Source organism: Scyliorhinus torazame, chromosome 4 (assembly GCF_047496885.1).
Source record: "Scyliorhinus torazame isolate Kashiwa2021f chromosome 4, sScyTor2.1, whole genome shotgun sequence".
Taxonomy (NCBI): domain Eukaryota; kingdom Metazoa; phylum Chordata; class Chondrichthyes; order Carcharhiniformes; family Scyliorhinidae; genus Scyliorhinus; species Scyliorhinus torazame.
The window spans coordinates 211,638,704-211,782,882 of NC_092710.1; the positions used below are offsets into that span (position 1 = coordinate 211,638,704).

At 50.4% G+C, this 144,179-nt stretch overlaps 1 protein-coding gene across 7 annotated transcripts; it reads left to right on the forward strand.

The window, feature by feature from the left end:
* Nucleotides 1–17,535: 17,535 nt before the first annotated feature.
* Nucleotides 17,536–104,676, forward strand: mtcl3a (MTCL family member 3a). 7 transcript variants are annotated; one of them, XM_072499235.1, is made up of 8 exons: nucleotides 17,536–17,959; nucleotides 31,693–31,860; nucleotides 69,436–69,603; nucleotides 74,008–74,259; nucleotides 91,629–91,967; nucleotides 92,061–92,140; nucleotides 92,987–94,409; nucleotides 103,775–104,676. In XM_072499235.1, exons 2-8 carry the CDS (start codon nucleotides 31,822–31,824, stop codon nucleotides 103,955–103,957), a joined length of 2,484 nt encoding a protein of 827 aa, XP_072355336.1. In that variant the 5' UTR covers nucleotides 17,536–17,959; nucleotides 31,693–31,821; the 3' UTR covers nucleotides 103,958–104,676. The 7 variants fall into 7 exon arrangements, 6 of the variants coding, with proteins under 6 accessions (XP_072355336.1, XP_072355334.1, XP_072355332.1 ...); XM_072499233.1 differs by lacking the exon at nucleotides 31,693–31,860 and adding an exon at nucleotides 65,836–65,960; XR_011940719.1 differs by lacking the exons at nucleotides 17,536–17,959; nucleotides 31,693–31,860 and adding exons at nucleotides 66,629–67,110; nucleotides 97,800–97,908 and having other exon boundaries at nucleotides 103,775–103,926.
* Nucleotides 104,677–144,179: the final 39,503 nt, after the last annotated feature.

The following is a 144,179-nucleotide window of genomic DNA, read 5'->3' on the forward strand; positions in this document are numbered from 1 at the left end:
ACTTTTGGAAGTAAGACCATGGTCACATTCTTGTTGCAAGTAGTAGGGGGGTAACCACACATTTTTAGAAGGTGAATAGAAATGCTGTAATATGTTTAATTCTCACCAACACCTCATCCTGAAGGAAATCTGCTCTCCTGACCTGGTCTGGCCTATATGTGACTCTAAACTCACATTAATATGGTTGATTTTAATTGCCCTCTGAAATTACATCGTGAATAACATAGTTCAAGGGCAATTAGGGATGGCATATGGCTGGAAAGAATAAATTATGATCATTATATTCTTTGTACAATTGACATTCACACAAAGCCACGTTATTATTCGATACAATGCACAATCCTCATTTCCATCTCTCCATTCCTCTCCTCCATTAAGACCCGCCTTAAAACCTACCTCTTTCATCAAGTTTTAGTCACCCATCGTAATATCCCAGCATCTCCTTCTTTGACTCAGTGTCACTTTGTATCCTGTGAATCATCTTGGGATGTTTTCCTATTTTCCGTAACCTCTTTTGCATTGTTTGCATACTTCTGAGCAGGTGGAGATATCAGAGCATTTCGAATATGCGCAAATACCATGGCCGGGATTCTCCGAAACCTCGGCCAAGTGTTGAGGTGAACGTAAACACCGAGTGGTGTATGTACACCGGTGTCAACAGTCCTCCTGGCCCAGCAATTCTCTGTTTTCTTGGGAGCTAGCACGGTGCCGGAGTGCAGCGCGTAGCACTCCGGCGCTGAAAGGCGGCCCTGCACGGCCGGCGTGGGTTCGTGCATGCGGGCGACGGCCATCTCCGCGCCGGCGCCCGCGTGTGGTTGCCGTCTCCGCACCGGCCTGGGGCAACATGTCGGGGACCTAACAGCTGGCCCGCGCGGAAGAAGGTAGGCCCCTCCAGATTGCAGCCGCCCGCTGATCGGAAGCCCCGATCGCGGGCCTGGACCCCTTGGATGCTCCCCAGGAGTCAGATCCCCCCCCCCAACCAGGATGTCCACAGCGGCTGCGGGTCCAAGCTCCCGCCGGGCGGTACCAGGTTTGAACCACGCCGGTGGGACTCGGCGGAACTCGGCAGGAGTGCCTGTTGCCCGCGGAGAATCGGCGCGGGGGCCTACTTCAGCGGCCCCCGACCGGCGTTGTGGTGACCGCACGGGTGCGATTGGCGCCAATTCTCTGGTCACCGGAGAATCGGCAGCCCGGCGTCGGAGCGGCGTGGAGGTAATTTCCTGCACCCCCGGCGATCCACCGACCTGTCGCGGGCTCGGAGAATCCCGGCCCATATTTACATTGAACTAAGGCAGAATAATGTCACCATACCTTTTTCCTTTATTTTACTTGGGATCAGTCCACAGATATTAAATAATCTGAAAAGGCGTTAGACGTTAGAATACTGAAGAAAGGAATGTGCAATTTTTTGATAGGGGCAGACTTCACGCAGGGGCCAGAACTTTATTCTCCTATGGGTTCTGAAGCCCCCTTTGGCCTTGGGGCACCCTCCTTTTATGGTGTGGTGACATCTGGACCCCTGTCCGACCTTACCCAGAGACCCTAATCTCCTCCCCCCCCCTCCCCCCATATGACTCCCAAGTCCTTCCTTACCCCTTCACCCCCCCTTGACTCCTACCACCTATCTGTCCTCCAGTTCTCTGCACTTGAATCCCAGGCAGCTAGCTGCAGTGCCTCTCCAGCCCACTGTGTCGCTTTTCCTGGATTCACTACAGATCTGCCGCCAATCTGAGCTGGCAGCTCTCCAAGGTGGGACTTCTTCCCGGTGATGGGTGGAAGTCACACCTTCTTCCAATCAATGTGCTTTAGAGCATGAAATTACATGGGGGCTGCTGGAGTTGGCAGGGATGTAGTCCTGAAAATTCTGGCCAGGATGTGCCAGTGAAGATCCTGAAGGTCGTAGCCATTATATTTCTTGGGCCTGCTCTGGAAGCTGACTTCCCTTTCCAGTATATAAGCCGAGAGACAGGGATCACTATAGAACATAGAACATAGAACGATACAGCGCAGTACAGGCCCTTCGGCCCACGATGTTGCACCGAAACAAAAGCCATCTAACCTACACTATGTCATTATCATCCATATGAACAAGAACAAAGAAATGTACAGCACAGGAACAGGCCCTTCGGCCCTCCAAGCCCGTGCCGACCATGCTGCCCGACTAAACTACAATCTTCTACACTTCCTGGGTCCGTATCCCTCTATTCCCATCCTATTCATGTATTTGTCAAGATGCCCCTTAAATGTCACTATCGTCCCTGCTTCCACCACCTCCTCCGGTAGCGAGTTCCAGGCACCCACTACCCTCTGCGTAAAAAACTTGCCTCGTACATCTACTCTAAACCTTGCCCCTCTCACCTTAAATCTATGCCCCCTAGTACTTGACCCCTCTACCCTGGGGATATGCTTATCCAATAAACTTTTAAATGCCCTCAATGTTGGCGAGTTCACTACTGTTGCCGGTAGGGCATTCCACGGCCTCACCACTCTTTGCGTAAAGAACCTACCTCTGACCTCTGTCCTATATCTATTACCCCTCAGTTTAAAGCTATGTCCCCTCGTGCCAGCCATTCCCATCCGCGGGAGAAGGCTCTCACTGTCCACCCTATCTAACCCCCTGATCATTTTGTATGCCTCTATTAGGTCTCCTCTTAACCTTCTTCTCTCCAACGAAAACAACCTCAAGTCCATCAGCCTTTCCTCATAAGATCTTCCCTCCATACCAGGCAACATCCTGGTAAATCTCCTCTGTACCCGCTCCAAAGCCTCCACGTCCTTCCTATAATGCGGTGACCAGAACTGTACGCAATACTCCAAATGCGGCCGTACCAGAGTTTTGTACAGCTGCAACATGACCTCCTGACTCCGGAACTCAATCCCTCTACCAATAAAGGCCAACACTCCATAGGCCTTCTTCACAACCCTACCAACCTGGGTGGCAACTTTCAGGGATCTGTGTACATGGACACCTAGATCCCTCTGCTCATCCACACTTCAAAGAACTTTACCATTAGCCAAATATTCCGCATTCCTGTTATTCCTTCCAAAGTGAATCACCTCACACTTCTCTACATTAAACTCCATTTGCCACCTCTCAGCCCAGCTCTGCAGCTTATCTATGTCCCTCTGTAACCTGCTACATCCTTCCTCACTGTCGACAACACCACCGACTTTAGTGTCGTCTGCAAATTTACTCACCCACCCTTCTGCGCCTTCCTCTAGGTCATTGATAAAAATGACAAACAGCAACGGCCCCAGAAAAGATCCTTGTGGTACGCCACTTGTAACTGAACTCCATTCTGAACATTTCCCATCAACAGCCACCCTCTGTCTTCTTTCAGCTAGCCAATTTCTGATCCACATCTCTAAATCACCCTCAATCGCCAGCCTCCGTATTTTCTGCAATAGCCTACCGTGGGGAACCTTATCAAATGCAAAACTATGGGGCATAACTATGGAGCATGTCAGACCAATGCAGATAATATGAACTTGGAAAATACAAGTTTATGCAAGTCAAGAGAGGTGGAACAAACTTCTGATCTATTTCCCCTGGCAGGTTCAGGTGAAGGGGTTGAGGAAAATCATTCCATGGGATAATTCCATGAGGTCATTGATCTACTGTTAATTTTGGTCTCCCTCCAAATTTGAGCAATGGCCTATTAATGAAGCCTTAAATGATTTAGATAATGGCTTCCACTTCACAAATACAGCTACTGGTTATGAAAAGATTGCCATTACTCTTCTGCGGCCCAAAGGGCTTCTTCATATGCTGGTACCAAAAGCACACAAAGCTACTAGAGCAGCCATCTTTTAATGGAGATTGCAAGCTTCTGTGCAGTGTTGAAGAACTATTTTAATGCATTGTCTTTCATCCGTCTTAAGATCAAAGCCTAGAAACTGCTGTGAATAATATTAATGATTGATTCATAGATTCATGTAACATTGTTGTCCACCATTTTAACAGAACTTTTCACCCATTTTAAAAAATACGTTAACACATGCACTAAAACAGCAGATGGAGCTGTGGCACATTAAGGGCACATTCATTAATATCATCAACAAATTCTAGACTCACAAAATACAGTGAAACATTATGGGCCTGATTCTCTCAAAAAATTTCAATGGTAATTTGTGGCGGGTTTTTCAGGGAGTTAGTTCCCCGCTGCTATTCAATGACACTTAGTCACTTTTTTGGGCCCTGGGAAGTTTCTCACTGGTTTAGCCCACACTTAGAACTTTTTTTTAGCACTGGGAGATGAACTCCGAGATCGGGCCGCCATTTGGAAAGGGGATCCTGATCTCTAAGTGAACTTGTGGGTCCCCCACACCACACACCCATGGGCAATATCACCCCCCATACATATGGACACGACTCCACACCCCCCCAAGTGAGGACACCCCGCTATGGGATCCCTGGGATGCCCCCTCTTCAGACTCCCCCTCCACCTCCCCCCAAGCCCCCTTACAGCACCCCCTTCTAGGAACCCCATCCATCACCCACCCAACCTCCTGGAGGCCCCTACTTACCTGCCCTGCACTCCCCAATCCTGCAAACTGTCGTGTTGGGTGCTCTGCTACATAGACGAACCAACACGGTTGTGGATGGTACAACTCAGTTTTATTACTGACAATAATAATATCTGTAAACTGGTTACTGTGGTTCGTTCATTACCCTCTAACCTGTGGACCCAGCCCTAACACTATCTTGGAGAAGCACTCAGCACATGGTGAATGTCTGAGTCGCTTGCTGTGAGCTCTGTGCCATGAACTGTCTCCTGCTGGAATGAGCGGGAAATGTCGTGTTCCCCGTTTTATAGTATGTATGCTCTTGCCTGTGATTGGCTGTGATGTTGTGTGTGTATTGATTTGTCCGTTGATCTGTCCATCAGTGTGTATGTATGTTTGCACCATGATGTTTATTTGAATGTCATGACATCCCCCCTTTTACCAAGAATATGTGCCTATGTGGTAATAAATATAGATGTGTACTGAGTGCAGCTGAATGTGTGTGTGCAATATCTACAACATGTACATGAGGCTAAACTATATACATAGGAAGGTGTCAGGTGCAACATAGCAACGAGGTTGTACCATAAACAAAACACGTGTAAACATTAAGCATCAAAACGAACTCCTGTAACGACAAAAAGAGAAACATATTAACATTGTGGCATAATACGTCAGTGAGTTCAATGTTCAAACAGGCTCATAAGTCCAGCCTAGTAGGTGGGCGATGAATTTGGGTTGACCGCCTCAAGGGTAGGTCAGGATCCACCGGCTGAGGAATGGGCCTGGCCACAGGCGACAGAGGAATGGGCATGGTGGCAGGAAGCTCCACGAAGTCGACATCAGGAACAACAGGAGGGAGTGGCACTGGTGTATGATCACGCAGTGAGCGCGGAAGCAGGCGAAGAGCCCGGCGATTGCACCGGCGAATGGAGCCATCAGGCATGCGAACCAGGAACGAGCGGGGAGCCACGCGTCGGAGAACTTCAGCAGTTGCCGACCAGCCACCCGCTGGTAGGTGGATGCAGACGTTGTCTCCAGGCGCCAGGGCAGGAAGATCAATTGCCCGAGTGTCATGTGCCACCTTCTGCTGAGCACGCTGCTGTTGCATCCTTTGCAGTACTGGAGCATAGTTGGGTGTAGGGACCAGAATGGATGGCACAGTGGTCCTGAGGGCGCGATCATCCACAGCTGGGCTGGTGAGAGGCCAGTGGCTAGTGGGGCCGAGCGATAGGCCAGCAAGGCTAAGCAGAAATCCGATCCGGCATCAGCAGCCTTGCAGAGGAGCCGCTTGACGATGTGAATGCCCTTTTCCGCCTTGCCATTTGACTGGGGATGCAGAGGGCTGGATGTCACGTGTGTGAAGCTATACGAAGCAGCAAAAGAAGACCATTCTTGGCTTGCAAAACAGGGCCCATTGTCCGACATGACAGTAAGCGGAATGCCATGGCGAGCGAAGGTGTCTTTGCATGCCCTTATGACAGCGGACGATGTCAAATCGTGCAGGCGTATGACCTCTGGATAATTCGAAAAGTAATCTATGATGATGACGTAGTCCCTGCCAAGCGCATGAAAAAGATCCACACCCACCTTCGCCCAGGGGGACGTCACCAACTCATGGGGCTGAAGCGTCTCAGGGGGTTGCGCCGGCTGAAACCTTTGGCAGGTGGGGCAGTTGAGCACCGTGTTGGCAATGTCATCGCTGATGCCCGGCCAGTATACAGCTTCCCGGGCCCTCCGTCTGCAATTCTCAACCCCCAGATGGCCTTCGTGTAATTGTTCGAGGACCAACCTGTGCATGCTGTGTGGAATCACAATCCGGTCAAGCTTTAGGAGGACACCATCAATGATGGCCAAGTCGTCCCGGACATTGTAGAATTGTGGGCACTGTCCTTTGAGCCACCCTCCCGTCATGTGGCACATCACACGTTGTAGAAGGGGGTCAGCTGCAGTCTTCTGGCGAATACGGGCCAGACTTGAATCATCAGCTGGCAGGTTTGCCGATGTGAAGGCCACCTGCGCTTCGACCTGACAGACAAACCCCTCCGAGTCGGGCGGTGTGCTCACTGTTCTGGATAGGGCATCCGCAATGATGAGGTCCTTTCCCGGGGTGTAGACCAGTTGGAAGTCGTACCTCCGGAGCTTGAGTAGGATGCGCTGGAGGCGAGGGGTCATCTCGTTCAGGTCCTTATGTATGATGCTGACCAGGGGTCAATGGTCGGTTTCCACGGTGAACTGGGGGAGACCATACATGTAGTCATGGAACTTGTCTATGCCGGTTAACAAACCCAGGCACTCCTTCTCGATCTGCTCATAGCGCTGTTCTGTGGGGGTCATGGCCCGCGAGGCATAGGCGACCGGGGCCCATGATGCAGTGTCGTCCCGTTGCAGGAGTACCGCCCCAATGCCGGACTGGCTGGCATCCGTCGAGATCTTCGTATCACGAGAGGTGTCGAAGAACGGCAATACCGGGGCTGTGGTGAGCTTAATTCTGAGTTCCTCCCATTCCTTCAGGTGTGCGGGCAGCCACTGGAATTCCGTGGACTTCTTTACTAGGTGGCGAAGAGCCGTTGTGTGGGAGGCAAGGCTGGGCATGAACTTCCCCAGGAAGTTGACCATGCCTAGGAAGCGTAGCACTGCTTTCTTGTCTGCCGGCTGCGGCATGGCTGTAATGGTGCTCACCTTGTCTGCATCCGGACGCACTCCTGACCGGGATATGTGGCCCCCCAGAAACTTTAGCTCAGTTTGGCCGAAAGAACACTTGGCTCGGTTGAGGCACAGGCCGTGTTCCCGTATCCGCGCAAAGACACACTGGAGACGACTGATGTGTTCCTGTGGTGTGGTGGACCAGATGATGACGTTGTCAACATAGATGCGCACACCTTCGATGCCCTCCATCATCTGTTCCATGATCCTGTGAAATACCTCGGATGCCGAGATGATGCCAAACGGCATCCTGTTATAGCAGAACCTGCCGAAAGGAGTGTTGAAGGTGCACAGCTTCCTGCTGGACTGATCCAGTTGGATCTGCCAAAAACCCTTCGAGGCATCAAGCTTTGTGAAGATTTTAGCCTGGGCCATTTCGCTCATGATCTCTTCCCGTTTGGGTATGGGGTAGTGTCCCCTCATGATGTTGTTGTTCAGGTCTTTCGGGTCGATGCAGATCCGGAGTTCGCCAGAGGGCTACTTAACACACACCATGGATCTGACCCATGGCATGGGCTCCGTGACCCAGGATAGCACCCCTTGGTCCTGGAGATCCTGCAGCTGCTGCTTGAGGCGGTCTTTGAGTGGTGCTGGGACCCTGCGAGCTGCGTGAATGATCGGGGTGGCGTCCGGTTTGAGCCGTACTCTGTAGGTATAGGGCAGTGTGCCCATGCCCTCGAATGCCTCCTGGTTGTGGGTGAGGAGCGAGTGGAGCTGTGCCCTAAATTCCACATCTGGGAAGTCTGATGTGCCTTCTGGAGACAGAGCGTGTACCCGCTGAACGAGGTGGAGAACCTTGCATGCCTGTGCGCCTAGCAGGGAGTCCTTCGATGATCCAACTATCTAGAAGGAGAGTGTGGCCGTGTATGTATTGTGTGTCACCTGGAGCTGGCAGGATCCCATGGCCGGGATAACGTTTCCGTTGTCGTCGACCATCTTACAACGGGATTGCCGAATTGGTGGTCTGACCTTCAAGGCGTAGAAGGCTGACCATGCTATTAGATTGGCGGAGGCACCAGTGTCCAAATGGAATGTTATTGGTGATCGGTTGACCGATAGGGTGGCACACCATTCATCACCCGGATTGACACTGTTCACTGGCATCGGCTGGTGGGTCCTGGTTGGAGACATCCGGTTCCTGTCAATGACCGTAACAGGGAAGGCTTCCCGGTCGTCTGTATCACCGGTTTGTATGTCGTCCAGGTATGACTCGGAGTATGGAGGCTGAATAGTCCGCACGTCCCTGCGAGGTTGTCGGAATTGGGGAGCGTTGGCAGGTTGAGCTGCTCGACAGCAGGCAGCGTAGTGGCCCATCTTACCACAGTGGAGGCATTGTCAGTTCTTTGCCGGACATTGCCGCTTTAAATGTGCGGATCCACAGTTGCCGCACGTCGTGACGTCATGGCGTTCGTTGCTACTATCGCGCATGCGCAGTTCGGTCCTGCGTAGAGCGCGCCTGCGCGTCACGTCCCTCTGCGTCGACGTCTCTTTTGGCGCGTACAAGCGCGGGAGGCTGCGGAAAGCGCGCAAAATGGCCACCCTCGTACGGGCCGTAGGACCCCTGCCTTGCCGATTCGGCCGCTTGGAATTGGGAGTAGCGACTGGTCACGTTTTCATGGAGGACACAAGCTTCGATGGCGGGGGCTAGTGTGAGGCTTTTAATTTTGAGGAGCTGCTGGCGTAGGGTGCCCGAGGTGACCCCAAAAACAATCTGGTCCAGAATCATGGAATCGGAGGTGGTGTCGTAACCGCAGGACTGCGCGAGGATACGGAGGTGTGTCAGGAAAGATTGAAAGGGCTCATCCTTACCCTGCAGGCGCTGCTGGAAGAGGTACCTCTCGAAACTCTCATTTACCTCAACGCTGAAGTGTTGCTCGAGTTTGAGAGGGACCCTCTTGTACTTCGTCTTGTCCTCACCTTCCGCGAACACCAGGGAGTTGTAGATGTGGATGGCGTGTTGCCCTGCCATGGAGAGGAGGAGGGCGATTTTCCTGGTGTCCAAAGCATTAACCCTTTCTGTGGCTTCCATGAAGAACTGGAAGCGCTGTTTAAACAGCTTCCCGTTGACGCCGAGGTTTCCAGCGATTTGGAACGGCTGCGGTGGGCTGATGGTGTCCATGGCGCAGGATGGCGGATTCCTTAAGATGCGTAGGTAGGTCTCACAGTTACTGGGTTCCAATTCTGATACTATGTCGTGTTGGGTGCTCTGCTACATAGACGAACCAACACGGTTGCAGATGGTACAACTCAGTTTTATTACTAACAATAATAACATCTGTAAACTGGTTACTATGGTTCGTTCATTACCCTCTAACCTGTGGACCTAGCCCAAACACTATCTTGGCGAAGCACTCAGCACATGGTGAATGTCTGAGTCGCCTGCTGTGAGCTCTGTGCCCTGAGCTGTCTCCTGCTGGAATGAGCGGGAAGTGTCGTGTTCCCCGTTTTATAGTGTGTATGCTCTTGCCTGTGATTGGCTGTGAGGATGTGTGTGTATTGATTGGTCCGTTGATCTGTCCATCAGTGTGTATGTCTGTTTGCACCATGATGTTTATCTGAATATCATGACACAAACAACTCCTCCACCCTCATTTCATGGGCATTGTCCCCCTCGCACCCTGACCCTTGGCAGTGCCACCCTGGCATTCGTGCACCCTTGCACTGCCATTCTGACACCCAGCCAGTGCTTCTGCCAGCTTGGCAGTGCCATCTGGGCACCTTGTCAGTGCCACGGTGGCAGTGCCGAGGTGCCCGCATTCCAGCGGGAAGAGCCAGGGAGCCCTGACCACCCTGGGGTCTCTGGTGGCCCGGGAGAACCCCCCCCGGGTGCCATTCCGCCTGGTCCACATTTGTTTGGACCAGCACTGATCGGTGCCCGGCTGCAGCCTCTCTGGGGAGGCTGGTGAATCGAGGGAGGCCACTGAATCCCGCGCAGGTAGGTCGTAAGTAGGTTGACGACCTACATCCGTGAGCGTCAATCGGTCCCGCCCATTTGGGGTGGGGTTCTGACGCCGACATCTCGGGGGCTCCAGAGAATCCTGGGAGGCAGGGAGGCTGTCAGGCGGCTCGCTGCAATTCTCCGGCAATTCTCCCGCCATTCTCCGGCCACATTCCGCTCAAGCAAGAGCACAACACAGCCGGAGATTCGCACCCTAAGAAACATTTCAAAATAAAAATCAAGAAACAGATGCATTGTTTTGCTGGTAATGAATGAACACTTCAATAGTTTACCATCATAGCCAGTTTTCTGGGGTATATTGTCTCTTATGTAGTAATACACCAGGAATGATAACTTAGGGATTATGTTAATGGACTTGGAACACAGAGCCTGGGCTAATGGTCCAGAGACAATCTGGGCATGGATCCTTTGGCATCTCGGGAATTTAAATTAAATTAATCAAATAAATCTCAGTAGTGGTGCCTGCAAAACTACCTTCTCATAGAATTTACAGTGCAGAAGGAGGCTATTCGGCCCATCGAGTTTGCACCGGCTCTTGGAAAGAGCACCCTACTTAACCCCACACCTCTACCCTATCCCTGTAACCCTGCAACCCATCTAACCTAAGGGCAATTTAGCATGGCCAATCCACCTAACCTGCACATCTTTGGACTGTGGCACCCGGAGGAAACCCACGCAGACACAGGGAGAACGTGTATACTCCGCACAGACAGTGACCCAAGCGGGAATCGAACCTGGGACCCTGGAGCTGTGTACGGTGCTGCCCTCAGAGACTATTGCCCATAAAAATCTATCTGGTACACTAATGTACTTGAGTGATGGAAATTTGATATCCTTGCTTTCCACGTAAATCTTAACAGCTATGTGGTTGACTTTCACATAACAAAAGCAAAACACTGCATGTTGAAAATCTGAAATAAAACAGAAAATGATGGAGAAGTTCAGCATAACTGGCAGCATCAGTGAAGAGAGAAATAGAGTTAACCTTCCAAGTCCCTGTGGCTCTTTTTCAGAGCCAAGGAGAGGGAGAAATGCGATGGATTTTATACTGTTCAAGTGAGCGTGAAGCAGCGGTAGAAGGTCAGGAATAGGTAGGACCAAGGAGAGAATGACAATGGGTTATGGGCACAAGTGAAAGGGTGTTAATGATAATGTTACAGACTTTAAATTCTTTTTTTTTATAAAACATTTTATTGAGGTGATTTTGTAACAATAACAGAAGAAACAGTGTACTTACAAATATAAACATAATGCAAAGGTGGTCTTCCTCCCTCACAGGTCCCACCTTTCTTACACACTAATCTAAACTAAACTACACCCCCCCCCCCCCCCCCCCCCCCCCCCCCCCGTTGTGTTATGCTTCTTCATGTAGCATAAGGTTCATTCTTGATGTATGCTCTGACAAAGGAAGGTTCAGACTTGGAGATAGGTTTAACACATTTATTGAACAGTTAACAATTCTCCTACTTGAGTTTGACTCTCCTGCTGATCTTGCTTTAGTAACTCAATCTAACTAACCAGTCTGCTCTAATCCATGCGGTGGGTGTGATGCTTCCTGATCTGCCCCTGATTCTCTGAGTGTCGCCGAAGGAAAGAGAAAGAACATTGTGCCCTGTCCTTTTATATGGGTTGCCCACTTGTGGTAGTGTCACCTCTGGGTGTGTCTTGACTGCCCATTGGTCGTGTCCTATCTTACTGACCTATTGGTTGAATGTCTGTGTGTCATGATGTCTCTGCTGCTCCCTCTAGTGTTTACTCAGTCCTAGTGTATCTACATTAACCCCTTGTGTATTTACAGTGATGCATATCACCACACACCCTCTCTGCTGACAGTTAATTTTCTCTAAAGAAGTCGACGAACGGCTGCCACCTTCGGACGAACCCTGACATTGACACTCTCAGGGCGAACTTGATTTTCTTCGGACAAAGAAAGCTAGCCATGTCAGTGTGCCCGCTCTCTGATTTAGGGAGCTTTGAGTCACTCCAAGCTAATAGTATCCGTCTCCGGGCTACCAGGGAGGCAAAGGCCAGAACGTCTGCCTCTTTCTCCTCTTGGATTCCCTGATGTTCCGATACTCCAAAAATCACCAACTCTGGACTCGGCGGCACCCTTGTTTTCAATACCTTGGACACGACATCCGCAAATCCCTGCCAGAATCCCTTAAGCCCCAGGCATGCCCAGAACATATGAACATGGTTTGCTTGTCCTCCCACATACTTTGCACACCTGTTTTCTATCCCAAAGAACCTGCTTATTCGGGCCACTGTCATGTGTGCCCGGTGAACGACCTTATATTGTATCAGGCTGAGCCTGGCGCATGATGTGGGCCCGTTGATTCTACTCAATGCATCCACCCAGAGTCCATCCTTTCTCTCTCCTCCTAACTCCCCTTCCTATTTGTGTTTCAGCACCTCGGTCTGCGTTTTCTCTGACCCCATGAGTTCGTTATAGATGTCCGCAACCCTCCCCTCTCCCAGCCATAATCTGCAAACTACCCTGTCCAGTATCCCCCTTGGTGGTAGAAGCGGGAAGGTTGAGGCCTGTCTGCGTAGGAGGTCCTGCGCCTGCAGGTACCTAAACAGATTTTAACTTCTGCCTGCTGAATCGTGCACGACAGCTCATGAACTCCTATCGATTCCCCCTAAAGTGAACATAATGGGCGTGATTTAATGGCCGCGTTGCGCTTCAGTGAGAGCAGGACGAGGCCGGTAAATTGCAGGAGAGGCCAAAATCGAGAATCTGTTTGCGATCTAACCGGCCTGCTCCCATTGGTGGAATCTGGATCCCACCTTAGCGTGGCGAGTAAACAACAATAACAACTTAAGCCCAATCTCTATACAATTAACGGCAGTGACCTCCTATCTAAAGGCCCCCTGTGATCAAAAGGCCTCTTCAGAAAGTGGTCATGCGGTCGCCGATTAGTACTCCCCTTTTAAAAATGTGACGCTCGCGGAAGAGCTGCTGCGGGGACCTGAGAAGGAGAGTAACCATCTTCACTCATGGGAAATGAGTCCAGGGGCACAGAGGTTGTGGCTCTGGTGCTCAGAAGGGTTGGGGGGAACTCCGGGGGGCCAGTCTTGGTCCGGGGGGTGGCCGGGCAGGACGGGAGAATGGATATTTCAGCGCCAGTTGGTCCACCATGCCAACCCCTGGGTTGTGTGGTCCTGTTTGAGGGCAACCCCATCCCCTGCCTGCCTGCCCCACCGACCCAGCCATAACTCCCACTGACTGCAGAGTCTCTGCCGTGCGGCGGAAGGCTATTGCTAATTGGGAATTAGTAATCGTAATTAAGAGAGCGCTTCCCACAACCTAAGTGGATCCCTGTGGGAGAGCCATCTGATGGTGCCGCCTCCCTTCTCCCACCCCTTTCCACACAACATACTCAACCCTCCCTTACCCCCTCCCACCCCAGTGCCCTCTTGGTGATCCTCGACCTGCTTATCCTTCCATGCTCAACCGCTGCGTCTAAGTGTGTTCCCAGGTTGCACGTCAGATGTGAAGGCAGCCTGCTGCCACTGCTGCCCCTGATAGACGTGCTCTGGGGCCAGAGGACTCTGGCGCACGTGCCCCACTGTGCCTCCCTGTTCCGGGTCCTGACTCCGAGATGCACCGTTGTCACTGCGGTGGTTCTCAAGGGAGCGGGTGGTCGCTGTCGCCACTCCGTAGGGTGGCTCTAGGTGGCTACATTCTCACGTGTCCTTTGCCACTCTCAGGATCCCTCCTTACCCAAGTATCTGTGGAGTGGGACTACAATCGACCGTGGTGGCTCTCCAGACCTGGGCTTCTGTCTCAAGGACCGGTCGGCCCAGTCCACTTTGGGAGGATTCACAAAGACCTCCCTCCCCCACCAGCTTCCCAAACATACCACATACCCTCTGGCAACCCGATGATCCTCATCTGGAGCGATTCTCTGGGTCATCGGCCTTGGTCTTCAATATCTTCTGCCTCTCTGCCAACATCACCATGTCTGCCTCCAAAGAGACAATCCAATCACTATGCTCCATCACCATCTCCTCCAACTTCTGAATCATCGAGTCCTGTACCTCGAGCTGCTGTTCCACCCTGTTCAAACTGCCACGAATGGGTGCCAGTGCCACCTCAATTGCCTTTGCTGGGTTTTCAGAGACGGCTTGTCTCTGTTTCTTAAACTCCTGAATTAGGAATTCCACCAGCTTCTCAGTTGTCCACTGAGAGGTCAATGACGATAGCGGGGCCTCCGCCATTTTCTCCACTCCTGCGACATGAGGGCCTTCCAAGTCAGATGAGAACCCCTTATTCAATTTGTTCCTCGTATTATAACCTCACACATCACACGCTAGAGAAGGAACCAAAGCTTTCAACACACCACTTTTCTCTCCAACAACACCCGTTATACAGGCAAAAAGCTCCAAAAACTGAATCCCCAAGCGGGTGCCACATTGACCTTTCACCTCATAGCCGCCACCGGAGAAGTGGGGCTGGATTCTCTGCAGTTCCGCGCCGAAATCGCGAAACGCGATCGGCCTGAGAATTGGCTCTGACGCCGAAATCGGCTTTGACGCCTGTTTCGCGGCGATTCAGAATTTACACAACCTCCAAACTCGATGGAATCGCAGTGCCTACTGCTCGGCCCGTAGAATCGCCTCAAGTGCCCCGACGACCCCGGGCGCTGAGTGAACGCAGGGTTAACGGCCGTATGGGTGGCCCCCCCACGCAGGATTAATGGCCGTATGGGTCCCCCCCGCCACCCCATCCAACCGGCAACACCCACCGGGGGGGAACATCCAGGGCCACACCGAAGGCAGCCCCCAGTAAGGGCAGTGCCATAAAACGGTGGCCCTTGCAGCAGGGACAGCGCCAGGAGGAACAGGGGCACCGATGGGGCAGGGGTGGGGGACATGCGTGGTTGCGGTGCACGGTGTTGGTTGGGGCGCGCGGTGTCAACGGGGGCCACCATGTAGCCCATGGCACCTGGTTGTACATGGGTCCATGCACCATGTTAACATGTTCCCCCTCACTCCCTGCAGATCAGAATGTTTGGGAACCACCCAGTGATGTTGATCGCCATGGCGCGAGCTGCTGCCCTGCATGCAGCCTTGTGGCAGCATCAGCACAGGTGGTTCATTGGGGAGGCGGAGGCTGCAACAGAGGAGCGGGCTGCAGAGGGCAGGTGCCATTCACACTGTTCACCAACAGGAAGGGGTACCACTCCATGAACGTTCAGGTGGTCTGTGACCACCAGAGAAGGATCCTGCACGTCTGAGCCCGATGCCCAGGCAGTGTACATGACTCGTTCGTGTTGGCCCAATCTGTGATACCCGGCATGTTCGAGGGACAAGCCCCTGGTTGGGGGCTGGTTGCTGGGTGACCGAGGTCACCTGTTGCGGTCGTGGCTGATGACGCCTTTACGGAGGCCGCAGAGCGAAGCTACGAACCGCTGCAGTGATGCCCATTGTGCAACCAGGGATGTGGTGGAGAGGTTCTTCAGGGTCCTGAAGATTCGCTTCAGGTGCCTGGACCGCTCTGGAGGGGCCCTCCAGTACAAGGCCAGGAGGGTCGGCCGCATCGTTGTGGTCTGCTGTACTGGTAATTTGCTAGTAATGTGCTGTGCATTCATTGTCTGTGAGAAGCACGACAGCAAAACCCACATCCTGGATTGTTTCACAAAGACAAGGGGCGGAATTCTCCCCTACCCGGCGGGGCGGGGAGTCTCGGTGGGACGGAGTGGCGTGAAGCATTCCGGCGTCGGGCTGCCCCAAAGGTGCGGAGGATTCCGCACCTTTAGGGGCTAGGCCCGCACCTTTAGGGGCTAGGCCCGCCCCAGAGTGGTTGGCACCCTGCCGGCTGCCATGGAAGGCCTTTGGCGTCAGGGCAGCCGGAGCCGAAGGGCCGGCTGCTGACGTCATCCCCGCGCATGAGCAGGGGGTGTTCACCTATGCGTCGGCCATGGCGGAGGCTGATGGTCGGCGCGTAGGAAAAGAGTGCCCCCACGGCACAGGCCCGCCCGCAGATCGGTGAGCCCCGATCGCGGGCTAGGCCACCGTGGGGACACCCCCCGGGGCCAGATTGCCCCACGCCCCCCCCCCCCCCAGGACCCAGGAGCCCGCCCGCACCGCCAGGTCCCGCCGGTAAGGGACCTGGTTCAATTTACGCCGGCGGGGCTGGCATAGAAGCAGCGGGACTTCGGCCCATCGCGGGCCGGAGAATCTCCGGGCGGGGCCTGCCGACCGGCGCGGCGCGATTCCCGGCCCCGCCGAATCTCCGGTGCCGTAGAATTCAGCGGCCGGCGGGGGCGGGATTGTCCTAAAGATGCACGTTTTATGGTTAATAATGATTATTCAGTACACTCCCTAAAATTCATCTCAATCCTTAATTTTTTATTTTTTTTATTTTATAAATTTAGAGTACCCAATTCATTTTTTCCAATTAAGGGGCAATTAACGTGTTCAATTCACCTACCTGCACATCTTTGGGTTGTGGGGGTGAAACCCACGCAAACACGGGGAGAATGTGCAAACTCCACACGGATAGTGACCCAGAGCCGGGATCGAACCTGGGACCTCGTCGCCGTGAGACTGCAGTGCTACCACTGCGCCACCGTGCTGCCCATCTCAATTCTTAATAAAGTAACTTATGTAAAACTACTCTAGTGGTATGCTAGCTATTCAGTTTTAAGAACCCCCCCCCTTCACCATGTGTTTCTCGGCACTGCGAGCTCCAGGAAATATGTGGCTAAATGCACTCACTATGGTTCCCAATTCGTTGAATCAAGCCTTAAGTGTGGTTAGATAGCAGTGGGGAACTCACCAATAGAGCAGGGGTGAAACTCCCAGCCAACCCCGCCAAAAATGACACTTAGAAACATTTCAGTTAGATCGCACCCGTAAGAGTGTATTGTCTGCTACTTATCCTCATTACTTAAAGGGAACTTTTACAAAAGTGAAGTCATCCTGAGATATTTTCTTGGATAAATTGCTGATCACTCTCTTCTGTGACTGGATCCTGCATTACTCACTCACTACCTAATATCTAAGGCCCAATATTAATAATTAATATTTAATCTGCCTTAGTTATCAGTCAGTAAGTGACTAAGTAATGGTTCTTGCAAATATCTCCTTGCCTAAACTTACTTCTGATCCACTTAATAAATAAGAAAAATAATACACCACCCTGTTGTGGTTCCCAGGTAAGTAGCACTTCTTTGGACTAAATGAATCAGACAAATGCCTACTTTGGGCTTGACGAGCCCGAGTCATGAAAGGTCAATTACACCTTGCCTGCCTTTCACCACTGATCTTACCAACTAACCAAGAACTTATTTTGTTGTGTGTCCACAGGAAATTGAGGGAGGACGTTCAACTCGTATTCTGTTTGCAAGTAGTTAGAAGAACTTCCAATTTAACCAGCTACCTCTCCTGCCTGGATGGAAATTCCTGTCAACCAACTCCCCCTGTATAGACAGAATTTAGTTCTTCCCAACATTTCAAGTGTAACTGTCAACCAGAAATTACTGAACCTATTTTCCTACGTCATTAGCCATAACAAATTCAGCGATTGACTTTTAGAGAAGCTCATGAACATGCAAATCCTCTTTGTTCCAGTATGGCTGGCCTTTGCACCGACTACTCTTATGAACAAGATTTAATATAGAAGCAATGCCTTGATTCAAGTTACTTCAATACCTCCTCTGTGGCAAAATGATTGAAATTTAGAAATGCAACTGGCAATCACTTTGATTTGACAGAAGGATGGATATGTGTCCTGGTAAGAGATGAAGAGGACCTTGAAAAGCATCCCTATACTCCCAGGTGAGCTCTTAACATTGCCTAGTTTTTTGGAATAGGTTCATTACATGTCAATTTAATTGATCAAATCTATTGCTGATGTGATTTTGTTGTCATGTTTCTGTCTAATTTTATTGTGATAACCTTAAATTATGAGTCAGCTGCACTGTGATTAGTTATGTTCAAAAATTAGAATATTGCATAGAACCCCAACTGGAATTTTGATCCATTATTGCCAAAAACAAGATGAAACATACTAAAATACTTGGGGTCTAATGAATAACCTATTTTTTGTGTTCATTTGTTTCTGAAGGCAGCACAAAGTTTTAAAAATACTGACAAAGTGTGTGTCCTCCATGCATTTGCTCATTCTTCAAGTGTGGGACCACAGTTCAGTTTTAGCAGGTTGACTGTATGGGCATCACAACCCAGGAAGAAACCTGACTCCATTAGTTAACCACAAGGGCAGTTAATGATGGGCAATAAATGCCGGCCTGGCCAGTGACACCCACATCCCCTAAACAAAACACAAACAATTTCCAGTCATTGAATCAGCCATTAACCTGTGACTGATTTCTATCTGGAGCCATCTGATCCTAATGTTGTTCTTATTGCAATGTATTAATGTAGGGAATACAAAAAACAAATCTGCCTGATCTGTATGCCTGAACATCAGGTAATTTGGTGTAAATTTCCACTGAGATATTGAGGAGAAGCCATGGCCGGGATTCTCCAACCCTGCGCCGGGTCGGAGAATCCCCGGGGGGAGGCGTGAATCCTGTCCCGACGCCGGCTGCCCTATTCTCGCCGCCGGTTTTCGGGGGCCGGCGGGATTCCCACCACGCCGGTTGGGGGCTGCTGACAGCGGCCCCGCTCGGCAATTCTCCGGGCCCCGATGGGCCGCGTGGCCGTAAGGCTTTGGCCAGTCCCGCCGGTGTGAATTACTCACCTCATGCATGGCGGGAGCTGGCAGGTAAGTGTGCGGGGGCGACCCTGGGGATGCGCGGGGGGATCTGACCCCGGGGGGGGGGCCCTCACGATGGCCGATCCTGCGGGCAGGCTGGTTCCGTGGGGGCCTTCTTTCCTCCGTGCCGAGACCCTGTAGGGCTCCGCCATATTGGCCGGGGGCCAGCGTAGCGAAGGGAACCCCCGCATTCGCACAAATACGCCGGCTGGTCCATGCATGCGCGAGAACACGCCGGCCGTTCCGTGCATGCACGAACTCGCGCCGGCCCTTCGGCGCTGGCTGGAGCGGAGCCAACCACTCCGGTGTCACACTAGCCCCCGAAAAATTGGAGAATTCCTTATTTTCGGGGGCTGTTGACGCCGGTGTGGTTGGCGCCGGCTTTCCCGCCGGCGTGGGAACATAGCCCCATTTTCGGAGAACCCCGCCCCATATGTTTTCATACTGTTGGGGTATAATTCAACTTTGGGTGCACAAAACCATCAGTAGCAAATCAGTCACTATTAAACTCAATAGAAACAAGCATTTGGCAATGTATATGATGGATGCCTGATTTGATTTGGAGCCCCTGTCAAAGTTGAATTATACCCCTACATATTTTTTTTTCCTAATTGTTCATTGATTCAGTAAATTAGGGAATCCTTTTACCAGACTTTTTCTACTGAATCTTCATGGCACAAATTGGACACTTACATGGCCATTTTACTTCTTAGCAGAGACAAAAAAAAGTTCTGTAAATGCTGATATTCAACTTAAAAAACAGAAATGTGTTAAAAGCTGAAAGAGAAAGAAGTTTAGTAGTTATTTCTGGTGGAATCCTTCAACAGAACTAAAAAGATGGATCCTTTTATAGGAGTGATCAAATCGCAAGGGGAGCAAGTAGAGACCATAGCGATATATTTTCAATTTTTTGATAGCAGTGGTAAATTTGTCAGTGCAGTACTACCTACAGGAATAATTAGACAGAAATGAAAAACAATGGGCGGAACTTTCCACTCAGTGCACAGAGTGCTGGCTGAGGGAAAAACACCATTGTGAAGTTCTCCAGCTGCACAGCTGGGTTTTCTGTCCAGACAATCCGGCATTGTGTGCACAGAAAATCTGGAGGCATGGCCCATGCCATCACGGGGAGGGGCAGGGCCTGATACAGCCAGCAATGCCTGGCCTGTGCTTGAAAAATGCATCGACCCTCCCCCCACGGATATGAAAACTCTCCCACACAAGCACCGGGACAATCCCCCCCCCATGCATAAGGAGAACTCCTCTCCATTGGGCTCTCCAGAGGGCCTGCCTTGGCACTACATCCTGACACCCCACCATTGCCCCTGGCACGCTGGCAGGGTCCCTCTGCCCCCGTGATCGAATCTTATCTGTACCCCTAGCTGGTTCCTCTTGACTGCTTCACGTTTTTAAAAAGCAGGGGGAGTTCTAAATGTGGGTTGTGATTTACCGGGGAAGTCATTAATTGTATTAAAATTTATTAAAATATATTGATCATAGGGCTGGAACCTTGTTATGGTGAAGGGTGGGGAAATTTGGAAAATGTAATTTTGCTGGCAAGAATCCTGTTATCTGATTCTCAGAACATTTTGCGTCCTCGTCGCCATTCGCGCTCAAGGCGGATACAGGTGCAAATTCATATCAATATATTGACCATTGTTATATTTGCTGTTGCACCCTTCTTCTCAAACAACCTTTGCGTTAAAAGTTTCTAAACGTGAGGAAAGAAGGAAACAGGACAAGTAGGACCTGTGTTAGCACGGTACCTAACAGGATCTCATCTCAACTAATGATATTTCATGGATTGTGAAATAAACAGCGGGACTACTGAAAGCAGGGTTAATTAGAGTGGCTGAGTTCAATGTCAAACCAGGCACAGAAAGAAAAATAAAAAAGGGAAAGAAAGTTGGATTAACAGAAAAGTAAAGTGGAAGAAAGGAAAAGTAAGAAATATTTTTTAAAATGACGTTTATGTAATCTCTGAAAGAATCAACACGTGAATAAATGAGAAACACTTGTTCATTTTTCCTTCATTTTCTGTGATGAAAGATTTATTAGCAATAATTAACAATTACAATGTTGTTAGAAAGGTACATATACAAAAGTCTTAAGTATCTCTGGTGAGTTTAGTCCGTATCTTGATTAATAAGGGGATCAGGGTTATGGGAAGAAGGTAGGAGAATGGGGATGAGAAAAATATCAGCCACGATTGAATGGGGGAGCAGACTCGATGGGCCGAGTGGCCTAATTCTGCTCCTATGTCTTATGGTCTTATGGTATCTACCATGCAAATATAGCAATTTAATGATGAGGTAGACTGTGAAATATTCTTTTCACAAATTAACAGGAAGGCATAACTTGGATAAAAACTGGATATTCACATTAAACCATGTATCTGCTCATTGCCTGAATTACTATACCATTTATGTTTCTCTAGTCTTGCTCTGCTGACATAAAGGAGGGAATTTTAACCACGGAAAATGGGTGGGTTGGGGTCAGGTAAGTGGTTAAACTCTTAAAAATCAAAATCCCAATCGACTCACCTCCAATCTGCCCACTTCTGGCTTTAATGGTGGTGGGGAGGTGGACAAGCAATCAACTTGTCTCAAAGAAGCAAATTGGCTCTTTCAATATTATAATGACGTTGCAAGCCTCATTGTTAATCAACTTTTTGAATTTAACTATGGACAGCTGGATTAACAAACACAGCAGTTACATCTAGTTCAGGACTGCCGGATCAAGGAGGTAAGTGTGATTATACATACTCTGCTGATCCAGCATGCCCACCTGAGAAAGCACACACAATCGCCCTTCCAAGACCTTCTCAAGAAGGCCTTCCCTGATACTTTCTCCCCTGATCTCTTTTAAGTTCACTAAAACCCCTGGAGATTTCTGAATTTTATTCCTTTTGAAATTATTAGTGCAATAGCTATGCTGCCTTTTTGTTCCTTTCTGTGTTGGTAATTCAACAATCAACCTGACTGATTGTTGGGACCTACACGGATTGTTCTGTCAACCGGAACTGGGCTTTTTAATCACTGGGTTTCTGCCAACTCTGCAAGCCAAGCTCTAATACCAGGGTGGTACTGCTGGACAAACAGTGGGAAGTTTACCTGTGCAACATTACGCAGAGAGTGTACTCATTCAATATTAAGCAAACAGAAATTTTCCATGTGTGTATTTCTCAGCAACTTGCTTGATAGATTATAGACATGCATATTTTCAAGGTGAAAACTACTTTGCAAACAAGCTCTCAGAAAAATGCAGCATTTTGTTTTCTTAAAGACTTTAGAAAAATGTTTGAAATGCTCGATTGCATAGTTGAACATTAACAAACGCCATTTAAAGTATAGTGGCGGTAACCATTCTTTTTAGCCTCGCACAGATATTTGCAGGGGATGTTTTGGATTCCAATACCTCAGTGTAAGCCATTAATTATAATTTGATTATTACCTAAGTCTGGATGTAGCATGTATTTCTGATTCTACAAGTAGAGTTTCTTAACAATACAAAGCAAGGTGGGAATGTAAGGAGAGTGCAGAGAGGCTGCAAAGAAACATATACAGGTCACAGACAGTCGCTTGGCAGTTCAGAACCTAAAGATACTTAAAAGGGACAAATGCTTTACACAAGAAGGACAAATTGCACAACAATGTATACGACAGGACAAAAGGGTGCTGATTGGTTGGCAAGTCAACTCTGATTGACTGAGGCATTGCTATTGAGGAAGCAACTGTAGGCTCCCCAAGCTCCCGGGTAAGGCTTGAGCACACTTGACCAAACAGCATGTTCTTCAATGTTTCGTTATAGGAAGAATGCAGGGCATGCTCCATAAGACCATGATACACAGGAGCAGAAGTAGGCCATTTGACCCATCGAGTCTGCTCCACCATTCAGTGAAATCATGGCTGATCTGATAGAATCTTCAACTCCACTTTCCTGCCTTAGCTTCATAACCTTTGATTTCTTTATTGAATAAATAAATTGTCGAACTCAGCCTTGAACATACTTAACAACCCAGCCTCCACAGCCCTCTGTGGTAAAGAATTCCACAGTTTCACTACCCTCTGAGAGAAGAAACTCCTCATCTTTGTCTTAAATAGCTGACCCCTCGAGGAGATGGAGAATCGGTCGAGGCGGAAGAATCTGCGGATTCTGGGCCTCCCGGAGAGGCTGGAGGGACCGGACGTGGGGGCCTATGTGGTCACCATGTTGAACTCGCTGATGGGAGCGGGGTTTTTCCAGGAGCCTCTGGAGCTGGAAGGGGCTCATAGAGTGCTGGCGAGGAGGCCCAAGGCTAACGAGCCTCCGCGGGCGGTGCTGGTGAGGTTCCATCGGTTCGTCGATCGGGAGTGTGTGCTCAGGTGGGCCAAGAAGGAGAGGAGCAGCAGGTGGGAGAACGCGGAGGTTCGGATATATCAGGACTGGAGTGCGGAGGTGGCGAAGAGGAGGGAGGAGTACAATCGAGCGAAGGCGGCGCTGCACAGGAAGGGGGTGAAGTTTGGCATGTTGCAGCCGGCGCGACTGTGGGTTACCTACAAGGACCGGCACCATTATTTCGAGTCTCCGGAGGAGGCGTGGGCCTTTGTTCAGGCCGAGAAGTTGGACACAGATTGAGGGTTGGGACGGGCGATTGGGGACTACGGTTGATATGCTATGTTTATTTTTGTTTCGAGGGGCGGGCCTTTGTATTGCTCCGGGTTTCTTTTTCTTTGTGTTTTTTTTCTTTTGGGTCGGTGAGGGTGGCTGGGGCGGGTTGGGCACTGTTTTGGTTGGGTTGGTCGGGGGGGGGGGGGGCTCTTGGAGGTGAGATGGGGCCCTGCGGGGGAGGGGGAGGCCCGAGTCAGGGGTGAGGGGACCGGGCCTGTAAAAGGAGCTGCGTCAGAGGTGGCGGGGCCTGGTATGTGGGGAATCGAGTTGCTGCTGCTATGGTCAAGGAGGAGCTGGAGCGAGTGGGGGGGGGTCGAGACGGGGGTATGCCGGGGGTAGGCCTGGTGTGGGGTGCAGGCGCGTGGCTGGCCGAGGAGGGGTCATGGCTAGTCGGGGAGGGGGGCGGGTAGCCCCCTGATACGGCTGATAACCTGGAATGTAAGGGGACTGAATGGGCCGGTTAAGCGGGTCCGCGTGTTCGCGCACCTGAAGGGGCTCAAGGCGGATGTGTTTATGCTTCAGGAGATACACCTGAAGGTGGCAGACCAGGTAAGATTGAGGAAAGGGTGGGTGGGTCAGGTGTTTCACTCGGGGCTGGATGCCACAAATCGAGGGGTGGCGGTCTTGGTGGGAAAGAAGGTGTCGTTTGAGGCGTCGAACATTGTGGCAGATAATGGCGGCAGGTACATAATGGTAAGTGGTAAGTTGCAGGGAGAGAGGGTGGTACTGGTCAATGTGTATGCCCCGAACTGGGACGATGCGGGTTTTATGCGGCGTATGTTGGGTCGGATCCCAGACTTGGAAGTGGGGGGCCTGATAATGGGGGAGGGTCTTTAACACGGTGCTGGACCCGGCACTGGATCGCTCCAGGTCTAGGACGGGTAGGAAGCCGGCGGCGGCTAGAGTGCTGAGGGGGTTTATGGACCAGATGGGAGGGGTGGACCCTTGGAGATTTGCAAGGCCGGGGGCTAGGGAATTTTCATTCTTCTCACATGTCCATAAGGCTTATTCCCGAGTCGACTTTTTCATTTTGAGTAGGGCGCTGATAGCGAGAGTAGAGGATACCGAGTATTTGGCAATAGCCATTTCGGACCACGCCCCACATTGGGTGGACTGGAGATGGGGAGGAGAGGGACCAGCGTCCGCTGTGGCGCCTGGAGGTGGGGCTGTTGGCGGACGAGGAGGTGAGCGAGCGGGTCCGAGGAAGTATAGAGAGGTACCTGGAGACCAACGACAACGGGGAGGTCCGATTGGGGATGGTATGGGAGGCACTGAAGGCAGTAGTGAGGGGAGAGCTGATCTCCATTAGGGCCCACAAGGAGCGGGGGGAGAGGGAGAGGCTGGTGGGGGAGATGGTGAGGGTAGACAGGAGGTATGCGGAGGAGCCCGAGGAAGGATTGTTGAGGAAGAGGCGTAGCCTCCAGGCCGAATTCGACCTGGTGACCACCAGGAAGGCGGAGGTGCAGTGGAGGAAGGCCCAGGGGGCGATTTACGAGTACGGGGAAAAGGCAAGCCGGATGCTGGCGCATCAGCTTCAGAAGCGGGACGCAGCTAGGGAGATCGGGGGAGTTAAGGACGGGGGGGTTGGGGGAGTGTGGTGCGGAGTGGAGCTGGCATCAATGGGGTCTTCAGGGACTTCTATGAGGAATTGTACCGATCCGAGCCCCCACGGGAGGAGGGAGGGATGGGCCGCTTCCTGGACCATTTGAGGTTTCCAAAGGTGGAAGAGGGACTGGTGGTGGGATTGGGGGCCCCGAATGGGCTGGAGGAGCTGATCAAAGGGATAGGAAGCATGCAGGCGGGGAAGGCACCGGGGCCGGACGGTTTCCCGGTCGAATTCTATAAAAAATATATGGACCTGTTGGGCCCGCTGTTAGTTAGGACCTTCAATGAGGCAAGGGAGGGGGCGGCTTTGCCCCCGATGATGTCCCGGGCACTGATCTCCTTGATCCTGAAGCGGGACAAGGATCCCCTGCAGTGTGGGTCTTACAGACCGATTTCCTTGCTAAATGTAGATGCCAAGGTGCTGGCGAAGGTCTTAGCCACGAGGATTGAGGATTGTGTGCCGCAGATCATCCATGAAGACCAGACAGGGTTTGTGAAGGGGAGGCAGTTGAACGCGAATGTGCGGAGGCTTTTGAACGTTATCATGATGCCGGCGAGGGAGAGGGAGGCGGAGATAGTGGTGGCGATGGACGCTGAGAAAGCCTTCGATAGGGTAGAGTGGGGGTACCTGTGGGAGGTGTTGAAGAGGTTCGGGTTTGGGTTGGGGTTTGTCAGGTGGGTTAGGCTGTTGTAAGAGGTCCCGATGGCGAGTGTGGCTACAAACAGGAGGAGGTCCGAGTACTTTCAGTTGCACCGAGGGACGAGACAGGGGTGTCCCCTATCCCCCCTGCTCTTCACACTGGCGATTGAACCCCTGGCTATGGACTGAGGGAGTCAAGGAACTGGAGGGGGTTGGTGCGTGGTGGGGAGGAGCATAGGGTGTCACTTTATGCGGACGACCAGCTGCTGTATGTGGCGGACCCGGTGGGAGAAATGCCGGAGGTAATGAGGATTCTTAGGGAATTCGGGGACTTTTCGGGGTACAAGCTGAACATGGGGAGAGCGAGTTGTTCGTAGTTCATCCAGGGGACCAGGAGAGGGGGATTGGCAAGCTCCCACTAAAAAAGGCGGAGAGGAGCTTCAGGTATCTGGGAGTCCAGGTGGCCAGGAGCTGGGGGGCCCTGCATAGGCTTAATTTACAAGGCTGGTGGAGCAAATGGAGGAGGAGTTCAAGAGGTGGGACACGTTGCCGCTGACCTTGGCGGGTAGGGTGCAGTCAATCAAAATGACTTCATGTTTTGGGGGTGAGGACAGGTGTGTTTGGTGCTCAGGGTGCCCAGCAAACCACACCCATATGTTCTGGCATGCCCAGCGCTGGAGGAATTTTGGAAGGGTGTAGCGAGGACGGTGTCGAGGTGGTAGGATCCAGGGTCAAACCGGGCTGGGGGCTCGCAATATTTGGAGCGGCAAAGGAGCCGGGAGTGCAGGAGGTGAAAGAGGCCGGAATTCTGGCCTTTGCGTCCCTGGTAGCCCGGCGAAGGATTCTTCTTCAGTGGAAGGATGTGAGGCCCCCAAGCGTGGAATCCTGGATCAACGATATGGCGGGGTTTATTAAGTTGGAGAGGGTGAAATTCGCCTTGAGAGGGTCGGTACAAGGGTTCTTTAGGCGGTGGCAACCGTTCTTAGACTTCCTGGCAGAGCGGTAGACATTGGTCAATGGCAGCAGCAGCTCGGGGGGGGGGGGGGGGGGGGGTCACTTTATTTTTTTTTGTTAGTTACACTGAAGGGTCTGAGGGGTTGTATATACTTGTTGTATTAAGTCGGGGTGTTAATGTTAATTTATTATTTATGTACAGGGGGGGGAGAGGGGTATGGAGGGCTATTTTTCTGGACTGTGTTTTGTACTTGACCCTGTTGGGTTTCTTTTTCATTTTGTTATTGATATTTTATGAAAACCTTTAATAAAAATTATTTTAAAAAAAATAAAAATAGCTGACCCCTTACTCTGAGATGATGCCCTCTGAAAGCGAACTCCCAGCATCTACCCTGTAAAGCTCCCTGGTAATCCTATATGTCTTAATCAGGTCGCCCCACTCTTCTAAACTCCAGTGTGCACAGGCCCAACCTACTCAATCTCTCATAAGAAAATCACTCCATACTCAGGATCAACCTAATGAACCTTCTTGGACTGCTTTTAATGCCAGTATATCTTTCCTTAGGTAAGGGGATCAAAATTGTTCACAGTGTTCCAGGTGTGGTCTAAATGGTGCCTTGTATAATTTTAGCAAGACTTCCCTGTTTTTACACTCCTTTCCATTTGAAATAAAAGCCGATATTCCATTTGTCTTCCCTATTACCTGCTGAACTTGCATGCTAGCCTTTTGTGATTCATTCATGAGGACCCTCAAATCTCTGTGTTGCAGTCTTTCTCTATTGAAATAATATTCAGCTCCTTTATTTTTCATACCAAAGTGCATAACTTTACATTTTCCTGTATTATATTCCAACTGCCAAGCTTTGACCACTCAATTAACCTGTCCAAATCACTCTGATGGGGGTGGTAATGATGGTGAATAAGTGGGTGATGTTTGAGGTGGGGAACATTGTGGCCGATTTGGATGGGAGGTATGTGATGGTTAGTGGAAAGTTGGAGGGGATGCTGGTGCTTCTGGTAAACATTTTTGGCCCAAATTACGATGATGTAGATTTTATAAGGTGGGTGTTGGATTTTTGACTTGGACTCGCACCTGTTGATTATTGGGGGGGGGGGTTTAATATGGTTATAGAACCAAGCTTGGACTGGCGGAGTCCTAAGTCGTCGAAGATGGGGGTTCATGGGGGAGTGAGGGACAGAGCCCACAACGTAGACTGGATGTAGGATTGTTGGCGGATAAGGAGGTGTGTGAACGGGTGAGGCCCACCATTCAGGGGTACGTGGAGGCATGGCTGTTGAAGGAAAGGCAAAGGCTCCAGATGGAGTTGTCTAAAGGGAAGGTGGCGGGGCAGTCATGGAGCGCCAGAGGGGCAGTCTGTGGCTGCGGGGAGAAGCGAGCAGGATGTTGGCAAACAGTTGAGGAAGTAAGAGATGGCGAGGGAGATTGGCAGAGTGAGGGATGATAAGGTGGTGATGGACCCAGAGGGGGTGAATGGCGTGTTTGAGGTGTTCGACAGAAGGCTATACCAGTCTGAGCCCCCAGCCGGGGGAGGGGATGCAACGGTTTTTGGATGGGCTGTAGTTTCTCAAAGTAGAGGAGGAACTGGTTCAGGGACTGGGGACTCCATTTGGTTGAGGGAGGTGATGGACAGTATGGGGGTGATGCAGGCAGGGAAGGTCCCAGGGCCAGATGGGTTCCCAGTGCAGTTTTATAAAACTTTTGGGAAAGACCTGGGGCCACTGCTGCTGAAGGGGGGGGGGATCTCCCCCCTACATTGTCATAGGCTTCCACCTCCCTGATGAATAGGTTCTTTGAGGGGGTAGAGGATAGGTGTGGGCAGTGTGTGGGGAGGCCCGCGAACCACATGTTCTTTCATAGAATTTACAGTGCAGAAGGAGGCCATTCAGCCCATCGAGTCTGCACCGGCTCTTGGAAAGAGCACCCTACCCAAGGTCAACACCGCCACCCTATCCCCATAACCCAGTAACCCCACCCAACACAAAGGGCAATTTTGGACACTAAGGGCAATTTATCATGGCCAATCCACCTAACCGGCACATCTTTGGACTGTGGGAGGAAACCGGAGCACCCGGAGGAAACCCACGCACACACGGGGAGGATGTGCAGACTCCGCACAGACAGTGACCCAAGCCAGAATCGAACCTGGGACCCTGGAGCTGTGAAGCAATTGTGCTATCCACAAGGCTACCGTGCTGCCCCATGTTCTGCGCATGTCTAAAGCTGAAGGGGTTCTGGCAGGGGTTCACATAGATGCATACATAGATACATCCAACTTAATAGCCTAATCCTGCTTTCTCCCCATAGCCTTTGATCCCATTCTCCCCAAGTGCTATATCCAGCCGCCTCACGGACGTTATGTGTGAGGTGCTGGGGTTGGAGGTGGTCCCGAGTCCAGAGGTGGTGGTATTCAGAGTGTTGGAAGACCCGGGAGTCCAGGGGGTGAGAAAGGCCGGTGTTCTTGTCTTTGCCTCCCTGATAGCCTGCGGGTGGATTTTACTTGGGTGGCGGGACTCAGAGCCGCTGAAAGCAGGAGTGTGGGTGAGTGACTGGCGGAATTCCAGAGGCTAGAGAAGGTCAAGTTCGTCCTGAGGGGGTTGGTCGATGGGCTCACTCAGATTTAGAAGCCGGTTATTGATTTATTTAAGGAGGTTTCAGGAGTCAGCACGAGGGAAAGGAGTGGGGGCCGGGGGGGAGGGGGGGTGAGTAGGGGAGGGGAGGGGGTGTTAAAATGGGGAAGGCGGGATGGGAGAAGGGGGTGGTATTAGCGGACCAGGGAGAGAGTAGGTGTTAGTTGTCTATAATGTTGTTTGGTTGTTCTTCTCCTTTTGTTTGTTTGTATGGAAATGCCTCGAATAAAATATTTTTAAAAAGAATGTACCATCCAACAAAATGCCCTCTTATCCCTCTGTCTCCTAGAAATCCAAGTGTGTTGCATCTACCAGTTCTTCATTTTCTATCCTGTTCATTGCCACCTCAAAGAATTCTAATACATTTGCCAGGCATGATTTCTCCTTCATGGAGCCATACTGACTCAGTTTGATTATATTCATAGAATCATAGAATTTGCAGTGCAAAAGGAGGCCATTCAGCCCATCGGGTCTGCACCGGCTCTTGGAAAGAGCTCCTTACTTAAGCCTACACCTCCACCCTAACCCCATAACCCAGTAACCCCACCTAACCAGCATTTCTTTGGACAATGAGAGGAAACCGGAGCACCCGGAGAAAACCCACGCAGTCATGGGGAGCATGCAGAATCCGCACAGACAGTAACCTGAGGCCGGAATTGAATCTGGGACCTTGGTGCTGTGGGGTGGATTCTCCGTTTGGGAAGTTCTCCTGCCAGAGGAGAATTGCAACCGATTTATGTTCCCCCGGGAGCGCAAATTGGGAAACAATTCTGTATCCCTTGTCATGCAAATTTATGCAAGGAATACGAGGGATTCCCAAGGGAATCCTGCTATCGGACCACCATTTCGAGTGGTGGCCTGATAGTGAAGTCCTTCAGCCGGCCACCTACCCCTCCACCGCAACGCAAAGAAGCCCCTCACTCCCGGATTGCCTGGGTGACCCCCCCTCCCCTCACTCCCGGATTGCCTGGGTGACCCCCCCTCCCCTCACTCCCGGATTGCCTGGGTGCTGCCCCCCACCCCTCCCACCCCCTGCCACCCCCACCCCCATCAGAGACTTCCTTAACTAGGCAATGCAGAACAACATCAGACTCTGATAGGTCAAGTCCCCTTAGAGCGGGAAAGCAGTGGTGAACACTGAGGTGATTAGGAGAGAGAGAGACAGCAGTAAAGGTGAAGGAAGATCTCCTGTGATTATGTAACAAATTTCTTTACGAATTGGCAAAAAAGCCACGAGGGTGGGGGGTTGGTGAGCCAGCCAGCTGTTCGGGACACAGAAGCAAGCCATCATTGAGGGAAGCAGGAGCGATGCAACGTGACCCTCAGGCCAGGGCCAAGGCGGCTGGCAGACCATAGCCAGGCTGCTGAGCCAGCAGTGAGGCAAGGTTGTCAAAGTGAGCTGCAAGGTGCTGCTGGGGTTGGGTTATTTGGCGAAGAAAGCCACGAGGGAGCTGGTGTGTGAGCCAACCAGCTGGTTGGGACTCGGGACGTCATTATCGAGCAGGGACCATTCGACCCCCAGGCCTTCGGAAGGCAATAAATTCATACTCTTTAAAATCAAGAAAGATCAATGTGAAGTGACACAATCTGACAGTCTGACAGTCAGAAATGCAGAAAATTGAAAGTGAGGCAAGAGGATGAAAAAAACACCCAATTTGTTATTTAACTGTAAGAACTTTGATGTCTTGAATAGTGCACAAACTGCACATTCATCCTCATCCACCAAAAGTACAGGTGAATTATCTGAGGACTTTCTGGAGAAATCACATCGCCTGAAAATGTTGACCGAGAAGTGGAATCTGAAATGGCAGTGGAACTAGAAGATATATCTTCTCTTGAAGTGAGGGAAGAAACCTACCCTGAAGTCATTGCTGTATGGCTAAAATATGTTCCACTGGGCATGATAGAATATTTTGTATTAAATGAACCAGAAAATATAGCCAATATGGAAAATTTGATAAAAGAGTTGGAGGGGCGGTACGGTAGCACAGTGGTTAGCACTGTTGTTTCACAGCACCAGGGTCACAGGTTTGATTCCTGCTTGGGTCACTGTCTGTGCGGAGTCTACACGTTCTCCCCGTGTCTGCGTGGGTTTCCTCCGGGTGCTCCTGTTTCCTCTCACAAATCCTGAAAGACGTACTTGTTAGGTAATTTGGACATTCTGAAATCTCCCTCTGTGTACCCGAACAGGCGCCGGAGTGTGGTGACTAGGGGATTTTCACAGTAACTTCATTGCAGTGTTAAATGTAAGCCTACTTGAGACAATAATAAAGATTATTATTTGTATTAATAAAGGCTGAAAGCAGGTTTGATGTCTTCATACGAGACCCGCAACAAGGATGGCCACCTGGAATTGTGCAGCCTGGGGGACCCAGTCAAAAGAGCACGGGTTTTGCTCATTTTAAAGAGTTTGGGGCCGAAGTGATGTTTCTCAAGGAGACCCATATGTGCGAGCGGGATCAGGTACGTCTTTGGAAGGCTTGGGTGAGCCAAGTTTTCCACTCGAGTTTGACAGCGGGGCCCCAGGAGTGGCGATTATCATTTATAAAAGGGTCCGGTTTTGTTCGGAGGAGGTAATAGCAGATGTGGGCGACGGGTATGTTATAGTAACAGGGGTATTAGAAGGGAAACAGGTGGTGTCGGTGAATGTATAGGCCCCCGATACAATGTTCATGAAACGGTTGTTGGCAGCAATACCAGATCAAGACACCCATCAACTTATTATGGGGGGAATATAAACTGCTAGACCCAAGGGTGGATCACGTTAGACGAAGATTGTTGGTCCCCGGGGGGTATGGCGAATGTGTTAATTGCATTTATGGATAAAACGGCAGGGGAAGGGGGTGCAGACCCTTGGAGGTTTGGGCATCTGGGGGAGAAAGAGTTTTCGTTCTTCTCCTCAGTACATAATGTGTTCTCCTGGATTGACTACTTTGCCGTGAGTTGTGCACTGTTGGCAGGGGCAAAGAAATATGAGTACTCGGTGATGATCATTTCTGACATGCCCCACATTGGGTGGACCAGGATTTGGGGATAGGCCAGGCGCATCGCAAGAGGTGTCAGTTAGATGTAGATCTTCAAGTGGACCTGGGGTTCTGTGCAAGGAAATCAAGGGCTATCCAGGATTATATCTTAAACAATGATAATGGGAAGGTCTCACCTCGATACTATCGGAGGCATTAAAGGTAGTAATCAGGGGAGAAATTATATCTTTCAAGGCACATGTAGCTGTGGAGGCGAGGAGAGAGCGGGAAAAGCTGGTCGATATCATAGAGGTAGATCACAGATATGCGAGCCGTCCATCCCCAGAATTACTAGCAAATGCAATTCAATTCAATTTGATCTCCACAGATGGGGTGATGCGACAGCTAAAGGGGAAATTTCCAAGTATGGAGAGAAGGCAAGTCTGCGGCTCAGGATGAAAAGGGCATGGTGGGAATTTCTAGAGTTTCCCAAAGTCGGAGAGGAGTAGCGGGAGGAACTAGACGCTCCATTAGAGTTGGAGAACATCAGAGAGGTGCTGAAATTGATGCAGTCAGGGAAGGGTTGCCAGTGGAATTTTATTAAAAATTCATAGGTCAGCTGGTCCCACTGTTGTTGGGGATGTTCAGGGATTCCTTTGAAAAAGATGCCTTGCCATAGTTGTTAAGCGTGCGTCGATTTTTCTGCTCCAGAAGAAGGACAAAAACCCCACAGACTGCAGGTCATATCGTCCGATCTTCCTGTTAAATGTGGAAGCGAAGCGTCCAGCTAAGGTGTTGCCATTAAGACTGGAGCCTTGGATCCTGGCGGTGGTTGAGAATGAAAATGAAAAATGAAAATCACTTGTTGTCACAAGTAGGCTTCAAATGAAGTTACTGTGAAAAGCCCCTGGTTGCCATATTCCGGTGCCTGTTTGTGGAGGCTGGTATGGGAATTGAACCGTGCTGCTGGCCTGCCTTGGTCTGCTTTAAAAGCCAGCTATTTAGCCCTGTGCTAAACCAGCCTCTGTTTTTTGTCACTGGAAAGACCAAACGTGATTTATAAAGGGGCGGAGGTTGATGGCAAATGTGAGATAGTTGTTGAACATGGTTCTTACCCCTGGGGCGGGTCTGGTTCTGGAGATTATTGTTTTAGGAACATAGGAATTAGGAGCAGAAGTAGGCAATTCAGCTCTTCGAGCCTGCTCATTCATTCAATCAGATCATGGCTGATCTCTTTCTGGTCACAAATCCACCTCCCTACCTGTTCCCCATATCCCTTTAACCCATTTTTAAAATCAGAAATATATCTTCTCTTTCTTGAAACCATTTAATGATTCAGACTCCACCGTACTATGGGGCAGCGAGTTCCAGAAATTCACCACCCTCTGCGAGAAGTAATTCCTCCTCATCTCAGTTTTAACTCTACCATTTTGTTTGATGTGGAGAAAACGTTCGATCGGGTAAAACGTTCGATTGGGAACTATGTATAATGAGAGAAATTTGGGTTTGGACTGGGCTTTGTAGTGTGGGTGTGGCTGTTGTATGCGACCCCATTTGCCAGTGTTTGCACTAATAAAGTGACTTCTGAGTCCTTTTATCTGTACTGCGGCACTAGGCAGGGATGTCTGATGTCCCCTTTGTTATTCCTTTTGTCAATAGAGCCATTTAAGAAAGTTTGTAGAGATAAGTCAGGGAACTACAGACCAGTGAGTCTCACGTCAGTGGTATGGAAACTATTGGATAAAATTCTGAAGGAATCTATCTCCACTTGGAGAGGCAATGTTTGACCAGGAATAATCAGCATGGCTTTACCAGAGGGATGTTATGCCTAAAAAATTTGATTGACTTTTTTGAGCATGTGAGCAGGTGTGTAGATGAGGGTAATGCAGTTGATGTAGTTTACATGGATTTTCACAAAGCCTTTGACAAGGTCCCACATGGGAGACTTAAAAGAAGGCAAAAATGCACATGGGATACAAGGTAACTGGATAAGGTGGTTTCAAAATTGGCTGAACTGTAGGAGAGAGAGAATGATGACAGACGGTTGTATTAGTGACTGGAAGCCAGTGTCCAGTGGCATACCACAGGAATCTGTACTGGGTCCCCTATTGTTTCTCATTTATATAAACGATATAGATGACTGTGGGGGGTAGGATCACAAACTTTGTTGATGACACAAAGGTTGGCTGGGCGGTCAACAGTGAGGTTGAATATCTTAGGTGACAGGAAGATATAGACAGGATGGTCAAATGGGCAGAAAAATGGCAGATGGAATTTAACCATGAAAAGTATGAGGAGTAATTTTTAAAAATTTGTTCATGGGACATCGGTGTCACAGGCTGTGCCAGCATTTTTTGCCCATCCCTAATTACCCTTGAGGGGGAAGTTGCGAGTCAACCACATTGCTGTGGATCTGAAGTCACATGTAGGCCAGACCAGGTAAGGATGGCAGATTTCCTTCCCTAAAGGACATTAGTGAACCAGATACGACAATTGAAAGGTTTCATGGTCATCATTAGACTTTTAATTCCAGATTATCTTTATTAAATTCAAATTTCACATCTGCAGTGGCTCAGGTCTCTAGAGCATTACTCAGGGTCTCTGGTTTACTAGTCCAGTGACAATACCACTATGCTACCATCTTCCCTTGTGACAAGGGGTGTGACAAAGAAGTATTCAATGAATGGCCTGACACTGGGAAGTTCGGGGAACAAAGGAACAAAGGGACCTTGGAGTGTTTGTCCATAGATCTCTGAAGGCTGAAGGGCAGGTTAATAGGGTGGTGAAAAAGGTTTATGGGACACGCACCTTTATCCATCGAGGCATAGATTACAAAAGCAGGGGATCATGATGGAGTTGTATAGAACTTTGGTGAGGCCACAGCTGGAGTACTGTGTCCAATTCCAGTCGCCACATTATTTGAAGGATGTGATTGCACTGGAGGGGGTGCAGAGGCGATTCACCAGGATGTTGCCTGGGATGGAACATTTAAGTTATGAAGAGAGGTTGGATAAGCTTGGGTTGTTTTCATTTTGCAGAAAGACTGAGCGGTGACCTGATCGAGGTATACAAGATTATGAGAGGCACAGACAGGGTGCCTTATTATTGCCTTATTACCTTATTATTAAGGTAATCCTTATTATTGTCAGAAGTAGTCTCACATCAACACCTCAATGAAGTTACTGTGAAAATCCCCTAGTCACCACGCTCCGCACCTGTTCGGGTACATTGAGGGAGAGTTCAGAATGTCCAATTCACTTAACAGTACGTGTTTCGGGACTTGTGGGAGGAAGCTGGAGCACCCGGAGGAAACCCACACAGGCACGGGGAGAGTGTTTGAGGGGGATTTGAGGAAAAGCTTTTTTACCCAGAGGGTGGTGACGGTCTGGAATGCACTGCCTGGGAGGATGGTAGAGGCAGGTTGCCTCATATGCTTTAAAAAGATGAGCACTTGGCACATCATAACATTCAAGGCTATGGGCCAAATGCAGGCAAATGGGATTAGGTAGTCAGGTCAGATATTTTTGATGCATTGGTGCAAACTTGATGGCCGAAGGGCCTCTTCTGCGTTGTATTATTCTGTGATTTTGTGACTAGCCATGGCACTGAGTATTTCAAAAGCATGGGAAGGAATTATTAGAGGAGGCGTGGAGCATAGGGTCTCACTATACACTGACGACTTGCTATTATATGTTAGGGATCCGGAGGCGACAGTGGGAAACAGTTTGGGGACCTTGCAGCATTACGGGGCCTTTTCTGGTGATCAGCTAAATATAGGAAAGGGCAAATACTTTGTGGTTGGGGCACCAGGGCGGAGAGGGGCCTTAGGGGGTTAGCAGGAAGAAATTTTCAGTATCTAGGGGTCAAATAACAAGGGACTGGGTCAGGAGGTTGAACGATACAAATCTAGTGGGGAAGGTCAAGGCGGACTTGCAAAGATGAACGGTCGCCCACTATCCCTGACGGGCCGAGTACAATCGGTTAAGGTGAATATCTTGCTGAGATTTTAGTTTTAATTTTAATGCCTCTCGGTGTGCCCAAAGCATTTTTCAGAGAGATTGACCGGCTTGTGACTGGATTTATTTGGCAGGTAAAGGCCAGAGAATCAGGAGGACGGTTCAGAGGGACTGACAAGCAGGGGCTTGGCCTTGCCAAGCGTTCAATATTACCACTGGGCTCCAGTGCTGAAAAGTTGCTGGAGTGTGCGGGGACTTGGAGGAGCTGTGGGTCCGGGTGGAAGCAGAGCCTGTGAGGGGGCGGGGGGTAAGCCTGAGAGAGAGCATTGGTAACAGCTCCGCTCCCAGTGGTGCTGAAGAGACACTCGACTAACCCAATAGTAGTAACCATGATAGAAATTTGGAGACAGCTCCGTCAGTATTTCAATTTGAAGCCTACCTCAAGGTTAGCTCCCATCTGTGCAAACCAGTTATTCAAGCCTGCTCGGCTGGATGCAAAGTTTAGGGAGAGGAAGGAGAAGGGATTGGAGCAGGTGCGAGATTTCTTTTCAGAAGATCAGTTCGCTAGCATGGGGGAGCTGAAGGAGAAATATGGGCTGACAGACACTGATGGGTTCAGGTATCTCCAGGTGCGTGGCTGAGTCAAAAGGTGCTTTCCAGGATTCTCGATTAAGCAGCCTTCAACCTTTCTCGATGGATTTTATTCTGCTCGGTGCTGGAGGTGGCAAGTACGTCGGGCTTATACCAGCGGATTGCAGGGGAGGAGTAGAGAGCTCGGTTGAGGGAGTGAAGGCAAAGAAGCCAGAAGAGCTGGGCCAATTTTGCAGGAGCAGGTTTGGAGCGAGGCACTGAAGAGGGTGAACGCGACCTCATCCTGTGTGAGGCTGAGTCTCATTCAGCTAAGAGCAGTGTTTCGAGCACATCTCATGAAGTTTAGAATGCGCTGTTTTTCGATGGGGTGGAGGATGGATGCGATCGTTGTTTGAGGAGTCCGGAACACCACTCGCACATGTTCTGGGCATGCTCAAGGCTGATGGGCTGCTGGAGGTCCTTTTTTGATACCACGTTGGCAATCCTGAACATTGGGTTGGAGCCTTGCCCACTGGTAGCGATTTTGAGGTTTTCGGATGTGTCGGTGCTCCGGAGGGGGCAGGACCAGACGTTCTGGCCTTTGCCTCGCTTGTAGGAAAGTGCTGGATCCTCTTAGGTTGGCGGTCAACTACACCCCCAAGCGCCTCAGCTGGGCTGGGTGAACTGATGGATTTCTTGCGCCTCGAGCATGTCAAATTCGACATGAGAGGGTCGATGTAAGGGTTTTATCATAAATGGACTGTTTATAATGTACTTTAAAGAGTTGGTCACTGTTAGAGGGGGTGGAGGGGGTTTAGTTTACATTGTTGTGGGGGAAGGGGGAGCGGGAGGGTTGGGGGGTGTTATTACTGTTATTATGTCTTATTGATTGTTTTTTTGTAAATTTGCCTAAAAACTGTTAAAATTTCAATAAAAATATTTCCAAAATAAAACGTCGTCATATGTCCCATTTTCTGAGGGTGAAGAGAAATGGGATGTCGGAAATTAGAAATTTATTGAATTTTTTTTTGGTAACTTTGAAAGCAGTCGACTGTTATGTTTGCAAATTATTTCCTGACTCAAGAAAAGGGAAACAAGTATTCATCAGCAGGTGCTCTAGCTGGAGAAATGTTGGAAGAGATATTGCTGACATGAAACTTCCAGAGCCGGGATTGAACCTGGGACTTCAGCGCCGTCAGGCTGCAGTGCTAACCGCTGCACCACCGTGCTGCCCTGAAACCAATTCACTAATGAAGTAAAAGATGTCAAATACTATTCCATAATAGTTGATTCAACACCAGATGCGAGTCATGTTTATCAATTAACATTAACTTTAAGAGAGAGGACCAGTGATGGTGAAGCCCTGGGGCGATTTCTTTTTTTGTTCAGCTACAATCCCAGACTTCTGAGTTTCTGGAGACAACTGTTTTGTAAATCATTACAAATTTAGGTTTGGGCTTCTAAAGGTGTCGTAGGCAAGGCTTTGATAATGCTGCAAATATTGCAGGAAAATATTCAGGTCTACAAGCAAGACTGAACAATACAAACCCTTGTGCATTATTCATCCCACGTTCCAGTCACTCCGTGAATTTAATCTGCAATGCAGCAGCTCAATTCTATGAGGGAGCTGTACATTTTTTTGATTTTGTTCAAAACTTGTATGTCTTTTTTCTTGGTTTCCACACATTGATGGAATATATTGCAATCATGCTTGGAGCAGCAAAATGGAAAGCATTTGACGGTCAAAAGAATTAGTGACACCAGGTGGTCTACTCATGCAGATGTGGTTTGGCTTTGAAAATTTACTTTGTTAATATAAAATAAACCTCATCAGACATAGTCACATCTAATTCAGAAAAAATCAACTTCTGAAAGCTGAAGCAAAATCCTCTGCAGAGTATAATATTACTGTTTTTACAGTTTTGGGGATCCATGGTTCTTGAAAATTCCGGCAAAATGTTGATATAACTTTATTGAATGCTGCATAATTGTTAGCCTCAGTTAAAAGTTTTGGCATGGAAGTTCGAAATGACTATAGCTAAATTGAAGCCAGAGGCACTAACATTAGTAAAAGTACAGGCTCCTCTGATGATGAGAAGCGTACAAGATGCAGGAAGTTATTTTTCAATGAAAATAGAGAAGGAAATCGCTTTAAAGGGGAAGAGAAGATCATCATTTAGACCGTCAGTTAGTTGTAACACAATAATGGTGCCATTGTAGAATAGAAATGAATCTCCGAAGAAAACTGTAGATTTATTTTGCTTGCTTTTTGACAGAATTTTGGATGAGATTGCTAAAAGCTACTGTAGTAAGAAATTAAGTGAATTCTACTGGCAGGGCAGACAATAATCATTTTGATGATGAAGTGAAACAATTCATTCATTTCATTGACAATGTTGAGCTTTGTGCTTTGAGATGAACAGCTGATTTGTACAGGATTGTATGTGATGGTTTGCAGGCAACCTTTTCAAATGTGGAAAAGATTCTGGGCGCGATTCCCCGACCTCGTTATGCTCTCGCTCAAGTGAAACAAGGCCGGTGAATAGCGGGAGTGGCCAAAAACGAGAACCACGCAAGTTGCCAAACAGTTTGTGATGCAACTGGCCCGCTCTGGGAGGAGAAATCGGGATCTCGTCAGAGCGTGGCGAGAAACCAATTATCACCAATTAAGCCCCATTTCCAAACAATTAGACACCCCTTATCCAACTGCTTCTCATCATTCAGTTACTATTAAGCTATTTTGCTGGTAGGGACAGCTGGTTTTCAAACATACGTGCCAGATTGGCTTCAGCAGTCACATGATGTGGAATTTTACGCTCGTTAAAGAGACCGGAGAGGTCACTCTCAATCTTGTTTTTTGACTTGAACAGTTTCTCATTGAAGAGCCTCGTCAACTTCTCTTCGGTAATCAGGTTTTGAATAACACAATAAACACTTTGCACACAACCAGTATGATGCCCCGGTCACCTTCTTCCGCAATGCGGGCCGACCTCCGAACCCTTGGCCCATCTCTCCAGGCATCTCCCCCTCCCTGTGGTACCCACCCACCCTCCAGCCGTGGACATATCCCCGGAGCTATGTCCCATCCCCTGGGTGTTTGGATATTGGCTATTGCGTGTGTGGTGTTGCCTTGCACATTGTCCAAGTGCCAAGGTGTGATTGGGATGCTAGGCAATGACTCCTACATGCCACTTGGGTTGTCTAAAGTGCTCACTTAACCACGATTGCCTATTAGTGTTAGCCTTCAGCCACGCGGCTAGAGGCCTCGACAGTCGGTGGGGGTTATGGAGGGGTCGGTGGGAGGGACAGGCAGGGACAAGGGTTGCCCCAGGAACAGGTACAAATGGTCCAAGGGTTGGCATGGTGGTGCTGTCAACGGTTGCCCCTCCGGTTGCCACCCAGTGCACTCCCCACCCTCCCATGGCAGCCCACCCCTGCGGAGGTTTCCCCACCCCCAGCCAAGGGTCCCCCACCCCCTACCATGTTGCACTGGGGTGGCAAGCTCGGCAGCCCCTGCTCTTTGCCTGTGAGCAAAGATGGCTACTCCCCTCCTCGGCTCCCCCACAGAAGCCCTTGCGCCAGGTTCACGTTTTTCAAAAGGAGTACTAATCGGTGCCAGCGTGGGCAGTTGATGGGGAAGCCCCCCTCCCACCCCTACCTAATCCCCCTCCCCCAGTGCCCTCAGTGATCCTTGATGTGCTTTGCCCTCTACCACTACGTCCAGGTGTGTCCTCAGGGTGCACATCTGAGGTGGAGGCAGCCAGCTGCTAACCTCTATGCCCCTGACGGGCATCCTTTGTGGGCTCTGAGGCCGGCAGGCCCCAGCTCACTTGTCGGCAGCACATGCATCCGTGCTGTCTTGGCCCGTGTGCTGGCTGCGCGATGCGGCCTCATCAGAGGGGTAGAACTCGGGGAGCTGATTGGCCACCACCCCCATTCCATGGGATGGGTCCAGGTTAGCACTCAACTTGCTCTCCTCCTGGTCGGTGCCCATAGGGTCCTGGCGTTCACCTTGGGAGGAAGGGGCATATGGTTCGAGCCCCGGCTGCCGCTTCACCATCTGTCTCTGCTAGCCCTGCTGGTTCCCTTGGTCTACACCATCATGTCGATGCCCTCAGCGATGCCCCTCAGTGACTGCGACATGCTCTGCAGCGCCTCGGCAATGCCAACCTGCAAGTGGGACAAGCTCCCCAATGCCTCGGCCATGCCCATCCGAGAGCCATGACCGTCACCGACTGCACAACGCTTTGGACACCTTCACTGCGGTCACCACCCTACCCGTGTTGGCCTCGGTGCCACGCATTGCCGGCGACATCTCCTGCGCCTGGAGCCTCTGGGGCTCCTCCAAACAGCTCTGGATCTGCTGGAGTGTCGCTGGATCTCCTTCTGAATGTCCTGGCCGCTCCCTAATGTCTCCATCAACTCTGGGTAACCCTGTTCCACAGGCTCAGCATCAGGCTGGGACCCCAGCTGGGCCCAGGGATCCCTAGACCTCCGACTGCTGTCTCGCCTGGGGGTTCCTGCCCTCACCAGATGTACATCAGCAGCAGTGTGGTGCTCACCAGATTGTGCCCCAGACGCCTGACATCTAACATTTCCCACCGAGGTGTCTGTATCTGCACCGGTGAAGGGTGGGGATGACAGCAGTGCCGTGACTATTATGGTGGCATCCTCGGGGCTCCTCTAGGATGCTCTCCTAGGAAGCTGGAGAGGGGGCCGCCTGGGATGGGCCGGTGCCATCAGCTGGAGGACCAGTGGGAGAATGGGCATGTGGTCAGTGGGAGGGATGGGTCAATCAGTAAGGTAATCACTACTCATTTTTGAAAGGTTTTCCGGGTGGAGCCCAGTGGTTCCTCACCTCTGCGGCATCTGTCAGTCTCCACATTGTTGACCGCTCTGTTCCCGGCCTCCCCAGTCACCTCCAGGCACGCTCCTCGAAGGAGGTGAGGATTCTTGTGTCCGGCACACCTCCACCAGTATAGGTCCTCTCCCAGCGATTGTGGGAGAACTTATCCTGAGGAGACACAGAGAGGGCATCATTAGCCACACGTATGATTCACAGTGATGGGAGAGGGTGTGTGTGAAGGAGATGTTGGGGGGCATTGAAAGGAGAGGGGGAGGAGGAAGGAGTTGAAAGGGGAGGGTGGTAGATGTTCCCGTGGGGGCGGAAATGTCTCGGGGGTTGGGGGGAACGGGGGGGCATTGGTGTCTATTCACTCGTTCTGCCCAGTTTAGGCCATTGCCTTTTTTCGGCACTGGAGGCCAGTCCTCCTAGTCACACTCGCTGAGCTCACAGCCACCTCCACCTCGTACCAGGCAGCATTGACTGCCCTTTGGCTAACCCTACTGGACCCTCTGGGGAACAGGAATCCCTCCTGTCCTCCACTGCGTCCAGCAGCCTCCCCAATTCAGTGTCCCGAATCTTGGGTCTGTCTCCTCAACGCCAATGTTGCGAGCTGGCTGGGGTTGGCGGAGCAAGTGCTGCTAAAGTGCTGCTCGACCTAGTTAGCGGCGGTCTCGCGAGCGCGGTGCTAGTGAATCAGCTGGCGAGCCTTCATTCGCGGCGAGAAGCCCATGAGGCCTCATTAAGTGGACCAATTAATGTTGAATACCGTTGCCGGCCTCGCTGGGCCGAGCGCTGGGAAGCTCGCGGCAATTCCCACTCGCTATAATACTTAGAAATCTTTCCGGAGAATCGCGCCCTCTGAAAATATTTTTAACAATACTTGTCACAAATATTTCCGGTGAACATTCTATTTCTTTATTGAAGAGAGTTAACAATTATTTGCAAAGTACGATAAGTCAGGATCATTTGACAACTTCAGCAATATTAACAATTGAAAGTGCGTCATTACAAGATTTTACCTACGATGATGCAATTGATGATTTTGCAAAGAAGTATAAAAAAAAACTTTCTAAATTGCCATGCCAACAAGGGACCAAGCAAGAAAATCTTTAAAATATGTCCGCCTCCCAGATTCTCTTCTTTAAATTCATTTTTTCAAAATGGACCATTGTTTTATAGAATATATAGAATATAGAACATTACAGCGCAGTGCAGGCCCTTCGGCCCTCGATGTTGCGCCGACCTGTGAAACCACTCTAAAGCCCATCTACACTATTCCCTTATCGTCCATATGTCTATCCAATGACCATTTGAATGCCCTTAGTGTTGGTGAGTCCACTACTGTTGCAGGCAGGGCATTCCACGCCCTTACTACTCTCTGTGTAAAGAACCTACCGCTGACATCTGTCCTATACCTATCTCCCTTCAATTTAAAGCTATGTCCCCTCGTGCTAGACATCACCATCTGAGGAAAAAGGCTCTCACTGTCCACCCTATCCAATCCTCTGATCACCTTGTATGCCTCAATTAAGTCACCTCTTAACCTTCTTCTCTCTAACGAAAACAGCCTCAAGTCCCTCAGCCTTTCCTCATAAGATCTTCCCTCCATACCAGGCAACATTCTGGTAAATCTCCTCTGCACCCTTTCCAATGCTTCCACATCGTTCCTATAATGCGGCGACCAGAATTACACGCAATACTCCAAATGCGGCCGCACCAGAGTTTTGTACAGCTGCAACATGACCTCATGGCTCCGAAACTCAATCCCTCTACCAATAAAAGCTAACACACCGTACACCTTCTTAACAACCCTCTCAACCTGGGTGGCAACTTTCAGGGATCTATGTACATGGACACCGAGATCTCTCTGCTCATCCACACTGCCAAGAATCTTACCATTAGCCCAGTACTCTGTATTCCTGTTATTCCTTCCAAAATGAATCACCTCACACTTTTCTGCATTAAACTCCATTTGCCACCTCTCAGCCCAGCGCTGCAGCTTATCTATGTCCCTCTGTAACTTGTAACATCCTTCCGCACTGTCCACAACTCCACCGACTTTGGTGTTGTCTGCAAATTTACTCACCCATCCTTCTACGCCCTCCTCCAGGTCATTTATAAAAATGACAAACAGCAGTGGCCCCAAAACAGATCCTTGTGGTACACCACTAGTAACTGGACTCCAGTCTGAACATTTCCCATCAACCACCACCCTTTGTCTTTTTCCAGCTTGCCAATTTCTGATCGAAACTGCTAATCACCCTGAATCCCATGCCTCCGTATTTTCTGCAATCGCCTACCGTGGGGAACCTTATCAAACACTTTACTGAAATCCATGTACACCACATCAACTGCTTTACCCTCATCCACCTGTTTGGTCACCTTTTCAAAGAACTCAATAAAGTTTGTGAGGCACGACCTACCCTTCACAAGACCGTGTTGACTATCTCTAATCAAATTATTCCTTTCCAGATGACTATACATCCTATCTCTTTTAAACCTTTCCAAGATTTTGCCCACAACAGAAGTAAGGCTCACTGGTCTATAGTTACCGGGGTTGTCTCTACTCCCCTTCTTGAACAAGGGGACAACATTTGCTATCCTCCAGTCTTCTGGCACTATTCCTGTAGACAAAGATGACTTAAAGATCAAAGCCAAAGGCTCAGTAATCTCCTCCCTAGCTTCACAGAGAATCCTAGGATAAATCCCATCCGGCCCAGGGGACTTATCTATTTTCACACTTTCCAGAATAGCTAACACCTCCTCCTTATGAACCTCAAGCCCTTCCAGTCTAGTAGCCTGAATCTCCGTATTCTCCTCGACAACATTGTCTTTTTCCTGTGTGAATACTGATGAAAAATATTCATTTAGCACCTCTCCTATCTCCTCGGACTCCGTGCACAACTTCCCACTACTGTCCTTGACTGGCCCTTCTCTTACCCTAGTCATTCTTTTATTCCTGACATATCTATAGAAAGCTTTCGGGTTATTCTTGATCCTACCTGCCAAAGACTTCTCATGTCCCCTCCTGGCTCTTCTTAGCTCTCTCTTTAGGTCCTTCCTAGCTAACTTGTAACTCTCGAGCGCCCTAACTGAACCTTCATGTCTCATCTTTACATAAGCTTCCTTCTTCCTTTTGACAAGTGTTTTGACTGCTTTAGTAAACCACGGTTCCCTCGCTCGACAACTTCCTCCCTGCCTGACAGATACATACTTATCAAGGACATGCAGTAGCTGTTCCTTGAATAAGCTCCACATTTCCATTGTGCCCATGCCCTGCAGTTTTCATCTCCATCCGATGCATCCTAAGTCTTTCCTCATCACATCATAATTGCCTTTCCCCCAGATATAACTCTTGTCCTGCGGTATATACCTATCCCTTTCCATCACTAAAGTAAATGTAATTGTATTGTGGTCACTATCACCAAAGCGCTCACCTAACTCCAAATCTAACACCTGTCCTGGTTCATTACCCAGTACCAAATCCAATATGGCCTCGCTTCTCATTGGCCGATCTACATACTGTGTCAGGAAACCCTCCTGCACACATTGGACAAAAACGGACCCATCTAAAGTACTCAAACTATTGCGTTTCCAGTCAATATTTGGAAAGTTAAAGTCCCCCATAACAACTACCCTGTTGCTTTCGCTCCTATCCAGAATCATCTTTGCAATCGTTTTCCTCAACATCTCTGGAACTTTTTGGAGGCCTATAGAAAATTCCTAACAGGGTGACCTCTCCTTTCCTGTTTCTAACCTCAGCCCATACTACCTCAGTAGACGAGTCCTCATCAAACGTCCTTTCTGCCACCAGTAACACTGTCCTTGACTAACAATGCCACCTCTCCCCCTCTTTTACCACTGATATAATGGCTGCAGCTGGTCACTTGCTGATAGTTCTAATTGCCATCATCCTCAAGCCTGACCTTCAGAAAGTCTCTTCAGGAGAAAGAATGGATTCCTGCAGACAGAGCCAATGATATTGGACTTGGACTCACTGCATACTCCACTCAGGTGAATTTACAGCAATAACTTTTTTGATATTCTGAGAGGAAGTAAGGGAGTTAACTGAATGAAACTCTGAAATATACTGAATGGCAGCATATATATCTGGTTGATTGAAGTATTTGCTCCTGCACTGGCCTGTAGCGATGTAATCGGTTAATTTTATCCATTTCATTGCTCATCAGCAAGTTCCATGTTTACTCACCTCAGATCACAATATTGACTATCTTACCTGTCATTCTGACAGTGGTAAGCTTGGATTTCAATTCAGCAATTATCCACACAGGCATGTTTTTACAATTTTAAAAAGCAGCTGAGCAGTGATCAATTTGTGTATTTTTGGACTGTGCCTTTACATTCTGTGGGGCAAAGATGGGCGTGGTCAAGAGGGGATGGGGAATGGTGTGACGCCATTGGTGGGAGGGGTATCATGTCATTGCAGGCGACCAGAAATGAAGTTGAGCATGGGGCTCAACAACGTGCAAGTCCGCCACTGCTTGTAGCATGGAAGTACAGCAAACAATAAAGAAGACAAATGACACGCTGACATTTATTGGAAAGTGATTGGAGCAGAATAACAAGAAAGTCTTGCAATAGTTGTGCAGGACTTTGGTGAGACCATAACTAAAGTATTGGGTGCAGTTTTGGTTTCCATATCTAAGAAAGGATTTGCTCGGATTGAAGACGGTACAGTGAAGGTTCAGGAAGTTCGGTTCCTGGGAAGAGAGAGTTGTCCCCTGATGAAAGGCTGAGTAAATTGAGACTATATTCTCTATATTAAGACGAGTGAAAGGTGATCTCCTTGAAACATCCAAGTATTTGAAGGGGCGGGACAGGGTAAACACTAAGAGGTTGTTTCACCTGCGTGGGGAATCCAGAATACTGGACATGGTCTCAGGATAAGTGGTTGATCATTTTGGACTGAGATGAGCAGAAATATCTTTAGTCAAAAGGTTGTGAATCTTTGGAATCCTCTATCCCTGAAGGTTGAAGATGCTCCATTTAATACATTTAAGGTGGAGATAGTCAGACTTTCGGTCTCTCAGGAAATCAAGAGAAATGGGAAGTTGGTGGAAAACTGGAGTTGAGGCAGATCAGCTGTTATTGTATTGAATGGTGGAGCAGTTTTGAAGGATTGTATGGTCTACGCTGTTCCTGTTTCTTATGCTGTTATATTCTTAAGAGATTGCATTATGTGTTTGTGGTGAATGTATTGCTGTAACAATTCACCATGTGCATATCTGTATTATGCTGTTGCTCATGTGGGCTTCACCTATGGACCATTGGAAGTTATTACCTATGATGTAGCATGTTGGGGCCTGTGTCGGCTCCGCCCCAGGCTCCACCCCTTGAGGGGAGGTAAAAAGAGCATTCGCCCTGTAGGCGGCTCCCACTAACAGATCAGTCGCAGGCAGGCACTGTTATAGTTGATTAAAGCCACTGTTTACTTCTACTCCTGGGCTTCGTGTGAATTGATGGTCGCATCAATTTAATCAACTACAACGCCACTATGGAATCGGCCCTCAAACCTGACCGACTGGAACTCGATCCGCAGGCCGCGGAGGCGAAAGAGATTTTTTCGCATGGCTCCGCTGTTTCAAGGCCTACCTCGCTGCCTCCTCCTCGCCTTCCGTCACCGACGATAGGAAGCTGAGTCTCCTCCATGCCCGGGTGAGCCATCGAATCTCTGTTCAACTCGAGGAAGCCTCCACCTATGCAGACGCACTCACGATGCGAGAGTGCCTCTACGCAAGGCCTGTGAACGAGGTATACGCACGGCATCTCTTCACCATTCGCCGCCAGCGTCCCGGGGAATCGCTGGAAGAGTACCTACGCGACCTCAAAGTCCTTGTACGAAGCTGCAATTATCAGGCTGTTACGGTCACTCAACATATGGACCTCGCCATCCGGGACACCTACGTGGCTGGAGTCAGGTCCAACTACGTGAGACAGCGCCTATTCGGAAAGGTGCCCTAGACCTGGAAGAGACGGTAATATTTGCCTCTTCTCTGGAAGTAGCGTTCCAAAGCCTTAACGCGTTCCCATCCGATCACGCAACACCCTCGTGGACCCCGAACCAAAGAATATCCCAGGCCTGTGCCGCGTGGCTACCCGCCCACCATGGGGGGCTACCCTGTTTTTTCTGTGGCCGGACTCAACACCCCCGGCAGCACTGCCCGGCCTGGAACGCGAACTGCAGCGACTGCGTGAGAAAAGGACATTTAGCTAAAGTTTGCCTGGTCAGGTCCAAAAACTCTAAATCGCAGGCCCGACCCTCAGACTCACAGGCTTGCAGATCCCGCAGTGTGGCAGCGTGTCTGCCGGCTCTGCCCCTCCCCCGGACACGTCATCGGCCACGTGTTGTCCGTGGGGGCAGCCATCTTCCCCCATCACCCCCCCCAGGACTGTCCGTCCTCCCCCTGCCCACCCCCGTTGATGAAGAGGATTTTGGCACGCTCCCGGAGTCAACTTCGACCACGACAGCGGCAACATCACCCATCACCCGCACAGTGTGTGCGACTCACGGGGAGCCGCCATCTTGGCCATCCTCGCCCACGCAGCTCACCACGTGCGATTCATGGGTGCCGCCATCTTCCTCACTGTCCGACACGTGTGTCCGACGGGGCCGCCATCTTGGCCGCCATCTGCAACGCCGCCCGACACATGCGACCAACGGGGGCAGCCATCTTGGAACCGCCCCAGCACCTCCGACCACACCGGCTACCCGCAACTCAGCGCGGTCACTCTTGACCAGTCGCGACCCAAACACCTCCGGGTAAACTAACACGAAACGCGCTGCCTCTTCGACTCCGGGAGCACAGAGAGCTTCATTCATCCAGACATGGTAAGACGCTGCTCGCTCCCAATCTTCCCGGCACATCAAACCATCTCCTTCGCCTCCGGGTCGCACTCAGTGCAGGTCCAGGGGTGCACGATCGCAACCCTCGCAATACAGGGCGCCGGGGTACCCCAATTTTAAATTATATGTACTCCCCGACCTCTGCGCTCCTCTTCTATTGGGACTGGATTTCCAATGTAACCTCAGGAGCCTAACCCTGAAGTTCGGCGGGCCCCTATCCCCATTCACCGTATGTAGCCTCGCGACCCTAAAGGTCAACCCTCCCCGCACTTCGCAAATCTCACCGCCGACTGCAAACCAGGCGCCATCAGAAGCAGGCGGTTCAGCATCCAGGATAGGACTTTTATCAGGTCTGAGGTCCAGCGACTCTTGCGGGAGGGAATCATCGAGCCCAGCAATAGCCCCTGGAGAGCTCAGGTGGTGGTCGTTAAGGCACGATCAATTTGACTGGAGACGAAGTTGAATCCAAACTGAGGCTTTATTAGTATCAGATGTGTGGCCTCCCACAGCAGCTGGCGAAATGGCTGCGAGCTGGAGGCCTCGCAAATTTATAACCCACCTCCTGGGCAGAGCTAGCATGCAGGGGCCACAGGCGAACCTGTAGTGCAGGTTCTACCGTACAACCTCTAATATCAGAACACAGTGGTTTACCACATTCACCCCCTGTTAAAATTGAGTCCGGCGGGGGGGGGGGGGGGGGGGGGGGGGGGCGTGGGGGGGGGGGGGTGGATAACTATATACAATTAGAAATTTTAATATTTACAGAGCAGTAAAAAAAATGTCTGGTCAACCGGCGGGCAGGTCAGAGGTTCAGCCGGTCCGGTGCCTTGATGGTTCTTTGAGATCGACGAAGCGGTGACGGCGATGTTGCCGCTGTCGTGGTCGAAGTTGACTCCGGGAGCGTGCCAAAATCCTCTTCATCAACGGGGGTGGGCAGGGGGAGGACGGACAGTCCTGGGGGGGTGATGGGGGCTGCTGGGGAGGGGAGGGTGGTGCCGGGGGCGACGGGGGTGGTGTGGGGGTGGAACCTGCTGGTGCCAGGTCCCTGAGGGAGATGGTATCCTGGCAGCCGTCGGGGAACGCCACGTAGGCGTACTGGCGGTTTGCGTGGAGCAGGTGTACCCTTTCCACCAACGGATCCACCTTGTGGAGCAGCACATGTTTACGGAGAAGCACGGTTCTCAGAGCTGTAAGCTAAGTTGGGAGCGATACCCCGGATGTGGACTTCCTGGGGAAGGCAAAAAGACGTTCATGTGGTGTACTGTTAGTGGCGGTGCAGAGTAATGAGCGAATGGAGTGGAGTGCATCAGGGAGGACCTCTTGCCAGCGGGAGGCCGGGAGATTCCTGGACCGTAGGGCCAGCTGGACGGCCCTCCATACCGTCCCATTCTCCCTTTCTACCTATCCATTTCCCCGGGGGCTGTAGCTCATCGTTCTGCTGGAGGCGATACCCCTGCTGAGCAGGAACTGACGTAGCTCATCACTCATGAATGAGGATCCCCTGTCACTGTGGATGTAGGCGGGGAAGCCGAACAGAGTGAAGATAGAATTAAGGGCTTTAATGACGGTGGCAGATGTCATGTCGGGGCATGGAATGGCAAAGGGAAACTGGGAGTATTCATCGATCACACTGAGGAAATATGTGTGTCGATCGGAGGAGGGGAGGGTGCCTTTGAAATCCATGCTGAGGCATTCAAAGGGGCGAGAGGTCTTCACCTGGCAGGCGCGCGGTCCGGCCGGTAGAAGTGCGGCTTGCACTCCGCACAGACCTGGCAGTCTCTGGTGATTGTCCTTACTTCCTCGACGGAGTAGGGCAAATTTTGTGCCTTAATGAAATGGTACAACCGAGTGACCCGTGGGTGACAAAGGCTGTCGTGCAGAGTCCGGAGTTGGTCTACTTGTGCACTGGCACATGTACCTTGGGATAGCGCGTCTCGGGGCTCGTTGAGTTTGCCAGGGCGATACTTAATTTCGTAATTATAGGTGGAGAGCTCGATTCTCCATCGCAAGATTTTATCATTTTTTATCTTGCCCCGCTGTGTGTTGAACATGAAGGCTACCGACCGTTGGTCAGTGAGGAGAGTGAATCTCCTGCCGGCCAGGTAATGCCTCCAATGTCACACAGCCTCAACGATAGCCTGCCTGGTTGAGGGTGGCGGCAAGGGCGACGTCTGATGCGTCGCATTCTACTTGGAAAGGAAGTGTTTCATCTACAGTGTGCATTCCAGCTTTGGCAATATCAGCTCTGATCCGGGCGAAAGCCTGTTGGGCCTTGGCCGTCGGGGAAAAGAGTGGACTGTATGAGTGGGCGGGCCTTGTCCGCATAGTTTGGGACCCACTGCGCGTAATATGAGAAGAACCCCAGGCAATGTTTGAGGGCCTTGGGGCAGTGGGGGAGGGGGAGCATGCGGTCGGGATCGGGCCCCAGAACTCCCTTCTGGACCACGTAGCTGAGGATGGCTAAGCGGTTTGTGCGGAACACACACTTTTCCTTGTTATACGTGAGGTTGAGGAGAGTGGCGGTGCGGAGAAATTTAGCGAGGTTAGCGTCGTGGTCCTGCTGGTCATGGCCGCAGATGATCACATTGTCAAGGTACGGAAACGTTGCCTGCAAACCGTACTGGTCGACCATTCAGTCCATCTCTCTTTGGAAGACCGAAACCCCGTTGGTGACGCCGAAGGGGACCCTAAGGAAGTGATATAGACGGCCGTCTGCCTCAAAGGCGGTGTATGGACGGTCCGATTTATGGATGGGGAGCTGGTGGTAAGCTGATTTGAGGTCCACCATTGAGAAGACGCGGTACTGTGCAATCTGGTTAACCATGTCAGATATGCGTGGGAGGGGGTACGCGTTGAGCTGCGTGCACCTGTTGATGGTCTGGCTGTAGTCCACGACCATTCGGTTTTTCTCCCCAGACGTAACCACTACCACTTGAGCTCTCCAGGGGCTGTTGCTGGCCTCGATGACGCCTTCCTGAAGCAACCGCTGGACCTCGGACCTGATGAAGGCCTTATCCTGGGTGCTGTACCGTCTGCTCCTGGTGCCAACGGGTTTGCAATCTGGAGTTAGGTTGGCAAAGAGGGAAGGAGGATCGACCTTTAGGGTCGCGAGGCCGCACACAGTGAGGGGTGGCAAGGGTCCGCCGAATTTAAGGGTCAGGCTCTGGAGGTTGCACTTGAAGTCCAGGCCGAGGATAATTGCAGCGCAGAGGTTAGGGAGGACGTAGAGGTGAAATCCGTGGAACTCTACGCCTTGGACTGTGAGCGTGGCCGTGCAGTACACCCGGATCGTTACGCGATGGGATCTGGAGGCCAGGGAGACACTTTGATTGGTAGGATGTACCTTAACGGAGCAGCGCCTTACCGTATTTGGGTGTACAAAGCTCTCGGTGCTCCCGGAGTTCAGTAGGCAGGAGGTCACATGGCCGTTGACTTTCACGCTGGTGGATGCGTTGGTCAGATTATGTGGTTGGGACTGGTCGATTGCCATGGAGGCGAGCCGTGGTTGATCGTCTGGTAGTGAGGCGGCCGTTGAGTTGAGGTCCTGGAACGCCGTTGGTGTCCATGTGCTGCGGGTGGACAAGATGGCGATGCCCGGAGGTCCTGGGGTTACAAAATGGCGGCGCCCATGGAACGCACGTTGCAGGGGTGGAGCAATATGGCGGTGCCCATGATACGCACATGTTGTGCGGGGGAGAAGATGGCGGCGCCCATTGGTTGCACATGGACTGGGGAGGAGAGGAGGATGGCGCCGCCCATTGTCCGGGGGTGGGGGGGCGACCGCGGCCGCTGAGCAGGCCTGGCACACCGCAGCGAAGTGGCCCTTCTTCCCGCAGGCCTTACAGAGGGCAGCACGGGCCAGGCACTGTTGGCGGGGGTGCTTTTGCTGGCCGCAAAAATAGCATCGGGGCCCCCCAGAGATCACTGGCTGTCGTGTAGCGCAGGCGTATTGGGTGGGTAGCGCCCCCGCTGGGGCGGCTGCGTGTGGGGCCCATGAAGCATAGGAGGAGTGGGCCGCGCGGTTGGGGGCGTAGGACTGGACATTGCACAGGGCGACCGTCATGGAGAGCGCTAGTGTTTTAGTCTCTGCGAGGTCGCGCGTCGCTCCTTCGAGGAGCAGCTGCCTGATACCATCATACCCAATCCCAGTTACAACAGCGTCCCTCATAAGGAGATCTGAGTGCTCCTTAGCTGTAACGTCCTGGCAGTCACAGTCCCGAACTAGTGGGATCAGGGCCCTCCAGAAGTCCTCGATTGACTCACTAGGTAGTTGATTACGCGATGCGAGCGCATGTATGGCGAAGAGCGTGTTCGTTTTCTGTTCATAGTTTTCTTTGAGTCGAGTCATGGCATCAGCGTAATTGGGCGCATCCTGGATCAGCGGGAAGACTTTGGACCTGAGTCTGGAGTACAATATTTGGATCGTCTGAGCCTCTGGAACAGGGGTCGGCGCCGCGTTGATATACGCTTCAAAACAAGCTAGCCAGTGCTGGAAGTCCTTTCTGGCGTCGCTTGCGTGTGGATCCAGCTGCAGGCGACCTGGTTTAATCCAGAGGTCCATCTTCTGAATCTGATACTAATAAATTGAGGCACGATCAATTTGACTGGAGACGAAGTTGAATCCAAATTGAGGCTTTATTAGTATCAGATGTGTGGCCTCCCACAGCAGCTGGTGAAATGGCTGCGAGCTGGAGGCCACGCATATTTATAACCCGCTTCCTGGGCGGAGCTAGTATGCAGGAGCCCAGGTGAACCTGTAGTGCAGGTTCTACCTTACAACCCTTAATATAAGGACACAGTGGTTTACCACAGTTGTCAGGACCGGGGAAAAGAACCGGATGGTTGTAGATTACAGCCAAACCATAAACCGGTACACGCACCTTGATGCGTACCCCCTTCCCCCGTTCGCAGACGTGGTTAATCAGATCGTACATTACCGGGTGTTCTCCACGATGGATCTGAAGTCTGCGTACCACCAGCTCCCAATCTGCCCTGGGGACCGCCACTACACGGCTTTTGAGGCAGTCGGCCGCCTCTTCCACTTCCTCTGGGTCCCCTTTGGCGACACGAACGGGGTCTCGGTCTGCCAAAGAACGATGGACCAAATGGTGGAACAGTACGGACTGCGGGCCACATTTCCGTACTTGGACAACGTCACCATCTGCGGCCATGATCAACAGGACCACGATGCCAACCTCCAGAGATTTCTCCAAACCGCCCGAACCCGTAACCTCACTTACAACAAGGAGAAATGCGTTTTCCACACAACCAGACTAACCATCCTTGGCTACGTCGTGGAAAACGTGGTTCTAGGACCCGAGCCCGACCATATGCGCCCCCTCCTGCAACTCCCCCTTCCCCACTGCCCCAAGGCCCTGAAAAAGTGCTTTGGGTTCTTTTCATATTATGCCCAGTGGGTCCCCAACTTTGTGGACAACGCCCGCCCATTAATCAAGGCCACCATCTTCCCACTGGTGACTGAGTCCCGCCAGACCTTCAGCTGCATCAAGGCGGATAGCGCCAAAGCCGCGATGCGTGCGGTGGACAAGTCCGTCCCCTTCCAGATGGAGAGCGACGTATCAGAGGTCGCCCTGGCCGCTAACCTCAATCAGGCAGGCAGGCCAGTAGCGTTTTTTTCACGAACCCTCATCACCTCCGAAATTCGACACTCCTCAGTCAAAAAGGAAGCCCAAGCCATCGTGGAAGCCGTACGGCACTGGAGGCACTACCGCGCTGGTAGGAGGTTTACCCTCGTCACCGACCAACGATCGGTAGCCTTCATGTTCGATAATACGCTGCGGGGCAAAATCAAGAACGATAAGGAGGATCGAACTCTCCACCTATAATTACGATATAGTATATCGTCCTGGGAAGCTCAACAAACCCCCAGAGGTCCTGTCCTGCGGCACATGCGCCAGCACGCAAGATGACCCACTACGTGCTATCCATGATTACCTCTGCCACCCTGGGTCACCCGGCCTCTCCACTACATCAAGGCCCGCAACCTGCCCTACTCTACTGAGGAGGTCAGAGCCATGACCAGGGACTGCCAAATCTGTGCGGAGTGTAAGCTGCACTTCTATCGACCGGATAAGGCCCACCTGGTAAAGGCATCCCGGCCCTTTGAGCGCCTCAGTATCGATTTCAAAGGGCCCCTCCCCTCCAACACCCGCAACACATATTTCCTCAACATCATCGACGAGTTCTCCCGCTTCCCCTTTGCAATCCCTTGCCCCGACAGTCATTCATGAGCGACGAACTGCGTCAGTACCTGCTCAGTAAGGGCATCGCCTCGAGCAGTTATAACCCCAGGGGAAACGGGAAGGTGGAGAGGCAGAACGCGACGGTCTGGAAGACCGTCCTTCTGGCTCTACGGTCTATGAATCTCCCAGTTCTCCACTGGCAGGAGGTCCTCCCCGATGCACTCCACTCTATTAGGTCCCTACTTTGCACGGCCACAAACGAGACCCCTCATGACCGCCTATTTGTTTTCTCCAGGAAATCCACCTCCAGGGCCTCGCTTCCATCCTTGCTGAAGACACCGGGGCCCGTCCTCCTCCGCAAACACGTCAGGAGCCATAAGTCCGACCCCCTGGTCGGGAGGGTCCAGCTCCTACACTCCAACCCCCAGTACGCATACATCGAACACCCCGACGGACGACAGAATACGGTCTCCGTCCGAGACCTGGCACCCGCAGGTTCCACTACCACCGCCACCCCATCTTACCCCGCCCAACCTGTGCTGACCAGCGCCTCCGCCCCTACATGGCACCCGCACCCCCTCCCGCCCGCCATTCCCCCTTCACCGACCCACAGGAATGAAGCCCCAGACGTCACGCTCCCGGAGTCCACGTCTGTGCCCGCACCGGCGACTTCACTACCGATGCCAGCACGGCTAAGCTCGACGCCTGGGCCAGCTGCGATACCAGAGCTTCGGCAATCACAGCGCACAATCCGTGCGCCGGCCAGGCTGAACTTATGAACCCTTCACCCCCGCCGGACTTCATTTTTTAACAGGGGGTGAATGTGGTGAATGTATTGCTGTAACAATTCACCATGTGCATATCTGTATTACGCTGTTGCCCATGTGGGCTTCACCTCTGGACCATTGTTAGGTATTACCTATGATGGAGCATGTTGGGGCCTGTGTGGGCTCCGCCCCTGGCTCCACCCCTTGAGGGGAGGTATAAAGAGCAGTCGCCCTGTAGGTGGCTCCCACTAACAGATCAGTCACAGGCAGGCACTATTCTAGTTGATTAAAGCCACAGTTTACTTCTACTCCTGGTTTTGTGTGAATTGATGGTCGCATCAGTGTTGACTAGCTGTTTCTTCATAAATGTGATACACTTATTGTGTAATTTCCCACACCCAAGTGATATTAAGTTCTGAGATAGAACAATACTCTTTGAATTTGGAAGTGCAGTAGTATTTATACTTAAGACTTTTTGTGGCCGGAATTCTTCGGCCCCTGGGATTCCCTGTTCCCACCTGCAGTGCATCCCCGCCTGCCGGTTTCCCAGCAGCGTGGGGTGGCTTCAATGGGAAATCCCATTGACAGATGGCAGGAATAGAGAATCCCCCACCAGTGAACGCCACTCCACGGAGAAACACTCAGCTGGAGACCGGAGAACCCAGCCCAGTAAGTTGATCATTTTCAGGAAGTCCTTTTACTTAAACTCTGGATCACCACATTTTAAGTTATCAATATAAGACTTTAAAACAGCAGGGTCAGGGATCATTAAAATCTATCATGAATTGTGAGATGTTAGTTTTGTTTTATATTGTATAAAGTATTTAAAAGAACTATCAGTTAGATGAAAGAATTTAACCAACAAGGTTAGCTGTAATACCTGGCTCTAAAGTGCTGCGTAGGATAAATTGTTAAAACTACCTATCTTTTCTCATTTGAAACTAGCATAAAATGTTTAATTTGAAAGTTGCAATATGCTGAAAGCTTTTATTTGAAGACAGGCCTGATGGAATATAGAGAGCCTTCAATTTAATTTTTCGCTGATCTAGGCCTATTCTCTACTTAAGTCAAAATTGGAATGTCTGAACAAAACAAAACAAAGGCTGTATGTAGTACATTTGTTTGTGCAAGGTTTGAAGCTCATTCAATGGATGGTAATGTAACTAATAGCATAAGTGAATGTAATCAGGATTTTCACAGCAACGATAGCCATTCACAGTGTTGATAATATAGTGATTAGTTGCATGACTGAGATAACTGATGTTCAGTTTCTGTGTTCCTGGTTTAATTCCTCAGACTCTATGATGATAAATGACGGGACATGCTCAGTGACCATTGGTGCCCTCCAGCACTGATCCTGCTCGAGTTTCCGGTTCAATGGGAGGACAGCTCATTAGCATTGTACTGACAGGCATCCTCATTTCAGGCCTATTTCTCATGCCTGCCATATCTGTGCTGCCCTCTAGAGAGATGCTCAGGCTCCTGTGAACCCAAACTCTAGAAAATCATAGTGACAATGAAAAATAGAAAAACAAATCCCTTAACTTCGGTGAGTGAGGTCTAAAAGAATTTCTTGGGTTATACACCTGTCTGTAACATCCTTTTCACTGGTGCATGTCATCTGACTGGGAATACCCACTTCCAGACATATATTGGGACCCATAACAGCCAAGGTAGCTGGCAATCTCAGCATATGGAGTTACTGTCCCTGATTCTGGGTGCCAACAGCCTTGGAAGGGATAGAAAGAAGCTCTGTTACTTTCAAAAAACCCAGTTTAGTTTGGATCAACATCTGCAGTGTTTCTCTTTTAATTCAGCTTAGTTTGGAAACTAGCTATCCAGTTTTGAATTGTTCCTTCAGATTTCCACCAAATCTATGACGATATTCTCCAGAACAACCAAGGAACCCGATGCCGTATTTAAGTTCAACAGTATGTTGTAGTGTTTTGGTTCTTTGCCATGTTTAGAGACACAGTGGTGTTAGTAAAGGAACCAAAATTTCTGCCCTTATAAGTAGTATTGTGTGCATTTAGTGATGGGATGATTAATGTGAACTTCAACATGTACTATGGAAAGTCTCTCTGGCTAGCGTATAAATGGATTAATTTTAAACATTACCTGTGCCGTATTGAATGCAACTTATTTACTTGTGCACAATTAGTGCAAAGAAAACTGTCAGTTATTAATCTTATCCATAAAATAAATGTTGCTAACTTGCTTAGGATCACTGCGGATATCTGTGTTAATTGTTCTCCATTGAGACAACATTGTGTAAGATTCTGCAACTTTGAAAAGCTAGATTATACTGGAATGTAGGAAAATATATACAGAGAATATTTTTTTTAAAAATAATTTTTATTAAAGGTTTTCATAAAATATCAATAACAAAATGAGAAAGAAAAAAAGAACCCAACAGGGTTAAGTACAAAACACAATCGAAAAAAGCAACCCCCCCAAACCCCTCCCCCCCGTGCCTAAATAATAAATTAACATTAATACCCCGACTTAAGACAACAGGTGTATACACCCCCTCAGACCCTGCCAGTGTAAATAACATAAACAAAAATAAAGTAACCCCCCCCCCCCCGCAACCCCCCGAGCTGCTGCTGCCATTGACCAATGTCTATCGTTCTGCCAGAAAGTCTAAGAACGGTTGCCACCACCTAAAGAACCCTTGTACCGACCCTCTCAAGGCGAATTTCACCCTCTCCAATTTAATGAACCCTGCCATATCGCTGATCCAGGATTCCACGCTTGGGGGCCTCGTATCTTTCCACTGAAGGAGAATCCTTCCCCGGGCTACCAGGGACGCAAACGCCAGAATTCCAGCCTCTTTCGCCTCCTGCACTCCCGGCTCCTCTGCCACCCCAAATATTGCGAGCCCCCAGCCCGGTTTGACCCTGGATCCTACCACCCTCTACACCGTCCTCGCTACGCCCTTCCAAAATTCCTCCAGCGCTGGGCATGCCCAGAACATATGGGTGTGATTTGCTGGGCTCCCTGAGCACCTAACACACCTGTCCTCACCCCCAAAGAACCTGCTCATCCTTGTCCCGGTCATGTGTGCCCTGTGCAGCACCTTAAACTGTGTGAGGCTGAGCCTCGCGCACGAAGAGGAAGAGTTCACCCTAGGGCATCTGCCCACGTCCCCTCTTCGATCTCCTCTCCCAACTCCTCCTCCCACTTACCTTTCAACTCCACCACCGAGGCCTCCTCCTCCTCCTGCATCACCTGGTAAGTTTCCGAGATCTTCCCCAGTCCCACCCACCCCACCGAGAGCACCCTGTCCTGTACTGTGTGTGGCAGTAGCCGTGGGAATTCCACCACCTGCTGTCTGGCAAATGCCCTTACCTGTAAGTACCTGAAGGTGTTCCCCGGGGGGAGCCCATACTTCTCCTTCAGCTCACCCAAGCTCGCGAACTTCCCGTCCACAAACAGGTCCCCCAACTTTTGTATCCCTGCTCTGTGCCACCCCGAAAACCCTCCACCTGTTCTTCCTGGGGTGAACCGGTGGTTCCCCCGTAATGGGGTCCACGCCGAAGCCCTAACTTCCCCCCTATGCCGCCTCCACTGCCCCCAAATTTTGAGGGCCGCCACCACCACCGGGCTCGTGGTATACCTCCTTGGAGGGAGCGGCAGCGGCGCCATTGCCAGCGCCCCCAGACTCGTACCCACACAGGACGCCGTCTCCAGCCTCTTCCATGCAGCCCCCTCCCCCTCCATCACCCACTTGCACACCATTGTCGCATTGGCGGCCCAGTAGTACCCACAGAGGTTGGGCAGCGCCAGCCCCCCCCCTATCTCGACTCCGCTCCAGGAACACCCTTCTCACCCTCGGAGCCCCTCGACAGAGAATATGAGGATCAAAGTAACAGCCAGAATGCCACAATGTAAGATATCAACATTAGTAGATTCAGGCCCAACTTAAAGTAATATAATTATGGGAATTATTCTGATAAAGAATGAAAATATTGATAAAGCGGTGAATGGAGTTTTTTTATGAAGACTATCAGTGAAGACTTATTTTTAGGCTGAAGATTTATATCAGATTGGGGAGCATAATGCTTAAGTTGACTTTTAGACACTAGGTCGCATGTTGAATAGAGAGAAGGAATGTTACACTGGTACAGTAAGTTCCAAATTTACAAGGTTGTGATTTGAGATGCAGTAATAATGTGACTGAAGTTTACATGCACAATGACTATGTCAGGCTGCAGGGGATTTAAACCTCTTCCTGGGTACAGAGTTAAAAGATATTGCATTTGTCTGGATTTTAAAAATACACAGACAAAAAGAAAGTCTTAATTCTGAAGAAAAGTTATATTGGGCTTCTCTTCCCACAGATGGTACTGCTGACTCTTTGCAACGCTTTCTGATTTTATTTTTTATCTCCAGCATCTGCTGTATTTTGCTTTTATTATATAGGAAGAAAGTCTTACCAACTGCCTAACTTTGAAACTTTTTATAGAGCATCTAAAGAAGGAAAGACAATGAACAGAATTGTATTTGTGTTTGAGTAAATTACATTTATATGAAATCCAGTTAACATACTTTGATACAAAGGACTGTAAATAAAGGGAGGTTTATTGGATTAGAGCATCAGTACTATTGTAAATGGGCAGCGTATCAAACAAATTGGCCTGGAATTTTCAGGGTCCAGAATGTGGCAGTCAAGTGTCTCAGAACAGGATATGCCTACAGAAATTGGAAGAGACTGACCTTGTAGAAGATCCAGGCATCAGCGAACTTATTTTACTTTGGCCCTGCCAGAAAAGGGTCAGAAATATCAGAGGAACCTGCAGAATTCAGGAAAAGGTTGAGCAAGAGTGCAACCGCCCTGCCATCCCCTGATCCACTCAGTATCTACCCTGGCAAGCCCACTAAGAATTTTATACATTTCAATGAAACCATGGGCGGGATTCTCCATTAGCCGACGCAAAAAACGGGAAAGGCGCCTCGACAGCAGTATCAATGCGTTCCAGAAAGCATATACAGTAGATGCCATTTGCATATCATTAGCGGGCCTGATCTGGTATTTTCTGGGGCCTCAGCGATTCTCCGCCTCCGATGGACCGAGTTCCCGATGGTGTGGCTCACTTGTGCTTTTAAAAATCATGAAACTGGCATGGCGGCTGCTGAGGGAGATAGAGGGAGTATGGAAAGTGTCCAACATCTCCATAGTTTGCTGACAGTTGCACCACTGGCCAAGTGGGGAGGGGGGGCTTCTGCCAGGGCCAGGAGAAGTAGTGGGGGGTGGTGACCAGGAGGTAAGGCTGTGGGGTCGGGGTGGACGGACACGGAACACCATTGCCGCAGCCTGCAAGACAGTCATGCAGCTGCGCGCACCGTTAACAGCCCACTTTGAAGTTAGTACGACGGGTCGTATGGGTGTCCCCCCAAAGACACCCCCCCTTTCCCCTCTGGCCCCAGCTGACCCATCAACAGTATGGGCATGCTCCAGCTCAACCAGTGCCATCTTTTTGGCTGGGATGAGTGTGTGTTGGGAGCGTACTGTGTATGTGTGGCTGCAGCTTGACAGCCTCCTGAGTATCAATCACGGACCCGGTGAATCCTACACTGTTTTTCATTGAAATCGATTGTGTTCCACGTGGCAACGTGGAATCAGTCCAGGTGCGGCGCTAGTTTTTCTGTCATAAAAGTCCAAGGATTCTGCGTTGGCATCCACACTTTGTTTCAGAAACAGAGAATCCCAACCCATGTCTCTGTCATCTAAACTCCACGAAAATGGAGGTCCATTCTATTTAGTCTCTCCTCATTGGTGCCGAGCAGTGTGGAGATTCATTATTTAATTTCATGATATACCAGGGCATGTTTGTTATCTTAATGTGGAGGCACTGTAGAAAGGATTGCAGGCCTAAGCAGACTGATTAGTAAAGTTAACATCAACCAGCTTGCAAAGTAGACAAGGCAGTATCTTGGAGGACTAAAGTATATTCAGTGACCCGTAACATAATGAATTTCTGATTCCGTGAAGTCTCCAACTGCTGCTACCAGCACTGCGAGGGCTGTAGCTACGGGGTCAACAACACCATCCATCTTGGTTGCTGTAAGGAACTGGAGGAGAGAGACCAGCAGTCAGTTATGGCTTCGACCCCGAGACCCTCATATCTCGCTTCGGTGGTGCTGTGTGCATTCAGAAGACGGCTGCCATTGAAAATATTGTCTTGGTTGAATATCTCAGCCCTGCGGTGCAGGTTATGAGAGCCCATTATGAAGAATTGTGGGGTAACTTTGGGAGAGCGGTGGAGGCGCATGGGAGAGTTTTTGCACTCGAAAGAACACTTTCCCTGATGAGGGCCCGCCTTTGTGTCATTGAGATTCTACTGCATGGTGTGTAATCTTATCATGATGGGTCCGAGAGGTAGGGGCCAGGCAAGGTATGTTTGTGGTCCCCGACAAGAGGTGGGAGATGAGTTCGAAAATTGGCTGCCAGATTTTGGTGATCTTGATTTAGAGGCTTGTTGCATCAAATTTGATGGAGCATAATGAATTTGATTTTCGAGGCCAGGGGTTGGTTGGGTCGGTTGGTGGGTTGCTAGTCATATATCGTCTTATTCTTGATGCGGGTCGTGAGGGGTTGGAGGTGGCTGAGCGTGTCGAATCGTTCCCTCCAACCGGGGTCTAGGCTGTAGGCCACTTTGGCGTCGGAGAGACGGCATGGTAGAAGTGAATGATGCTTCGTGCTCCGATCGTTGGAATCCTTGAGAGATCCTGGAGTGCTCGCTGATCCTGGTTTATCCTTTATCTTCTCATGCAATATGGATGGTGTCATTATCCTGCATTCCTTCTATAATCCTGGATGCTACTCCCTTGTGATAATGTTGTGCTTTTTCCTGCAAGTTATAAGCATCAGGTTGGGTATTGTCGATTATCCTGCCCTAGCAAAATCATATTGAGTATATCATGTGAAGTGTGATCTGTGCACAGATGTACTCCTTTTTTGTAAACCTTGTGGTTGCGGTAGGGGAGTATTATGTTTTTATCGCCCCCTATCTTTGTTTATAAGAAGGATGAGTGGAGCTGGAGTGGGGTGAAAGGTGGATGGTTGGGGTTGGTAGGGTTAGTTCAGTACTCATTGAGACTGAGGACACCCCCCCAGTTAGAGCTAATCTGCATTGGTTCAAAAATATATATATATTATTAAATGTTATTGTATTTGAATTTAAGAATCTGTGCCTTTATCCTACAATTGCCTGGGCAGATTTTGTATCCTGGAGAGGACTGGGTTCCTTCTGACTCCTGAAGTTGAGCCTTCTTTCGATTGGGTCTCTCTCTGTGGTCCTCTTTTGAGCTATTAGAACAAGAAGATTAAATAATGGCACATGCTGAGATGAGAATGGCTAATTATGGTTATGTTGTTGAAGAGCGGGATTGCTCTCGGTATCCTTTGTGATGGTGGTCATTCTGGGTCAGTTTGGATGTCTCCCAGGCTGTGGATCGGAATCATAGAATTTACAGTGCAGAAGGAGGCCATTCGGCCCATCGAGTCTGCACCAGCTCTTGGAAAGATCACCCTACTTAAGCCCACCCCTCCACCTTATCCCATAACCCAGCAACCCCACTTAACCTAAGGGCAATTTAGCATGGCCAATCAACCTAACCTGCACATCTTTGGACTCTGGGAGGAAATCGGCACCTGGAGGATACCCATGCAGACAAGGGGGAGAACATGCAGACTCCGTACAGACAGTGACCTAAGCCGGGAATCGAACCTGGGACCCTGGAGTTGTGAAGCAACTGTGATAACCACTGTGCTACCCAATCTACTTTCTCTCTGTCGGGTGCTGTTTCTCATCCGGTTTATTGGTTTGGGGGAGGTTCCCCTGGTTCACTGGGGAGAATGGAATTAACCCTCCTCCCCAGGGTGCCCAATTGTTAGGAGTCTTGATGATTCTGCTTCTTGAGTTTGGGTGCCTCCCACACCTGCCCCCACCCCATCGCCGGCTGGGGCTGGAGTGATTATCCTCTCCTTCTAGGTAGTTAGTAGGGATAGTGTATTGTCTCGGATGGAGTGGGAGAGGTATGGGTTCAGCTGAGGTGCAGGTTTTGTGGTGTGCTGGGGGCCCTGGAGTATATAATTTCCTGTGTTGGGATGTATTGGGCAAGGCCAGGTCCAGCGCTTTGGTCTCCGGGTGCTTGGGGTGTCACTTTTTGAGAGTACTTGTTGGGCGTAGGCACTTAGGCTTTGCCTCTTTGGTGCACCTGGGACAGGGGTCGAGCCAACTTCTATGCTGTTGTTCCCCTGGAAGATGGGTCACCGTTTTGGTTAATTGAGGACCTGTTCTCTTCACCATCGGTGGTTGTTTGGTGTGCATCAGGGAAATACAGAGCTTGGGTTATGTCCTGATCCTTTGTTATCCAGTCGATTTGTTTTGATAGTTCTATCTTTCCCTTCCTTTTTGCTCTTCCTCCTCACTTGGGAGGCTCTGAGGTTTTGAGTCAGAAGGTTCTGGTGTTAAGACCCCTCCAGCACATAAACACAACAATCTAGGCTGACATTCCAATGTAGTATTTGAAGGAGAGCTGAAGTACCAGGGGTGCTACCTTTTAGATGAGACATTGGGATGGATTTTACAGCCCCCTGTTGGTGTCTTGAAGGAGAGGCTTGCAAAATGCAGTTTGTGGCCCCTCCTGACATGGCTCCCATTTTACACTGGGTGGGGAAGGTCTCAAGCAGTCCATCTACACTTGGCACTACTGAGGTCCTTAAGTGGCTAATTAATAGCCAGTGCCTCATCTTACCACCATTGGTATTTTATCGACTGCACAGGGAAGCCCACGCCAGGTGGAGAGCATTTGAGTCCTTTACTCCCCAGCCTGGTGTTGGGAAAGAGGGAAGGACCTCTTTTAGTGGGTCCTTTGAGATCAACTCCTCAAGCATACTCTACTTGAACTCTCTCCCGTTGGCCTCAAAAAACCACCCTCACCCTCACCCTCTCAACCTCCTCGCCGGAGTCTGTCAGCCAGGTCCCACCAATACTCACCTGGATGTTCAATCGCTGTAACCTCCTCTGGTTCAGGGACTGCCTGTAGCTCCAGTACTGGCCAGCACTCGAACCTGGTGCTGCTGGGACGCCAGGCCAGCAGCTCTCTAAGGCTGGATTTACTCCCCAGATAGGGACAGGCAACTGACACTACTTTCAGCGTAAAATGGTTCTGGGGCAGCCGGCTTTTGGTGGGCGGGCTTCCTACACTCATTTTGGACACGGTGAAAACCAAGCCCGTTAAACCAGCCCAATCTGTTCTTTGGACACAAAGATCCCATGACACTATTTCGGAAGGAGCTGGGGAGGTTTCCCTAGTGTCCTGATGAGGTAGATTCCCTCAATCAGTATCACGCAGAGAAAAACAGCTGTTGGTGGGAGGGAGGTGCTGTGTACAAATTGGCTGCCATAGTGACTACACCTCAAAAATACTTCATTGGCTGTAAAGCACTTTGGGACATCATGCGCTTGTGAAAGGCACTAAATAGATGCCACCTTTTCGTCTAAAATATAATGGGTATCTGCTGTTTGACAGCATAACCATCCATCACAAACTGGTTGGTTAAAAAACACAAGGTCAGTGACATAAATACATTACCATCATCTGGAAGTTGGGACGCACAGGCGACTCAATATAACCCTATACTTAACAGGCTGTGCTGCTTTGCCACAGTTTCCACTTGTAAACATCCGGTTGTGCACAGTTTGTGCGTCATGCACAGCCAGTAAAGACAAAAACACACGGACAGACACACAGATCACACCAAACTGAGATTGCAGGTGTTCTTTGACAACCATGATCGCACCGAATGTCACTCAGAATAGAACATAGACCAATTTTATGTAATTGTGAATTATATCATCAACAACATGCGCTCGATCGGAAGGAGCCTTCTCGGTAAAGCCGCCAAAGTCCTTGGAGCTGCTGTTTGCCTCGGATTCTGGTGGATTTGCCCGTGAAGGGTGTTTGGATTTTCAATGCGTCCTGCGCCGAGGTGGGGCTGTGTTGTGTCTGTGACCCGCGCATGGACGCTCTGGACTGGAGGCGGGCGTGAATCAGTGTTGTTGTTATTATCACCACACACTCCTGTGTTCATTATCACCCCGTCCGAAAGTGGTCCCAGTCCAGCCGGGAGGGCCAGGCCTCAGCCCCAGACCTCCGCTGGGGGGTTTCAAGTAGCTGAAGTCACATGTTGGGAAGGGAGCGGCTTTTTGGAGACAGGTCAATCTTGTTCTTGACGAGTCTTTTCCCTTTCTCTGAAGGAAGGGGCCGTACTGAGGTTTCAGGAGCGCGTCAGCTTTCCTCATCCCGCTCAGCTCTGGAGCAACACGCTGAGCAAACCCAGAGAAGGGGCAAATCTCAGGGTGACTTCGAGGAGGAAAGGCAGGTGAGACAGAGAACCACATTTTGCTTTTTTATTTAAAACAGCGACGCTGGCTCACAGATGACCTGATGTTGCCGTTTCTCCTTTTAGAATTTAAACTAAACTGGGTGGATTTTTATTTTTGTATAAGATGATGCCCTCAGAAGGGTACTTGTTTACTTGGAGTTCCTGTTACTCGGTGACTGCAGCTATCCGGTGCAAGAGCTTCAACGATTTTCAAGAATATCCAGAATTTACAGCTTTCTTTTGCTGCTTTATGAAGAAGTGGCCCTCAATTTCGCAGTGGCGTTTTTTTTTACACTACCCAACAACAAGCAACCATTAGATCCAAAGCAATAAATGTTTGAAGTTTGTAACAGCTCTGGGACTTTCTCCACGATGAAAATAAAGCCAGCCTCGCATCACCGGTTATATTTAGGAACCTGTACGTTTGGCGTTACATCTATAGTTTTGTGGGCTGTCACTTTGGGAATAGGATTGGGGAGGTGTCAGTTGGAGTTTAACGACAAACTTGCATTTATATTGTGCCTTCGATGTGTTTAATAGCCCCCCCCCCCCCCCCCCAGGCGCTAAACGTCAACGGTGTTGTTGAACAATCCGTGCTAAAGTAGGTTTAGCAATCTGCAGTGTGCCCGTCGTGTGCTTTGCACACACACACAGGTCTTGGCAATGCATTCGGGCTAATTTGACCTTGGTTAGCGGGCGTACCGAAATGAAACCGATGCCACTGACCCAGATAGCAGTTCAGGAGAGGCCAGGCTGCACGGAGCCAGGGCTGGTTTTAGATGAAGTGGCTCGCCACTCCTTTTCTGGACAAATGACGCAAGGTTAAGAAAGAAAAGTGTTTTCTCTGCTCGCAGAATGCCGGAGATGCGGGCTGTCTTTGGACATCATGCATGGAGTGCGGGGTTGGGCCGGGTCCCGGGAGAAGGGCAGAGGCAGAGAGAGGAGTCGGAGTCCTCCCAGAAACATGTCAACCGAAGAGCCGGGACAAGGGCTCGCCAGCAAAACCCAGCCCGATAAAAACGAGCTCCAGTATCAGTTCTTCCGGCTCAAGAGGAAACTTGACGAAGTGAAGAAACGCCACAGACAAGACAAAGACATCTGGGTGAAAGAAAAGGAGATGTTACTGAGGGAAGTCGCCGAGATCCAAGTAAATAAAGTGCATAAAGGTTCACTCATCCGGTCGGTATAGCTGTGAGGGAAAAGTGAGGGTTAAAGTCGTTTCGGGAACATGTTCATTGTTGACTTCAGAAAGGTTCCCAACATCGACATTATCGGCAGGTCCAGATGGTGTGAGATGAAATACTTTGTCCTTTTTACGATAGATTTCTTGGGACGGATATAGCTTGCAGCTTGTTCATGTTGAGCTCCAAATTTACAGTAAAATGAGTTCATAACTTTCTCTTTGAAAGAGACAGTTTAGTACATTCTACCTTTTTAAAAAAATAGCATATATGGTACTAACGTTCATGAACATCAAAAGTTGATGCTAGAAGTTAAATAATCAAACGTTTCTCTCATTCATAGGTTCAAGTTCTCTTTCTAACAATATTTAACTGTTCTATATTCTTGGTTCTTTTCATTAAACACTCCCAAATGCCGTGATAAATGTTTAAAATTGATGAAATGTGAACATTGACACTGATTTTTTTTAAAAAAAACTAACTTATTAATTGTAAACATCAAATAAATGTCAAGTGGACATTTTATAGTTTTCTTGGAATGGTGCCTTTTGAGAAGACATTTTGTTAAGTGTGAATGATATTTGTCATGTTCCATTTACTATGCAATGTGACAGCAGTAATTATACTTCCATGGTTGTTCAAAGTACTGTGAAAAGAGTAAAAAAAGAACTTGCATTCAGAACCTTCCAAAATGTTTCACAGCCAATGAAGTACTTTGAAATGTAGTCACTGTTGTACTGTGGGAAAACACAGCATCCAATTTATACACACAGCAAGTTCGCACAAAACAGCAATGAAATAAACAACCTGATCTCTTTGCAGCTGCCTTTTCCTCTTCACAGTTTACATTTTCACCCAACTTTGTTTTGTCGGCAGACATAGATACTCTCTGTCTCTTGGTCGAAGTCATTCATGTAGATTGTAAATAGCTGAGGCCTGAGCCCTGATCCTTGCAGCACTCCACTGGTCACAGACTGTCAACTTGAACATGTACTATTTATGCCGGCTCTTTGCTTTCTGTCTTTGAACCAATCTTTCATCCATCCATGCTCATTTATGTCCCAACTCCATGAGCCCTTGGCTTGCTGATTAACCTGGTGTGTGAAACCCTATCAAATTTATTTTGGAAATTCAGCTATACTACATCTACTGGTTCCCCTTTATCAACCCTACTAGTCACATCCTCAAAAAAACTCTAATCAGTTGTACAGCCATTAATTTTCTTTTGTAAAGCTATGTTGACTTTGGCCATACTATGAATTTCTAAGTGTATTGTTAAGACTTCCTTAGTAATAGATTTCATAGAATTTACAGCGCAGAAGGAGGCCATTCGGCCCATCGAGTCTGCACCAACTCTTGGAACGAGCCCCCTGCTTAAGCCAACACCTCCCAATCCCCGTAAACAAGTAACCCCACCTTAATTAAGGGCAATTTAAGAACAAAGAAAATTACAGCACAGGAACAGGCCCTTCGGCCCTCCCAGCCTGCGCCGATCCAGATCCTTTATCTAAACCTGTCACTTATTTTCCAAGGATCTACTTCTCTCTGTTCCCCGCCCATTCATATCTGTCTAGTGTGGCCAATCCACCTAACCTGCACATCTTTGGACTGTGGGAGGAAACCGGAGCACCCGGAGGAAACCCACGCAGACACGGGGAGAATGTTTTGCTGATGTTAGTTGAGAGATAAATGTTTATCCATGACAACAGGCCTACACTTCCTTGGTTTATTTTAAACAGTGCCATGGGATTAAAACTGTGCAAATGTTTATTAAACATAACACCCCTTGTTTTGATTAACAATTTGATGCCAATTCAGTCTTTTCATAATGTGATTGAACATAAGTTTTTTGGCAAATTAAATTAGCTCAGGGAATCAACAAATTTATTCTAGTTTTATTCCCAACCCTCCTAAATTACTGACTGATAGAGGGATGAAGTTCCACCAGTCTTTGCAGTACTCTGGTATCCCACATAAATAGAAGATTTCTTTGGTGATATTTGTGAAGACAGAATCGGGAGACATCTTGCTGTCCTAATAATGCCATGAGATCATAACATCCATCAGTTCAGGCAGACAGAATCTTGGTTTAATGACTCATCCTATTTAGTATCTTCTCAGTTTTTCACTGCAGTGCCAGCCTGCATTACAACCTTAAACTCTGTTCTGGAACTCAAAAGCATAATCTTTTGGCACAGAGTTGAGAGTTCTACCATCTGACACAGCTGGCACATGATGAAACATTTTTCATTTTTAAGTACATATCTAAAGACTTTTATCTTTTATCCCAGGCTGGTGAAAATAGAAGAATTTTACTTGATCTTCGATCTATCTTGGAAAGTGTTCAGGTTAAAGTTAAAAAGGAGGAAGATCAAAGGGCAGAACTGCAGCATCAGTATTCCAGTGACAAATATGTTTGGGAACTAGAGAGAGCAGAGCTGAAATGTCGAATTGGACAGGTAAGCTTTTACTTGGAAACATTTCTACATGATTGTAGGATGTACAGAAGAAAAAGGAAGCAGTGAATTACTGGATAATGTTCAACAATTTATGTGAGGAAATCTTTTATTATCTGGTAGAGCATTACACAACAATTTGATAGATTATTTATACTGCACAATGTGGTGTTACAAATTTAAATGAATGATTAATTGACAATATGAAATGTTGCTGACATGCAAGACATTTTACAATCCGAATTAGTGATGCTCAGCCTCCACCTGGAGCTGGAGGAAAACCAGTCTGGGAGAAATCATTGGAGACTTATTTTGCAGAAACCAACCCCAAGCCTAGCACAGAAACCCACCCATTAATCGTGAACCATAACAAACATAGCCAGGATGACCACTGAAGCAGGGCCTCTCAACCCCACGCACCCCCTCTCCCCAAGCTCCCCAAACCTAACTAATCCTTATAAACAAAGACAAACAAGTTGTGGCATCTCCCTGACCCACATTGCACATTGGTTGTTCCAATTTAAGTGATTTAAGCAGCAAGGTTTTATTATCACACACTTGCCCGAGGGTTTAAAATGTGTGTCTCACACACAATACCACACATAAAGATTAGCTACAGAGGAAGAAAAAAACAATTACCATCTGGAATTATTTCAATCTCCTTCATAGCAGGCTTGTAGTTTCTTTTAGATGAATTGATTTTTTTAAATAAATTTGAAGTACCCAATTCATTATTATTATTTCAATTAAGGGGCAATTTAGTGTGGCCAATCCACCTACCCTGCACATCTTCCCATGCAGACACGGGGAGAATGTGCAAACTCCACATGGACAGTGACCTGGGTCCTTGGCGTCGTGAGACAGCAGTGCTAACCACTGCACCACCATGCCGCCTTTTCGATGAATTGATGCTTTATCTGGAGTAGAGGTCTTTAAAAGCAAAGGATTATCAGTTAACGGTGAGGCGTATTGTTGTTGGCCTGACAGGAAATTGGCTCTCTGGTAATCCTGAAGTTGGAACAGGTTAGGCGAGAGCCCTCACCCCCCCACTTTCATGGTATAGCCGTTTTTTATCTCGGCGGTGCAGTTGTCTCACAGCTGGTTTGATGGCTTTCAGATAGTGTTTCTGACTATCTGCCCCAGAACAGCTTTGGCTGTTATTTTTAAAAGCAGGTAACAAAGAACAAAGTCTGCATCGAACATGATGCCTGTCTACTCTAAAACCTTCTGCACTTCTGAGGTCCGTATCTCTCAATTCTCATCCCATTCATGTATTTGTCAAGATGCCTCCTAAACGTCGCTATCGTAGCTGCTTCCACCATCTTACCCGGCAGAGAGTTGCAGGCTCTCACCACCCTCTATGTAAAAATAGTTGCCTCAAACAAAGAAACATGACTGCATCACCCATGTGGCTGGCTACAAGTCCAAAGTCCTATTTTAGGCCGGTAAACATCCTGAGGTGTGGCTTCTTATATCCTGAGATTTCAGATAGTCATGATCTTTATGGTGAGAGTGAAGAGCCATTACAGGAAACTGAAAGGTCGATGAGATCCATTTCATGTTCGTCTAACATCCATTGAGCTTCAGTGTCTCTATTATCCTGATAAAGCAGAAAGACTGTCCTGTTCCTGCCTTTGGCGAGCCAGGCCCCTTGCTTGACATCATCTTTTTCTCTTCTCCTGCCTATAAACGAGAAGAATGATAGCGATATCACCAGGACGTGGTGACATAGTGGTATTGTCACTGGATTAGAAAACCAGAGACCTAGAATAATGCCCAGGGTCAAATGCAGATGATGAAATTTGAATTCAATAAAAACCTGGAGTTAAAAGTCCAATGGTGACCATGAAACCATTATCGATTGTTGTTTAAAAACCCATCTGGTTCACTAATGTCCTTTTACGGAAGGAAATCTGCCTTCCTTAACTGGTCTGGCCAACATGTGACTCCAGACCCCGAGCAATGTAATAGACTCTTAACTGGCCTCTGAAGGACAATTGGGGTTGGGCAATAAATGCTGGCGCAGCTTGCGGTGCCTAAGTCCCATGAACGAATAAGAAATAGATCCAGGTTCTATACAGTATCAAAGAGATAGACTTGACGGTTAGTGTTTGTCTGCGAAGGACCACTCTTTGCCCATTCATTACCTGAAGCTGCCTCTCAAAGCCCACATTGATGCCCCGTCCTCACTTTGCATTCTGTTCAGCAAAACCCCACACCACTCTCAGCCTGCACCACATAACCAAGTGGCCACAGCTTTGGCCATTCTACTGCATCCTGAACTTTCATCTCAGAGATGGACATTATCCAAAGCTTCACTCCAAGGCTTTGTGCTATGGAGAGGTACTTGTCAAAACGTACCTCAGCACACAGGCACGAATTAGGAGCGCTCTCATTGAGTAGCGTGCCATTGCCAACTCTCTTAAGGTTATATAAATGCTTGCTCAGTCAGGCAGTGGTACAGGCACACCATGGCAGTCATCGATTTTGGAAGTCAATGCACCAAGGGTTAAATGCTCAGCAGTAATCAATGGCAGTCACATATATGTGGTGCTTGAGTGGGCATAATTGTGTGACTACTTTGACTCTATGCATGTCAACTGAGTTGTAGCTGAATGGTCTCAGCTGCAAGGAGTTATTGATGACTGACCAGGTTTTCAATTAGCCTTGGCAATAATCCACCTCCAGAAACAACAAACCCCCTGCGCCCCTCCCAAATGTGAGTGGCATTGCCAATCCGCAATGACGCCCTACCCCTGCACCACATTGCACAGGCTTCTTGTCCCTCTGTGAGGCCCTTCTAAGAAGCCCATGCCCTAGGCTTTCCTTTCCCCTGAGAGGCCCATGGTCCAGCAGCTGAAGACATCCTTAGGAATGGTACTTTTCACATTTGAAAGTCAACCCTTTTGTCTTGTCCGAGTCAACTCCTGGTCTCCTCCCCAGAGTTAAACCCCAGTACCCTGAAGTCAAACCCCTGGTACCCTTCCAGTCTTACCACAGTCATTCTTCCAGCCTTACCCCTGCCTCCCTTTCAGTCTTATTCTGATGCCTTTTTGAGTCTTACCGAGTCTCCCATTGAGTCAAGTCTGGTATCCCTGAGTCAAACCTCGGTACCCCCAAGTAAAACCCCGGTACTCCCGAATCAAACCCCAGTACCCCCGAATCTAACCCTGGTGTCCCCCAAGTCAAGCCTGGTCTCCTCCGAGTCAGTAGAGCGCACTCTACTATTTCATTAGAGAAAGTAAATTGTGATCATTTAAACTGCATATTAACACTTTACTACCCATGTCTCCTAAATACCCTTTAAATTGCAACATTTCCCCCAGCAATCCTGGACAGCTGTTTTCAATAGTGCGGTTCACAATCACATTATCAACAACATTGACCAGCTGCAAAATGGAACAGAGGTCTTGTATTTCCCTTTCTCATATTAAGCAAAAACATTCCATCTGCTTCAAACCGGAATTCTCAATGCCCTCGCTTGGCCTAAGCAGAAATTTGTATAGGGCCAAAATGTAATGGTAGACAGACTTTTTGGCCTAATTTTGCAGTCCAGTACTTCTTGTTTGTACTCAAAAAGCTTCAGGTAAAATATGGCAGACACTAAAAGCAGTTCCCTAACCATAATTACTGCAGGATGGTCACTTTCTGTAGTTAAGGATATATTTGGGAAAATAATTCTCATACGTTATTTTGTAGACTTTCTACAGCAAGCTATTGATAAAGATGAATTCTTATAATCCTTGTTCTGAGCAGATTTGAATATGCGCTTGTTCTTTTGTCTCTTCTATACATTTATCTCAGAATTGTGTTCCATTAATATGATGGCTCAATCCTTAAAACATTTTCATAAAATTTCTATTTGCATGGACACATTCTTGAATGGATTCCTGACTCTGTTAAAACAACAACAAAAATTGATACAAATGCATTAAGAATCACCAGCATAATTGTGAAGGTCAGTGGTTCCCAAGCTTTTTAAAGTCTTTGCAACATTCTTCAAATTCCTTGAGCTCTACTGTTAAATCTAATTTCCATTGCTGGCAGTCGACTCATATAACCAGATATAACTGGATTAAAAACTACACCATTAGGCATGATAAATGGATTTTAAAGAATGGATGCTGGCAGCCAGTTCAGGCATGTTAAACTTTCAACATGTTAAAAAAAAAACCATTATTATATGCATCATTAAAAAGGAAACCGGTTGTTTAATTATTCATGTGTACTATGAGATGAGGCTATCTACATTTTAATTGTTTTGGAAATATGGACCATTTTCTGGTTTGGTTTTATGTTCATTCTCTTAACAAACATGTTGAAAACCTGAACACTATTTATTTTTAAAAAATACAAATTCATGGGTATGAAATATGCACAAATACCTTATTTCTTGCATCCAAATAGCTGGAACTAAAGGCAAGTAAACAGTGTGTTGAAAAAACACCCCAAGAAGCAAGCGAAACATTTGGAAAAGAAAGGGAAGAACAGAAGCAGTTATTGGCAAACATTCACTCAGCGGCCATGGATCTGAGGAAACAGCTGGAGATCAGTGAGAGAAACTGGGGCAGGGAGAAGATGGAGTTACTTGAACAATTTGATAATGAAAGAAAGGAATGGGAAAGTCAACTGAAGGACATGCAGAGGAAGATTGAACAGGTGCTGTATTTAGCATATGTAAAAAGCATGCAGAAAAGATTTTGGAAAGACGTTACAATGTTCTTGCAAATAGGATAGTATGAAGAGAGTCTTTTATGTTGTTGCTTCTCAAATCCATTTACATGTGACCTGATAACATTATATTGTTATCATCACAGATTGATTTGTCATAAATTCTACTTTAATGCAATAAGGAAAAAATTGATAAAATCATATATTTCTTCAGATCATAAGATCATGAGAAGCAAGAGGAGGAGTAAGCCATTTGGCCTATCAAGCCTGTTCCTGATCAATAAGATTGTGACTGATCAGATTGTGGCTGTGGTAACACCAGGTATTGCGTACCAGAGAGAAATGACCATTGGCTAGACCACGGGGTCTACCATTGGGCAATGTACATAGCCCCGCCCTGAGAGGCGGGGTATAAGAACCAATGCCATCCCAGCAGCCTTCACTTCTGTAACTTCACTGTTGGGTACAGTTCTACCTGATTAAAGCTGAATCAATATGATGCCACGTGGACTCAAGTGTATTGATTGCGTATCAATTTAATCAGATAAGTACTTTGAAGGATGGATCTCCGCATCAAGCCAGCGTGCCTTCAGCTCAGCCCTCACGCAGAAAACTCTGCCGCGATTTATAAGCATTGGCTGGCATGCTTCCAGAGCTACGTCGATACGGCTGCCGACACCCCCACGGAAAGGCAGAAAATACACCACCTACGCTTGCGGGTCAGCCCGGCGATCTACCCCCTGAACGAAGGGGCGGCGAACTATGATAAAGCCATGGAACTGCTGGAAGGACACTACATTCGTCCACTTACAGGTCTACGCCCGTCACCTGCTGGCAACGAGACGGCAGAGCCCAGATGAGACGCTAGAAGATTTCTACAGGGCACTGATCGTGCTTGGCCAAAACTGCGGCTGCCCAGCGGTGACGGCGAATGAGCACTCCGAACTTTTAATTTGAGACGCTTTTGTGGCAGGTATAATCTCCCCCGACATTCGCCGAAGGCTGCTCGAAATGGACACGCTGGGCCTCACCGAGGCCCGGGCCCTGGCAGGGTCCATGGACGTGGCGTACAAAAACGCACTTGCGTACGCCCCTGCACGCACCGCACCCCCCTGGGCTGCGTGGCACCCCGCCGCGGCAGGCCCCCAGACTTACCCGCTTAACCCCCAGACTTACCCGCTGCCTGCGCGGCAAGGCGCCGCGAGGCAAGGCGCCCCGCTACCGCCGCCAGTCAACGCTGCTTCTTCTGCGGCCAGGTGAATCACCCGCACGCGCGCTGCCCGGCCCGCACCGTCACCTGCAAAGGGTGCGGCAAGAAAGGCCACTATGCCGCAGTCTGCCTCGCTCGTGCGGTGAACGCGGTATCCAATGACTACCCTCAGCCGTTCCTCCAGCCGCCCGCTGTGCAACCACAGCCGTTCTTCCAAGTCCCAGGCCCACCGCCGCACTCCCTTTTCCCAGCCCCGCCGGCCCAACGCGCACCGCAGCCTTTGCCCCGCCAGGCAGCGTCGCAGTCGCAGCCATTCTTTCCCCCCCCCCCCCCCCCGGCAACCATGCTGGAGGACTGCGCGCATCCATTTTGTCCCTCGCCGGTCCAATCGTCGGGATCTCCGTCCCCGAACTCCATGGGCGATCCCTGGCCGGCGCCATCTTGGATGGGGCCTCAAGCCCCCAGCACGGCTGGCTACGCGCTGCCGGACCAAAACCCCTTGCTGCAGCTGGCCTCCGCCATGCTGGAGCAGCGTGCGCCGCCAGTTTGCTCCTCCCCGCCGCCATTTTGTTCCTCCCCCGCTGCCATCTTCGGAGTCCCCGGACTCCATGTGCGATCCATGGACGGCGCCATCTTGGATGGGGCCTCAAGCCCCAACACGGCTGACTATGCGCTGCCCGATCTTCACTCCTTGCTGCAGCTGGCCTCCATTACCCTGGACCAGAGTCGGCCCCGAACGCTAGCAAAGGCCACCACGACGATCGGCATCGACGGCCACATGACGTCATGCCTCATCGACTCCGGGAGCTCGGAGAGCTTCGTCCACCCCGACACGGAAGTCCTCCTCGGGGACCTCGCTCCCAACCTGGCTAGCAACACCCGGAACCGTCCTGCTGTGGAAACATGCGAGGGCGCACAAGTCGGACCCGCTGGTCGAAAGGGTCCACCTGCTGCATGCCAACCCCCAGTACGCCTACGTAGCGTTCCCCGACGGACGCCAAGATACGGTCTCCCTCCGGGACCTGGCGCCCGCCGGAGCCCCACACGTGCCCGAGCCACTGCCCCCCGCCCCCGCCCCCCCCCCCCCCCCCCCCCACCGTACCTGACCGGAGGGTCAGTACTGCCGCCAGAACCCCGACCCAGAGCCGAGCAGGCACCGACGCCCCCTACAGGCATCCCTTCCTTCTACCTTACAGCGTTGCCTAGGGGTGACGAAACTGCCTGGGAGGAAGACACCACGTTCCCGGAGTCACTACCGCCGGGGCCCTCACCAGGATCGCCGCCGAAACTTAGACGCTCCAGTAGGACGACCAGCCGCCCGATCGTCTGATTGCAGCACCATGAAGAGAATTAACAACGCAAGAACTTTCTCCGCAACCCTCGATAGCACGGTACCTGCAATACCTGGTCCTACCATGAAAAGGCGACAGTAATACTGGCCATCTTTTAACAGGGGATGAATGTGGTAATACCAGGTATTGCGGTACCAGAGAGAGGGATGACCATTGGCTAGACCACGGGGTCTACCATTGGGCAATGTACATAGCCCTGCCCTGAGAGGCGGGGTATAAGAATTAATGCTGTCCCAGCAGCCTTCACTTCTGTAACTTCGCTGCTGGGTACAGTTCTATCTGATTAAAGCTGAATCGATATGACTCCACGTGGACTCAAGCGTATTGATTGCGTATCAGTGGCCTAACCCAGCCTTGAATATTTGATTAACCCAGCCACCACTGCTATCTGAGGAAGAGAATTCCAATGACTGAGAGAAGGAGTTCCTCCTTATCATAGAATTTACAGAGCAGAAGGGGGCCATTCGGCCTATTGAGTCTGCACCGGCCCTTGGAAAGAGCACCGTATTTAAGCCCACGCCTCCACCCTATCCCCGTAACCCAGAAACCCCTACCTAACCTTTTTGAACACTAAAGGCAATTTAGCACGGCCAATCCTCCTAACCTGCACATTTTTGGACTGTGGGAAGAAACCGGAGCACCCGGAGGAAACCCAATCAGACACTGGGAGAACGTGCAGACTCTGCACAAGACAGTGGCCCAAGCCGGGAATCTAACTTGGGGACCCTGGAGCTGTGAAGCAACAGTGCTAACCTCTGTGCTACCTTGCTGCTCGATCTGTCATTATTTTTTATTTTTTTTATTTTTTAAATTAAAGTTCTGCAAAGTTTTTCATAATAAATAGTAATAATCCTAACACAGCAAAATAGAGTGAACGTTAACATAGTGCAAAAAGAGAATATACAATAGCAATTGACTAGACGTGACCCCACGCGCCTCAGTCTTCCCACACCCTCCCAACGGAGCACTCACCCCCACTCCCCTACGGGTCGCTGCTGCTGCTGACGTTTTAATTTTCCCTGAGAAGCCATCGGACGGTATTATGCCCCTGCTCAACAGCAGCAGCTCTGTACATTTGGCAAAATTATTTACACACATAAGTAGGCATCTGTTCGTGATGTTGTCGTCCCTTGCTTCTCCCAGACAGAGTTCGCTGCCATTGTCTCGTTACGCTTCTGCGGCCCTCCCGTTTTCTCTGTTCCTGTGAACGTTAAGTTTGTTAACGTTTCCCTGCCTCCCCCTCCCCGGCTTTCCACTATTGTTCCATCTCTTCCCTCTACCCCCGCCCCCCCCCCCCCCCCCCCCCCCCCCCCCCCCGTGGCTCGCCTTTCCTTCCTCTTAGATTTAGCTGTCTCCTCCCCCCCGGTCTATCTCTCCCTCTCATGCTTTGGCTACTCTTCCCTGTTTCTTGGCTACCTGGCTATTCTTCTGCTTGTTTGTTGGCCACAAACGGGTCTCGGAACAATTGGGTGAATGGCTCCTACGTTCTGTGGAAGCCGTCGTCTGACCCTCGGATGGCGAATTTGATTTTATCCATTTGGAGAGATTCCGATTGGGTGGTGCTGCTGACCGCCAATCGAACAGGATTCAACGGCGGGATATCAGGGAGGCAAAGGCAAGGGCGCCCGCCCTCCTCCCCAGGAATAGATCTGGCTGGTCTGAAACCCCGAAGACTGCCACTTTTGGGCATGGCTCCACCCTCACCCCCACCACCTTGGACATTGCCTCGAAGAAGGCTGTCCAGTACTCCACAAGTCCGGGGCAGGACCAGAACATGTGGGCGTGATTGGCCGGGCCTCCTTGACACCATTCACATCTATCCTCCACCTCCGGGAAGAACCTACTCATACGGGTTCTTGTTATGTTGGCTCTATGTACAACTTTTAGTTGCGTCAGGCTGAGCCTTGTGCACGTGAAGGTGGAGTTGACCCTATGCAGTGCTTCGCTCCAGAGTCCCCACCCTATTTCGATCCCCAGGTCCTCCCACTTCATTCTTGTTGTGTCCAATACGGTGTCGGCCCCTTCTACCAGTCGGTCATACGTGCCACTACAGTTTCCTTTATCTAGCATGCTTGCGTCCAGTAACTCTTCCAGTAGTGTCTGTCGTGGTGGTTGTGGGTATGTCCCTGTCTCCTTTTGTAGGAAGTTTTTTAGTTGCAGGTACCTTAGCTCGTTCCCCCTGGCTAGCTGGAATTTCACTGTCAGTTCGCCCAGTGTTGCGATCCTGCCGTCCGTGTATAGGTCCCTGACTGTCAGTGTCCTTCTGTCCTGTCCCCACCTTTTGAAGGTGGCGTCAGTCAGTGCTGGCGTGAACCTATGGTTGTTGCAGATGGGAGCTTTGTCCGACATTCTGGTCAGGCCAAATTGTTGCCGTAGTTGGTTCCAGGACTGGAGGGTGGCTTTTTTGGGTGGGGATGGGGATGGGGATGGGAACGCCACCATGGCGAGGGCCCGGAGGGAGGTCCCCCTGCAGGAGGCCTCTTCCGCGCGTACCCACTCGGCTTCTGGCTCCTTGATCCATCCCCTTATTCGCTCGGCTGTCGCTGCCCAGTGGTAAAGTTGTAGGTTTGGGAGGGCAAGCCCCCCCCCCTGGATTTTGTTTTTTGTAAGACCTTCTTTGGGATCCTAGCATTCCCCCCCCCCCCATACGAACGCCATGAACGTCTAGTGCTTTGAAAAAGGCCTTGGGGATGTAGATCGCGATGGATCTGAATAGGAAGAGGTACCTGGGCAGCACGTTCATTTTGATCGTCTGGACTCTCCCCGCGTGGGAGTGTGTTCCATCTTTGCAGGTCCTTTTTTACTTCCTCTGTCAGACTGGTGAGGTTCCATTTGTGGATCCCTTTCCAGTCATGGGCTATTTGGATCCCCAGGTAGCGGAATTTGTGTCGGGCTTGTTTAAGCGGCAGTCCGGTTAGTGCTGCCCCACCTACTTGTGGGTGTACCGGGAAGATCTCGCTTTTGCTCATGTTGAGTTTGTAGCCTGCGAAGGCGCAAAACTCTTTCAGGAGCGTGATGATTCCGTCCATGCTGCTCTGTGGATCCGAAATGTAGAGGAGCAGGTCATCTGCATAGAGTGAGACTCTGTGCTCTCTGCCTCCCCTTCAGATCCCCCTCCAGCTTTTTGCTGCTCTGAGCACGATTGCTAGTGGTTTGATCGCAAGAGCGAACAGCAGCGGGAACAGTGGGCATCCTTGGCTGGTGCCCCTGTGCAGCTGGAAGTATCGGGAGCTGGTATTGTTGGTCCGTACGCTCGCCATGGGAGCGTTGTATAGGAGCTTTACCCAGGAGGTGAACCCTGTTCCAAGCCCGAACCGCTCCAGCAGCTCTTGAGGTATTTCCATTCCACTCTGTCGAAGGCCTTTTCTGCATCTAGGGAGACGATCACCTCTGGTGTTCTCTCCCCGGAGGGGGTCATTATCACGTTCAGCAGGCGCCTGATGTTCGAGGTAAGCTGTCTACCTTTGACAAAGCCCGTCTGGTCCTCTGCGACCACCTCAGGTACACAGTCTTCTGACCTTTTGGCCAGTATTTTGGCATCTGCATTCAGCTGTGAGATGGGTCTGTATGACCCACATTCCGTTGGGTCTTTGTCTTTCTTAGGTATCAGCGAGATTGAGGCCTGTGCTAGCGCGGGCGGCAGTGTGCCCCTCGCTAGCGAGTCTGTGAACATCTCCCGCAGGTGCGGGGCCAGTGCTGTCGCAAATTTTTTGTAGAAGTCCGCCGGGAACCCGTCGGTTCCCGGCGCCTTCCCCGCCTGCATGGAGCTAAAGCTGTCCATGATCTCTCCCAGTGCTAGTGGTGTTTCCAAGCCCCGTTTTTTGCCCTCCCCCACAACTGGAATGTCCAGTCCATCAAGGAACTGTTTCATCCCAGACTTCCCCATTGGGGGCTCTGAGGTGTACAACCCTTGGTAGAAGGCCTTGAAGGTTTTGTTGATCTTTTCTGGTTCTGTTTCTTGCGTGCCTCTGGTATCCCTGATTTGTGCAATTTCTCTGGTGGCTGCCTGCTTTCTCAGCTGGTGTGCCAACAGGCGGCTGGCTTTGTCTCCGTGTTCGTATAGGGTCTCACATGCCTGGCGGAGTTGGTGCACTGCTTTCCTGGTAGAGAACAGGTCAAAGTTCCTTTGCAGCTCTTTCCTCTCCGCCAGGAGCTCTACGGTCGGGGCCTCGGAGTATTTATGGTCTACCTCCAGTATGGAGTCGACCAGCTGCTGCCTTGCTACACTTTCCTCCCTATCTCTTCACGCTTTGAAAGCGATGATTTCCCCTCTTAGTACGGCCTTTAGTGCTTCCCAGAACGTGGAGGGTGAGACCTCCCCGTTCTGGTTGTTCTCTGTGTACTCTGCAATGGCCCGTGATAACCTTTCGTTGAAGGCCTTGTCCGCTAGTAGGACGACGTCCAACCTCCATGTGGCGCGTTGGGCCCTGCCCGTCTCCAGCCTCTCGTCCATGTAGTGTGGAGCGTGGTCTGATATCACAATTGCGGAGTTTTCCACCTTGTCTATCCCCGGAAGCACCGTTTTCCTGACCACAAAGAAGTCAATTCTGGTGTACACGTTGTGTACTGGGGAGAAGAAGGAGAATTCCCACTGCTCTTCCCCTATCCTACCCTGCACTCCTCTTGCTTGCTCTCCCTTCTCCGCTACTCTCGTTCCCTCGTGCTGGGGGCCAGGCCTCCCACCTGAAGCGGTCCCTCAGGCAGTGGTCTGTTCTTAGTTCAGGGTGCGCTCACCGTGGTGGGGGGGGCCTGGAGTTGCCTCACCTCCCCCCCCCCCCCCCCCCCCTCCCCACCCCCCCGTCAGCGTGTTGTTGCCCCTTGCCAGGGGCCCCTCATTTCTACCTTCGCTGGTAGTTTTCCAGCCCGTGTTCCTCGACAAACTTGTTTGCTTCAGCAGGGGCTGTAAAGAAGTATTCTCTTTCTTGGTATGTGTCCCAGAGTTTCGCTGGGTACAGCTTCCAAAACGCACATTGCTCTTGTGAAGAGCTGCTTTCGCTCTATTAAACTCGGCCCGTCTCCTTTAGGTCTGCCCCAATGTCCTCGTAAATTCTAATGGCGTGTCCTTCCCATTTGCAGGTTCTGTTTATCCTGGCCCAGCGTAGGATTGTTTCCCTATCTTGGTACCGGTGCAGTTTAGCTATAACTGCTCTCGGGTGTTCCCCTGCTTTGGGCTTCGGGCGCAGCGACCGGTGTGCTCTGTCCATTTCTGGTGGGCTGGGAAAGGTTTTCTTCCCCACTAAGTTGCCCAGCATCTCGGCCACGTATGCCGTGGGGCTTCTACCCTCGATCTCCGCTGGTAGGCCCACTATCCTGTCATTTTGCCTCCTTGAGCGGTTTTCCTGGTCGTCCACTCTGCCCTTCAGGCTCCCCTGTGTTGTGCCCAGTCTCGCCACCTCCCTCTCCAGGACCGTGATCCGGTCGCTCACGTCAGTCGCTGCTTTCTCCAGTTCCTTGATGGTCGCCTCTTGGGCTTCCAGTTTCTTCCCTTGGGCGTCCAATTTCTCCTCTGCTCTGCCCAGGGCCTGCTGCACCTCCGCCAGGGCCTTTGCCATTGCTGCCTGCACTGCGGCCTCTATGTCTGCCCTAGCCTCTGCCTTGATTACCTGCTGAAGTTCCCTCCGCATCGGCAACGGCTGCCTTCCAGTTCCAGCTCCCCACTGGCCCTGGGGGAGACTGCACCTGTCTGCCCAGCTCTTTTTAATGCGGCGATACTTCCGTCCTGCCGCTTTGCTCGCTGATTGACTCGCCTGAACTGCCTCGCCCATTGCCCCGTCTGTCTTTGGTGCCCCTTCTCCTTCTGCTTTGGCTCCCTTCTGGCATTTCCCCCCTTTTTTACCTCTATTTCCCCCCCCCTCTTTATTTATTTATTTTCTCTCTTTCCCCCCCCCCCCGCCCTTCCCTTGTTCTTCTCCCCTCCCTTCTCTCCTTTACCACTTTATTTTTCCCTTCTTTTATAAAATTCTTCTCAGGTGAACTTGTTTTGGGTGAGAATAAGAAAAGTGCAAAAATAATTTTTTTTTTTAAGTTTTAAAAGTTTTCTTTTCAGAGTTTTGTTTTTGCAAAAGTTATTTTTTCCTTCCTTTTCCCTCACTCACCCAGGTCGAGAGGGAGAGAGAGTGGCTTCTGGTCCGGAGTCCCTCTTTGTTCCTGCCTCATGGTGGTCGCTGCCGGTGGGGCGGGGGGGGGGCTTGCCGCCGGATCGCTCCTCTCCCGAGGGCCCAGTTCCCCTGCTCCCGATTTTGCGGGAAACTTTAAAAACTGCGGGAGCCTTTTTGCTGCGACCGCTCCGCTCACGAACGCCACCGGAAGTCTATCTGTCATTATTGACACACCACTTATCTTTAAACTTGATTTACTTGATTGAAATATATAAGATCCTGAGGGGATTCCCTACAGTGCAGATTCAGCAGATCTGCACCAATTCTCTGAAAAAGTACGCAATCTTGGACCACTTCCCCACCCTACCCCATTAACCCCACCCAATCTTTGGACACTAAAGGGCAATTTAGCACGGCCAATCCACCTAACTTTGGACTGTGGGAGGAAACCGGAGCACACGGAGGAAAACCACACAGACACTTGGAGAAAGTGTAATCTCCACATGGAAAGCCGCCTAAGGCCGGAATCGAATCCGGGTCCCTGGCACTGCTAGGTTGCAGTGCCAACTACGGTGTCGCCTTGCTGCCCTGACAGAGTGGATGTGGAAAGGATTTCTCCTTCTGTGGGAGAACCTAGAACTAGGGGTCGCTATTTAACAATAATGAACTGCTCATTTAAGACAGATGGGGATAATCTTTTTCTCTCAGAGGTTCGTGAGTCTTTGTAACTCTCTTCTTCAAATAGTGGTTGAAACAGAGTCTTTGAACATCTCTTAAACAGAGCTAAATAGATTCTTGATCAGCAAGGGGGTGAAAGATTACTACGGGTAGACAGGAATGTGGGGTTACGGTTACAATCCGATCAATGATGATCTTATTAAAAGGTGGAGCAGGCTCGAGGGGCCGAGTGGCCTACCCCTGCTCCTAATGTGTATGTTTGTACGTAAACTGTGCCCCCACGAGAGGAAGCATCCTCTCAGCATCTACCGTCTCAAGCCCCCTCATAACCTTTTACATTTCAATAGATTACCTCCCATTCTTCTCCGCTCCAATGAGTATAGGTCAAACTTGCTTAATTTGTTCTCAAAAGACAATCCCTTTATTAAGGGAATTAGTCTAGTGAAGCGTCTCTGAACTGATTCCAAATGAAGTACCTGTGCATCCATAATCAATTCCATGATATCTGTTTTGATTTTAATTCATAAGGTAATATATCTATCTGTAAAGAACTATGTCCATTTTGTACATTCCCTTTGGCTTCTGTTTTGGGCCAGGGTAGAGAGAACCCCAAAGTATATCATGGAGTTCACCTGACCTACAACTTTTAATAGATTTTGGTTATGAGGAGCACAAGGGCCCACTTTCTAGGCGTTATGCTATAGAGATCCAAGTATTTTTATACAAAACAATGTTTATTCTATGAAGCCAGTTAACATTTTATATACACACAGTAAACATCTTATCAACTACCAACACAAATACCTCCCAAAGATACAGTACTCTATAAGTGACCCTAAATAGCTTTCCTAACAACATCCATAAGCCAAACACCCTGGGCGCGATTCTCCACTCCCGCGCCTGTTGGGAGAATCGCCTGGGCCGCCAAAATTTCCCGGGACGCCGGTCCGACGCCCTCCCGCGATTCTCCCAAGCAGCGAGAACGGCCCGGTCGAGTTCCGCGGGCCGGAGAATCGCCGGAGACACCCAAAATGGCGATTCTCCGGCACCCCCGCTATTCTCAGGCCCGGATGGGCCGAACGGCCAGGCCAAAACGGCGGGTTCCCCCCGGCGCCGTCCACACCTGGTCGCTGCCATCGCGAACGGTGCGTGAACGCTGGGGGGGGGGGCGGCCTGCGGAGGGGCGAGGGGGGATCCTGCACCGGGGGGTACATCAAATGTGGGGTGGCCCGCGATCGGTGCCCACCGATCGTCGGGCCGTCCTCTCTGAAGGAGGACCTCCTTCCTTCCGCGGCCCCGCAAGATCCGTCCGCCATCTTCTTGCGGGGCCGACATAGAGAGGACGGCAACCATGCACGCGTGGATGACGGCCGTTATGAGGCGCCGGCCGCGTCATCTATGCGGTGCCGCCTTTACGCGGGCGACAAGGCCTGGCGTGTGTAGCTGACGCGGCCCCGATCCTGGCCCATTGTCAGGGCCTGAATCGGCCGGGATCGGGGCCGTTTCGCGCCGTCGTGAACCTCGACGGCGCGGCCACTTCGGCGCGGGAGTGGAGAATCCCACCCCTTTTTTCTACAAAACCTGTGGGTGGGATTCTCCACTCCCGCGCCGAAGTGGCTGCGCCGTCGTGCACGCGGTCGAGGTTCACGACGGGGCGAAACGGCCCCGATCCCGACCGATTCAGGCCCTGACAATGGGCCAGGATCGGGGCCGCGTCATCTACACGCGCCAGGCCTTGTCGCCCGCGTAAAGGCGGCGCCGCATAACGGGCGTCATCCGCGCATGCGTGGTTGCCGTCCTCGCTAAGTCCGCCCCGCAAGAAGATGGCGGACGGATCTTGCGGGGCCGCGGAAGGAAGGAGGTCCTCCTTCAGAGAGGACGGCCCGACGATCGGTGGGCACCGATCGCGGGCCACCCCACTTTTGAGGTACCCTCCGGTGCAGGATCACCCCCGCAGGCCGCCCCCCCAGCGTTCATGCACCGTTCACGACAGCAGCGACCAGGTGTGGACGGCGCCGGGGGGAACCCGCCGTTTTGGCCTGGCCGCTCGGCCCATCCGGGCATGAGAATAGCGGGGGTGCTGGAGAATCGCCATTTTGGGTGTCTCCGGCGATTCTCCGGCCTGCGGAACTCGACCTGGTTGTTCCCGCCGCTTGGGAGAATCGCGGGAGTGTGTCGGACCGGCGTCCCGGGAAATTTTGGCGGCCCAGGCGATTCTCCCAAACGGGGCGGGAGTGGAGAACGTGCCCTGTTGGTTTGAATTCCTTACAGACAACAGGTATTATTTGATATCAAGTGGTCTGGAGACATTCTTTAGCATGCAGAGAGCGAGAGACAAAAAATACACCTTTGTTTGAATGCGGCTCCCAACTGAAAACAAAACCAAAAAACTCAGAGCCACAAAGCCACTTCCAGCTCAAAATGAAAGTAAAAGACAGAATCACAGCCCAGCTCCACCCACCCAGTGACATCACTGCTGCCATTTGATAAAACACACTTTTCTTAAAGGGGCCCTCACATGACATTTCCCACAGTAAATCACAAAATATATGTAGAGCGGTAACCACACACTGAGAGCAAAGTAGAAAATCTACCTCTCTACACTGTCATTCCCTACCGTGCTGAGCACAATTCAGGTAGACATTTTTAGAGTAAAGCTCTGGAACAGGCTAAAAGGGACAACAGTAAGCAGGGCAACTACAACTACAGCAACAATATTCATACAGTGCCTTTAACGTGGTAAAAAAATTCCCTAGGCATTTCACAAGAGGCGTTTCAAACAAAAGTTGACACTGAATGACATAATCGGGTAGATGACCAAAAACCTGGTCGAAAGATTGATTTTAAGGAATGTCCTAAAGTAGGAAAGAGAAATAGATAGGTGCTGAGTTTAAGGAGAGAATTCCAGAATCCAAGGCCCTGACATCTGAAGACATGGCCACCAATGACACCGTGACTACGATCAGGGATGATCAAGAGGCAGAGTGGAGAAATGCAGATAGTTTAGAGGATTGTAGGACTGGAGACATTACAGAGATAGAGTGGGGTGAGGCTATGAAGGGAATTAAAAACCAGGATGATTTTAAAATTGAGGTATTGCTTGACCGGAAGTTCAGGTAGGTCACTGAGCACACAGGTGATGGATGAATGGGACTTTTTTTATTCGTTCATGGAATGTGGGCATTGCATCTCTAATTGCCCTTGAGTGGGCAGTTAAGAGTCAACCACATTGCTGTCGGTCTGGGGTCACATGTAGGTCAGATCAGGTAAGGACATTAGTGACCCAGATGGGTTTTTCCGACAATCGACAGATAATTCCAGATATTTTATTGAGTTTAAATTCTATCACCTGTTGTGGGGGTGGGGGTGGGGGGGGTGCGGGGGGTGTGGGGGGGGGGGTGCATCACCTAAACTCATTGGCAAAGCTGGGATTCAGAGATCAGGACGCCCTTTTTGAAGGGCACACTGATCTCAAAATGAAGTTAAAATTCCCCCTCCGCATCATCTTCAACATCGGGTCATTAGAGCCCCACCTCAAACCCACCAATGCAGGCATGCCCTCCCATAGCCCTGCCCCCAACTATCACCAACCCCCACATGTGCCATAGCACTGCCATGTTGGAACTGCTAGAGGGATGTGTCAGGGCACTGCCTGGCCATGTAATAATAATCTTTATTAGTGTCACAAGAAGGCATACATTAACACTGCAATGAAGTTACGGTGAAAATCCCTTAGTCGCCACATTCCTGCTTCGGGTACACATAGGAAGAATTCAGAATGTCCAATTCACCTAACAGCACGTCTTTTGGGACGCAAGGGAGGAAACCGGAGCACCCGGAGGAAACCCACGCAGACATGGGGAGTCGGTGCAGACTCCGCAAAGACACCCTCATCACCTGTGGTTATACTGTCCTCCGCGCTGCCAGCTTGGTTATCATGACTGGCTGCCCTTCCTAGAAACCAGTAGGGATTCCTGCAGATGTGCCATCACGTTGGGGGGTGGGGGGGTGAGTGGGAGAGTGGAGGGGGGTGGAGACATACAGCGATCCTGGAAGCAATGGCGTAAAGCTATTTGTGGATATTTAAATGCATGGTAATCAAGTTCAAGCCCAATTATTGCACCAGCGGGGTGCAGGGAGGAGCCCACCATGAAACCTCACTGGCGCAAATCCTTTTTGGCTCTCTCGCTAGAGTTAGCGGCCATAACTGGATTTGCGTCTGGGACGAAATAGGAGGTGACTAAGGATAATACGTTGAGGAAACTAGAGATAACTATTCAGGAATGGGAAAAAAAAACCATTGAAGGTAATTCTTTGACTGTGACTGAATAGATAAGAATGGACCCAGGCAATTTCTGGGCCCCCATTGCAACGATGGTTGAGAGGTGTTGGAGGTGGTGTTGGGCAGCACGGTAGCCTTGTGGATAGCACAATTGCTTCACAGCTCCAGGGTCCCAGGTTCGATTCCCGGCTTGGGTCACTGTCTGTGCGGAGTCTTCACATCCTCCCCGTGTGTGCGTGGGTTTCCTCCGGGTGCTCCGGTTTCCTCCCACAGTCCAAAGATGTGCAGGTTAGGTGGATTGGCCATGGTAAATTGCCCTTAGCGTCCAAAATTGCCCTTAGTGGGGTTATTGGGTTATGGGGATGGGGTGGCGGTGTTGACCTTGGGTGGGGTGCTCTTTCCAAGAGCCGGTGCAGACTCGATGGGCCGAATGGCCGCCTTCTGCGCTGTAAATTCTATGAGAACGGTGTGATCAACAGGTCAAAAACTGCTGGCAGAAATGATGAGTTTACTATTGTCATAGTCACATAGGATGTCATTTGTGACTTTGATAAGAACCAATGCGGTATTGTTACAGAGTTGAAAATTTGATCGAAGGAAGTCACACATGCAATTTGTGGAAAGGTGGGCATAGATTTGGGTGACAAGGCACAACAATGGAATCTGATGAGAAACTAGGGAGAAAATAGAGGTTGGAAATAGAGCATTAGTTTGCAAAGTCGATGGGTGGGATTCTCCGTTGCCCGTGCTGGTATCGTGATTGGCAATCGGGCAGAGAATCCCTTCCGACAACCAAATTGGGGGCGACACTGTTTTGATGCTGGTTTTCTATTCTGCGTCCACTCCGACATGATGTAATCGAGCCGCAAGCTTGGTTGACGTGTGGTTTTGGTGGGCTAGCAAAAGTGACAAAGACAACCAATCATCAAAAATAGGAGCAGGAGGAGGCCATGCAGCCCTTTGAGCCTGTTCCACCATTCATTATGATCATGCTGATCATCCAATTCAGTAACCAGTTCCTGCTTTCCTCCCATATCCTTTGATCCCTTTTTCCTTTATCCCCCAAGAACTATATCTAATGCCTTGAAAACATAAAATGCCTGGCCTCAACTGCTTTATGTTTTCGAGAAGTTGACGGGCATTAAATCAGACTGTGACCTCTAGTTCTGGACTCCCCCTGCCATCGTAAATATCCTTCCTCTATCTACCCTGTCCAGTCCTGCAAGAATTTTCTAAGTTTCTATAAAATCTCCCCTCATTCTTCTGAACTCCAGCGAATACAATCCTAACTGACTCAATCTCACTTCATACGTCAGTCCTGCCATCCCTGGTAAATCTGTACACTCCCGTGATAGCAAGAAAATCCTTCCTTAAATAAGGAGACCAAAACATCACGCAATGGGTGGGATTTACCAACCACCCCGCTGCATGTTTTTCGGCGGTGGAGGGAGCCTCTTAGCAGGATCTACCTGTCTCGCCGTTGTCAACGGGATTTCCAGTTGACTGCACCCTTCGTCGCCAGGAAACCCTTGCGCTGGCATGGGACCGGAATTTCCCGCCGACTTGAACAATCGGTAAATCGCACCCGACATTCCAGATTTGGTCTCACCAAGGTCCTGTATAATGTAACAGGACATTCCTGCATCTGTATTCGAATCCTCTCTCTATGAAGGCCAACTTACCATTTGCCTTCTTCATCGCCGATTGCCTGCATTCTTATTTTCAGTGACTGGTGAACAAGAACACCAAGATCTCATTGCACATTCCCCTCTCACAATCAATAGACATTCAGATAATCTGCCTTCCTGTTTTTGCTACTAAAGTGGATATTCTCACATTTATCCACATTGTACTGCATCTGCCATTTGACCACTCATTCAACTTGTCCAAATTACACTGAAGCATCTCTGCATCCTCCTCACAGCTCACCCTCCTACCCAGATTTGTGTCATCTGCAAATTTGGAAATATTAATTTAGTTCTGTCATCTAAATCATTAATATACATTGCGAATAGCTGGGGTCCTTGCACTGATCCCTTGGTACCCCACTAGCCACAGCCTGCCACTTGGAAAAAGATCTGTTTATTCCTACTTTGTTTCCTGTCTACCAACCAGTTATCTATCCATCTCAATATATTATCCCCAATCCCAATTGTGTACACTAGTCTCTTATGTGAGACCTTGTCGAAAAATGAAAACTGACGTCATGAAAGGGGACGCCCATCTCACAAGATAAATTGTTGTGATAACTTGCCTCAAGAACAACAGGGAGCACTTTTCCGCTGACTGCAGGCTCCATTGTTGCACAAATGTCACTCAAACGTAAGTTGTTTTCACCTCCCCTTCTCTTCACATATAGAGTGAGATTTTTGTGGTCCCTTCCACTCCGCGACCAGGGATTCCTGCCCGAGGACAACTGACCTTTCAATGGTCCGTCAAATTGTCTGTCCTGCCTGTGACAATTCCTGGGGTGGGCGGGACTGGAAAATGTATCCAATAGCATTCAAAGCTTGCTCAAGTATGAATATTGTTACATGTAATTGGGTTTACTATTTATCAAAAGACTTAGCGACTTAAAACAACTGTGATTAGTTTTAATGGACAGATTTATTTACTCTATTCTTTTAATATAGCTTCCAGTAAAATTCTGAGCTACCTTAGTCCCAATGCGTCATCCTTGATTGAAAGAACAAGTAGGCAGCATGAATTTTTCTGGAATTGCCAGTGCGGATGTTCAAAAAAAACAGCAGACATTGAATTTTTAGAAATAAAAGGGATCTGATCACCAACAATATGGATATGCTTCCTTTTGTACTTCTGGAAAAAGGACAAAATGCAAAATCATTGAACGTGGCATCAGCATTCACTACTTGAAGGACCTAAAACGCATGAGTTTTTAAAATTAATTCTCAGGATGTAAGAGTTGGTGGCAAAATCAGTAATTTTTGCCCTTGAAATGGAGGTGGTGAGTCACCTGCTTGAAGTGCTGCAGTCCATATAATGTAGGTACACCCACAGTGCTGTTGGGGAAGTAGTCCCAAGATTTTGGTACAGTGATACATAGTTCCAAGTCAGGATGGTGTGTGGCTTTGATGCAAACTTGCAGCTGGTGAAGTTTCGATTGTCTGCTGAAATTGTCTTTCGAGATGGTAGAGGTCGAGTTTGGAAATTGTCATTGAGGATGCCTTGGAGATTTACTGCTGTGTAGTTTGTAAATGTATATACTGCTACCACTGAACACCAGTGGTGGAAGGAGTAAATGTTTAAGATAATGGATGGGGTGCTTAATTTGGGTAGGCTGATTTGTCCTGGATAATCATTTTGAATGTTGTTGCAGTTGAACCCTTCCAGCCAAGTAATTCACTCTTGACTTGTGCCCTTGTCAATGGTGGACAGGCTTTGAGGAGGCAAGAGGTGAGTTACTCACCCAAGAATTACCAGCCTCTGACTTATTCTTGATGCCACAGTATTTGAGTGGCTGGTTCAATTAGGTTGCTGATGAATGGTGACTGCATCGCATTTTGTTTTTGATCTACTCCGGACTCAACCTCTGGAAGTGAAAGGACTTTATTTCAACCAACCACATCACCTAATCCATAATGGTGAATGAACTGAGCATGAGCAGGGTGCCTTGTGATCATTCTAGTTCCATTTGAGAATTATTGAATAATAAATGTTATTGTACCTGTTGAAACAATACATATTGTATCAACCAAATAATTTTTGTTTTTGAACAGCAGATTTATTGGGATGTAAATTCAAGACAAGAGTGCAAATTGAATGGACAGAGACAAAGACAAAACACAAGAGATGATTGGGTACTTCTTAATTTACATACCTCCAGTCCTGAATGCAATGAGGCACAAGACCAGAATTGTATGAACAGTACAAAGACCTATGGTGCAGGGATGGAAGATGTTATTTTAAATGATACCGATCAAGGCATAGGAAAGAGTGCAAGTGATTCATTGTTTATTGAGGAATTATCACTTGAAAGTTTAGAGGAAGGTGATGGCAGCCAAAATATGGGAAATGTACAGAATGATAAAAAGAAATTCGCCAGTGCTCTGAATGCAGTAAGTCCAATTCCGTAAATTACAGTGTGTCAAGCGCCATTTTGTTGACATTTGGGCACCTGCATCTTACAGCTTACCTTGTCATTTTCACAGGCTTTACAAGAAATAGCAAAAGTAAGTGAAGAATTGTGCAGTTACCAAGAGGACGTACAGAAAAAAGTGAGCCACAGAAGGTATCAATTTATCAGAAACATTTTAAGTTGTAATTCTTATTCAGTGTGCAGTTTAAAATATCAAGGAGAAAAAGAGATTAGAAAGAATATTTCATGGGCAGAACTGGACTGAATCATCTCTTCAGGCGTTTCTGCCCAAGTGCAATGTACTAAAGGATAGGCTGGGATATGTTTTATGTCCTACAAGAAGTTGACTCGAACCAAGCCTGCACTTTGAAAGGAGTCACTTTAGATGGAATACTACATCAGTGCAATGTACCATAATGGGCTGGCATTAACTTGGGCAGGGTGGTGGGGGGGGGGTGGGGGGGAAGTAGGGACGCTATCTCTTATTTCCATCCAACTATAGAGCCTATTATAGCTCGGGTTGAGAGACAGATGATTCTGACTTCTACATAGTAATGTCTTCAAGCTTTAAAGTCCTGTTCCTAATCTGCTTATGCCACCGTCAGTGTCCTCTCAAACCAGCAGCTGGCTGGCAGGCAAGTGCAAGATGTCAAGTGGCAGAAGGCTGCTGCAATGGGCTCAAAGGACTGAGTCCATGCTTAGCTAAATGGGGGTTCAGGAGGGCATCACAGTTGGGGGACGAGGTCAGTAGCCTCAGCCAGTTTTCTTTCTATGAACGGGAAAATCACTTCTGCAGCTCCGGAGCCTACAAAGAAAGTTCAAAGAAAAAAAAAAAAACGCTTAGGGCCTCCTCAAGACCAGGTTCCATTCCCTACCAGGTTAAACTAGCAGGGAAGCCACAATGTCCTATCAAACCGAATTATTCAGAGGAAAAAAAGAGGAATTATTTTATACTTATCAATCACATTGATCATATAATTTATGTTTTTTTTGAACCAGAACAAAATCAGTCTCACATCGGCAAGAATGTAAAGAGAAACAAAATGAAAATACACTTTTAAGAGATGAAAGCTTCTCAGATGAGGATAGCTGCATTTCAAATGATATATTTAAAGCATTAAGCCCTACACTTTCAGAATATCAAAAATGCTCTAAAGAGCTACATAATGAGAAAAACTGGAATCACTCCAAAGGGGATGGGCATGGAATTTCTCCTGCAAAATCAGGAGGTGCTGGCCGAAATGATACATCTTCCTCAGGGAAAAAAGCTCCACCAGTTCCACCAAGGACATCATCTTGGTACCTTGCAAATTCATTTTCAATGTTTCCGCTGGATCACGAAGATGCTGGGAAGGAAGGTAACAGTAACTGCACAACAGGAAATCATGTGGTGAACAAGAGTTGCAATCACCCTTGCGTCCTGAGAAAATATGAAGCCTCATTGCAGGAAAATGAACAGAAGTCATTAATAGGTGGAAGATATTTTGAGCCTTTAACACCACAAATTAAATGTGACGTGCGACTTCAATGCAATAAAAACAATAACCACAGTAGGTGGTCATGTGGCTTCAGAACTGGAAACAATTATTTTGATTCAGCAGGTAAAACATTTTCTTCTGATAAGAACATAATGTTACCAACACCAGAGCAGAGGCTGGATGGAAACTCCAATGGTGGACTTAGGCAAAGAAAACCTCTGTCTCCCAAATGTAATCCAACTGAGTGTAACTTTCCAAGCTCTTCATCAGCAACAGGGGTTTGCAGTACCAGCGGTGTGTTTGTGCAGTCTGAATTAGGTGTACCATCAACACAAACTGGTACCTTCAGCAGAGCTGGTTTAAACACTGAAAGATGTGCTCCTGCTGTATATGGAAAATCAGTGGAAATGGCACAGAATGAGACTGTTACCTACCCACAACCTAGCTTCTCACTTCACTCTGCAGGGAACGTTCATGACAAACAATTTTCTTCACAGTGTTCTGGTTCAGCTTTTAGACCTTATGTTTCACCGTACGTCATGAACACAAAAATAGCAGGACAGGATAAGCATAGCTGCGGATTCCCCGGTTGGATTGCTGAAAGTGACAAAAGCCACATATTTGACAAGGTTGACTTGATTCCGAATAATTTTTCCAGTCCAAAGCTGCCATCGTTCGCAAGGTCCAATTTTGATATTGTCCAAACAATGTTGAGAAACAACGAAAGACCGGCAAGTCCTTCCTTTCATGTAGAGAAAAAGGTTGCCAATTGTGCTGATGGCAGAACAAAGCCACAGACATCTCATTCTGGATCCTTGCATGAAAATGCAAATAGGATCACTCACCTTTTTCGAATACTTCACCAGGATCAAGACAAACAAGAGATAATGAAAACATCAGGACTGTCCCGATGTGTCTCAGGGCAGCAAGCTTCATTACCTGTGGTAAGCAAAACTTAGCTTAAGCTGCACAAATTATATTTGATAATACACAGCAAAGTTTTCTAGCTGTAATTATCTATAGTAATTGTTAATGTTGCTCTTCTAATTTTAAACCTGTTCTTCTCTCTGGTCAACATGGGAGGCAGGTGTCTGTTCTCAACCTCTAAATATATTGGGCGGAATTCTCTGTCTGCCGACACTATATCGGAAAAGGCGATTGGGCGGGAAATCAGTCGTGACACCAAAACCGTGGCCGGCACCAGGTTCACGCAATTCTCCGGTGCCTCGAAAGTGGCGTCAATGCGTTCTACTCTGCACATACAGTAAACAACGTTGGCATATCATTAGTGAGCCTGATCCGGAATTCTCTGGGGCCTCCGCGATGCTCTGCCTCGGCCGGGGGGATTTCCTGATGGTGAGGTTCACTTGTGCGTTTAAAAATAGTGAAACAGGCGCAGTGATGAGGGAGAGAAAGGAGGTAGGACACGCAGAGGCTTCATCACAGGTTGCCGGTCCTGACACTGGCCGGACTGGCTTGGGGGTGGGGGGTGGTGGTGTGACCAGGGGCGGACCGTGGAGCTGGGGTGGTCCACCACGGGACAGGGTTGTCCAAGCATGGACCGCCATTGCTGCGGCCTGCAAGGCAGCCATCCTGCTGTGCACCCCACTGACCACCCACCCTGGCCCGTGGTACTGCAGAGTGACACCGGCCGTTTGGGTGCCCCCATGCCACGACTCTCCGGACCCCAGCATCCACCTTCCACCTCCGCACCCCGCCCTCTGCCATGCCCCCCAACCTGCAGGGCTTCACGTGGCCCACCCAAGGGCAAGCCCACAGTAGCTTCTACAGGGGGGCATCAGACTGGGTCCGCAGAGTGTACCGCTGGCATGGAAAGTGCCAGCCGACGGTACCCCTGGCAGCAGAGATGTGCGCCAGGGCCAGAGGACCTCACGGTACCAGGTAGTGATGGGGCCCGTGGTGCGGAGATGGGGATGGAGGGGGAGAACATGCGGAACAGAGTTCGCAGTGCAAACGGTGTACCCCGTTGGACCTGGTTGGATACGGGGGTATGCACCATGCTAACATGTCAACCTTTCACTCCTGCATACAATGGATATTGGAATTCAAACAGCAATGAGGCTGATTTAGCACAGGGCTAAATCGCTGGCTTTGTAAGCAGACCAAGGCAGGCCAGCAGCATGGTTCAATTCCCGTACCAGCCTCCCCAAACAGGTGCCGGAATATGGCAACTAGGGGCTTTTCACAGTAACTTCATTTGAAGCCTACTTTGTGATAATAAGTGATTTTCATTTTCATTCATGTGGCCTTCCACCTTGCCGCCACAGCCCTGGGGGATGCACTGCAGCCATACAGCTGGAGCAGCTCGAGGAAGAGGACGCAGCAGCAGCGGCGACTGCTCCAGAGGAACAGGAGGTAGCCGGTGAGGATGGAGAGCCGGCAGCCCAACAGGCCGAGGAGGGGGAGGTGCCTAGTGTCTACCGGCAGCACCTGTCATTCAAGGACCTGCTGGACCGGGCATACTGTCGAAGACTCTGGCTGAGCAGGGGAACAGTGCAACATATCTGCCAGGTCATGGCGCACCTGGCACCAGAGGGGAATGGGGGAGGACACCCGCTCCTGGTGCCATCAAGATCACGGTCACCCTGAATCTTTACACCACAGGACCCTTCCAGGTGCTGAATGGGGACCTGTCAGGATCTCTCAAAGTTCAGTGTACAAGTGTATCCATGCCATCATGGAGGCCCTATATGCCTAGTTGGCACCATACATCCACTTCAGTGTGGACTGAGGCCACCAGGATGCCTGGGCAGTGGGGTTTGCCACCATCGACAAGATAAGCCAGGTCCAGCGGCTGATCGACGGGATGCACGTTGCCCTATGGGCACCTGCAGAAAACAGGCCAGTCTTCACAAACTGAAAGGGGTTCCATTCGATGAATGTACAGCTGGTGTGTAACCATGCGATGCACACCATGCACATCTGCACCTGATACCCAGGCAATGTGAACAACGCCTTCATCTTGGCACACTTAACGTTTCCTGGCCTCTTCAAGGCGCACCACCGGCTCGGTTTTTAGCTCCTGCGGTCGTGGCTGATGACGTCTACCTGGAGGCCACACACTGATGGGGAGACCAACAGGCCATGTAGTGGCCGGGGCATGATCGAGCGCCACTTCGGCCTCCTGAAGATGCAGTTCAGGTGCCTGGACTGCTCTGGAAGGACCCTCCAGTATAGCGCTGGAGAGTCTCCCACATTGCGGTGGCCTGCTGCGTCCTCCACAACATTGTTCAGCAGAGGGGCAACGTGCTGGAGGAGGAGGATGAATGGTAGTCCTCGTCCGATGAGGAGGATGAGGGGGTAGGCAGGGCGTGGGGCCAGGCAGGCACAGCGGCCGCACAGCTAGTGTGCCAGGGTTGATTTGCACGTAACGCTCTGATCGCCTCCAGGTTCATCGACTAGGGGGTGTGGACAGGGGCATGGACCACACCCCACCAGTTGTCCCCTCCCATGAACACTCTCCCTGCGCCCCCCCCCTCCCTCGCCCATCCCTTGAAACCTACTTTGTGATTCCTACCTGCCTCACTACGGGCGTGGGTTCTGGGTTGGCAGTTAAATTGACTCTGTCCCATGAGATGGAAGATGATGACAACTCGCTCTGGGAGAGCTCTAGTGTTCCGCAACGTTCGGCAATGTCTGACTCCTGCCCACGGTAGCACTTTCTGCTGTCCACCTGGGTGATCCCTGCAGGCGAGCTGGCCATTCCATCACACCGTGCCATCAAACCCCTGGGGTGACTAGGGGAACTGGTGAGGGTGGGGGAGGAAGGGGCACTGGAGCGGTGAGCGCTGGCTGAGCTGCAATCCCTAGGCCAAGCCCACCCACAACGTCCAGCCAGCCCACCCCTCACACCCATCTGACAGAGCACCAAGGCAGGTTGTTACGTTGTGCACAGGTGTTTAATGTGAACAGATATATACAGGTTTGTGCCCTAGTCTCTAACGGTATACAGTGCCCTGCACCCGTGCAGGCCATAGTGCTATGCCTCGGTGGATCCACAGATGGTACATCAGGAGTGGAGGCGACCTGCTGCGATTCCTGCCTAGTGACCTCGATCTCAGTTTGGTGATAGTCTTCCGGGGTGACCTGGCCTGGATGGGCTCAGCTGCTGCTCAGGTGTCCCAGTAAACTTTGCGCATGTGAAGTTAGAGACCGCCTGAGTGAGAATTGAAACTTGGTAATTTGGAGCAGTGAGGCAATTAAAGAGGTAAGTGGTGAATTTAATTTTCCTGTTTTTCAGTTAAAAGTTTAGTGGTCTAGTTAGCTGGAGCTGCCCCCACCTTTTTTCTGACTTTGTAATTGTTAATCTGCAGGGAGAGATCCAGAGAGCATCCTGGGAACGTAAGTGATATAAAGACCGTTTCAAATTGTGGAGGGAAAAACTGAAGATATATCACAGTAAAGCTCTGACCTGATTGGCTGGTAGGGAATCTGTTAAATTTGAAAAGAAAAACATTCAAAAAATAATTAAAACTAATTCATTAACTAGGTAGAGGAGTAACTAAACCTGAGGGCAGAGATTCGTATTTAACATTTAATTTTGCAGTAAAAATCTCACGCCAGGGCCATATCGTTAATTGTAACTTAATCTAATATTTATTTTGAATGAATTAACTAGTGCATAAATGTTACTCTGCGAGGTGCAGTGCTCTAACTGTGAGATGTGGGAGATCCGTGACGCTTCCAGCGTTCCGGTTGACTAAGTCTGCAGGAAGTGTAACCAATGGCAGCTCCTCACCGTCTGCATGGTTCAGTTGGAGCAGCAGTTGGATGCACTTAGGAGCATGGAGGTGGCGGAAAGTGTTATAGATAGGAGTTATAGAGATGTGGTCACACCCAAGGTGCAGGCAGACAGATGGGTGACCACTAGAAAGGGCAGGCAGGAGTGCAGGAATCCCCTGTAGCTGTCCCCCTCTCTAACAGGTATACCATTTCAGATAGTGTTGGGGGAGGGATAACCTTTCAGGGGAGAACAACAGCAGCCAGAGAAGTGGCACCACAACTGGCTCTGTTTCTCAGCGAGCAGGGCAAAGTGCAGGAGAGCGATAGTTAGAGGAGACTCTATAGTAAGGGACATAGATAAGCGCTTCTATGTACAAGAAAGAGACTCCAGGATGGTATGTTGCCTCCGTGGTGCCAGGGTCAAGGATGTCTCTAAACGAACACAGGACATCCTGAAGGAGGAGGGTGAAAAGCTAGAGGTCGTAGTACACATAGGTACTAACTCCATAGGCAGGAACTAAGTAATTCAGGTAGTTAGGCAGTAAGCTAAAAAGCAGGATTTCTAGGATTGTAATCTCAGGATTACTCCCAGTGCCACGTGCCAGTGAGGCTAGAAATAAGAGGACAGTGCAGCTAAATACGTGGCTAAACTGGTGAGGTAGGAGGGAGGGTTACAGATTTCTGAATCATTGGGATGTCCTCCGGGGCAAGTGGGACCTGAACAAGAAGGACAGGTTGCATCTAAACTGGACCAATATAATGGCTGGAAGGTTTGCTAGAGTCACTCGGGATGATTTAAACTAGTATGGCCAGGGGGAAACCAGAGCGTTAGCTTAGAAGGTGTAATAACTGAAGGAGAAATAAAGAACAAAAATAAAAGAACAACATCACCCTCATGCAAAAGAAAAAAGGTGACAAGTGTGAGAAGGGAGGTGGTCAATGCAGGACTGATTGTGTTGTACCTAAATACGGAACAAGGTAAATGAGCTTGTTGTGCGCATTGAAAATTGGCCGGTAAGATGTTGTGGGCATCACAGAGATGTGGCTGCAAAGGGGATCAGGGCTGGGATCTAAATATACAAGGATATGTGTCCTATCGAAAGATGGGCAAAGAGGGCGGGGTTGCATTGTTAGTAAGGAATGAAGTTAAATCAATAGCAAGGAGGATATAGGATCAGAAGGCATAGAATCTCAGTGGGTAAAGTTGAGGAATCGCAAAGGTTAAAAGACCCTGATGGGATTTATGCACAGGCCCCCCTAGCAGTAGTCAGGATGTGGGCCAGAAAATAAAATAAATCAGGAGATAGAGAAGGCATGTAAACATTACAAAAAACATGAGGGACTTTATTATGCAGGTGGACTGGGGAAAATCAGGTTGGTAATGGGTCCGAAGGAAAGGAATTTGTGGAATGTCTAAGAGATGTTTTTTTGGAGCAGCTTGTGACAGAGCATACTAGGAACAGGCAATTCTGGATTTGGTGATGTGTAATGAGGCAGACTTGATTAGAGAACTTAAGGTGAAGGAACCCTTTGGGAATAGTAACCACAATATGATAGAATTTACCCTGCAGTTTGACAGGGAGAAGCTGCAATCAGATGTAACAGTATTACAATTAAATAAGGGTAACTACGGAGACATGAAGGACTAACTGGCCAGAGTTGATTGGAAAAAGAGCCTAGCAAGGAAGACAGTGGAAAAGCAATGGCAAGAGTTTAGGGGGTTATTAGGGAATTACAACAGAAATTCATCACCAGGAGGAGGAAACATGCTCAAGGGAGGATGAGGCATCCATGACTGACGAGGGCAGTCGAGGACAGCATGAAAGTAAAAGAAAAAGCATATAAAATGGCGACGATTAGTGGGAAGCCAGAGGATTGGGATGCCTTTAAAAGTGAGCAGAGGACAACTAAAAAAGCAATAATGGGGGAAAGATGAAATATGAGTGCAAGCTAGCTAGTAATATAAAAGAAGATAGGAAGAGTTTTTTTCAATATATACAAGGTAAGAGAGAGGCAAAAATAAACATTGAATCACCGGAAAATGAGGCTGGATAAGTAATAACAGGAAAACAAAAGCGCAGAGGAACTGAATAGTTACTTTGCATCAGCCTTCATGGCCTTCATGGTGGAAGACACCAGTGAGATGCCAGAGCTCCAGGAGAATCAGGGGGCAGAGGTGAGTGTAATGGCCATCACTAAGGAGAAGGTTCTGGGGAAACTGAAAGGTCTGAAGGTGGATAAATCACCTGGACCAGATGGACTACACCCCAGGGTTCTAAAAGAGATAGCTGAGGAGATTGCGGCGGCTTTGGCGGTGATATTTCACGAATCACTGGAGGCAGGGAGGGTCCCAGAGGACTGGAAAGTGGTTAATGTAACACCACTGTTCAAGAAGAGAGGGAGGCAGAAGACGGGAAATTATAGTCCGGTTAGCCTGACTTCGGTCATTGGTAAGATTTTAGAGTCCATTAATAAAGATGAGATTGTGAAGTGCATGATAAAATAGGACCGAGTCAGCACTGCTTCGTCAGGGCGTGGGGGGGGGGTCATGTCTGACCAATCTGTTCGGTTCCATGAAGAGGTAACAAGGAAGTTAGACCAAGGAGAATCTGTGAATGTCATTTATTTAGATTTCCAGAAGGCCTTTGCCAATGTGCCGCACAGGAGACTGTTAAATAAGTTAAGAGCCCATGGTGTTAAAGTTAAGATTCTGGCATGGATAGAGGATTGGCTGACTGGCAGAAGGCAGAGTGGAGATAAAGGGGTCTTTGTCAGAATGGCAGCCGGTGATTTGTCTTGTGCCTCGGGTCTGTGCTGGGACCACAACTTTTCACAATATACATTAATCATCTGGAAGAAGGAACTGAAGGCACTGTTGCTAAGTTTATAGAGGATACAAAGACCTGTAGAGTATTGAGGAAGCAGGGGGGGCTGCAGAAGGATTTGGACAGGCTAGGAAAATGGGCAAAGAAATGGCAGATGGAATACAATATGAAAAAGTGTGAGGTATGCACTTTGGAAAGAGGAATAGAGGCATTAACTATTTTCAATATGGGGAAATGCTTAGGAAATCAGAAGCACAGAGGGACTTGGGAGTCCTTGTTCAAGATTCTCTTAAGGTTAACGTGCAGGTTCAGTCGGCAGTTAGGGAGCCAAATGCAATGTTAGCATTCATGTCGAGAGGGCTAGAATACAAGACCAGGGATGTACTTCTGAGGCAGTACAAGGCTCTGGTCAGACCCCATTTGGAGTATTGTGAGCAGTTTTGGGCCCCGTATCTAAGGAAGGATTTTCTGTCCTTGGAAAGGGTCCAGAGGAGGTTCACAAGAATGATCCCTGGAATGAACAGCTTGTCATATGAAGAACAGTTAAGGACTCTGGGTCTGTACTCGTTGGAGTTTAGAAGGATGATGGGCGATCTTATTGAAACTTACAGGATATTGCGTGGCCTGGAAAGAGTGAACGTGGAGAGGATGTTTCCACTTGGAGGAAAAACTAGAACCAGAGGGCACAATCTTAAACTAAAGGGACGATCCTTTAAAACCGAGATGAGACGGAATTTCATCAGCCAGAGGGTGGTGAATCTGTGGAACTCTTTGCCGCAGAAGGCTGCGGAGGCCAAATCACTGAGGGTCTCTAAGACAGAGATAGTATGGGCAGCACGGTGGCGCATTGGGTTAGCCCTGTTGCCTCACGGTGCCGAGGTCCCAAGTTCGATCCCGGCTCTGGGTCACTGTTCGTGTAGAGTTTGCACATTCTCCCCGTGTTTGGGTGGGTTTCGCTCCCGCAACCCAAAAGATGTGCAGTGTAGGTGGTTTGGCCACGCTAAATTGCCCTTTAATTGGAAAAAATGAATTGGATACTCTAAATTTATAAAGAAAAAGACAGAGATAGATAGGTTCTTGGAAAAAGACAGAGATAGATAGGTTCTTGGAAAAAGACAGAGATAAATAGGTTCTTGATCAATAAACCTATGTGGAGAAGGCAGGAGAATGGGGATGAGAAAAATGAGCCATGATTGAATGGCAGAAACAGACTCGATGGGTCAAGTGGCCTTATCCTGCTCCTATGTCTTATGGTCTTAGGTGGTGTGGTGCCGCCTTCTTCTGGCCGCTGCCCATGTGATGCGCTAGGGACAGGAGGGGAGTATTCCAGCATCTCCCTTGTGGGAGTCACCAGCATGGTCCCCTAACCCCCCCCCCCTCCCTCGGGGTGCCTGGTGGCCCCTGGGCTACTTCAGGGGACAGGGAGATGCGAGTGGAGCTAACCCCGAGTCTCCCATGCCACCTGGCGCTGTCAGTTCTGGAGGTCCGCTCTTGTCTCGATCAGGGTCTGCATGTTCAGGGCCTTGGAGCACACCTCCGTCTGGGACTGTGCCACATCACCCAGTGACTGTGCCAGTACTTTCTGGGTCTGTGTCACATCAGCTAGTGACTGAGCCATCACCCCCTGGGACTGGGCCACCTCGCTCAGTGTCTGTGCCACATCGGCCAGCGCCTGGACAATGCTGCCGACACTCAGCCATGGCCCGCTGTGACTGGCCAATTTTCTGGAGTGCCGTTGCAATGTCCAGGTGGCTCTGGTACATGGCTGCCTGTGATAGGGTAGTCCTGTCCTGGGCCTCCCCACAACCTGCAAAGATTGTCGCAGGCCATGGACATGTTGATCCATGAATGAAACCAGACACCTGGGGGTGTGGTTGTGTTGGGGTCCGGTGTGCGGGACATCAGAAGGGCCCGCCTCATCACCAGCAACTGCTACAATACAAGACACATCATTGCATTGCAGCTTGAGGGGTGTGTGGGGGGAGCAGTGTGTGTGTGCAATGGGGACAGTGGTGGTGGGGCGGGGGTCTGTGGGTAGTGTGCGGTGGTGGTGGGTGTGGGGATGTGGCACATGTGCCATGGGGGACTGCAACTCAACGAGATCTCACTTCCTCGCTCGTTGCCGACCTCTGCCCCGGCGACTGCCCTTTCTCCGACTCCACCAACATGTCCAGTTTCCGCTGTGGTCGGGCCAAATGTCCTATGGTCTCCCTCAGTCTTCTCCCTCTGTCAGTGGCTGTGTGCATTCTTCTCCGGTGGGGTGGGGGGTTGACCAGAAAACGTATAGCATTAGACATTCGGGCGCATGCAGCCCACGGGGTGGATAGCTGTTGACTCCAGTGGCCAGGGCCCCGGACCTAAAACATTAGCTCCCTTCTCTCGCAACAGATGCTGTCAAACCTGCTGCGACTGTACAGCATTTTCTATGATTTTATAAACTTTATGTTCCAGTGGAAATATTTTCAGCACCTTAAGTCTTTCCTAACAGTAGCTTTCCATACCTTGCTTGGTGAATATATACTGTATACTTCCTATGGCTGCAGTGCCCCTACTGTAATGAGTGTTGGTAACTACATACAGTACTGTAAGTGGAGCTTAATCAATGTTTTTATAAATTTGCCATGGTGTACTATATCAAATGTCATATTAATAGTGTTATATCAGATTTTATAATATGATACTGGATGTTGTAGGATTGCAGTAAACTCTTCATCATGCCTTCCAAAACATCTTTATTTTAGACCTTGCCACCTGTGACAATGAGATTGAATGGGATGAGCTTTTCACGACCTGCAACACCACAGAACCGCCGCTTACCATCACGATGGGCAACAAGATCATCATCTGCATCAGCTGTACATAACAGAGCTGCACAAAAACACGGACAAGCTTTCTTTTTTGATATAAAAACTTCGATCATATAACATTTTCAAGTGCACTGCGCAGATTATGCTTCATCTGCACACTGACTTTCTTAAATGATAGTACATTTTAATCCTATAAAACATTACACAGCAAGCATCCTACACCTGATCTCCACATGGCTTCAGAAGGAAAGGTTTGTTAAAATTATGATTGCTAGTCTCCAGTACTTGCATTGACCGTATGAACCTACACACTTTGCATATCTGTAAAAATTAAATTATGCCATTACAAATTGATTATTTTACAAATTGATTATTTTACAATGTGTATTTATCAGTTAAATAAGTGAATGTTTATTTTGCAACGTTTACTGTACAATTCTGTATTTTGTTGTAAACTTGTATATCAGCTGTACTTTATGAGGAGCAGAAAGCTCAATTATTTGCATGCTAATGTGTTTGTATATGCATGTGTAGTTGAAACTTGCAGCAATGTCTGTGGGCATTTAGACAACATTTAACATCTATATTACTTGTTTATGATCAGGAACAAGCTTCCTTCCGAACAGGTCTTTTTTTTCCCATTATGACATGTGGAAGTATAGAAGAGCAATGAGACAATCTCATTACTTCATTTTAAATGTGTCTTAACATTAATACTCATTTAAGGCACTTTGAAGAACAAAATGTCGTTCTATTCCCAAATGTAAAAAAAGCAAATGTACAATATTAAAAATAAAACTGACTGTAGATCAGGTATTTAAGATTTTATATTATAATTCTGCAGTTGAATTTTCAATTATCCTATAATAGTTCTTGTGGCTCCCTGAAATGTACTTCCTGCTGGGAACAAACTTTAGTAAAATTGGCCTTCTAGTCACGACAGCAAATTATCCAAAGCCTGAGATGGCAAATTATCCAAGGATGTCAGATTTGTCACTCTGATCAGCACCTTTTTGCTTTCCACTTGTAGCGTACTTCAGTGCAAACCGAAAGACACCCCTGCAACATGTTTTACGGCAACTGAGGTGGCTCGCCATGGCTGACGGCAGGATCTCTGGTCCTGTTGCTGTCGACGTGCTTTTTCATTGTTTGCATCCTCTGCTTCCGGGCTTTTTCATTGTTCACATCCTCTGCTTCTGGGAAATCCGCAGTTGGCGGTTGCTATCGACAGGGTCAGAGGATCCCGCCAGTGGGAAGAGCTGGAAAATTCCGTCCTAGAGCTGGAAAATTCCACCCCAGGCTTTTTGAGTTAAATTACCCCTATGTGGGTTTTCGGGGATGGGGTGGGGGTTTGGGCCTAGGTTAGGTGCTCTTTTGGAGGGTAGATGTAGACCCAATGGGCCAAATGGCCTCCTTCCGCACTATAGGGATTCTATGAGTACAATTGCACAGTTAACCCTGGGATTTAAAAAAAAATTCTGTGATCTTAGCACAGAGGGCTAAACAGTTGGGGTGTAATGCAGAACAATGTCCAGCAGCGCGGGTTCAATTCCCGTACCGGCCTCCCCGAACAGGCACCTAGGAGCTTTTCACAGTAACTGCATTGAAGCCTACTTGTGACAATAAGCGATTATTATTATTATTATCTTGCATGGAAGAATTAGATTGAGACTAACCAAATTTGCTTTGTTCGTGGCACATTTGCACCAATGTTACCAAGAAACCCACCTGTTTCAAGAAGACCACCATCATACCGATGCCAAAGAAGAAACAGGCAACGCGTCTCAATGGCTACCGCCCTGTGGCCTTGACCTCGATCATTGTGAAGTGCTTTGAGAGGTTGGTCATGAGACACATCAACTCTATACTCCCAGAATGCCTTGATCCACTACAATTCGCACACTGCCACAACTGGGGCAGCATGGTAGCATTGTGGATAGCACAATTGCTTCACAGCTCCAGGGTCCCAGGTTCGATTCCGGCTTGGGTCACTGTCTGTGCGGAGTCTGCACGTCCTCCCCGTGTGTGCGTGGGTTTCCTCCGGGTGCTCCGGTTTCCTCCCACAGTCCAAAGATGTGCAGGTTAGGTGGATTGACCATGATAAATTGCCCTTAGTGTCCACAATTGCCCTTAGTGTTGGCGTGGGGTTGCTGGGTTGTGTGGATAGGGTGCTCTTTCCAGGAGCCGGTGCAGACTCGATGGGCCGGGTGGCCTCCTTCTGCACTGTAAATTCTATGATAATCTATGGTCCACAGAAGGCGCCATCTCCCTGGTCCTACACTCATCCCTGGAGCATCTGAACAACAAGGACTCTGACAGCAGACTCCTATTCACTGGCTACAGTTCCGTCTTCAACATCATAATCCCAGCCAAGCTCATATCAAAGCTCCAAAACCTAGGACTTGGCTCCTCCCTATGCAACTGGCTCCTTGACATCCTGACCCATAGACCACCATCAGTAAGGATAAACAACAACACCTCCATGATAGTCCTCAATACCGGGGCCTCGCAAGGCTGCATACATAACCTCTTACTGTACTCCCTATACACATGACTGGCAAAATGTGGCTCCAACTCCATCAACAAGTTTGCTGATGACACAATCATAGTAGGTTGGTTCTCGAACAACGACGAGTCAGAGTACAGGAGGGAGATAGAGAAGGTAGTGGAGTGGCATAACGGCAACAATCTCTCCCTCAATGTCAGCAAAACTAAGGAGCTGGTCATTGACTTCAGGAAGCAAAGTATCGTACACACCCCTGTCTGCATCAATGGTGCCGAGGTGGGGAGTCATAGAATTTCCAGTGCAGAAGGAGGCCATTTAACCCATCAAATCTGCACCGGCCCTTGGAAAGAGCACCCCACTTAAGTCTACGGCTCCACCCTATTCCCATAACCCAGCAACCCCACCTAACCTTTTTAGACACGAAGGGCATTTTATCGTAGCCAATCCACCTAACCTGCACATCTTTGGACTGTGGGGGGAAACCGGAGCACTCGAAGGAAACCCACGCACACACGGGGAGAATGTGCAGACTCCGCACAGACAGTGACCCAAGCCGGGTATCGAACCTGGAACCCTGGAGCTGTGTAGCAACTGTGCTAACCACTATGCTACCGTGCTGCCCAGTTGGTTGACAGCTTCGAATTCCTAGGTGTGCACATTACCGACAATCTGTCCTGGTCCACTCACATCGACGCTACAACCAAGAAAGCACAACAGGGCCTATACTTTCTCAGGAAACTTAGGATACATTGACTCATCAATCTTTACAGATGCACCATAGAAAGCATCCTACCTGGCTGCATCACTGCCTAGTATGGCAACTGCTCGGCCCAAGACTAAGAAACTAAGTCCATCATGCAAACCCGCCTCCCATCCATTAACTGTCCACACCTCCCGCTGCCTTGAGAAAGCGGTCGGCATAATCAAAGACCCCTCCCACCCAGGATATTCACTCTTCCAACGTCTTCCATTGGGTAGGAGATACAAAATTTTGAGAGCACGCACTAACATATTCAAAAAAGCTTCTTCCGTACTGTTACCAGACTCCTGAATGACCCTTGTATGGACTGATCTGAACTCTTCAAACATCTTCTCTACTGAGTACTGCACTCGTGTGCTTCACCCGATGCCTATGTCTCTATATGCCCTATGTTTTTTTCATGTATGGAATGGTCTGGACTGTTTGCAGAACAATACTTTTCACTGTACCTCGGTACATATGACAATAAAACAAATCCAAACCAATCCAATCCAATACTCAACACATCAAACTGGGCAGTTTCCAACAAAGATATCAGAGTGAAAAATGTTTTCTAACTCAGAGTGTCACTCAGTTTTCATCTTTCACTTTGATTCACACACTTTTGTATGAAGGTCTCCTGCTGTACTGACGACTGCAAGGATTTAGAATTTATGAAATGCTTGAATATCAATATATGAATATAAACATATAATGCAATTGTACTACCCTTGACTGAATATACTTTTCCACTGCTAACAAGTTCATATTTTCTTCCTCACTTTAATGGTCCCTATAGATTCTTATTTCAGATGATATATCTCTTGTATTTTATTAGAAGGCTGCTTCAGCTTTAAACCAATAGATATTACTTGCCTTGCACTCTTCCCCATTCCTTCCCAAAACATTTAAATTGGCCTTTTTCCTACCTATTCATTGGTTTCTATACATTCTGAAAATTAACTAAAATGACGCTTTTCTCCTTTCCCTTGCTGCCCTTATAAAGGTAGAGTTGGATTGGCTGACAAAATGGCTAAATCAACAAAAAAATGTAAATCGGAAGTTAGAAGTCTGATATGTTGCACTCTGAAACGGTTTTATACTTTAAAATTGGAAATAATTTCTGACAGCTACTATGCTTAGTAGTGCTTCATAGGGTAAGATAGAGAAACCTCATCTATAGGGAAGCACGGTAGCAAAGTTGGTAGCACTGTTGCTTCACAGCGCCAGGATCCCAGGTTCGATTCCCAGCTTGGGTCACTGTCTGTGAGGAGTCTGCACGTTCTCCCTATGTCTGCGTGGGTTTCCTCCCACAAGTCCCGAACGACATGCTGTTAGGTAACTTGGACACCGAACAGGCTCCGGAAAGTGGCGACTAGGAGCTTTTCACGAGAACTTCGATGCAGTGTTAATGTAAGCCTACTTGTGACAATAAAGATAATTATCATAGGTGGCTAAGATTTGAGCATCCAATATTATCAGATTCAAGATTGTACAGTGGCGCAGTGGTTAGGGACCTGGGTTCAATTCTGGCCTCGGGTGACTGCAGAGTTTGTACTTTCTCCCCATGCCCGAGTGGGTTTCCTTCGGGTGCTGCGGCTTGCTCCCACAGTCCAAAGATGGGCAGATTAGGTGGATTGGCCATGCTAAATTGCCCCATAGTGTCACATGGTTATGTGCGGTAGACTGGAGGTATGGGGGTAGACTGGGGGCTTGGGCCTTGGTAGGGTGCTCTTTCCAAGGGCTGTGTAGACTCAATGGGCTGAATGGCCTCCTGCACTAGGGATTCTATGATTCTATAAAGAGTTTGTAATGATGTAATCCTGCAGCTATCTCATTATTACCAGTCAGCATCATTGGATATGAAGTTGGCCCCATTAGGATTAGCATACCAGTCATCTTCTAATTCTGGCACACAGGTTGTTTTCAGGGAATCAAGTCAATGGAAAGTAAAATCAAAAGGCCACTGATCCGATGAAGTCACAAGAACTAAGAGCAGGAGTGGGCTGTCTGGCCCCCGAGCCTGCTCTGCCATTCAATAAGATCATGGCTGATCTTTTTGTGGACCCAGCTCCACTTATCCGCCCACTAGTCAGTCCCTGTCAGGTGGGCTAGGGAAAAATGAACTCCCATTGAATCAGATACGCATCACATTTTAAATTATTTTAACAAGACTTTTGTTGTCAACATGAATAGCAAATACCAATGTATTGGCAGGGCTGGAAATATTTAAGACAGAAACTGTTTCTGCCCATTTTCTGACATTAAGTCACTTCCTGAATTCCCTTGCGCTTGCTGGCCTTTCCTACAATACAATTCCCGAATACCCAAACTTCGGCACAATGGTGCTGCAGATCCTAGTTTCTTGCTTTGATATTTACAATTCACTGAAAGTGAATTTATGAAATGATCAGTGGACGCACGAGAAAGTGTGATGTTCCTGAACCTGAAGAATCTGGTGAATGTAACTGGTGATTTCTGTCGCGGGGAAAGTCATTTTGTAGGGTTTTCATTTTGGCATTTTGCATGTACACGTGGACTTGCTTCTCACTGTTCTGTCAGAGTCAGACAACGACTTGGGATTTTCCCCAACCCCCACCTACATCTTGCCCAACCTCCCATCCAACAATTAGAGTCACTCAGAAACAGGGGCGTCATTCTCCGACCCGCCAGAGGGTCGGAGAATAGCCGTTGGCCGCCGTGAATCCCGCCCCTGCCGAAGTCTCCGAAGGGAGAAAAGTCGGCGGGGCGTTAATGGCGCCGCTGCCGCGGAGAATGTCACGGGTCTGCGCAAGGCAGCCGATTTTCGGCCTGCCGATATTCTCCCTCCCGGATGGGCCGAAGTCCCGTCGACGTGAACGGTCATCGTCGACGTGAATCAAACCTCCTTTTCATCGGCGTGACCCGGTGCTCCAGGCTCACGCCGACCAGCGAGGAGGTGAGTGACGGCCTGGGGGGTTGGCTCTGGGCAGGAAATGGCGTGACCGCAGACTGATTGCGTGAGGAGAGGTGTGTCTCGGCTTGTGTGTGTGTGTGTGTGGCGGGGGGGGGGGGGGGGGGTGGTTAGAGTAGGCTGGGCTCCGGGGGAGTGCCGGGAGGGGGTCCGTGCCGGGGTGGAGGTTGGGGGTTGGGGGGGGTCCGTGCCGGGGTGGAGGTTGGGGGGGGGTCCGTGCTGGGTTGGGGGTTGGGGGGGTCCGTGCCGGGGTGGAGGTTGGGGGTTGGGGGGGGTCCGTGCCGGGGTGGAGGTTGGGGGGGGTCCGTGTCGGAGTGGATGTTGGGGGTTGGGGGGGGGTCCGTGCTGGGGTGGAGGTTGGGGAGGGGGTCCGTGCCGGGGTGGAGGTTGGGGGATGGGGGGGTTCCGTGCTGGGGTGAAGGTTGGGGGTTGGGGGGGGGTCCGTGCTGGGGTGGAGGTTGGGGAGGGGGTCCGTGCTGGGGTGGAGGTTGGGGAGGGGGTCTGTGCTGGGGTGGAGGTTGGGGAGGGGGTCCGTGCTGGGGTGGAGGTTGGGGAGGGGGTCCGTGCTGGGGTGGAGGTTGGGGGGGGTCCGTGCTGGGGTGGAGGTTGGGGAGGGGGTCTGTGCTGGGGTGGAGGTTGGGGGTTGGGGGTGGTCCGTGCTGGGGTGGAGGTTGGGGAGGGGGTCCGTGCTGGGGTGGAGGCTGGGGGTTGGGGGGGGGTCCGTGCCGGGGTGGAGGTTGGGGGTTGGGGGGGGTCCGTGCTGGGGTGGAGGTTGGGGGTTGGGGGGGGTCCGTGCTGAGGTGGAGGTTGGGGGTTGGGGGGGGTCCGTGCTGGGGTGGAGGTTGGGGAGGGGGTCCGTGCTGGGGTGGAGGTTGGGGAGGGGGTCCGTGCTGGGGTGGAGGTTGGGGAGGGGGTCCGTGCTGGGGTGGAGGTTGGGGAGGGGGTCCGTGCTGGGGTGGAGGTTGGGGAGGGGGTCCGTGCTGGGGTGGAGGTTGGGGAGGTGGTCCGTGCTGGGGTGGAGGTTGGGGAGGGGGTCCGTGCCGAGGAGGGTGATGGGAGGGCAAATGAGTTGGTCCACCTGGCCAGGTGCCAGCCTCCAACAGTTGGACCCATGCGGTCCATGCCACCTGGCTGGGGGGAGGAGGGGATATGGGCAATGATGACATGTCGTCGTTCCCCTCCCCCCCCACCAGGCCGTCATGTTTTCAGATCATCCAGCGATGTTGGCCGCCGTGGTGGCAGCCGCTCATGTCTATGTTGCCCTGGATGAAGAGGAGGAGGAGGAGGAGCGTGCCAGAGAGGCGGTGCAGGCTGCCGCAGAGGGGCAGGCGGCAGCCGCCCAGGCTGGAGGGACACCTGACCGACAGGACGAGGAGGGGGAGGAGGACGTCGCGGCCACACGGCAATGGAGGCACCCGAGGGCGCCCCGTGTGTACCGGCCCCGGCAGTCATACCAGGACCTCACGGACCGGGAATGCAGGAGGAGACTCCGGATGAGCCGGGAAACCGTGGCACACATCTGCCACCTGCTGGCACACCTGTCACCGCGTGGCACTGGCGGGGGACACCCTCTCCCCGTGTCCGTCAAGGTTACGGTGGCCCTGAACTTTTATGCAACGGGGTCATTCCAGGCACCGAGTGGGGACCTGTCCGGCATATCGCAGACATCGGTGCACCGGTGCATCCGGGTAGTGACAGATGCCCTTTATGCCATGGCGCACCGCTACATCCGCTTCCCCGTGGACCGGGCCAGCCAAGATGCCTGGGCCGTGGGCTTCTCTGCCGTGGCCGGGTTCCCCATGGTCCAGGGCGCGATCGATGGGATGCACGTCGCCGTGCGGCCACCTGCAGATAACAGGGCCGTGTTCATTAATAGGAAGGGGACCTATTCGATGAACGTACAGGTGGTCTGCGACCACCGCATGATGATCCTGCACGTCTGCGCCCGTCACCCAGGCAGTGTACACGACTCATTCGTGTTGTCGCGGTCATCCATCCCCGGCATGTACGAGGGACGCCATCCCCGGCTGAGGGGCTGGTTGCTGGGCGACAGGGGCTACCCATTGCGATCGTGGCTGATGACGCCTATACGGAGGCCACGCAATGAGGCGGAGAACCGCTACAATGATGCCCATGTAGCGACAAGGGGAGTGATCGAGAGGTGCTTTGGCGTGCTGAAGATGCGTTTCAGGTGCCTGGACCTCTCTGGGGGCGCCCTCCAGTATCGGTCAGATAGGGTCGGCCGCATCGTGGTGTGCTGCGTCCTGCACAACATAGCCCAGCAGAGGGGCGATGTGCCGCAGGCAGAGGAGGGCGGAGTGGAGGAGCAGCAGGCAGAGGCACAGTCCTCCCCAGATGAGGGGGATGGGGGCAATGGTCAGGGCAGACGGGGTAGACACAGGCGGGTGGCTGTCCACCGTTACCGGCTGGCCCAGCGGGCACGGGACAGACTGATAGACGCCCGCTTCACTGACTAGATGGGCGTGGGAATCAGGTAGTATGGCCACAGACCGCACACCATGGCAACAGCCGACCACCCACACCCCCCACCCATCCACCCACCCAGCACCCTCACCCCCATCCCCAACCCCACCCACCCCACCCGCATGCACACGACCCCCCCCCCATTGCCGATCCACCGGCGGCACAACGGGCCGGGCTCACCCAGTTGCGGGTGGACGCGTGTCTATCGCAGGCCATGGAGGATGATGACAACCCACCCTGCGATGAGCTCCTGGCTCTACATCGTTGGACTATGTCTGACCCATGGCCACAGTACCACCATCCACCCGGACCATCCCTGCATGCGGCTGTGACACTGCAGCGCACAGTCCCGTCCTCTGCCCGGGGGATGTTGATGCGGCCCAGGGGGAAGGGGGCAGACTCACCTGGGGCTGAGGTAAGACCACCCCTCACACACACACTTGCGCTCAACGTACATGACACGCCCGCACACTTTGGACAGAGCACAAAGGCAGCTTCGGTAGGTGTAACATTGACTTTAATAACCAAAGGAGTTCATGCACGTGCCCTAGCCCCTAAAACTCATCTGTGCCCTGCACCCATGCCAACTTACTCAGTGTCTAATTGTTTGGCCTTACGGGCCCTTTGACTACGTCTACGTGGTTCCCCAGACGGTACAGCAGAACTGGAGGTGGACTCCTGTGATTCCTGCCCTCTGACACTGGATCCCTTTGGCGGCCGTTTCCTGGGGCGTCCTGGCCTAGATGGGCCAGGCTGCGGCCCGGGCGACTGGGATGGCGAGCTGCCAGCCTGTCCTGCCCGTTGCCCACCCGATGCACCTGGGAAGGAAGGGGGGGAGTCCGAGGTGTCGCGGTGTACCGGGACCTCCCCTACAGGGGGAGCCGGGACGGACCACACCACCTCCTCCTCCCTCGGGGTGCCCGATGGCCCCCAGGCCTCTACATGGGTGGGGGATGCGAACGGACTGGCCATCCGATGCCCCCCCGACATCTGGCGCTGCCAGTCCTGGAGGCCCGTGCTGGTATCGACAGGGGTCTGCAGGTTTGCAGCCATGGAGCCCAGGGTGTTGGCCAACCCTGTCTGTGACAGTGCGACGCCGGCTCGCACATGGCCACTGGCGCCGATGCCCTCAGCGATGGCCTGCTGAGACTGGGCCATGGCCTGCAGAGACTAGGCCATGGCCTGCTGAGACTGGGCCATGGCCTGCAGAGACTGGGCTATGGCATTGAGCGCCTCTGCCATCTGGCGCTGGCACTGGCTCATGGCCTCCTGTGAGAGGGCAGCCATTTCCTGGGCCACAGACGCCGCCTGCACGGAAGGCCCCAGGCCTCGCAAACCGTTCCCCATGTCTGACACCGTCGCAACCATTGCCTCCACCGCGGACGCCACCCGTGCGGTGTCAGCCTGGGTGGCACGCATGACCGGGACCACTCCCAGCTCCTGGACGCGGGTGGACTCCTCCACCTGCGACCGCAGCCGCCGCAAGCCGCCCGTCACCCTCTTCGCTCGTCTCCGGGTCGGTGGTTGCATCGGATCTATGTGTGGGTGTGGTAACTGCAGGAACCCGGGATCCATCTGGGCGGCAGATGTTCGCTTGGCCTGGGCTGCCCTCCGACCGCCCGGTCCCTCTGCTGCTCCTACCTCCACCTGCTGTACCGGGACGGCTGTGTTGTGCGCACCAGTGAGTGTACCAGACGCCTCATCACTAAAGTGCCCAACCATGGTGAGTGTTTCTGCGATGGTGGAGAGTGTTGGTGACAGCAGTGGCGTTGTGTCGTGCTCTTCGTCCCACTCTGACTCCATGGCACTTTGGGGTGGGGGTTCGTCTCCACCCATCCACTCTGAGTCACTGTCCGGTATTTCGTCTTCCCGGGTAGGGGTGTCCTGGGTAGTGCTGTCCCGGGTAGGGGTGTCCTGGGTAGTGGTGTCCTGGGTAGTGGTGTCCTGGGTAGTGGTGTCCTGGGTAGTGGTGTCCTGGGTAGTGGTGTCCTGGCTTGGATGTGACGGGGGCCTGTGGCTGCCCCCCTCATCGCTGGGTGGTCGCTCCCGCACGTGACGGGGGTGTCGCCTCCCTGTTGCTCCAGGTCTCTCCATCTCCCGTGGTGTGCGAGGGGCATCCTGCGGGCGTCGCATGCTGGAGGGTCCGGGTCTCTCCGTCTCCCGTGGTGTGCGAGGGGCATCCTGCGGGCGTCGCATGCTGGAGGGTCCGGGTCTCTCCGTCTCCCGTGGTCTCCGAGGGGCATCCTGCGGGCGTCGCATGCTGGAGTGTCCGGGTCTCTCCGTCTCCCGTGGTGTGCGAGGGGCATCCTGCGGGCGTCGCATGCTGGAGGGTCCGGGTCTCTCCGTCTCCCGTGGTCTCCGAGGGCCATCCTGCGGGCGTCGCATGCTGGAGTGTCCGGGTCTCTCCGTCTCCCGTGGTGTGCGAGGGGCATCCTGCGGGCGTCGCATGCTGGAGGGTCCAGGTCTCTCCGTCTCCCGTGGTCTCCGAGGGGCATCCTGCGGGCGTCGCATGCTGGAGGGTCCGGGTCTCTCCGTCTCCCGTGGTCTCCGAGGGGCATCCTGCGGGTGGTGTGCTTCTGCGGGGATGGATGCCTGGACGTTTGGTCCTGCGATACACAATGAAGCATGCATGGTTAGACATCAGGCAGTGATCAGGTGATACGGGGGAGGGGGATATAGGGGAGGGGGGATATGGGGACGGGTTGTGGTGGCTCACTTGCTGGTGGGCCCCCGACCTCTGCATCAGCAACCTCCCGGTCCTCAGGTCCGCCAGCCAGTTCCAGGGCCCTTTCCTCGTGTACGGTCAGTGGCCACTCATCAGCGGGGCCTCCTCCAGTCCTCACATGCTCCCTATTGTTGTGTGCGCGCTTCTCCTGTGGGGGGGGGGGGGGGGGCTGGTGGCAGGGGTAAAAGGCAACAGTGTTAGACAGGTATATGAATGCACGCCATCGGTTGCGCGTGCATTGCAGAGGTTAAGGTTAGGGCTGGATTCACTTGGGGATATGGGGGAGGGGGGATATGGGGGATGGGGGAGGGGGATATGGGGGAGGGGGGATATGGGGGAGGGGGGATATGGGGGAGGGGGATATGGGGGAGGGGGGATATGGGGGAGTGGGGATACGGGGAGGGGGGATATGGGGAGGGGGGATATGGGGAGAGGGGATATGGGGGAGGGGGGGATATGGGGGAGGGGGGATATGGGGGAGGGGGGATATGGGGGAGGGGGGATATGGGGAGGGGGGATATGGGGAGGCTCACCCTGCCTGCTCTGACGAGGTCGTTCACCTTCTTGTGGCACTGGGTGCCTGTCCGTGGTGTCAGGGCCACAGCGGTGACGGCCTCTGCCACCTCCCTCCACAGACACCGGCTGTGGCGTGGGGCAACTCTGCGGCCGTGCCCGGGATACAGGGCGTCCCTCCTCTGCTCCACCGCGTCCAGGAGCACCTCCACATCGCGTGACTCGAATCTCGGGGCTGAGCGACGGCCAGCCATCCAGTCGGCTGTTGCGGTCGGGTGTTCCGGTCGGGTGGGGGGGAGCAGCGCGGCCTTATGAGCCGTAACGCCGTGCAGCGCGTATGACGCTGCACGGCGTGAACCACTGCGCAAGCGCGGATCCCGTTACGTTGCTGCTAGCCCATTTCGGGCCGGAGACTATCGTCCCATTTTTATGACGTGACGCAAGTGGGATTTGCGCCGTTTTTTGCGCCGATCGGCGGACTTTCCGCCGATAACGGAGAATTTCGCCCCAGGTATGTCATTCTAGACTATTCCCAATGTAAAATATACAAATAGTCATGGTCCCATGAAGATTTTAATGAGGAAATAAGAAGAGTAGCTTGTCTGCACGAGGACCCACAGCCATGCTTACCTGCCTCCATTATTCTCTGTGTCTATGAAAGTAACCAATGCACACAGCACTCTGTCACCCACATGCTATCTGCAATATCAGCCAGGATGCAGTATGGGCTTTCGTTTAAGATACTTTGATGGTAAAAGAGATTGAGGTGGGCATAGGGATTCTCCACTGTGGGGATGCTCCGTTTTGCCGGCACCCAGGGGGTTTCCCGACGGCATGGGGCTGCCCCACAATGGGAAACCCCGTTGACCAGCAGGCGAAATGGAGCATCCCGCCAGCGTGCTGAACCAGGGGCGTCATTCTCCGACCCCCCGCCGGGTCGGAGAATGGCCGTTGGCCGCCATGAATCCCGCCCCCGCCCCCGCCGAAGTCTCCGAAGGGAGAAAAGTCGGCGGGGCGTTAATGGCGCCGCTGCCGCGGAGAATGTCACGGGTCTGCGCAAGGCAGCTGATTTTCGGCCTGCCGATATTCTCCCTTCCGGATGGGCCGAAGTCCCGTCGACGTGATGACCGTTCACGTCGACGTGAATCAAACCTCCTTTTCATCGGCGTGACCCGGTGCTCCAGGCTCACGCCGACCAGCGAGGAGGTGAGTGACGGCCTGGGGGGTTGGCTCTGGGCACGAAATGGCGTGGCCGCAGACTGATTGCGTGAGGAGAGGTGTGTCTCGGCTTGTGTATGTGTGTGTGCGGCGGGGGGGGTGGTTAGAGTAGGCTGGGCTCCGGGGGAGTGCCGGGAGGGGGTCCGTGCCGGGGTGGAGGTTGGGGAGGGGGTCCGTGCCGGGGTGGAGGTTGGGGGGGGGGTCCGTGCTGGGGTGGAGGTTGGGGAGGGGGTCCGTGCCGGGGTGGAGGTTGGGGGGGGGGGTCCGTGCTGGGGTGGAGGTTGGGGAGGGGGTCCGTGCCGGGGTGGAGGTTGGGGGGGGGGGGTCCGTATTGGGGTGGAGGTTGGGGAGGGGGTCCGTGCCGGGGTGGAGGTTGGGGGGGGGGTCCGTGCTGGGGTGGAGGTTGGGGGTTGGGGGGGGGGGTCTGTGCCGGGGTGGAGGTTGGGGGGGGGGTCCGTGCTGGGGTGGAGGTTGGGGGTTGGGGAGGGGGTCCGTGCCGGGGTGGAGGTTGGGGGGGGGGTCCGTGCCGGGGTGGAGGTTGGGGGGGGGGTCCGTGCCGGGGTGGAGGTTGGGAGGGGGGGTCCGTGCTGGGGTGGAGGTTGGGGAGGGGGTCCGTGCCGGGGTGGAGGTTGGGGGGGGGTCCGTGCTGGGGTGGAGGTTGGGGAGGGGGTCCGTGCCGGGGTGGAGGTTGGGGGGGGGGTCCGTGCTGGGGTGGAGGTTGGGGAGGGGGTCCGTGCCGGGGTGGAGGTTGGGGGGGGGTTCCGTGCTGGGGTGGAGGTTGGGGAGGGGGTCCGTGCCGGGGTGGAGGTTGGGGGGGGGGTCCGTGCTGGGGTGGAGGTTGGGGAGGGGGTCCGTGCCGGGGTGGAGGTTGGGGGGGGGGTCCGTGCTGGGGTGGAGGTTGGGGGTTGGGGAGGGGGTCCGTGCCGGGGTGGGTGATGGGAGGTCAAATGAGTTGGTCCACCTGGCCAGGTGCCAGCCTCCAACAGTTGGACCCATGCGGTCCATGCCACCTGGCTGGGGGGAGGAGGGGATATGGGCAATGATGACATGTAGTCGTTCCCCTCCCCCCCACCAGGCCGTCATGTTTTCAGACCATCCAGCGATGTTGGCCGCCGTGGTGGCAGCCGCTCATGTCTATGTTGCCCTGGATGAGGAGGAGGAGGAGGAGGAGGAGGAGCGTGCCAGAGAGGCGGCGCAGGCTGCCGCAGAGGGGCAGGCGGCAGCCGCCCAGGCTGGAGGGACACCTGACCGACAGGACGAGGAGGGGGAGGAGGACGTCGTGGCCCCACGGCAACGGAGGCACCCGAGGGCGCCCCGTGTGTACCGGCCCCGGCAGTCATACCAGGACCTCACGGACCGGGAATGCAGGAGGAGACTCCGGATGAGCCGGGAAACCGTGGCACACATGTGCCACCTGCTGGCACACCTGTCACCGCGTGGCACTGGTGGGGGACACCCTCTCCCCGTGTCCGTCAAGGTTACGGTGGCCCTGAACTTTTATGCAACGGGGTCATTCCAGGCACCGAGTGGGGACCTGTCCGGCATATCGCAGACATCGGTGCATCGGTGCATCCGGGCAGTGACAGATGCCCTTTATGCCATGGCGCACCGCTACATCCGCTTCCCCGTGGACCGGGCCAGCCAAGATGCCCGGGCCGTGGGCTTCTCTGCCGTTGCCGGGTTCCCCATGGTCCAGGGCGCGATCGATGGGATGCACGTCGCCGTGCGGCCACCTGCAGAGAACAGGGCCGTGTTCACTAATAGGAAGGGGACGTATTCAATGAACGTACAGGTGGTCTGCGACCACCGCATGATGATCCTGCACGTCTGCGCCCGTCACCCAGGCAGTGTACACGACTCATTCGTGTTGTCGCGGTCATCCATCCCCGGCATGTACGAGGGACGCCATCCCCGGCTGAGGGGCTGGTTGCTGGGCGACAGGGGCTACCCATTGCGATCGTGGCTGATGACGCCTATACGGAGGCCACGCAATGAGGCGGAGAACCGCTACAATGATGCCCATGTAGCGACAAGGGGAGTGATCGAGAGGTGCTTTGGCGTGCTGAAGATGCGTTTCAGGTGCCTGGACCTCTCTGGGGGCGCCCTCCAGTATCGGTCAGATAGGGTCGGCCGCATCATTGTGGTGTGCTGCGTCCTGCACAACATAGCCCAGCAGAGGGGCGATGTGCCGCAGGCAGAGGAGGGCGGAGTGGAGGAGCAGCAGGAAGAGGCCCAGTCCTCCCCAGATGAGGGGGATGGGGGCAATGGTCAGGGCAGACGGGGTAGACACAGGCGGGTGGCTGTCCACCGTTACCGGCTGGCCCAGCGGGCACGGGACAGACTGATAGACGCCCGCTTCACTGACTAGATGGGCGTGGGAATCGGGTAGTATGGCCACAGACCGCACACCATGACAACAGCCGACCACCCACACCCCCCACCCATCCACCCACCCAGCACCCTCACCCCCCTCCCCAACCCCACACACCCCACCCGCATGCACACCACCCCCCCACCCCCAATTGCCGATCCACCGGCGGCACAACGGGCCGGGCTCACCCAGTTGCGGGTGGACGCGTGTCTATCGCAGGCCATGGAGGATGATGACAACCCGCCTCCGATGAGCTCCTGGCTCTACATCGTTGGACTATGTCTGACCCATGGCCACAGTACCACCATCCACCCGGACCATCCCTGCATGCGGCTGTGACACTGCAGCGCACGGTCCCGTCCTCTGCCCGGGGGATGTTGATGACGGCCCAGGGGGAAGGGGGCAGACTCACCTGGGGCTGAGGTAAGACCACCTGTCACACACACACTTGCGCTCAACGTACATGACACGCCCGCACACTTTGGACAGAGCACAAAGGCAGCTTCGGTAGGTTTAACATTGACTTTAATAACCAAAGGAGTTCATGCACGTGCCCTAGCCCCTAAAACTCATCTGTGCCCTGCACCCGTGCCAACTTACTCAGTGTCTAATTGTTTGGCCTTACGGGCCCTTTGACTACGTCTACGTGGTTCCCCAGACGGTACAGCAGAACGGGAGGTGGACTCCTGTGATTCCTGCCCTCTGACACCGGATCCCTTTGGCGGCCGTTTCCTGGGGCGTCCTGGCCTAGATGGGCCAGTCTGCGGCCCGGGCGACTGGGATGGCGAGCTGCCAGCCTGTCCTGCCCGTTGCCCACCCGATGCACCTGGGACGGAAGGGGGGGAGTCCGAGGTGTCGCGGTGTACCGGGACCTCCCCTACAGAGGGAGCCGGGACGGACCACACCACCTCCTCCTCCCTCGGAGTGCCCGATGGCCCCCAGGCCTCGACATGGGTGGGGGATGCGAACGGACTGGCCATCCGACGCGCCCCCGACATCTGGCGCTGCCAGTCCTGGAGGCCCGTGCTGGTATCGACAGGGGTCTGCAGGTTTGCAGCCATGGAGCCCAGGGGGTTGTCGAACCCTGTCTGCGACAGTGCGACGCCAGCTCGCACATGGCCACTGGCGCCGATGCCCTCAGCGATGGCCTGCTGAGACTGGGCCATGGCCTGCAGAGACTGGGCCATGGCCTGCAGAGACTGGGCTATGGCCTGCTGAGACTGGGCCATGGCCTGCTGAGACTGGGCCGTGGCCTGCTGAGACTGGGCTATGGCGTTGAGCGCCTCTGCCATCTGGCGCTGGCACTGGCTCATGGCCTCCTGTGAGAGGCAGCCATTTCCTGGGCCACAGACGCCGCCTGCACGGAAGGCCCCAGGCCTCGCAAACCGTTCCCCATGTCTGACACCGTCGCACCCATTGCCTCCACCGCGGACGCCACCCGTGCGGTGTCAGCCTGGGTGGCACGCATGACCGGGACCACTCCCAGCTCCTGGACGCGGGTGGACTCCTCCACCTGCGACCGCAGCTGCCGCAAGCCACCCGTCACCCTATTCGCTCGTCTCCGTGTCGGTGGTTGCATCGGATCTATGTGTGGGTGTGGTAACTGCAGGAACCCGGGATCCATCTGGGCGGCAGATGTTCGCTTGGCCTGGGCTGCCCTCCGACCGCCCGGTCCCTCTGCTGCTCCTACCTCCACCTGCTGTACCGGGACGGCTGTGTTGTGCGCACCAGTGAGTGTACCAGACGCCTCATCACTAAAGTGCCCAACCGTGGTGAGTGTTTCTGCGATGGTGGAGGGTGTTGGTGACAGCAGTGGCGTTGTGTCGTGCTCTTCGTCCCACTCTGAGTCCATGGCACTTTGGGGTGGGGGTTCGTCTCCACCCATCCACTCTGAGTCACTGTCCGGTATTTCGTCTTCCCGGGTAGGGGTGTCCTGGGTAGTGGTGTCCCGGGTAGGGGTGTCCTGGGTAGTGGTGTCCCGGGTAGGGGTGTCCTGGATAGTGGTGTCCTGGTTAGTGGTGTCCTGGCTCGGATGTGACGGGGGCCTGTGGCTGCCCCCCTCATCGCTGGGTGGTCGCTCCCGCACGTGACGGGGGTGTCGTCTCCTTGTTGCTCCAGGTCTCTCCGTCTCCCGTGGTGTGCGAGGGGCATCCTGCGGGCGTCGCATGCTGGAGGGTGCGGGTCTCTCCGTCTCCCGTGGTCTCCGAGGGGCATCCTGCGGGCGTCGCATGCTGGAGGGTGCGGTTCTCTCCGTCTCCCGTGGTCTCCGAGGGGCATCCTGCGGGCGTCGCATGCTGGAGGGTGCGGGTCTCTCCGTCTCCCGTGGTCTCCGAGGGGCATCCTGCGGGCGTCGCATGCTGGAGGGTGCGGGTCTCTCCGTCTCCCGTGGTCTCCGAGGGGCATCCTGCGGGCGTCGCATGCTGGAGGGTGCGGGTCTCTCCGTCTCCTGTGGTCTCCGAGGGGCATCCTGCGGGCGGTCTGCATCTGCGGGGATGGGTGCCTGGACGTTTGGTCCTGCGATACACAATGAAGCATGCATGGTTAGACATCAGGCAGTGATCAGGTGATACGGGGGAGGGGGATATAGGGGAGGGGGGATATGGGGACGGGCTGTTGGTGGCTCACTTGCTCGTGGGGCCCCGACCTCTGCATCAGCAACCTCCCGGTCCTCAGGTCCGCCAGCCAGTTCCAGGGCCCTTTCCTCGTGTACGGTCAGTGGCCTCTCATCAGCGGGCTCTCCTCCAGTCCTCACATGCTCCCTATTGTTGTGTGCGCGCTTCTCCTGTGGGGGGGGGTGGTGGTGGCAGGGGTAAAAGGCAACAGTGTTAGGCAGGTATATGAATGCACGCCATCGGTTGCGCGTGCATTGCAGAGGTTAAGGTTAGGGCTGGATTCACTTGGGGATATGGGGGATATGGGGGAGGGGGAATATGGGGGAGGGGGGATATGGGGGAGGGGGGATATGGGGGAGGGGGGATATGGGGGATATGGGGGAGGGGGGATATGGGGGAGGGGGGGATATGGGGGAGGGGGGATATGAGGGATATGGAGGAGGGGGGATATGGGGGAGGGGGGAATATGGGGGATATGGGGAGGGGGGATATGGGGGAGGGGGGATATGGGGGATATGGGGGAGGGGGGAATATGGGGGATATGGGGGAGGGGGGATATGGGGGAGGGGGGGATATGGGGGAGGGGGGGGATATGGGGGAGGGGGGATATGGGGGATATGGGGGAGGCGGGATATGGGGGAGGGGGGGATATGGGGGAGGGGGGATATGGGGGATATGGAGGAGGGGGGATATGGGGGAGGGGGGAATATGGGGGATATGGGGGAGGGGGGATATGGGGGAGGGGGGATATGGGGGATATGGGGGAGGGGGGATATGGGGGAGGGGGGATATGGGGGAGGGGGTATATGGGGGAGGGGGGAATATGGGGGATATGGGGGAGGGGGGATATGGGGAGGGGGGATATGGGGGATATGGGGGAGGGGGGATATGGGGGAGGGGGGATATGGGGGAGGGGGGATATGGGGAGGGGGGAATATGGGGGATATGGGGGAGGGGGGATATGGGGAAGGGGGGATATGGGGGATATGGGGGAGGGGGGATATGGGGGAGGGGGGATATGGGGGAGGGGGGATATGGGGGATATGGGGGAGGGGGGATATGGGGGAGGGGGGAATATGGGGGATATGGGGGATGGGGGATATGGGGGAGGGGGGATATGGGGGAGGGGGGATATGGGGGATATGGGGGAGGGGGATATGGGGGAGGGGGGATATGGGGGAGGGGGGATATGGGGAGGGGGGATATGGGGGATATGGGGAGGCTCACCCTGCCTGCTCTGACGAGGTCGTTCACCTTCTTGTGGCACTGGGTGCCTGTCCGTGGTGTTAGGGCCACAGCGGTGACGGCCTCTGCCACCTCCCTCCACAGACGCCGGCTGTGGCGTGGGGCAACTCTGCGGCCGTGCCCGGGATACAGGGCGTCCCTCCTCTGCTCCACCGCGTCCAGGAGCGCCTCCACATCGCGTGACTCGAACCTCGGGGCTGAGCGACGGCCAGCCATCAAGTCGGGTGTTGCGATCGGGTGTTCCGGTCGGGTGGGGGGGGAGCTGCGCGGCCTTATGAGCCGTCACGCCGTGCAGCGCGTATGACGCTGCACGGCGTGAACCACTGCGCAAGCGCGGATCCCGTTACGTCGCTGCTAGCCCATTTCGGGCCGCAGACTATCGGCCCAATTTTATGACGTGACGCAAGTGGGATTTGCGCCGTTTTTTGCGCCGATCGGCGGAGTTTCCGCCGATAACGGAGAATTTTGCCCCAGACCAGAAATCTGGCACGGCGGGACGGAGAATCCAGCCGAAAGAATCCCATTTTCCCTTTTTCTAGACCCGCACAAATTGAATTAATGTACCACTAACAAGGACAATTCACACCTCTGGAGCAAGATTAACATGGAAGTCCATGGTTGCCGATGCCTTTTTAGGGTGTGGTACTGAAGGGAGAGAGAGATACACTTAGAGGAGAGTTGGTGAATTCAGCCCCTTTTGCATCACAAAAAGGCAGCAGCAGCAAGATAAGGCTTTCTATGCTATGAGGTTGAGAAGTTCCCCAATATCCCGGTGCAGTTGATGAATCCTCCGTTTCTTTGCGCACACCTACAGAACATGCTCACAACTACCAGAACAGAAAGGCTTCTTCTAGTAACAGATTGTATGAGACAACAAGCAGAGGATACTACAGATGCTGCATGTTGTCAAAATATCTTAATTCTTTGAAATTTGACTCTTTTAGCCACTTCAGGGAAGAAGGACAGGGGTGGGATTCTCCATTTGGAGACGAGTGTTTCCACTGGGACTGAATAACGTGCAATTCGCACTTCTGTTGGGGGCAGTGTCCATTCTGTGATTCAGGACAGGCAAATGAGCCAGCACTCTGCTGACGCGAATTGAGAGCAATCCTGGCCCAACAAGCAGGGTAACCACTGGGGCTGGAATTAGCCTGACAGCCAGAGTTGTTTTTAAGCGCTCCACTTCCCACACACTCACTTTAACCATGAAGGTGGCTCACAGAAGACCTGCCCCCAAGTTTGGGAATCTGAGGTGGACTCACTGCTTGATGCCAGTGAGGAGAGGAGGGACACTCTCTTCCATAAGACCAGAGGACAATAAGACATAGGAGCGGAAGTAAGGCCATTCGGCCCATCAAGTCCACTCCACCATTCAATCATGGCTGATTTCAACTCCATTTACCCGCTCTCTCTCCATAGCCCTTAATTCCTCGAGAAATCAAGAATTTATCAACTTCTGTCTTAAAGACACTCAACGTCCCGGCCTCCACCGCCCTCTGTGGCAATGAATTCCACAGACCCACCACTCTCTGGTTGAAGAAATTTCTTCTCATCTCTGTTCTAAAGTGACTCCCTTTTATTCTAAGGCTGTGCCCCCGGGTCCTAGTCTCCCCTGCTAATGGAAACAACTTCCCTACATCCACCCTATCTAAGCCATTCATTATCTTGTAAGTTTCTATTAGATCTCCCCTCAACCTCCTAAACTCCAATGAATATAATCCCAGGATCCTCAGACGTTCATCGTATGTTAGGCCTACCATTCCTGGGATCATCCGTGTGAATCTCCGCTGGACCCGCTCCAGTATGTCCTTCCTGAGGTGTGGGGCCCAAAACTGCTCACAGTATTCTAAATGGGGCCTAACTAATGCTTTATAAAGCTTCAGAAGTACATCCCTGCTTTTATATTCCAAGCCTCTTGAGATGAATAACAACATTGCATTTGCTTTCTTAATTACGGACTCAACCTGCAAGTTTACCTTTAGAGAATCCTGGACTAGGACTCCCAAGTCCCTTTGCACTTCAGCATTATGAGTTTTGTCACCGTTTAGAAAATAGTCCATGCCTCTATTCTTTTTTCCAAAGTGCAAGACCTCGCACTTGCCCACGTTGAATTTCATCAGCCATTTCTTGGACCACTCTCCTAAACTGTCTAAATCTTTCTGCAGCCTCCCCACCTCCTCCATACTACCTGCCCCTCCACCTATCTTTGTATCATCGGCAAACTTAGCCAGAATGCCCCCAGTCCCATCATCTAGATCGTTAATATATAAAGAGAACAGCTGTGGCCCCAGAGGTGAGCCGCAGAATCAAGCCTGTCCTCCTGAATAGTGCCTGGCAGTCAGTGCTGTCAGGCTCACCAGGAGGAGACAGCTGGTGATCCAGAGGGGTGGGAGTCACTGGTGAGGCCTCTGCCCTGAGGGGCAGAGAACCAGGGAGGGCTCCGAAAGCCACGTTGGGGTAAGCTCTGCTAATCGCCTGCTTCCTCTACAGTGGGGCAGCTCTTCTGAGGAACGGCAGCACCTGGTGGGCCACTGATTGAACTTAGCCACGTTCATCCCCTTGATGATACCGCTAGGGCCTGACATCATAGAATTTACAGTGCAGAAGGAGGCCATTCGGCCCATCGAGTCTGCACTGGCTCTTGGAAAGAGCACCCTACCCAAGGTCAACACCTCCACCCTATCCCCATAACCCAGTAACCCCACCCAACACTAAGGGCAATTTTGGACACTAAGGGCAATTTATCATGGCCAATCCACCTAACCTGCACATCTTTGGACTACGAGAGGAAACCGGAGCACCCGGAGGAAACCCATGCACACACGGGGAGGATGTGCAGACGCTGCACAGACAGTGACCCAAGCCGGAATCGAACCTGGGACACTGGAGCTGTGAAGCAATTGTGCTATCCACAATGCTACCGTGCTGCCCTAGGGTTTCCAGATGGACGGACACAGTGAGCAGTCAGCAGTGTGAGCAGCCAGGAGTCTGTAAGTAGCATCAAAGGTATACGTTTAAATCCATATACTGCAGCAATAGCAGCCTGAACAACACCACCCAGATCCTGAGAGGGACACCCCCGAGTTCATGGACTTGGCACTAAGTTGTCTCTACTGTTGCCTCGGCCCAGGCAGCCGCCCCTCAGCAAGACTGACAATTTACAAGGCTGTATCAGAGTTTATTTAGCCTCCCGCTCCCCCGCAGCAGCTATGGCACCCAGTCCCTGCTTGTGACTACTTGCACAAATTTGCACCTGCAAGATGTCCGCCAAAGAAGGGTGTACCATCGCGGAGAGGTGCAGCAAGAAGTGTCCAAGCTGCTAATGATATTCAAATCCATGAAAATGATGCTTTTTCCTGGATCCGCTGGCATGGGGTGCAAACTTCAATAATGTCTCCAGCGAGGGATGCAGCATGATGTCAGTCAGCGGCGGCCGCAAAATGCAATTTTTTCATTGTGTGCGATTCTCCTCCCGATCATAATTATCGTAGCAGGCGTCGCAAAGTGGAGAATTCAGGCCCAGATTAGCGTTGGGCTTCCAGATGATAAAGCCTACCCATGTTCCAGTGGTTAATTAACCCAGTAAGAAAGGTGAAAGCAGCAGTAAACTGCTATTACAAATAAGGTAAGCCATTCTAGCTTGATCATTGAACTCCATGCTGCTGACAGCAGGATGAATTTTCCGTCCTGGGATGCCCGAAGTGCGCTTCCCGATGGGATGGAGAATCAGGCGTCTGGCGAAAATCAGGATCAGCGCCAGGCACTGATCCATTTCCGATGCCCCCCACCCCCCTGGTGGCAGGATTGGGGTTCACGCCCAGCGCCAGTGGGAGGATCTTGCACATGAGTCTTGACCTTTTTGCATCCACATAGCGAGCCGGGCACACCATTCTCCGACGCTCTCTGATTCTCCGGTTCTTGGGTCCAGAAATCACGTGGATGGGAATCGCAATAGGCTTCACCAAACATAGGCCTGATGTGGTAGACCTTGTGGTGGGCCAGGGAGGTAACTGAGTTACCCCTAAAGTCCAACTGAGGGCCATACGCCCATCCCACGATGCACAATCTGTCCACCCCTCCTCTACCAGAGCAGTGTGATATGGTTGATATTTGTAAACATTGGGTTTTTAGTACTTAGAGGCACTCACACACGAAGGGAGATGAATGAATCAAGGCTGCAGCTGTTTTGTGGAAACTGCCAACCATAGCTAGAAATGAATGAATGAGTTGCAGCTACAGGATCTGAGGGGTTTAAATACAGGTCACAGCTGTTCATTTTCTAGGAAAGAACAGGAGGTGCTTCCAGGTAAGTGTTACAACTGTAATTTCAGTCACCGCCCCTGTCTGGACTGCTCTCTAGCTTCCAGACAGGGGGCTTTATTCTGGGGTCCCTGTGGGGGTGTCCCTCTAGTTAGCGGGTCCCTGGGGGAGGGGTTGGGTTGGGCCACCCCTGTAGGGGGGCCACCCAGAAAATCCAGGCATGGCGGGCTGCTTTGCAATGCGGGAGGGGCTGACTTGTGGTGCGAGGGAGTGTGGGGGGATTGATTTGCATTGCGGGGAGGGGGGGGGGAGGGGTGGCCAGCTGCAGGACTTTGCAATCAGGCCGCCCACTGAAAATGGAAGCTCGGTGGCTGAATTCCCTTGAGAATTCTATCCCTCGCCATGCATAAATTTGCATCGCAAGGGATAGGGAATTTCTTGATGATTTGCGCTCCCAGAGGGAAAGTAATTCGGTAGCAATTCTCCTCCGGCGGGAGAGCATAGTCTCCCAAACAAAGAATCTCGTCCAACATCTCTAGAGCATGCTTGTTCCTGCCTCTCATATTGCATTGGAAACTGCTCTGAGAGAAGACTGGAGGCCTGGCATGTGCTGCTGTCAGGAGAGACAGTGTGTTTCAGGCAGGGGAACCCCAGCCCTCACCATTACGCAGGGCCCTTATTCTGTGTCCCCACTGAAAAGTGGTATGGCGAGTCTAATAAAAAAAACTTGGATGCCCTGAGTGACAGTCTGTAGAATGCATTGTAACTGCAATACTTTGGATGATGCTATGCAGGTTGCTCTCCATTCTCTATTGTCACCAGTTATATCTGTGTTTCCATGGAATTTGAGCCATCGACTGGTCCTGGATGTTGCTTAAGTGTGGGCCTGGTAAAGATTCCAATGAAGTAGTTAGAATGACATCTCCTACCCACTACAGCGCTCTCACACTCTTCAACTCAACACATCCCTATCACTCACCCAGTAACACTAAGCAGCACTTTGGGCTCATGCTTAACATCAGATTCTCCACTTCACTCTCCCACAAATATTAATGATACCAGCCTCAGGGCCACCTTTGCCTCCACATTCTAACTATTCAGCTATGACAGGCACATCACTCAAACACAGTGTAACACAATCACTGATATTTTGTCCTCTCTCTTACAGGGCAAGGTGGCACATAACAGAAGGTAGTCCGACTCTTTGTTTCCTATTGGTCAACCAGTTTTCTATCCATCTCAATACACTAACCCCAATACCATGTGCCTTAATTTTAACGCGAATCTCTTCCGACTTGACTAAAGTCTTCTGAAAGTGCAAATAAACCATATCCACTGGCTCCCCTCATTAACTCTACTAGTTACATCCTCAAAGAATTCCAGCAGATTAATCAAATATGATTTCTCTTTCGTAAATCTATGCTGGATCATTACTTGGTCACTCAACGCCCTTAATTGGGGAAAAGGTGGGCTGTCCACTCGTAAAATTGTGGTGAGGTTGGGGCAAGTGGGATCCCAATGGGAAGGCCAGCTGAATATTAGTAGGGACATATACCTGAGTGTGCGCAGGGATGTTAATGAACCTTGATTGAAGTCTGTTTCCACCAGAGACATTGTAGCCCTTATAGTAATTACTGAAACTCCTTTATTTCCCACAAAACCATCTGTCTAATCATCACATGCAGAATATTGACAAGAATATCAATAAAGGCAAAAATGAGGATAGCACCTAATTATTAAAGCTCAGAATAGTATTTTATGCATTTTTGGGTTTAGGGGTGTTAACTATATAATCTAAGCTATACTTGAAATACAGGAAATACCCCCACTTCGGTAAATTAAATTAACCTATAATGTCAGACAAATACATTCAGAATACTCGATGATTTTAAAAATACTTTTATAACAAAGTAATCTTTCATGATTACAAAATATATTCACATTAACTGCCAAGTACATACAGATACAGTACATGAATAACACATTCCAACCCTACTAACCCCACCACTCACCCCTATAACTGAAAAGAACAAAGAGAACTCCAACTGATAACTAATAACCGCCCCCTCCCCCCCCCCCCCCCACCCACCAACAGTTGACGGTGACTAATTCTCTGAAAAAGGAAATGAATGGCTGCCATCTTGAATAAAACTCATCTATCAACCCTCTAATGGTGTACTTTTCCTTCTCAAGGTATAGGAAATCCATTAGGTCACCCAGCCATGCCGAAATGCTGGGTGGAATGGGAGAACCCCATCCCAGTAGAACGCACCTTTGGGCTAACAATGAGGCAAAGGCGAGGACATCAGCCTTCAGCCCCGTCTGCAGGACTGGCGACTCCAAGTGCCCGAAAATGGTCACCAGCAGACAAGACCCGGCCGCCAAAGGGGACCCATGTCACAGGGCGGGAATTGCAGCAGGCCACCTCCACTCCTGATGTATCATCTGAGGATCCACATAGATGTAGCGTTAGGGCCCATGAAGCCAGAAAGGTAGGCACCAGTTAAGTTAGCATGTACGCAGGACACAGGATAGTGTTAGGGGCTAGGGCACAAACCAGCAGCATGATAGCACAGTGGGTAGCACTGTTGCTTCACAGCGCCAGGGTCCCAGGTTTGATTCCCGGCTTGGGCCACTGTCTGTGTGGAGTCTGCACATTCTCCCCGTGTCTGCGTGGGTTTCCTCCGGGTGCTCCGGTTTCCTCCCATAAGTCCTGAAAGATGTGCTGTTAGGTGAATTGGACATTCTAAATTTTCCCTCTGTGTATCGGAATGTGGCGACTAGGGGCTTTTCACAGTAACTTCATTGCACTGTTAATGTAAGCCTACTTGTGGCAATAATAAAGATTATTATATTATATGGGGATAGAGTGAGGGAGTGGGCCTGGGCAGGACCCTTCCCCAGAAGGTCAGTGCAGACCGAAAGGCAAATGGCCTCTTTCTGCACTGTTGTGAATCTATGATGCTATGACTCTATAAATGAATTCTCAAATTCCTGAAGCTACTGCAATTCTTGTGCCACTTGCAGTTACCTGTAAAGTAAAACACAAAAGATCATTCTGCTTGGGGCAAAATGGGTTAATTAATCAGAACATATCTGACAATTCAAACTTAAAATTTGTAATTCCCAATTCTTGTAAAAACATAAATACATCTTCAGCTGTTAACAGGCAAGGCTTAATTCTCTGCTTGTTTGAAAATGGGGTGGAGTAAAAGTTGACTGGATGTCATTACGTCACTGCCTCTCTTTGGTTCGACCTCAGGAGAAACATGATCAGGGGACCCCTTTTCTTTAATAATCTCTACTTTACACTCTTGTAATCTTTTTTCCAACACATTTTTTTTCCTGTCTTTCTTCTTGTGTCAGTTGTGTCAGGAATAATTATTTTTTCTTTTGAACCTGACAAAAAGTTTCAACACAAGATCAATCCAACACCAGATTGGTCATTTGTATTTCAACTCTCCCAACTTTCCATTAACCCAAACAAATTAATATGATCTTATCCTTACATGCGTGAATTTGTATCCGGATTAAAATTTCTCAAGGTTATCACAAATACCCTGGGGATCATCAATGAACAAGGATCTAGGCTGATACCTTTTGAAAAGAAAGATTTGTTAACTACATTTTAGTCTGTTAGTTGTTTGCACAAACCACTTAAACTATGATCTCAAAATCACAATATCATACAACACACAAATATCACCACACTCACAGAGGAAGGAACCTAGCACTTCAGCGCCTTGACCAAAATTAATTATGTAAATGTGCTTGTGGTTTCTGTTCTAAACTTCCTAATTATAAACTCAAGGTTACTTCCCAGAAAGATTAAATTTAGCAGATGTACAAACATCCACATAAACAAATAAACCACAGATTCTCACAACTCGCAAGTATCACAGTTAACCGTTAGCTTTCTCTCACGGTTACAGATTCTTAAAGAGACAGAGCACTTTCACAATCTCTTGGTTAAAATACTAAACAAGGTCCTTCATTCTCCTTCATCATAAACCCCACCTAACCTAAGGGCATGGCCAACCCACCTAACCCTGTACATCTTTAGACTGTGGGAGGAAACCGGAGCACCCGGAGGAAACCCACGCAGACATGGGGAGAATGTGCAGACTCTGCACAAACAGTGACCCAAGCCAGGAATCGAACCTGGTACCCTGGAGCTGTGAAGCAACAGTGCTAACCACTGTGTTACCATGCCACCCAGTACCCACTTAACCAACACAACCTTGGATCATGGCCAACACACCGACCCTGTATATTTTGGAAATCCATATAGAACACCAAGAGTGCAGATTCTGAACATGGAAAGATTGAAAATGATCTCAGAAGCCAGAAGGGCTCAAGGGGAGTGTCCATTGCTTAAATGGGTGGGTTACAATAGTTAAGGTCGGAGGAAGCAAGGCAGACAAAATCCAGGATTCTGGTTGCACAAACACCAAAAGGCCTGGGCCAAAGGATAAAAAAAATCAGTGCCCCCTGTTGATGAGGATATACGTGATAATGTCGAACGCTCCCATTCTGTGTTTACTAAGTGTTCCAGAATTGCTATAGACGCCAGTATGCCGGCACTCGTTAATGTCCTTGTACAGGGGTTGCAGCCTGATCTTAAGACAATGTATATACTGACTTGTGTTGGTTGGGAGGGTAAGCAAAATCTGCCCAAAATTATTAGCGCTCCACAACACTGTGAGCGACAGCTCCAGTATCAGAAACTTAAATTAGCAAACAAAGGCGCTGACAAGATCCTGTATGCCTGTCCATCTGGACCTGGTGGACAGAAACAGCGGAATGGTGGATGTGGGAGAGGTAGGCAAGCAGGCCGGGGAGAGAATAGTGGCGCCTGTTATACTTGTGGTCTCCAGGGACACTGGTCCCGGAATTGCCCTCAGAACCAGCAGCCGGCAACCCCTGCTGTCATGTCGCTCCTGTTTCCACCACCTCCGACCTCTCAGGCTGTTCCTTATGCCATGAACAATCCGTTTGGTCCACCAGGACCCTCCCAATTGGGATGCCACACCTGTCAAATACCTGTCATTACTACTGAAGAACCTATTATACCATAGGTTGTTAATGGAACTTTCTCATCGTTACTGGCACCATTTACTCCTAGCGTTCGCCTTTCATAGCAAACCGTTGGTATTATCGGAGTATCAGACCAACCACTGTCATTACCTTTTTTGGAAGAGGTCTCGCTCTCCCTTGCAGGACAATCTGGTGAACACCAATTCCTACTCGGCTCTGAAGTTCCTATCAATCTCCTAGGTCGTGATCTCCTCTGCAAAGTTGGATGCATACTCGTGTCCACCTCGAGGTCCCCAAGTCAACTTACCTAACAGTCTGTGCTTTACTACAGGTTGCTGAACACTCCTTTCAACCCCATGTGTGGTGGTGGAACTTTGGAAATGGCAACCTTTCATCCTGCCTGTGAAATATATTCCTTCATCTACTGGCTGATGACCTTGTTCAAGAGACCCTAGGCGACTGTTCTCGCTCCCAACAGGACTGGCATGACCACCTCCACTGCACAGTCCATTACTCGGCAGATGGCCCCGATCCTCAGTACGACCAAGGGTATCTGCCCACTTGGGTGAGTGTTACGTACTTACCATCACCTTTGTGTTGACCCCGAGGGCGTCGCCACCTCTCTCACCCTACCGCCCTCTGCTGCATCCCTTTTTCAAGCCCCACCAAATGTAGCACCACATGTCACCCTTTCCATGACTCGTGATTCCCAAGCCAAGGTTCTTGGCCCTGTGGTTTCTCGTCTCCAACAGGGGAACCCAAAATCAAGTTTGATTGGAGGGAAGGGGTATTGGCTGTTTATGAGCAGGCCATACAGCTCCATTTTCCTTTCCCTCTATTATCAGGCTGTCACCCCTACTCCGTCTGTCACTCAAACTGTTGATATATCTCATGTTATTCATTACAGTCCATTGCTACGCATTCCGATCAGGATATTTGGATTCAAGCCCAATGCACTCAGTGCTCTGATGGCCTTTGGTGTTCACTGGAAGGGTGAGCTATCACCCCTGTATCACTCCTGCCCAGGCTTGCCCGCATGCTACGTGAATTTACTCATGTGAGCAAGGGGGGATGATAAGGATGGCACGGCATGTATGGTTTGCACCAGGACTTTCTACCATGGCAGGGAAGGTAGCTGCCCGGTGCCTGTTCTGCCAACGCCATAACCCGGGGAAGACCTCCAGTGACTGCGGCGGTGGGCCACAGCCATGGATCCCTTTTGTGCATTTACAAATGGACTTTATACAAATTCTTAAATGTATGGGATATGGCTACGTGCTTGTGGCTGTGTACTTGTTTTCGCGATGGTTAAAAGCATACCCAACTAAAAAGAATGATGCTGTTACTGTAGCCAAGTTTCTATTACGTGAATATGTGCCTAGGTTTGGGATCCCTGAAATCAAACCCAGTGACAATGGTCCCCATTTTACAGGAAAGGTGGTGAGGAAGTTACTGAAAGCATTACACTGTCCTTACCATCCCCAGTCTACGGGGTGGTGGAGAGGCAGAACGGGATACTAAATAACAAGCTAGCTAAGTTGTGTGAAGAAACAGGTCTAAAGTGGCCTAAAGTGGCTCTCATGCGCTCCCATGTCAACTGTGCCACCTCCCTGTCACCGCGTATGACATACTGATGGGACGTTCCATGCGCCTCCTTGTTTCCCTGCCCCTCACGGTTAAACTGATGGACATCCAATCCATGGATGAGGGAATGTTGGGCTACTGCATAGCATTGACTAATTCTCTTAAAAGCTTGCATTCCCAAATCGCAGAGGCACAGAAGAAAGCTACCACTGAAGGGTGCCACCAATACAAACCGGGAGATGTGGTCCTCGTGAAGGTCTTCCGGAGCAAACACTGCTTGGAACCTCATTGGAAAGGCCCTTACCAGGTGCTGCTGACCACCCACACGGCCGTGACTGTCGAGGGACGACCATTGTGGATCCATGACTCACCTGTCAAGCGGGCACTGACCGCGGATGAATGTGTCTGAGCCAGAACCTTGACTGGACCATCGGGATGTGGACTCTAATCTTGACCCTCCCCTGTGTGGCCCTTGCGGGGGCATGGGCTAACAATTCTGCAGTCCAAAGGATGCATGCCATTGCCTTACAGGGCAATCGGAACAAGTGTTGGATCTGTACCCATTCTCCTACTAACCCTTCCTCGTCAGAGATGCAATTTTGACCCTCCCCTTAGATTCTGCATGGTCCCTGTCATAATATCTACTTATGTATATAATGAGATGCGGACAGGCAGTGATTGACACATAGGACGACCAGTATGCACACAACACAGTGCAGCCAATCACCAGACAGGACACTACCACTATGAAGCCAGAGGGCACTACGTTTCCCGCTCTCTCGGGACCCAGCCACTGAGACAGTCAGAGTTCACGAGCTAGCAAGTGCAAACACCATGCGGTAGCTAGTAAGTCTGGACAGGCTACTAAAAGGTCTCCAGTCAGTTCAGTATAGTGTCGACCCACAGCTGAATATGTATATCAGTTCTATCATTGAATAAAACTGTGTTGGATCTTCTCCAGTGATAGACGTCTGTTTCTAGCTTCCCTGCATCGAGTGCAGTCCACATCGAACTTACCTGCCTAACACATCAGTCCCAAGGTAGTATGGGGGCCCTCATCCACCATGCGCCCACTTGGAGGCGGCAGCCCACCTCTGTGGCTGTTAAAGGGTCAGCCTGGCTATGCGTTAGAAGGGACTATACCCGCGCTGGGAAACTCCCCGTACTAGCGCCAGGAAACACCCCGCTAAACCTGCCCACAATGGGACTCTGTTTTCTTTCCCGTAAATCGCATCCCATGTGTGGGTGAACACCGATGTGGATCTCACCCAAAAAGCTGGAAGGAAACACCCTGCCAAACTTGGCGAGAAATGGTTTGGTTGAATTCAGCCCCATATATGCTGTTTGATTTCATTTGTACACAGGGCTGCCTGACCTCAGGTAATGTAGATAAGTTTAATTATTGATCACATAATTAATTACCAACTCATTCCATGTGCTAATTTTCTAAAAGAATAGCTTGAAACCAACTGGTGTTCGAGGCTGAATCAATTTGGGCAATTTTAATCAACCTACAGGGTGGGAAACCCATCCGATCAGGTGAACTGCTGATTTTATACCTCACTCAAAGTATTACTCATCAATTTTAATCCCATTGAAATCAGATGGGGCAAAAAAAACAGTACATCTAATCCCATCAATTTCCCAAACAGTAGGATAGGTTAACATTGCCCTGATTTTGCAGGATGGAAAATCGGGACTCCACTTTATCCAGTAGATTTCCCTGTGAATTTGACTAAAATTTCCCCAATTAATTCCATCTCTAAAATGGATATCTTTCTAATCTGAGAGAACGTCTTCATGGAGCTGTTTTAAGCCTTGGAAAAAAAGAGTACAAGTTTCTCCACGAATATTGGTTGGCACTGTGCAATTGTGTTTCTGCTAATGATAAATTTACCATGGCAACCAAATGCTTCCTGATGAGCCCAAACCAAGCATCCCTGTTCTTTACATCATTGAGTCACACGAGGGAGATCGAAATCAAATGAAACTCCTAAATGACAAAGCTGTGGCCACCTCACAATTGAGCAAACAGGCTAAGACATGGCCCTTCAGAGGCTGCTGGCTATGCTGTGCTCTGAGGCTTGACTGCCGTCAATTCCTGATCCACTCAAGGAGATGACTCCAATCTTAGCAACGTGAGGCCCAGTAACTGTTGACTCCTCGGCTTCAACCTCGCTGCCAGTTACCTGCTTAAAGATAGTGGCGAGAGGCAGCTGGCAGACTATGGGCAGGAATGAAATGTCAGAGACCAGGTGAATGCCAATTTTCAGGGAAGTTGCATGGAAGGGGTTTCGGGAACTTCTCATAATCAGAAAAAAAGAGAACCAAGGGTTGGGGGGCCCTAAAATTTCCCAGTTTTGGGGGGGAGGGGGGGTTCAAAAATCTTATTTAAACCTAATCAATTTGGGCCTTAACTAGCCCCAGGTCCTATTTCCACACAACAAAGAAGTCACATCAGCGCCCCACATAACATGCCCCAAGAGGCTTTTGGCAACCATGGACTTCCATTAGATTGGTCCATGATTATACTTGGTAATACATAGATACATACATAGAAGATAGGAGCAGGAGGAGGCCTTTTGGCCCTTCGAGCCTGCTCCGCCATGCATCACGATCATGGCTGATCATCCAACTCAATAGCCTAATCCTGCTTTCTCCCCAGAGCCTTTGATCCCATTCTCCCCAAGTGCTATATCCAGCCGCCACTTGAACATATTCAAAGTTTTAGCATCAACTAGTTCCTGTGGTAATCAATTCCACAGGCTCACCACTCTTTGTGTGAAGAAATGTCTCCTAATCTCTCTCCAAAATGGTTTACCCTGAATCCTCAGGCTTTGACCCCTGGTTCGGGACACACCAATCATTGGTAACATCATCCCTGCATCTACGCTGTCTCGTCCTGTTAGAATTTTATAAGTCTCTATGAGCTAAATCGCTGGCTTTGAAAGCAGACCAAGGCAGGCCAGCAGCACGGTTCAATTCCCGTAACAGCCTCCCCGAACAGGCACCGGAATGTGGTGACTAGGGGCTTTTCACAGTAACTTCATTGAAGCCTACTTGTGACAATAAGCGATTTTCATTTCATTTCATTTTTTTCATTCTTCTGAACTCCAGCGAGAACAATCCCAACCTTATCAATCTCTCCTCATATTCCATCCCTGGAATCAGTCTGGTAAACCTTCGCTGGTAAAACTCCCTCGAGAACAAGAACATCCTTCCTCAGAGAAGGAGACCAAATCTGCACACAATACTCCAAGTGTGGCCTTACCAAAGCCCTGTACAATTGTAGCAACACATCCCTGCTTCTATACTCGAAACCTCTTGCAATGAAAGCCAACATACCATTAGCCTTCTTTACCGCCTGCTGCACCTGCATGCTGACCTTCAGTGAACGGTGCACAAGGACACCCAGGTCCTGCTGCACACTCCCCTCTCCCAATTTATAACCATTCAGCTAGTAATCTGCCTTCCTGTTTTTGCTTCCAAAATGAATACCCTCACACTTATCCAAATTATACTGCATCTGCCATTGGTTTGCCCACTCGCCCAACCTGTCCAGACATGCTGTAGGATCCCTGCATCCTCGTCACAATTCACCCTCCCACCTAATTTGGTATCATCTGCAAACTTTGAGATGTTACATTTTGTTCCCTCATCCAAATCATTAATGTATGTTGTGAATAGCTGAGGTCCCAGCACCGATCCCTGTGGTACCCCACTGGTTACTGCCTGCCAATTTGAAAAGGACCCATTAATCCCTACTCTTTGTTTCATCTCCGCCAACCAGTTTTCTATCCACCTCAATATACTTCCCCAAATCCCATGCGCTTTAATTTTTCACAATAATCTCTTTTGCGGGACTTTGTCAAATGCCTTCTGAAAGTCCAAATATAACACATCGACTGGCTCCCCCTTGTCGACTGTACTGGTTACTTCTGCAAAGAATTCCAACAGATTTGTCAAGCATCATTTTCCCTTCATAAATCCATGCTGACTCTGACTGATCCTGCCACTGCTTTCTAAATGTACCGCTGTAAAGTCCTTGATAATGGATTCAAGCATTTTCCCCACTACCGATGTTAGGCTTACTGGTCTATAATTCCCTGCTTTCTCTCTACCTCCCTTTTTGAATATCGGAGTGACGTGAGGTACGCTCCAATCTGCAGGGACAGTTCCAAAGTCTATAGAATGCTAGAAGATGACCACCAATGCATCCACAATATCCAGAGCCACCTCCTTTAGCACTCTGGGATGCAGATTCTCAGGCCCTGGGGATTTATCCACCTTAAATCCCATCAGTTTTCCCAGCAACATTTCTCTACTAATGTTGATCTCCCTCAGTTCTTCCCTCTAAATAAACCTTTCATTCACCAATATTTCTGGGATCTGATTTGTGTCCTCATTTGTGAAGACAGAAGCAAAGTATGTATTCAATTGCTCAGCCATTTCTTTGTTCCTTATTATGTATTCCCCTGTTTCTGTCTGCAGTGGGCCTACATTTCTCTTTACCAATCTCTTTCTCTTCACATATCTGTAGAAACTCTTAGTGTCAGGCTTTATGTTCCCTGCAAGCTTCCTTTTGTACTGTACTTTCCCCTTCTTAATCAATCCCTTCATCCTTCTTTGCTGAATTCTAAACTGCTCCCAATCCTCAGACCTATTATTTTTCTTGGCCAATCTGTATGCTTCTTCCTTGTATGGGATATTATTTCTAATTTCCTTTGTAAGCTCTAGATTGGCCCTCTTACCCCCTTTGCTTTTGTGCCAGACAGGAATGAACAGTTGCTATAATTCCTCCATGCGTTCCTTGAATGTTTGCCATTGTCTATCCACTGTCATTCCTTTAAGTAACTCTCCCCAATCTATCAAGGCCAACTCACGCCTCATATCCTCATAGTTCCCTTTATTAAGATCCAGCACTCTAGTCTCTGAATCAGCTACTTCACTCTCCACTTGATAAAAAATTCGATCATGTTATGGTCGCTCATCCCCAAGGGGTCTCGTACAGCCAGATTGGCAATGATTCCCTTCTCATTACACAGTACCCAATCTAAGATGGCCAGTACCCAGTCTAAGAATGCCTTCAGTGGTCTGCTGTTTCAGTATGGGTGACCAGGAAATCTCCCGCTTTTATCACCTACTTTGTGCAAATTGGAATGATCTACAGGCAGAAAATCAGCATTATGAGCATACCTATCAAGTCCTGAAGGGGGACTTGAACCTCGGGTTTGTGGCCCAGAGGTAAGGATGCTACCACTACACCTCAAGGTCTCCCACTCCGCACTCACACCACTGGTTAAAATTGAAGTCAGGGCCCAGAAAAATCAGCGGAACCTAATGTGGATGCTTAAAGAAGGAGTTCTTTCATTCTTTATGAACTTTAAAATGAGAAGTTGCTGCAGCGACCAGGAAAGTGAGCTGGTGGTCATAAATAAGCTGGACCTTGGAAGAATGGATTAATTTCCTGGTGAAATGAGCAGTGTGATTGATGCAGGAAGTACATAGGGCATGTGGATGTAATTTATGACCACTGCCATTTGCCAAAAGTGCATTGTTTCTGCCATGCTGCTGCCAATATCAATGAGGAAACTGATGGATTGTAACTGTGACTTGTCTAATGCATCTATGGACAGCTGATTGAATAGTAGTGATCAGCCCCAAGGAGGGAATAATTGTTTAGCATAAAAATCCAGGGTAATCGGACCCATTAGCAATGCAGTGCTTATGTTGGAAAGGCGCTGTAGATGAGGATGCAGCACACGAATAACTGATGGCCTCCCTTGTGTTGTGCAGCTGCTGCAGACACCATTCCTATTCCTGCGTTATTAGGAAGCAGACTGTAAACTGTGGAGTGTGCTTACCGATGGTGTTAAATGCACTTCCACTGCCAGCTGAGTACTGAAACTGTCTGCATTCTTCCTTGTTAAAAAGCCTCTCCCCTCCTGAAACAGAGAGAGAAAGAAATTCCAGACTGTCTTTGCAGAATAAATGAGGGGGCAAAAATGAGATCATCACAGCAGAGCATGGAAAAATAAACATGAAAGAAGTGATCAGCCTGTGCCAACTGCAGCAACCCACATATGGTCTAACAGGGAGTCATAAACAGACTACTGCAGGAAACTACCAGCAAGATATTTGAAAAATATTTGCTGATTCTAAACAACATGAAGCCTATTGGGTTGCAATGTGTCACTGTTCCCCTACCTCTGATCACTACATCACCCTTCCTTGATCCGCACCTCTTCTATTGCCCCCAACCTCATATCCAGTCGCTACCCACCACCCCATCTAAGACCTCCCTCCCCATGACGACATCTCTACCCTCCCCAATTCTGGATCCTGGTCTCTGCCCACCGAGCAATACAAATCAACATATCATACTCACATAACTCCTCCCAACCACCAGACAACCGCTTCCCTTGTCAGTCAACTCCTTTCCTAGTGCCCTTTAACCGTTTGGCTGAGGGCTTTTGCTGGCTTCACAATTTCGTCTAATCCTTTTCACTGGCAAGCTGCAGACACCTAAATTGCACTCAATGTTCAATATCAGGTGAGCCTCGGGTGTACCCATTCACCCAAAGAGATTGATCTCCCTGCCCCACTTTTAATTACATTTGTACTTCAGTATGTTTGAAAAAGGGAAGCCATTCTCTAAGGCTTCTCACAATGTGAAAATCAAAATATTCTTACTGACCTTTTAAAATGGCAATCGTGGATGTGGTAAATCTGTTTTGAAGTTAATTGGTGTTGAATATTCAATTACCTGGTGCTGCCAATTTTGCTGTTTTGAATTAGACATTGCCTGTTTTGTTATTGATTAAAGGCAGCAAAGCAAACGGAAGAAGTGAAGATTTAAATTATCTGTGTCTTTTGGGAATCCGATCTCTTATGGCATACATTATTGCCAATGAAGAGGTACCAGATGTTACATGTGTGAACTACACAGCATTATTACAATTGAGGAAGTATTTCTTATTTAGGATGTGTTTTTGAAAAATTACCACTATCCTTAGAAGTCCCCTATACCAAAAAGGGCCGACATTCTAAATGGTGATCAGGGATTCTCACTCCCTGACTCCGATGCAAGCTTCAGTGGGTGCTATTCAGGTCAAACTATATTTTCAAGTTATCCCCCGGTATAACCCATACCTTCACCGAAGATTTCATCTACTTACCACTTAGTAGCATCGATCCTGGGTCCCGCATTGCTAAGTAAGTAAAGTAGACTTTGGAATAACCACTGTTTCTCTGGTGAGTTCTCCCAGTGAGACAGAGAAGACAGCCAGAGTGAGACAGCAAAGAGTGAGTTTGGGAATTTGAATCGAGGTGGGAATTCGAAGCTGGGTGGGGAGGAAGTGTTTTTTTATCCCTGGTAAGTGACTGGTAAGTAGTGTTTCTGTTTTTCTGTTTCTTTTCATTGGTATATATATATATATTTTTTTTTCTTCATTGTTTATTTATTTAGTTAAATTTTTGGGGGGGAAATTGAAATTGTTCAAGGTAACCGAAGGTTTAAGACATGGCAGGAGATCTCAGACCCGTGTCATGCTCCTCGTGTGCGATGTGGGAGCTCAGGGACACGTCCACTGTCCCTGGCTCCTTCACGTGCAAGATGTGTGTCCAGTTGCAGCTCCTGTTAGGCCGCTTGACGGCTCTGGAGCTGCGGATGGACTCACTTTGGAGCGTCCGCGATGCTGAGGACGTCGTGGATAGCACGTTTAGCGAGTTGGTCACACCGCAGGTGAAAGGTACTGAGGGAGATAGTAAATGGGTGACCAAAAGACAGAGCAAGAGTAGGAAGGCAGTGCAGGTGTCCTCTGCGGTCATCTCCCTGCAAAACAGATATACCGCTTTGGATACTGTTGAGGGAGATGGCTCACCAGGGGAAGGCGGCAGCAGCCAGGTTCATGGCACCGTGGCTGGCTCTGCTGCGCAGCTGGGCAGGAAGAAGAATGGCAGGGCTATAGTGATAGGGGACTCAATTGTAAGGGGAATAGACAGGCGGTTCTGCGGACGAAATCGAGACTCCAGGATGGTATGTTGCCTCCCTGGTGCAAGGGTCAAGGATGTCTCGGAGCGGCTGCAGGACATTCTGGGGGGGGAGGGTGAACAGCCAGCTGTCGTGGTGCACGTAGGCACCAACGATATAGGTAAAAAACGGGACAAGGTCCTACAAGCTGAATTTAGGGAGCTAGGAGTTAAACTAAAAAGTAGGACCTCAAAGGTAGTAATCTCAGGATTGCTACCAGTGTCACGAGCTAGTCAGAGTAGGAATGTCAGGATAGAGAGGATGAATACGTGGCTCGAGAGATGGTGCAAGAGGGAGGGATTCAAATTCCTGGGACATTGGAACCGATTCTGGGGGAGGTGGGACCAGTACAAACCGGACGGTCTGCACCTGGGCAGGACTGGAACCGATGTCCTAGGGGGGGTGTTTGGTAGAGCTGTTGGGGAGAGTTTAAACTAATGTGGCAGGGGGATGGGAACCGATGCAGGAAGTTGGAAGGTAGTAAAACAGGGACAGAAATAAAAGGCAGTAAGGGGGAAAGTGTAAGGCAGAGAAACCATAGTCAAAAATCAAAAAGGGCGACAGTACAAGGTACAGTGACTGAGGGGAGCTCAGTGAATAGGACCAGGAATACTAAAAGAAATAAAACGGGAAATGAAAACATTAATGGTAAGCTATGCGGCAGGTTGTTACAGGAAGATGTGGGTTCGACGACAAGGAAAATTAGGAGAAAGGTTAAGAGGAAATATAACTTAGGACAGGTTACTGATCGAGGTGTTAAGATTAAGAACAGAGGTAAAAAAGCCAACATAAGTGTACTTTACCTGAATGCTCGTAGTATTCGGAATAAGGTAAATGAGTTGATGGCGCAAATCATCGTGAATGACTATGATTTAGTGGCCATTACTGAAACATGGTTAAAGGATGGTCACGACTGGGAGTTAAATATCCGAGGGTATCAAACTTTTCGGAAGGACAGAGTGGATGGTAAGGGAGGTGGTGTAGCTCTGTTATTTAAGGATGACATCCGGGCAACAGTAAGGGATGACATCGGTGCTATGGAGGATAAGGTTGAATACATTTGGGTGGAAATCAGGAATAGTAAGGCGAAAAAGTCACTGATAGGAGTAATCTATAGGCCACCAAATAGTAACATTATGGTGGGGCAGGCTAAAAACAAAGAAATAACAGATGCATGTAGAAATGGTACAGCAGTTATCATGGGGGATTTTAATCTACATGTTGATTGGTTTAACCAGGTCAGTCAAGGCAGCCTTGAGGAGGAGTTTATAGAATGTATCCGCGATAGTTTCCTCGAACAGTATGTAATGGAGCCTATGAGGGAACAAGCGGTCCTAGATCTGGTCCTGTGTAATGAGACAGGATTGATTCAGGATCTCATAGTTAGGGATCTTCTCGGAAGGAGCGATCACAATATGGTGGAATTTAAAATACAGATGGAGGATGAGAAGGTAAAATCAAGCACTAGTGTTTTGTGCTTAAACAAAGGAGATTACAATGGGATGAGAGAAGAACTAGCTAAGGTAGACTGGGAGCAAAGACTTTATGGTGAAACAGTTGAGGAACAGTGGAGAACCTTCCAAGTGATTTTTCACAGTGCCCAGCAAAGGTTTATACCAACAAAAAGGAAGGATGGTAAAAAGAGGGAAAATCGACCATGGATATCTAAGGAAATAAGGGAGAGTATCAAATTGAAGGAAAAAACATACAAAGTAGCAAAGATCAGTGGGAGACTAGAGGACTGGGAAATCTTTAGGGGGCAACAGAAAGCTACTAAAAAAGCTATAAAGAAGAGTAAGATAGATTATGAGAGTAAACTTGCTCAGAATATAAAAACAGATAGTAAAAGTTTCTGCAAATACATAAAACAAAAAAGAGTGGTTAAGGTAAATATTGGTCCTTTAGAGGATGAGAAGGGAGATTTAATAATGGGAGATGAGGAAATGGCTGAGGAACTGAACAGGTTTTTTGGGTCGGTCTTCACAGTGGAAGACACAAATAACATGCCAGTGACTGATGGAAATGAGGCTATGACAGGTGAGGACCTTGAGAGGATTGAT

What these genes read in the sequence shown, in the direction of transcription:
- mtcl3a (XM_072499231.1), top strand. Translation starts at nt 66,850, where the DNA reads ATGCATGGAGTGCGGGGTTGGGCCGGGTCCCGGGAGAAGGGCAGAGGC. An exon ending in TCGCCAGTGCTCTGAATGCA is followed by an intron (nt 91,968 to 92,060) that starts GTAAGTCCAATT and finishes TCATTTTCACAG; the next exon opens with GCTTTACAAGAAATAGCAAA. An exon ending in AGCAAGCTTCATTACCTGTG is followed by an intron (nt 94,410 to 103,774) that starts GTAAGCAAAACT and finishes TCTTTATTTTAG; the next exon opens with ACCTTGCCACCTGTGACAAT.